This window comes from Sceloporus occidentalis, unplaced genomic scaffold (assembly GCF_023333645.1).
Source record: "Sceloporus occidentalis isolate IW3139 unplaced genomic scaffold, rSceOcc1.0.p SCAF_48, whole genome shotgun sequence".
Classification (NCBI taxonomy): domain Eukaryota; kingdom Metazoa; phylum Chordata; class Lepidosauria; order Squamata; family Phrynosomatidae; genus Sceloporus; species Sceloporus occidentalis.
In genome coordinates this window covers 2,909,941-3,054,119 of record NW_028317028.1, presented here as the reverse complement: position 1 = coordinate 3,054,119, position 144,179 = coordinate 2,909,941, and the positions used below count along the sequence as shown (strand labels likewise).

The window sequence follows — 144,179 nt, the reverse complement described above, 5'->3', positions numbered from 1 at the left end:
CGTACCGTATTTGCTCAATTATAAGACAAGGTTTTTTCCAGAGCAAATGCTCTGAAAAATACCCCTCGTCTTATAATCGGGGTCGTCTTCTAATCAGACCTCAAAAACATTTCTGCTGGGGCCAGGCTGCTTACCGGTGCTTTGGTCGCGAGCAGCGTCTCTGCTTCTAGCAGCAGGAGAACAGGAAGGTAGCAGAGTCCTCACATAACTCTGCCTCCCCCCTCCTTCCTCTGGGGGCGGGGCCAGAGAAGTTGCTCGCACAGCCGGGCCCCTGCAGAAGTCTGCGAGTGAGAGATCTGCAGTTCAGGTAAGGGGGTGGGGGAGGGTTTTTGTGATTAATGTGTGAAGTATGTGTGATTAATGGAATGAATGAGTATTTAAATGTTTGTGAATGAATGTGTATGTGATAGCATGGATGTGTAAGGGGGGTGGTGGTGGTAGCATGGCATAGGGAGGCTGTAATCCCACTACTATCATCCCCAGGTTCCAGCATGTACTGGCTACCTTGGCTTGATAGGAGTGTGATTGCTGTTAGCAGTTATATATATATATATATATACCTCCAGAAATGCATCTTAACCCCCTATATGCCACTCAGCCCCATGATATGCCTTTTAACCCCCTATATGCCACTCTGTATAAGGCATATCATGGGGCAGAGGGGCATATAGGGGGTTAAAAGGCATATCATGGGGCACAGTGGCATATAGGAGGGTATAAGACATTTCTGGAGGCAGAGTGGCATATAGAGGGTTAAAAGGCACATCATGGGACAGAGTGGCAAATAGGGCGGTATAAGGCATTTCTGGGGGCAGAGTGGCAAGCCTGGGGGCAGATGTGCGTAACTGGGGGGGCAGGTTGGCAAATAAAAGGAAATAAAAAAAATATATATTTTTCTCAATCATAGCTTTTATTAAATATGAAAAAATAGTTTACATGAATTAATATTTACTAGTAAAACTTTTTTCCTATAGGGTAGTCTTATATTCAGGCTTTTTGTTCTTTTCCTAAATTAATATTTTGATTTTGGGGGTCGTCTTATAATCGAGCAAATACAGTATATCATGTGCAGGTAGGGTGTTTAAATCAAGCACTGCTTTACCCTCCATGACATAGCTGTAATCCAAAAATAATGAGTTGCAGCGCAACTTTTGTATGACTATTTTTTTATTATTTGAAATGTATTGATCGATAGATATGTATTCTCGATCGTGTTTTACAGGACAACTTGATTCCAATGTTTCTTGGTGCTGACGTTGTTGCGCAGACAGGCATTCGGACAGAAAATCACCCCAAGCTCCATGCGAAGTTTGCAAAGAAAGGCTTGGCAGCAAAGCTTACTTTCAGCCCTGGTACGTGGTCCTTATTGTTTATCTTGGTTTATATACTTTACAGGAGTTGATTGGCGCTGACAAATCCAATCCTTCAGATTCATTTAAATAGGGTATTTTAACCTTTAATTTACTCAATTTCAGGGCATTTCTGATTGCCCGGGCCTGTCTGTATAGTTTATTGCACAGTTACTGTTAAAACATGCATGGATATAAGAATATTAGTTACAATCTAATGAACTGGTAAAGGTAAACTAAGTGAACACATTTCAGATAATTATATAACTTGCATTGTTCCAGATTTCAAGTTTGAGAAGTTAAGACTACCTTCTGGCGTGAACACTCTGTGGTTTTATAGCATACAGGGAGTATTTAGAGTGGCTTTTGACCTATACAGCAGAGATGACCAGCTGGCAGTCATCGAAAGCCTACAGGTATCCCGGTTTTGTTAACTGCTGATGTATTGTTTCAGTTTTGCATGTAGACATGCTACACTGGCGTGTTATATTTAGTTATAATGTAGATGCATGTTAACATAACCAAACATGTCATGCAAATCGAAAAGAGCTGTACAAATTGTGCTGACAACGGACATTTTATTTTGTTTTCCTGCCATCTCCATGGTGAGTTTCCTTTAATATAACATGAGAAGTATGATTATGACACAGATATTTTATTTACTACAGAACTGGTTCAGTGGTTTAAATTGTTGTGAGCATTAGGGGCTCCTGTGCTTTCTAAAGGTTGGCATTGCTTTAGGACACAAGATTTTTAAATGGGCCGGCAAGGTGTGTGATGGAGCTCTGGGATCTTGGGATATTTTTTTTGCCATTGTAAATTAGGGCTGCAACTAACGATTATTTTAATAATCGATTAGTTGGCCGATTATTTTTTCGATTAATCGATTAATCGGATAAAAAAAAACAATATGCAAATTTTTTGTTTATTTAAAATAATTTAATGAACTGGATGTTAAAAAACAACTTAAAATTTACATTAACATTCTTATTTTGTTATGATGTAATAAAAAACAATATTTTCAAAGTACAAGAACCCAAACACAATATTTATGAAACAAAATAACCCCAAACATTCTGAAAAGAGGTGGACTATTACTGTTCAAGAAACTTTGCCCCAGCCCTGGCACTTTGCACCCAGCACTTTGCACCCAGCACTTTGCCCCACCCCTGGCACTTTGCACCCAGCACTTTGCACCCGGCACTTTGCACCCAGCCCTGGCACTTTGCACCCAGCACTTTGCCCCAGCCCTGGCACTTTGCACCCAGCACTTTGCACCCAGCACTTTGCACCCAGCCCTGGCACTTTGCACCCAGCCCTGGCACTTTGCACCCAGCACTTTGCACCCGGCACTTTGCACCCAGCCCTGGCACTTTGCACTCAGCACTTTGCCCCAGCCCTGGCACTTTGCACCCAGCACTTTGCACCCAGCCCTGGCACTTTGCACCCAGCCCTGGCACTTTGCACCCAGCCCTGGCACTTTGCACCCAGCACTGGCACTTTGCACCCAGCACTTTGCACTGTGCCCCTGCACCCAGTCTCCAACTCTGCCCTGCACCCAGCCCTACCCCCACACTCACACCCTGCACCCACTCTGCCCTGCACCCACACTCACACTCTGCCCTGCACCCAGTCTCCAACTCTGCCCTGCACCCAGTCTCCTGCCCCCACACTCACACCCTGCCCTGCATCCCCACCCCCACTCTGCCCTGCACTCAGTCTCCTACCCTGGCCTGCCCCCCCACCCCCACTCTGCCCTGCATCCCCTGAAACCCCACCCCCACCCCCGCGAACCGCTCTGTGCGAACGGAGCCACACGCAACTAAAAGAAGGCGGAGAGTGCAGAGCGTGTAGCGGAAGCGGGGAACGCTCGCGGAGGTAAGTAAAAGGAGCCGAGTGCTCCAACAACGAATCGATCACTCGATTAATCGATAACGGAAATCGTCGACAACGATTTCCGTTATCGATTATTATCGATTTTATCGATTCGTTGTTTCAGCCCTATTGTAAATACAGTGCTGTGAAAAAGTATTTGTCCTCTTCCTGAGTTCTTCTGTTTTTGCATATTGTTCACACTTAAATGTTTCAGATCATCAAACTAATTTTAATATTCAACAAAGGTAAACTCAGAAGTATCCAACCATACCTGGCCCTATGTAAAAAAGTAACTGCCCCCTCAGTTACTAAATCAAAAACAGCATCCATTGGAAAACCTCTACTGGCCAAAAACAACACAAAGGCTCGTCTTACATTTGCCAAAAAACACTGCATTCAACAATAGGAACATCATACCAACAGCCACACATGAAGCACACAAGCAAGTCCACCTCTGAATGACTCAAAAGAAACAAAATTATGGTTTATACCACACTCGGTAGCACTCAGAAGTGCTCCAAAGCCAGTAAGGCAGAGAAGCGATATAGTTCCATCTGGTAATGGAATGTTGCTGACATGGGCCACAGAAGACTGTATAATATATGCAAGAATGGCAACATGATTTTATTGTTAATGAGGATGGGGATCCCAGATGTTTGTATTATATATCTATATATATATATATATATATATATATATATATATATATATATATATATAAAATATATGGGACAAACAATCGGTCACTAAGCAGCTGGTCCAGCAGATAACATACATTCGCATTTAAATGTTTTCTACATAAAGGTGACTTTAATGTATGGAAAGTATTTTTTCTTACATAAAATATCATTGGTTGTTTCAGGAGCTCTGGAGGTCTCGGCTCAAAGACAGTCCTCTGAAGAAATGTTACAACTTAAAGGAGCGCCTCGAAAATACAGATCATGTAGCTCAGATCTGTAGCCATGCAGACCAACCTAGGGCTCAAGAGCAGCTGGTGACCTGGTCTTCTGATTTTATACACAAAGGACCAAATGTTCTTCATAGCATTCCAGCATTTGGAACTGTAACAGAACATAATTACTGTAAGTCGAATACAAGTCACCCTCCGGAAGCCACATCCAGTGATGTGATCGTCCAAGGAGCTAGAAATGTGTTGGACATGTGTACAGATACGGTTATCCAATGGAGCGAACAGTCAAAAACCGCTGTTCTAATGCTGTTTGATGTCATTTGTCAGATGCTAAAGGGACAACAGTATATGGATAAAATAATCGTGAGCATAGTGCAGCTTCTAGATGCTGCAAGTTATATGTTTGACAAAAACAGCTCACAGAAGGAAATACCCTCTGTTTACGATAACAAGTTATTACTTGAGGTCAGCAGCTGGCTGGGCAATCGATTTCAGAGTGAGTATGAGTGTATAAGCCAGCAGGTGGAAGAGTTCAAACGGAAACATATAGATCGAATCTCTGACCTTCCTCCTGCCGAGGAACTGGTCTCTGCATTGTTCCCAAAGGCCATGAAAATTCTATTACTCAACTGGATGGGGCTATCTGACGAGGCTTTTGTATCAAAACTCCAGAGCGAATACCCAATCCTACTTCTCATCTTAGAATTTGCAAATCGCAATCTGATTACAGGAGTAGCTCATGTTTTATATTCAACCCTTATATGTAAATAATGCATGTGCACCCAAAATCATACGCTCTCAAATTTGGTATTCAGGCATCCCTAACTATCTGGGTTTTTTTTAGATCTCCTCGCTTGTGTGAGGAGGTCATGAAACCACCAAAGTGATATCGCTTAGTATATTATATTATATTTTTATCTGCCTAGAAAGATTATGATGTTTATAATATTTACCTGTTTTCAAAATGAATTGTAAATAAATGGTTTGATTATATATAATTATATAGAAGTCATTTGTAATTAGGTCTTCTTAAGTCTTAAGAAAAACTGTTATCAACCCTTTAATGCGTGCATTTAATTAATAAAATAAGATTAAATGGCTTTTTTAATGTGGTGAAAGAGATCAAGATACGTAAACATAACCAGTTTGCAAGCAAAATACATCTACGTGGATCTAAGGCTATTTTACCACATTGAAGTCTTAGTTAGAAGAATAACAGAACAGTAGAGGAATCATGATTGTGTCCCTTTAAAAAATCTATTCCATAATCTGTGAAATAAACCATTAAATGAAGTGCTAGAAAAGTAATACACAATGGGATTGATCATGCTGTAAAAATAGGTAAAGCAGATAGTGATGTAAAACGAAAGGCTTGAATCTCTATAATAGGCACAGTCTTCTTTCCTCTGCAACTTAAGGATCCAAATGGCAACTCTGACCATCGTGCTGGGCAAGTAACAGACTGTAAAGGCAACAGCTATGGACAGAACAAACCACATAGCTCTCTTCACCTTCCCATTGGTGTCAATAGTGTTGTTTTTTAAATGCAAAGAAATACACACTGTACAGTATACAATGCCAGCGAGGGATAGTGTTGTCATTAGTATAAAGAAGATATCATGCCAGGCAAACCCGGAGAATGATTTAGGACAAATGTTAAAGCTCTCACACTGCAGTTTGTTGTTTACTTTGAAGAAATGTGGCTCCGTGAGCAGGTAGCAGTATAACAGGATAGAGCATGACCACAGAAAGCCGCAGATGACGAACGCTTCCTTCAAAGTAATGTTATTCACTCTGTGGAAGGGGTGTAGAATTTTAAAGTAGCGGTCGACGGCAATTACAGTGAGGAAGATCACGCCAGCACATCGACACACACTCAGTGTAAAGAGCATCAGTCTACAAAGGATGTCTCCATAGACCCAATCTTTACCTCTGATATAGTAATCGGCGCGGAAAAGGACACAGAATAAGACGACAAAATCAGCCATTGTCAAGCTGAACAGATACAGAGAATTCGGCTTCCATGATTTTAGCTCAAGGCAGATCATCCATAAACCAAGACAGTTACCAATGAAGCCCAATATGACCTCCAACAGTAAAATAGGCGGTAGAACCACATCTAGTATAGGCTCTTCAAAAGCACAGCAGGTGGAATTCATTCTGCAGGCTTATGGGATCTTCTCTTCGGCACAGATGTGATGGTAGTCCAGGGACTGGAAACTTTGTTATATATGTACAGAGCTGAAATATTTGGTTTTTCAAAAAAACTGTGTTACTTCACGGTCTTCTATTCAGCATTTCATGGTGTGTGTGTGCAAAGTAAGATGCAAATGTGTATATATTTTTTTTTTTTCGTGCAGCGGTTAACGCAGGCCCAACTGGACATAAAATACAATGGTAGTAATTTTGCATTTTTTGACACATGCCATTTTCATATGTGATAATGAAACCAAAAGAAGGCGTTTGCATGTAATCACGTTCTTCACTGAGACAGGCACAGATGACAGACTCAATGTATGCCATGAAATGATGTCTACTATATGTGTGCAAGTCTGCATATGGAAGGTTCTTGCAAACGCCTACATGAGAGGAGCATGAACTGGCTCACTTCTGGCTTGGACAGCCATACTGTGCAGCACGCATTCAAGAAAGGGGATCACGTAAACTGGAGCTCCTCTAACAAACATCCTATTAGTTTCATGAATTTCCATATACACATTGGGTATAAAAGGTCTACATACCTCTGTTTAAATGCCAGGTTCTTGTGATTTCAGCTTGTTTTGCAATTGAATTGTTCACGTTATAGGTCATATTAAAGGTGGAAAAAGTTCTGACATGATAGATCTTTGTCTCATTATTTAGGGTAAATCAAAATTTCTTTATTTTGTAATTTTTGCAGTGAAAAGGGGGATACAGAAGGAAAAAAAAGGGGGAAAGCGGGGTAAAACCGAAAACAATGGTCGCAACAAGAGACCTACAGTAACATAGCTCAATACAAGAGGCAGGGTGCATTATGATAGCTCACATTGTGCGTAGAGAGAGCCACACATCAAGAGACGTAGTTGACAATACTTTGTAAAATGGGCAGATCACATAACAACAGCGCACTTGTGCACGAGAGAGCCATATGACAAGAGGCAAAGTGGTACATACGATAACCCCTATTATAAGGGTTTGCAAAGTAGTACAAAGGGCACTGTGTTGTTGCATATGTGGTAGAGGAGCTCTCGTTTCAGCAGCTCCAAAACTGAACGGGAATCACAAAAGTGGGAGAGGGAGGGGGGAAACACAGGGAGGAGGGAAGGGAGAGGGAAAGAAGGAGAGTGAGAGAGAGAAAAAAGAAACACAAAGAAGGAAAGAGAGAGGGAAAAGGAAAAAGAAAAAAACAACAAAAAAACCCCACAAACACCACAACAAAAACTACTACCTCACCTGGCCACCACAACCAAACGCAAAGAGAACACATCTCTTTGGAACTAATCCAATAGAGGGCGAATAAGGGGGCCTGCGACAAACTCCAGCCAGTGAAACCAAGTCTTCTGGTATCTCTTCTCCGCACCCGTGGCAAGCAGGTGCAACTCCTCCAGGACCCTCGTTTGTTCAACTTGGAGGACCCACTCCCTAAAGGTAGGCGGGGCAGGATCACCCCAGTGCACCCCAGTGCAGCGGGATGAGCGCCTTAGCTGCTGTGAGAAGATGGCGCGTAATAGACCTGCGGAACCAACGTTCCGAGAGGGGGGGTATGAAGGAGAAGACAAAATTCCGGCGTGAACGGGACCACGCGGCCCGTGAGGCGTTGCAACTGGGTATGAACAGATTTCCAGAAAGGAACTATACGAGGACACTGCCACCACAAATGCAGGAGAGAGCGGTATATAGAAGTCAAGGCAGGGGGTCGGTACCATAGGACCAGCAGCTTGTATGACATTTCCTGGTCGCTGGTACTCCTGGAGCAGCAATGAGTGAAGACACATATCTTTTCCCATTGTTCCGTCGTAAAAGCGACCCGCAGCTCGGATTCCCACCGTCCCATAAACACAGGGGGCACCGGGTGAAGTGCCTCAAGGAGCAGACCATATAGCCTTGAGATGCCATGTGGTGGGAGCTCAGCAGCAACACACAGGTCCTCAAACACTGTGAGTGCTCGCAACATGTCATGTCTCCGGGGGAGTGACCGCACAAAGTTGCGTAGTTGAGCATAGTGGAACGCGTCTAGAAAAAGAGGGAGGCGTGCGAAGGGAAAGCTGATCCAGAGGCTTAAGACCCTCGCTGGAGAGGAAAGTGTGGATCTCCGACCTCCCGCCCCCAGACGAGGCCGAGAAGAGGGCCCCACCCATCCCAGGGGGGGAAATCAGGGTTATTCTGAACAGGGGTCAGCGGCGAGGGTACTGAGGATAGGCGCGTCTTCCTAAGAACCTGAAACCAGACATCAAGAGTGGCCCGTATGAAGGGGTGAGGCAAAGCCGCTCCCCGAGCAGTAGGGGGTAGAAGCCATGGCAAAGAGCGCATAGGAAGGCCCAGTAAGGCGGTTTCAACAGCCACCCATTGTTTGTGTGCCGGGCTGTGGGACCATTCCAGCACACGTAGCAGATGGCACGCCCTGTAATAAGTGCGAGGGCAAGGCAGGGCCAGACCGCCCTTAAATTTGGGGAGAATTAGCGTGGCAAGGCGTACCCTAGGGGCCCAAGAACCCCAGACAAAGTGAAGAAATGCCGTGCGCAGAGAAGCGAAGAAAGAGGGCGGGACAGCGATAGGGAGGGTCTGAAACAGATACAGAAAACGAGGCATGACGTTCATTTTGAGCACATTGATACGACCCAACCAAGAGATCGTCAACGACTTCCAGGACCTCAGATCAGACCGGAGGGTAGTCAGTAAGGGTGAGAAGTTATAGTGGAATAGTTGAGAGAAGTCAGGCGATAACCAGGTCCCGAGATATTTGAGCTTAGAGCTACACCAGGTAAAAGGGAACGAGGTCCTCAAGGGACAGACCACCTCATGAGGAAGGTTTATGTTCAATATTTCGGACTCGGAGGCATTGATTTTGAAGTTTGTAAGAGCACCATATAAAGAGAACTCACGAAGGATATTGGGGAGAGAGATCTGGGGGCGGGACACAACGAACAGCAGGTCATCCGCGTAACCTAAAATTTTATGATGGGTACCCCCAGCTCGCAACCCACATATATCAGGGTTCATCCGCACGGCTTGGAGTAAGGGCTCAACAGAGAGCACGAACAGCAGGGGCGAAAGTGGGCAGCCCTGCCTCATCCCATTTCGGATAGCAAAGGATTCCGAGAGGAAGCCATTAACCCGGACGCGAGCTGAGGGAGTGGAATACAAGGACCGAATCCAGGTCAGCAAACCGGGACCGAAACCCATATGTGACAGGGTGGGCAGCATGAAAGGCCAGTCCACCCTGTCAAAGGCCTTCTCAGCGTCCATGGAGAGCAGCATGGTCGGAGTGGAGGTGTGCTTGGCGTAGTGCATAAGTGAAAGGGCTCTGATAGTGCTGTCCCTGGCTTCACGCCCGGGGATCAAGCCCGTCTGATCCGGGTGAACCAGCAAGCGCGTGAAAGGCTTGATTCGGTTGGCAAGAATCTTGGCCAGCAGTTTCAGATCCGCGTTCAGCAATGAAATTGGGCGGTAGCTGCTGCATTGCTCCGGGTCCTTGCCCTCCTTTGGAATGAGAGTAATCGCGGCAGACAAAGTATGATCCAGAATACGACTGCCCGACAGAATAGAGTTGAAGGCACTCACAAAGTGAGGGCCCAAAATATCTTTAAATTCCGAGTAGTAGCGTAAGGGAAGCCCATCAGGGCCTGGGCATTTCCCAGCCGGGGAGGACTTAAGGGCAAGGAGAAACTCTGGCAGTGTGATTGGGGAGTCCAGAGTGGCCGCCTCATCCAACGTGATCTTCCGTCTAACGGTCCTATCAAGATACGAGCTGATTTCTAGGGACTGACTGGGAAGTGCGGGGCCGGGGGGGGCGCGCGGGGGTTGTAGAGTCCCTCGTAATAACTCTGGAAACAGCGAGAGATATCGGAGGAGTGTGTGTGAAGGAGACCGCTCGAGGAGCGTATCTTGGGCACATAGGTCGGTTTCCGTATGGTCCGTAAAGCCCGAGCTAGATATTTACCCGGCTTATTGCCATACTCGTAATATATTGCCTTGGTTTTCAGAAAAGAAGTGTGCAGTCGACGATTGAGGATCGAGGCCAACTCACCCCGGAGAGACAAGAGGAGCTGCAGGTCGCTTCCAGACACCGAGGTTTTGTGCGCCTGTTCTGCCAAGGCTATCTGGGCGTAGAGACTGTCTCTCCGCTCCTGCTCTGCGCGTTTACGCTTAGAGCACTCCTCGATAAAATGCCCAGCACACGTAAGTAGAAACGTATGTGCGGTGAGGTGCAAGCATCGCGCGCGGATGGAGGCGCGGGGCAGAGGTTCTACATGTGTGAGAGTGTAAAGGGCAGGAAGGTCAGAGGACAAACAGGACGCATGCACCGAAGCCGAGAACAATGCATCCTCTAGCCGCGTGTGTGTGTGTGAGAACTCAGGTGGCCATGACTGCAATGTGACGCGTAAGTGCGAGTGAGTAGGTACAACTCAAAGACAAACAGAAATCATACCACTATGCACACATAAAATCAGCGAAAGGAGGCGGCGCATCCGCGCAGGCAGAGCGATCCACGCCAGCCAACATAGGTATGTATAGGCAGGCATACAAGTGTGACGTGGTATGTGCAATGCCCGCAGGCACAGGATACAGGCCCTGCCCATGTAGGGGCCCGAAGGCAATAAACCCGCAGGAGGTGGCACCGTGTGATAACAGTCCAAACGTGGTGAACATAGTAACATAGTAACATAGTTCATAAGGTTGAAAAAAGACCAAAGTCCATCAAGTTCAACCTATATACATATTGTGTCCCTACTGTGTTAATCCAGAGGAAGGCAAACAAACCCTTATGAAGCAGATGCCAATTGCCCCATACCAGGGGGAAAATTCCTTCCCGACTCCAAATATGGCAATCAGAATAAATCCCTGGATCAACGTTCTGTCCCTATTAATCTAATATCCATAACTTGTAATATTATTGCTTTCAAGAAACACGTCCAGGCTCCTTTTGAACTCTTTTATTGAGTTTACCATTACCACTTCCTCTGGCAGAGTTCCATAATCTCACCGCTCTTACTGTAAAGAACCCCCGTCTGTGCTGGTGTAGAAACCTTCTTTCCTCCAACCGTAGAGGATGTCCCCTTGTTATAGATACAGTCCTGGGTATAAATAGGTCCTGGGAGTGATCTCTGTACTGTCCCCTTATATATTTATACATAGTTATTAAATCCCCCCTAAACCGTCTTTTTTCCAAACTAAATAACCCTAATTCTGATAATCTTTCTGGGTACTGTAGTCCTCCCATTCCCCTTATTACTATGGTTGCCCGTCTTTGAACCCTCTCCAGCTCCACTATATCTTTCTTGTACACTGGTGCCCAGTACTGTACACAGTATTCCATGTGTGGTCTGACTAGTGAGTTGTACAGTGGTAGAATTATTTCCTTGTCGTGGGCATCTATGCCCCTTTTGATGCACCCCATGATTTTATTTGCCTTAGCAGCAGCTGCCTGACACTGGTCGCTACAGGTAAATTTACTGTTAACTAAAACTCCTAAGTCCTTTTCCATGTCAGTCGTCCCCAGTGTTTTCCCATTTAATACATATTCCCAGCCTGGATTTTTCTTCCCCATGTGCATAACCTTACATTTGTGTTGAACCTCATCTGCCACATCCCAGCCCAAGCCTCCAACCTATGCAGATCCATTTGTAATCGTGCACTGTCCTCTATTGTGTTAACCACGTTACAGAGCTTAGTATCGTCTGCAAAGATTGATACTTTACTATACAATCCCTCTACAAGGTCATTAATAAATATATTAAAAAGAATAGGACCCAAAACTGACCCCTGTGGTACCCCACTAGCAACAGTAACCCACTCAGAGTATGTACCATTAATAACCACCCTCTGTTTCCTATCACTGAGCCAGTTACTTACCCACATACACACATTCTCCCCCAGCCCAAGCATTCTCATTTTATGTACCAGCCTTTTATGTGGCACCGTATCAAATGCTTTGGAAAAATCAAGATATACGACATCCAGCGATTCACCCCGATCCAGTCTTGAGCTCACCTCCTCATAAAAGCTGATCAGGTTAGTTTGACAGGACCGATCCCTTGTAAACCCATGCTGATATGGAGTCATACACTTATTTTCATTGAGATACTCCAAAATAGCATCTCTTAGGAAACCCTCAAACAGTTTACACACAACAGAAGTTAAACTAACAGGCCTATAATTCCCCGGGTCACTTTTTGTCCCCTTTTTGAATATTGGCACAACATTTGCTATGCGCCAGTCCTGGGGAACAGACCCTGTCACTATAGAGTCCTTGAATATTAGAAATAGGGGTCTGTCTATTACATTACTTAACTCCCTTAGAACGCGGGGGTGAATGCCATCTGGACCTGGTGATTTGTCTATTTTGATTTTTTTAGGCGGCACTGCACTTCTTCCTGGGTTAGACAGGCGACATGTACTGGGGCAGTTATCTCATCCTGCTGTATATTACCTGGCATTTCATTTTCCTCTGTGAATACAGCAGAGAAGAATATATTTAATAGATTAGCTTTTTCCTGATCCCCGTCTATAACTTCTCCCTCATTACTTTTTAAGGGGCCAACGCTTTCATTTTTAACCTTTTTACTATTTATATAGTTAAAGAACATTTTGGGGTTTGTCTTACTCTCTTTGGCAATGAGTCTTTCTGTCTCCACTTTTGCTGCTTTTATCTGATTTTTACATATTTTATTTTTTTCCTGATAGCTTTTTAGTGCTTCCTCACTGCCTTCCTGTTTTAGTAGCTTAAATGCCTTTTTTTGCCATTTATTACCCCCTTTACATTTTTATTTATCCACATTGGTTTTCTCTTGTTCCTGACTCTTTTATTCCCATACGGTATGTACCTTTCACAGTGAGAATTTAAGATATCCTTAAAAATCTCCCATTGAGTGTCTGTACTCTTGTTTTTGAGGACATTTTCCCAATTTACAGTGTTAAGGGCTTCTCTTAGTTGATCAAACTTTGCCTTCCTAAAGTTCATAGTTCTTGTGGCTCCTCTAAGAGTTCCCTTATTAAAGGACAAGTTATAATGTATCATATTGTGATCACTATTTCCTAGATGCCCCCTGACCTGCACATTAGTTACTCTGTCAGGTCTGTTGGTTAATATTAAGTCCAGTAGGGCGCCCCCTCTGGTCGGGTCCTGTACCATTTGGGACAGATAATTATCCTTACTTATAGTCAGAAACCGGTTTCCTTTATGAGATTCACAGGTCTCTGTTTCCCAGTTTATGTCGGGATAGTTAAAGTCCCCCATAATAACCACCTCATTGTGATTTGCTGCCTTGTTTATTTGCTTTAATAATTGATCTTCTGCTGCTTCCATTATATTTGGTGGCTTATAGCAAACCCCGATCAGTATTTTATTATTTTTCTTTCCATATATTTCTACCCATAATGACTCCACATTATCATTTCCCTCACATATATTCTCCCGCAGTGTGGCCTTTAGGCTGGACTTTACATAAAGGCAAACTCCTCCCCCTTTTCCTTTTTTTTATCCTTCCTGAATAGACTATAACCCTGTATGTTAACTGCCCAGTCATAGCTATCATCCAACCATGTCTCTGTTATACCCACTATGTCATAGTTTTCTTCAGACATTATTAACTCCAGTTCGTCAGTTTTATTGGTCAGACTTCTGGCATTAGTAAGCATACAATTTAGAGGTGTATGGTTTTTTTCCCTATGAAGCCTATCCCTATTGACTATTCTAACCCCTCCCTCCGCTCCACCCCCAGGTACATTTATAAGCCCCAGCTTTCTATCTACACTATCTTCCCCTTCTATATTGTAGTTTCCCTCCCCCCCTTTACCTACTTTAAACACTCCTCCACCCTTCTGCCCATCTTCTCCCCGAGCACAGCTGCACCCTCCCCATTGAGGTGAGAAGTCGGCCCAGTTCTCCATGAACCCAAACCCCTCCTTCCTACACCAGCTTCTGAGCCACTTGTTTAGCTCCCTAATCTCCCGCTGCCTCTCTGGTGTGGCACGTGGTACAGGTAATATTTCCTTAAGCCTTAAGCTTGCTACCTAAGTCCCTGAAATAATTTTTAAGGACACTCCGCCTACCTCTCACTTTGTCATTGGTGCCAATGTGCACCATGACTGCTGGGTCTTCTCCAGCCCCTCCTAGTAATCTGTCAACCCGATCCGCGATGTGCCGAACTCGAGCGCCAGGCAGACAACACACGGTCTTTGTGACAGATCGCCCTGTCTGTCCCCCTAATAATTGAGTCCCCCACTACCAGCACCTGTCTGGCCTGCCCTGCGCTCCTCCTTCCCTCCTTACTGGAGCAGACACCCCTCTGGTGGTCAGAGGCAGTGACTTGCTGCAGTACTGCTAACTCTGAACTAACATCCCCCTCATCTGCCAACCGGGCAAACTTGTTGGGGTGTGCTAGATCAGGACTAGCCTCCCTGGCGCTTTTCCCCCTACCCCGCCTTCTAACTGTAACCCAGCTAGCTGCCTGACTGTCCTGTACCTCCATCCCGCTATCCTCCCCCACCTCTACCCCCGAGAGTTGTCAATAGATCTCAGTGTTGCCAGTTGCTCCTCTAGACTCAGGATTTGTGCTTCCAAATGAGCAACCCGCACACATCTCGCACAGCAATATGCACCCTCGAAGCGCTGATCAAGGATTGCATACATTGAGCAAGATGTACACCTGACCGCATTGTCAAACATGGAGGACATCTTGGCAATGGGGATAGCTCAAATAACTGGCAAAAACAGACAGTAAGGTGCAATATATATATATAAATATATGGAATCACAAGGATTTATACTTTACCCTCCTTCTTGCTTTTTAACTCCTTCTTTGCTTGTAACTCCTCACTTAGAGATGTCACTTAGGAGATTCACCCCAGCTCAGGATTCGCTTGTGTGTCCAAGCTAAATGCAACTGCAAAAGCCAAGCAGAACTCACAGAGTTCTGAGCGTGAGCGCTGTCTGGGCTGTATAATTGGGAGTATATATATATATGTAAAAAAAAAAAAGGGGGGGGGAGATATGTAGAGGCAGGCATACAAGTGTAATTGAATGTGCGTACAGCCCGCAGGTACAGGCACAGGAGATATGCACTGCCTATGTAGAGGCCAGAGGACAACCAGCGCGCATGAGGTACCACTATGTATACATATAAACAGCGATCCACGCCAGCCCAGATAGATATGTATAGGCAGGCATACACGTGTGATGTGGTATGGGCAATGCCCGCAGGTACAGGCACAGGATATAGGCTCTGCCTATGTAGGGGGGGGTGTGTGTGAGAACTCAGGCGCCCATAGCCGCAGTGTCGTGTGTGGGTGTGCGTGGATATAACTCAAAGATAAACAGAAAATCATACCACTATACACGCATATAAGCAGGGGGGGGTCCGGCAGACACGAGCAACGGAAGGTACCATGCGGACACGTCACCCCAATCCCCCAAACCCACGCGAAGGATGGGGGCGGCAGAAGGGCTTCGGGGACCAAGCAATTGTAGAGGCACGAAACCTCCTATAAACAAATAAACAGGGGGGAGAAAAAAAACAAAAAAAACCCCCCATAAATAAATAAACAGGACAGTCCAGTCCAAATAAATAAACAGAAAGAAATTGCCACGACAGGTAGGTATTGAGTGTGGTGCAAAATCCTCTACTCCTCTATCGGGCCCATACGTCGAGAGGCCAATAAGGCAGGAGGGTCAAGCGGAGAGCTTTGTCAGGTGTCAGGGCGCCGAAGTCTACGAGGCCCGGGTGGTGGACCGGCGAGTCGGCCAGGAGCCGCAGACAGATCCACCCAGTCAGGGATCTGGAGGTCCGGCAGGGCCAAGTAGCGTAGCACCTCCGGGATATCGTGGTGGTATCGGATAGTCAGGGACCGGTTGGCATGCCTGATTACTAAGGCGAATGGGTAACCCCAGCGGTATGGTATGCGGAGCCGCCGTAACTCAGATAGTAGGGGACGTAGAGCCAGCCTCGCCTGAAGCGTCAGGTCGGAGAGGTCCTGGTAAAAGGAAATTGGGTGTCCATGAAAGGACCACTCACCAACCTCCCTGGCACGGGCCATGATGATTTCCTTGAGGCGAAAGTCAGTCAGATGGCAAATTATGTCCCTAGGAGGGGACCCCGGATCTCCACGGGGGCGCAGGGCGCGATGAGCCCTATCTGCAGGCACGGGAGTGTCCAACGGGCGGTCCAGGAGGCCATTGAAGATCTCTCCAAGCAGGCCGATGACGTCCTCCGGCGCATCCGATTCTGGGACCCCTCTGACCCGAACGTTCTGCCTCCGGCTACGATTGTCGATATCCTCGACCCGCCGATGCAGCTCTCTGAGGTAAGTCGCGTGGCAGTCACCAAGGCGTTGAGTGGATGCGATGGCAAGTTTCTGCTGAGTCGCCGAATCCTCCAAGGTCAGGACCCTCTGTTCCAGAGCAGATAGATCCGTGCGCAGGGCCGAGGCTTCGTCGCGGACCACCTGCTTGAGTTCGGCGATGAGAAGAGAGAAGTCAGCCTTCCATGATGCCGAGGAGAATAGCTGCACAACCTCGAAGGGTGAGATGATGGAGGTGGATGCGTGATGGAGGCCGATTCCTCCGGGGAGGAAGAGCTGGCTGGAGATGCAGCCTCGTGGTCCCCTGAGGCCTGCGAGGCCAAGTCAGCCGGGGTGCGAAAATATTCGCGGAGAGAGGCCGAGGAGGACCGGTGACGATCCACGGCAGGAGAGGGGTCAGAGACCATCTTCTTATTGCGTCCCATGCTAGTGTAGCGGTCAGGGATATTAGGAGAACGAGCGAGCAGCGGCGGAGCAACTAGCTCATGCGGCCATCTTCCTCGGCGGCCAGACACGCCCCTCCTTGTCTCATTTTTTTAACATCACAAGGACCTGGCATTTTAACAGGAGTGTGTAGACTTTTTATATGCACTGTATATGTATTCAATTCAATATGTAAGCCACTAAGAGAAGATGGAGACATAGTTAATATTTTATTGGACTAACATAGAAAAATGTAGCTTTTGTGATCCATCTGACTCTGCATCTGTTATGCCAGTAAACAAAGGAATCCATAACGTTAAGTTTTGTTGCTTTTTTTCACCAAACTTTCCATGTTTCTTAGGATTGTTTGCACTTATTACATGTAACTGTGTGAAAACCCAACAAAAACATATTCAGCTGTATCTCCACGTTACAGAAATACCCCACAAGAATAGATTTTTTATGGCTTTTGGAAATTACGGTGCAAAACATGCCCGCTCACTTTTCCCAGACTTCAAATGTCCAAATTTTGTTTCTGAAGCCCACGTCTCATTTGGGACTGTTTAGCAGCCTGTCAGTATATTTTAGTGGGGCTATTTTTATTTTTTTTGTTGAAGAAAATAATTTGAATCTTCAAGAAAAAAATCTCATCTAATTATTACCAGACTACTTCCCTGGAGTAACAGAAACAATCATTCCTCTGTATAATATATATATAAAAAGAACAAATACCCTAAGTACAAATTCTTCCTGTCCTTTCATTGAGGGAACACAACACCTCAAGCAAAGGTTACTTTAGATTATCTGTCATCTACCCTCTGATAAAGCCTTATGGCGAAATGTGTTAGGGTATCCATATAAATTGCCATGGGTAACAATATTTAAGATTCTACCAGATATTTTGGCATCAGAAGGATATTGAACATCTTTGCATGTAAGAGGATAAATGAGACATGTGTTTGATATCCTTCAACTGGTGGTAGAAAATGTAGCACAAAATTCTTAGACCACAACAGGCCGGTTAGTAATTGCTTTCCTCGGCCAGTACACCCAAAAGTAAAAGAATATTACTTTTAAACTTTCATTTTAAGAAATAGAGGACTATATGACATGAAAATGTTTCTTTGAAGGGACCCTCTTGCAAACCAAGCTGCACATCATGTTTTCCATGCAAATCAAGGATGAAAATCAGCGGTAGCTGTAGAAGCCAATTTGTATTTTGCGTTTAGTGTTTCTCAGAACAATTTTCTTAACATATTCTCATATTATTCACGTATTCTTTACATGTTATACATGAGGGGAAAGCAACCACTGCAACTCCAGCTCCGTGACTACTGTTCTGATTCCCAGTCAGGTAATAACTGCTGAAGGTATATCATTTATTTTGAAACATATTTTATTTATCGGCAAATCCATGTACACAAAAACTTAAAAAGCCAATGAAAGCCAAACCAAGTACAGTGTGTGAAAACACCCCATATGTCCGAAGTCAATTTATTCATGTTCTAGTTGTCCATTTTTTTGAAACCCTAGTAATAGAGAGCATAGTATTCTGTAGATCTAACTCCTCTATGAGATTTCACAGGCTAAATTCTCATTGTTTAGACAGCAAGACCATCCAAGGGTCCAGAGGAAACACCGTCATGAAAGCTTGATTCCAAAAGTGTTACGGGTGCAGGTAAGACCAACACGTGTGCAAACAAGTACCTTTGTGGCTATAGCCTCTTCACCGAAGGTACATTTTGAAACATACCTGGACAAGGTGTATAGAAAACCGTATTTGGGATGAAGTACCATTTTGTTAGAGAGGATAATGTGCAGAATATGAACTGTTGGAGCTCTTTCCTCTGTGTAATGTCATTACCACAAAGGATTCCAACTAGAGGACTTCTCTAATGTGCATTCCATAACTTCCAACTAGTATATTGAATTCCAGTTTTCTACATTCTCATGTAATCAGCCATTGCTGAATGCCTCACTGTCGAGGCATCGCAGCAACACCAGCTGAACGAAGAAAACAATTGTTGATCACTTTCTAAGCTCATTTAACCCCATGATGTGCCTTGGATGTCAATTATAGTCAAGGGGTTCAGCTAGAATATTAGTCTGTCCATCAGGCACGTTCGCCATAGGCACCAATGGCGTCGCTACAGGGGGGCAAGGGGGGAAATTGCCCCCCCTAGGTTATTCCTTGCCCCCCCTGTTGCCCCCCCGCCGAATTTGTAACCACCCAGGACAGTCCTTGACTGCTAACGACGGCATGGTGCCGTCGCTAGCAGTCCCAGTCAGGTGTTAACGACGGCACCATGCCGTCACTAGCACTATCTTACCTTGATGGAGGTCTGTGGACCTCCATCACCACCTACCCCGGCAATCTGCCCCTCACACTGAAGGGCATCACCGGGGCCACCCGATCTGCCCGGTGACGTCTCGCGCAATGACGCGATGACGTCACCGCGCAACTTTATTAACAACTGACAATTGTCAGTTAAAGAGGTATGGGGGCATGCTGCTTAGATGCCTGTATCTCAGGCATCTAAGCAGCTACATACCCCCAACATATACCATTGGAAAGGTAATCGCCTCATCCTGGTATATAGATTGTAAAAAAAGAATAAAAAATATTAAGTTAAAAAAAATAAAAATGTAAAAAAAATGATTTGGGGGTCTCTAAAGGCAGATAAAAAAAGATCAAAATTGCCTAGAGACCCCCCAATTAAATTATTTAAACATAAAGTAGTTTAACTTTAAAAAAAAAATAAAAAATGGCCGATACTAATTTTTAATCCTATGATCCCTTTGATCATGGGGTTAAATTTAGCCAACGGTAGAGGGAGGCAATTTTGGAAATCCTGATGAACTGCTTATTATTAAAATCAGCCATTTAGCCTGTGTGGTACGTGAGTAACCATATCATCCCTGGAGCGCCTTGCATTTTTACTGCAAAACTTATTTTTGCTGTAAAAGTGATTTTTTATTCTCCCTTTACCATCATTTCTTTGGGATTGTAAGGGGAAAGAATGGTGTGTGTGCTTCTGTGAGTGAATGTATGGAAAGTATGGTGTGTGCTTCTGTGAGTGAATGGAGATACGAAAGGCTTGTGAATGGTCAGTAATTAGGGTTAAAGCCTTGACGTGGCATTACTGCTCACGTAGGAAGTAAAATTATGGCACAAAAAGTACACATTTGCAAAAAGACACCCCTTGGCGCATCAAATGAGGGGCTGTATGTGTTTCTAGTACAAACCTGGAGTGCGCAAGACACAAATGAACATGTCGTTATGGTTAGAAAAAACATATTTTCAAGCCAAAGCGACATATTCCATCATTATTTGTGCACTCAACTTTTGTCCTAGAAATACATGTAGCCCCTCATTTGAAGCTCCAAGGGGTGTAGTTTCTTAAAATGGATGAATTGTCTGAATGAGGGAGAGCATGAGTTAATATGTGGATGATTTGTGTGAATGAGGGAGAGCATGAGTTAATATGATTGTGATGGCACTAGCAGGATGTTTGAGCCTTGGGGAACAGGATGGCACAGGCAGGGTGTATATGGGACAAAGATGGCAAATCTTTATGTGTGTTATCTGGGTGCTGGCCGGGTTCTATGTGGGCAGCGTGGTTGGGGTGTGCAACCTGTGATCTATCCCTGTAATTTAGGGGGTTTTAAATATACCTTTAATGCCGAGTTTTTATGTGAATTCCAATAGATCTGTACCTGCAAAGCTGGGTTTGTGTGTTCTGTAGATCCATATCTGCTATGCTATGTTTCCATACATTATTTATGTATACCTGCAAATACAGGGTTTGTATGTCTTGTTCAGTTGATTAATACCTGCAATGCTGTTTCCATGTATTGATTTGATCTATACCTGCAATGCTACATTTCATATATTATTATTGTATACCTGCAAATACAGGATTTGTATGTCTGATTCTGTTTATTTGATATATACCTTCAGTGCTGAGATCACAAGTGAATTTCAATTGATCTATACATACAAAGCTGGGTTTGTGTGTTAATGTGTTGATCTATACCTGCTATCGGCTGCAGGGTCTAATATTTATATATATATATTTAAATATATATATCGGCAGCAGGGACTAATATTAGGCCCTGAAATCATTTAGTGGAAAAGTTAAGGTATTGTGTTTAAAGGATTTCAAGGATTAGTCGTACTAAATTGTGGCTTCAGGCTTCCCATGTTGAATGATCAAGTATTGTATTGTCCAATAACAAAAGTATCATTCCATAGCACATTACTTTTGGCAATATATATATATATATATATATATATATATATATATATATGTGTGTGTGTGTGTGTGTTTTTTCAGTGGTATGATTTAATGGTGGAAATTATTAATGCCCCCCCAGTTTGACTGTGGTATCTTGTGTGCCCCCCCTATACATTGTTTCTAGAGTCGCCACTGATGAGGCACTGATGGATCGTGGCAGGGTTCAATGCTCAACTGTTACAAATGGAGGATACTGTAGGAGCACAGTCCAATGAATGTGCAAGCACATCATAACTTCCAAGAGTCCCTTATTTAAGGACAGTCCTTCTTTTGGCATCTAATTCCATTTTCTTCCCCCAATGTCTCTATTTCCAAAATGTTTGTTGGGTATCACGTGTTGATAAATCATGGAAATAAACTACATTATTATTCTCCTAAATGCCTTACTCACTTATATCATTTATCCCAAAACCCTGTCCCATAAAACCAAAGTGTTCCTCTTTTGCAATTTGGAATGTTGTGAGGCCTTTCACCAAAACAGTCTTTTAATATCCTCAGCTTGTCCTTTTAACATTAGAAATGTACACACCCCTCAAGCACCAGTTTATAATTATAACACATTACATCACATTCTCTGTCGATTTTACCATTGTGCGCTACAATTATAAATAAACCACCAAAAACATGTCTATTTTGGGTACATGTGACACATATAGTATAAAAATTCAGCCACGCCTCCGCTATAACGCCACCTTCCTACAAGGGGAAAACACACGTCCCGGAAGCGAAGCCTCGCGTGCCCTTCTTCCTGTCAGGTGACTCGGGGAATTGTGTCTCATGACTTGGGCTGTCAACAAGCTTCCAAAATGGCGTCTCACCTGTCTTGTGGTCGGGTGAACCTAAATGTATTGAGAGAGGCGATGCGAATAGAGCTGCGGGAGTTTTTGGATAAATGTGCCGGGAGCAAGGTGAGGAGAAGCTGCCAAGCAGAGCGTCGCTAAATCCGCCATGCATTACAGCAATAATATACTGTCGAGATAGTGCCAAGTTCGCCGGGGAGATTAACCCCTTCTACTGAGAGTTTCACTATTTTCACTATAATGTATGCATTGCAATACATTAACCCCACAGACGCTCATTATATATCCACTTGCTATCTAATCTCTATCCAATTATATTATTATCCAAATATATAAATGCTGCTGGATGTGTTTGAATATGAAGTGAGGAAAGGGATGAGTTTCATGTATTAATAAAAGTATTGCAGTATAGTAGAGATTTGGAAGCAAAGTTCCTCTCAAAGTATTTATATATTCCAGGCATAGGTTTATTCGCTGAAGGGATAGTTTGTAGTGAGGTTTTTAACTCCCTGCAAGAAAGCCCTTTATAACATAATTAAATAGTTAAAGAGATCTCACTGCTTTAGCTATACATTATACAGGGCCAGTCAAGATTGCTGCAGCAGAGATGTCCCGGGCTTGTTCCTTCATGATGTATAGTGAAGTGAGGAACCACATCTCCCTTTAGTGGAAAAGCCCAAATGACTATTAAATAGCAGCTTTTCTGCCTCATTTTGTCAACAGACGCCCTGTGTTTGAAATTCTTCCACTATCCCATATTTAAGATGAGATCCCATATTTAGAATTATGCAGACATAACGCATATATATATATATATATATATATATATATATATGCGGACTTGCTTTGTGTTTTGTGAAAATGAAGCATTCCCTGGTATACTTAACCCAGCACTGCTCAGGTCCAGTTAAGAGTTCCACTACATTCTACATGCTTTGTTTATGTGGTGCATTAAGAGTTAATTGGTGGTAGGGGTTTCTATTAACGGACCAGAATATTGGTGGTCTTGTGCATTGAATAGATTATCGCGACATATTTGCTGTATTACTGCTCGCCTATTGACGATCTCTTTTATAAATGACTATGGTAATTGTTTTTATATATTTCATTTTCACTATTTTTACTTTATTAGCACATTGTTTTATATGCTATTTTGTGCACCGGAGGTATTTATATGTGTATACTTGCCCTTTGTGTGTATTTGAATAAAATGTATTGTTTAGCATGTTTACTTGATTTCTTATTAGACTGTAACTGTGAAAAGTGTGACTATTCTTCCAATGTGTTCTTCCAATATTTCATGTTTACTGTTTTTATATAAATGTGTTGTATATTTTTGCAGGCAATCGTATGGGATGAGTATCTAACGGGCCCCTTTGGATTAATTGCACAGTATTCACTTCTACAGGTATAATTCCTATTCATTTTACAAAGCGGTTTTTAAGGTTTTTCTTTAACCCCTTGATGACAATTGCCGGTCCAGGCACGTCACGGAAATTCATGTCGATAACGACAAATGACGTGCCAGGACCGGCACGTCATTAAACGGGTGCAGAAAGCGATCTATTTTCGCTTTCTGCACCGAAACGGCGTTGCTGTAATGCCTCGACCTCGAGGCATTCAGCAACGCCATTATCGGCACAAAGGGGCCATCTCTGGCCCCTCCCCGGGGCGTCAACATCCGCCATACTTTGTATGGCGGCGGACGCCCGTTTTAAAAGCGTTTAGGAGGCGATCAACGATCGCCTCCTAAACTTAAATGGTGTCGCTGGAATGCCTCGATCAGGAGGCATCCAGCGACACCAAACACTTACCTTTGGATGGGCTGTGACCGCTCCGGAGAGCGGTCACAGCCGCAGCTGCCGGTGATCTTCGCCATCTGCAAGATGGCGGCGGTCCGGGAAAATTCAATAAAGAAACAAAGTCTAAAAAGTTCGCTAGACGGTCTCCAGACCCTCTAGAGAACTCTGGCTCCACTTGCAGGTTGAATATAGGTACTGCATTCAACCATGCAAGTCAATGGAGCTCAGCTTTCTAATCACAGTGTGATTAGAAAAAATAAATTAAAAATAAAATAAAATTAATAATAATTAGAAAAAAAATAGTAAAAAAACAGTAAAATGTAAAAATAATTTCCCACTGATGTCACTATCAGGGGAACCTTCAAGTTGAAAAAAAATGTTAAAAAAATAAAAAAAAAAGGCAAAAAAAAAAATATATATATAAAAAATATATTTTTGTGAGCAAGTCCTAAAATTAGCATATTAGCTTAAAACAATTCTCGCATGGAAAGAGTTAAAATACTGGCATATTAAATGCCCATGTGGTGTCTACTTTTAAAAAATGTATGATTTGATGGGGTAAATTGAATTGGCCGGGTTCAACAAGGTCCCAATTAACACGGGGGGAAGGATGGCCACACATCTAATTTCCAATTAGAAAAATGCACACGTACCAAATGTGGCCTTTTAGTTCCCCCCAAAAATGACAAACCCATGCATGTGGGGTATCACTGTACTCAGGAGATGTTGCTGAACACATATTGGGGTGTCGTGTGACAGCGGCATATACCAGGAGCTGTAAATTCATACATAAAGTAGGTGTGTGTGGGAAAAATACACACACAAAAATACTACTGCAAACTTTAAAAAAATGCTGGTGGTAAAATGTGTGCATGCAAAGAGTTAAAATACCAGCATTTAAAATACCCTGGGGTGTCTCGTTTTCAAAAATATATAGCTTTATTGGGCACACTGAAATGGCCCGGCTCAAAGATGTACCAAATAGGGCATGGGCAGTGGATCCCCAAATGCCAAAGTGCAACATTGAAAAATGTGCATGCCCCAAATGTGGCCCTTTTGCCCCCAAACAGCCAGGCAAAATCATTCATGTGAGGTATCGCTGTACTCAGGAGATGTTGCTAAACACATATTGGGGTGTTTTTTGATAGTGACATATACCAGAACCTGTTTATTTATACCTAAAGTAAAATGTGTGTGAAAAAACAAATGCAAAAAAATTACTACCATAAAGTTTGACAAAGGCTGATGGTAGAATAAGTGCTTGGAAAGGGTTAAAATACCAGCATTTGGAATACCCTGGGCTGTCTAGTTTTCAAAAATATATGACTTGATGGGGTAAATTGCATTGGCCGGCTTCAAAGATACCCGAAATGGCACATGGGGGGAAGAATTACCAGATTTGGAAAAAATGGCTTTGAAATAGCAAAACGGTACCTGTACTTATTGCTCCATAACGTGCAGAAAAAAGCAAAAAAACATAAAAACATTGGGTATTTCTAAACTCAGGACAAATAGTAGAATCTATTTAGCAGGTTTTTTTATTACCTTTTATAGATGAGTAAAAGATTTTTCAACTAAAAGTTAGAAACAGTCATTTTTTTCTAAATTTTTCACCATATTTTATACTTTTTTTAATAGTAAATAATACGATACAATCAAAACAATGTTATCTAAAGAAAGCCCTTCTTGTCCTGAAAAAAACAATATCTAATGTGTGTGGGTTCAGTAAACGGGAAAGAAGAAAATTACAGCTAAACACGAGCAGCGCAGAAATGTTAAAACGGCCATTGTCACGAAGGGTACAAAAAGTAAAATCAGCCTTTGTCACGAAGGGGTTAAAATAACCTCTTGTTTTCGTTATCATACCCACTGTTTAAGGATCATTTGTTTTCCCTTCTCTTGTAGGAACATGAAGTTGAGAAAATGTTTACACTTAAGGCAGGACCACTGCCTTCATGTGATGTTAAAAACATCATATTTTTTGTCAGACCTAGGCTAGAACTAATGGATATCATTGCCGAAAACATCAGAAGGTATGATTTCTTCTCTTGCTTTCCTACGTATAGTTATTTTGTTTCTGACTTGCATTGATTATAAGCATGCTGTTGGATCTGAATTTGTTTTCTGCCCTATGTGTCTCATGTACAGTCAGTAAAATGGGACATGCAGAACTTTTGTGGCCTTGCAAGTACATTATACTATCCGGTGGTTCTAGTAGCACACTGTTCATGATTTGGTCTAGACCAAATATTTGTTGTCGAAAATACTCGGACAATGTGTGCACTGGACAGCACAGGAGACCTTTTGTTTTAATGCCATACTTTCATCAATGATTGAATCCATCACAGATTGGTCCATGAAATACCTAACCTTAATCTTTGATTACATTTTTATCATCCTTTCCAACTTGTGATGTAGTTGACATTCTGAATTCTGCTCTCATGCAGGGAAGACAAAGGACGCTTCCCACAAAGGGACTTCCATATCTTGTTTGTGCCTCGCCGTAGCATGTTATGTGAGCAGCGGCTCAAAGACCTTGGTGTCCTGGGGTCTTTCTATCACAGAGAAGAGTACCGTTTGAATTTAATTCCTTTTGATGGTGATTTGTTGTCCATGGAGTCTGAAAGTGCTTTCAAGGTGAGACACCATTTCAGCAGAGTTGTTATAAATGGCAGAAGGAGATGCATGTTTGTAATTTGATTATGGGTAAACCCTATTCTGTTTTAATGTCGTTGACTGATAAGGTTTAAACAGGGTTGACCATTGGCCAAGCTATTATTGTTCTTCTACTTGATGTCTCTAAATTGCGTAGCTCTTGCTACAGGCCAGACTTCTTTGTCAGCTGTCTGATGGACATATAGGAAATCCTAGCAAGAAAAACACTCTGAGAAATAATAACCCCCTCACATCCAATATTTAAATCTCCCAGGAATGCTGACAGATGTTTAAAATGGTTTGCAAACCCACATTTGCATAAACACAGTCTACAGTACAGTTGTTTAGATACTATTAAAGACTGCGTTGGTTTTTAGTCAATTTCAAAGTCTGCGCTGCTCATTGATTTAGCTTTTATGGTTGCACTCCAATGCCTGTGTCTAGACAGGGAGGCTAATATATTTTCTTTTTTCCTTCTTAAGATCTATAATGTGTAAAATATACACCATTTTCTATTGATCGCTGGAAATGCTATTTTTCAATAATAATTTTAAGTAGATATTTACAAATTGTATTTAAATGTATCAGTGGCATTTTTAGATAAATTCCCTGTCTCTTACTACTTGTCTTTTAATAGAATAAATCATACATATCTTAATTTCATTTTCTTCCACCTTTGGCTCATTCTTCCATTATTTTGTTTATTCATACACTGTTTCATTCTTGCTTATCCCCAGGCTCTTTGTTGTTGAGAATTCCCTACAAATCTAAGACTGGGCACGTCTCCAAATTTTTCAAAATATTTATCAACCTCTGATTAGTTGGGTTGAACATGCTAGTAATATGACAAAAAAAAAAAAAAAGCAAGTTTGGTATGAAGTGTTGTCACTTAAAATGTTTAGTCACCGAAAATGTTTCTGTGTTTTGTTTTTTTTAACTAGGAATGCTATTTGGAGAATGATCAGACCACACTATACCATGCTGCTAAAGGCTTGACAACTTTACAGGCCTTGTATGGGACAATCCCCCAGATTTGTGGGAAAGGTGAATGTGCCAGGGTAAGACTTTACATCATGCTTCATTCCTTTCATTCCTCCATTTGCAAGTTGTAGAACATTTGTAAAAATGACAAAGGGCATTTGGGTCCAAGAGGCAGAATGTCTCTCATGAAGCATACTTGGGATGATCTATAGGTTTGGTTTAATATATGTTTGTTTCCCTAGCATGTTGCAAGCATGATGATCAGAATGAAGAGGGAGCTTGGTGGGACCCAGAACCAGATATCCCCTGTGTTTGATACTCTGTTGCTACTTGACCGTAATGTTGACCTGTTGACACCACTGGCAACCCAGCTCACTTATGAAGGCCTTATAGATGAAATCTATGGAATTCAGAATGGTATGTTATACAGAACATTTTTTTCTATGTGTCAAATCAATAATGGGGTTGATGACACTCTTCTTTTTATAATGACCTTTTATGAATGTTGTCTGCTGTGTACAGTTGCTAAATAATTATCTATGATAGGTAACGTGAAGCTTCCTCCTGAAAAATTTGCTCAGAAAAAGCAGGGTGAAAGCGGGAAGGATCTACCTACCGAGCCTAAGAAACTGCTGCTAAATTCAGCTGAGGAGCTGTATGCAGAGATTCGGGACAAAAACTTCAACGCTGTGGGCTCTGTGCTGAGTAAGAAGGCCAAAATTATTTCTGCAGCATTTGAGGTAATACACCAGTACCTATACCTTAAAAATTATGCATTTATCTGGGAGGGAATGATCTCTTAAAATAACAATTAAGTGTTGTGTTATTTTATTTGGAAAATATCATCTTTGTCATTTATCAGTTAATCGTTTGATGCTAAGGTAATATGTAAATGACAACTGTGCTGATTTCGCGATAGTTTCCCTGAATACCAACAGGTGATGCTATAACACAATGTGTTCACTGGCACACCGGGAAATTGCTTGGTAGGCAAGTGGCTGATAATGCAGCCTATCTACATTTCAAACACCCCTGTGATTTATTGGCCACTCGTCTTAACATGCTAAGGAGGATTTTCTAGCCCAGCCTAGTTCTGTGTCACAGTAACTACATAGTGGATATTATAGTTAACTTGTTTGATGAAACGAGGTCCATAAAGACATGATTGGATGAGTTTGATGTGTAAGAACGGAGATTCTGAACCAGGTCTTCTCATCCATCATCAGTGCCTGATCTCAGAAATGCTCTACTGGATGAACAGGCAAAAAATCCCACAGAAACTCCCCTAAATCTTGTGGTAAGCCTTCCCAGAAGAGTGGAAGCTGTTATATCTGTAAAGAAGGGACCAACAGCATATAAATGTCTATGTACTTACAATGTCATAAAAGTCCCTGTGGGTGTAATGGTCAGGTGTCCCAATACTTTTGTCCATATAGTGTGTATGTATATATTAACAATGATAATAGACCTGCTGTTGTTTGCGCATCACATTGTGAGCAAGATAACATTCCTACCCCTGCAGTGCATTTCAAAGGGTACTATGATAATGTCACATTGATCTTAAATATTCAGATTAAGCAAAGGGCATGTATGTAATAGGTGTTAATGAGATTACAATGCCCAGCAGCCCACCAGGATTTAAGCGCCCCGAGTCATTATCACCTTCATGCCAAGACTTGCTCAAGCCATCTCACCAGGGCATTAAACATTAACCCTTTTTAATTAGTTTGTGTTAATTAGTTTTAAATTATAGTGACTCAAATTTCAACCATTTCATTAAAAGATTCCTGTGCAATTTTCCAGAAATCCTCTGTAGTCCCAGCCCTTGTTGTGAAAAAGGTTTCCTGAATGATTGTTTTTTTTGTTCATGTCAAAGTATGGTGTTTTTTTTTTTTTATATCACTTAAGGGAAGACACAACGCTAAGACAGTGGGTGAGATCAAGCAGTTTGTCTCCCAGCTACCTCACATGCAAGCTGAAAGAGCCTCCTTGGCCAACCACACATCCATTGCTGAACTTATTAAGGATATAACAAGTAAGAAGACATAGCCCTACATTGTGTGCGCAGGGCATTGTCATGTCATGTGCAAGATAGTTTGCTCTGTTATCCGACTTATTTTAAATTTATTCTAGACATATCTCTAGCTCTCTAAAACTAAATTCAGATTAGAACAAGCCCATGTTGACTTGGTACATTACACAGTTAAGGCTGCTGCAATTACTAAGTATAAGAGTAACTGGGATTGATTCCAATTTAGGATGTTGATTATTTAGTACATTCAATCATATTCAATGCTGTATTCAGTGAATAGTGATGAGAGTGTGGGATATTTCTTTCTGTCTGCTTATTAATACTATGGCTTGGTTGAACACAGTCATGGTCAGGTAAGACTAGATGAACCCCAGTGTCTTACGCACAAAGAATTCACATTAAAGTACTTTATAAGTACTCTGTAGAACCCCCTTGCAACGGACACCACACAAAGACTTAAAGGGACCACTCGGCTATCGTATGCTTATGATGGCTGGAGTGTCCCTTTAATACTTATGAAAAATATCTGCCATATTGTTATGTTTTTGGGAAATATGTAATTGTCAGTTATGTAGAACCAAAGCAGGTATTTCAGAAATCATTGAACCTGTCTACATGGTGTGCTGCTAAAATAAGGTTTTAATATAGAAAATGTTTGTTTTTTCACAGCTTCTGAAGCGTTTTTCGACAACTTAACTGTAGAACAAGAATTTATGTCTGGGTTTGACACTGATAAGGTAAGTGATGTAATTTCCTTTGTTTCTGCATAAAGCAGAAAAGAATATAACCAACCATCGTTATATATGTTATGACTTGCGTTTTATAAATGAAATTGGTGGGGGCTGAAGGGAACGGTTAGGCTTAATATTTCTAAATAATCAGAAAACATTACAGATCATACACTTATGTACACAGCGTCAGATTTACATTCTAGGTGCCTATATACACAGAAGTAAAAAAACACAGGGCATGTGTGGGGAATGGGCCATACTGCCTCAGATCGCTCTCCAAAAAGGATTGTGTTCCAAGCACATCTGCCTCATAGAAAATGCAGCGCAAACGATATCAACTCGGGTTTCATAGAGCTCAACCCTTAGCTTTAGTGCAGGCTTCGGTCCATTACTGCCTGAAACTTACATGTCACTGTCATTCAGGCAACCCTCCAGTCTAAATTCTTAAACCCACCTCCAGGGTAAATTCTGACTTCTGTCTGACTTTTGAGACTTTTTTTTTTATGTTGCCAAATATGGATTAGTCTTTTAACCAACATTCTTTCCCCATTATCCTTCTATCAAAGGGTTATGTATTTGCTTTTGTAACTAACATGTCCATGTGTTTGTGCGTGAAAGGTTAATCCGTACATAGAAGACTGCATCGCTAAGAAAGACCCCCTAATAAAGATATTCCGTCTGGTCTGCATGCAGTCCGTGTGTAACATGGGGCTGAAGCAAAAAGTTCTGGATTACTACAAGAGAGAGATTCTGCAGGTAATCACTGACGTTTATGTAGCTGTAATTGCGGTAGAAATGTAAAAATTGTATTTGGTGATGGTCAGTGTAGCAGCCAGTACAATATGCCTTCTGTTTGCTCCACTTTAACCAGTGTGCACCCAAATTGTCTTTTATTGAAAGTAGGGTCAGTAGTCTACTTTTGGGTTTCCTTTAAAAGGTCTTGCGATATCAGAATATCATCTGTATAAATCTCTCTGAATAAGTCACCATCGTTGAGTTTTCGTTTTCCAGGTGTTTGTTATTATGATCTAAATTTATTTAAATACATTTTAATAATGCTAGCTTCATTCATATAGTTTTGATGACGTCACAGGAGCCAATTTGGGCTCTTGCTATTTTGTCTGGAATTCTTCCATAAGCTATAGCCCTTGGTGCTGTTACTTCCAGCAGAATAAAGCCCAAAAAACCTCCCAATTCAGAGTTATATCATATAAATTTAAAAGTCAATGGTTGTTTGGTTGGTCTCTTTATTAATTTTTTCCCCCTCTGACAGACCTACGGATATGAACACATATTGACGTTACACAATCTAGAAAAGGCTGGCCTTCTAAAACCTCAGGCCAGTAGCAGAAATAATTATCCAACAATCAGGAAGACCTTGCGTCTTTGGATGGATGATGTCAATGAACAGGTAAACTGGTCACTGAAAAATACAATACAGGGAAATTCATCCCATAAAAAACAACTAATGTCATGAGAATTTTTATTTAGTCTTTTATAAAAAAAATTAACCCACCCTCTTGCTGCCTCCAGAGCGATTGTGTCATGTTTATCTTGTGAAACATTTGCTATGTAATGTCTACCTGCTTTTCTTTTCCAGAATCCCAATGACATCTCCTATGTATATAGCGGCTATGCACCCCTGAGTGTCCGACTGGCTCAGGTGCTTGTGCGACCCGGGTGGAGAAGCATTGAAGAAGTACTCAAACTCCTTCCTGGACCGCAGTTTGAAGAACGTCAGTCCCTACCTGCCGGGCTTATGAAAAAACGTAAGTGATCATCGTAAATCGACTCTATTATCAGTTCAGATGTGGAAGACATTTCCAGTACCCTCCATGATCTCGGCATGAATTATTTTATAAACCTGTGTCCTGTAAATATGTCAGCAAACACTTGATAATCTATTCGTATGTTTATTCAGCAGCACTTGTATGTGCGGTACTTATTACGAGCACGCTAGAGTAATTTATAGTCCAGAAAATACCAAGGTGTTTACAAAGGGAGACTAATGAACAGGTCAATGAGGGAGGGGGCTTTTGAGAAATGTCCTGTGCACAAACTGGGCAAGCAAGAATGTGGTGAAAAATATAAAGAAAAACATTTTTAAGGTAAACATTTTACCAACAAATTTTATTTTCTTACAACTCCAGGGCAGCAAGGAGAGAACAAGGTGATGCTGATATTTTTCCTGGGTGGAGTGACATTTGCCGAGGTTGCCGCCCTGAGATTTCTATCACAGTTGGAGGATGGAGGAACAGAATATATTATTGCCACTACCAAGCTGATCAATGGCACAACGTGGATTAAATCGCTAATGGAGAAGCTTGAGCCACCCCCATTTTGAAGCTGAAGCCCGTTTCAAACCAAGGAACCTGAAGACTTGATTGTGGGAGAAAAAAGGCTCAAAATCGCGTACATGCTTTTTATGAAGTGCTTCACCAGGGCTATACATGAAGACATTAACGTTTTTGGAGGCCACAAGCAATAGCATTTGTGGATTATGATGATATTTTGAAATAATAATCATCTGAAGTGTATGGCATAAATGTCAATTGTGCATGCCTTCAAAATGGCCCTAAAAAGGATTTCCTTGAAATGTGCTTACCTTGCACCAAATGAGTGCTAGTTAGCATTTTCAGTGCGAGAAGTCAACCATCCTTATACTAAACTGTAATAAACCACCAGGATGCTGCCATTGTGCTACATTGTGTCAGTCATGCACTTGTCTCATTATAAACAGTGACGAGGAATTCACCCATTTATTCCACAACTTGCTGTTATGTTTGCTATTCAGTGTAAAAGCTTCGCTATTTGGTTGTATATATTTATCTATGGGATTATTTTAACTAATAATACATTACACTGTTTACTGTGTTATGCATTACAGCTGCTGATTCATTATTGATTTCCAAGGAACTGTCCAAAGCATTCTCTTCCTGTGAAGGATCCAAATTCTAAAGTAACAGCACATATAGGGCATGTGTGCATATTGAATGCGTATTTAAAAAGAAATTGGACACAATGTTCACTAAAGAGATTTAGGTACCCTTTTTAACAAAACACACACACCTTACACGGACCCTTCTATATCACTGAACTTTGTTTTGTCAGATGGGTTTATTTGCTAAACAGTTAACATTACAATTCTCTGGTATTCGTATGCATAAGGGGTTAAGAGGGGCTGAGCTGCTCCTGTGTAATGCACAATGAAATCAGTGAGGAGAGGTTTAATAATTTTCTCACCAGTGTATCATATAGGGCCAACTACTTTAAAATCTCAGTATTAAATAAATTATTTACCCGTTTCATGTGTGTTTTATACAGAGTAGAAATGTGTTTATGCGGTTTGATTGCTTCATGAGGAAGATAACGCTAGTGTCTTCAGTCCCCACAGCTATATTATTCACACAGCACTCAAGGTAACATTTATTTCAACTTTTGCTAAAATGTTTGATGAGAGGTGCAATGAACATATAGAGATAGATATGTCTTGGCTTGGCTTCTGAGACAGTCCAACACATAATGGTGGGGTGTAAGATGCTCGCAGTAACAGCATATACTGAAAGGCACAACCAAGTAGCTGGCATTGTGTACAGGAATATATGTACAGTGTATAGGGGGTGTCCAACCTGCGGCCCTCCAGCTGCTGCAGGACTATATCTCCCACAATGCTCTTTCAGCTAAGGGGTTGGCTGAGGAGTATGAGAGATGTAGTCCTGCAGCAGCTGGAGGGCCGCAGATTGGACACCCCTGGGCTAAACCCTCTAAAGTCCAAATGGGAGATTCCAATCAACCCGACCGACATTGTGGTGGTAGACAAGGACCAGAAGACAGCGGTGGTGACAGTTGTAGTGGCGCCAAGTGATAGCAGCATCAGGAAGAAGGTATGAGAAGCTGGAGAAGTACCAGGGCTTGAAAGAAGAACCAGAGAAGATGTGGAGCTCGAAGCCCAAAGTGGTCCCAATGGTCAGAACTGGGGGCTGTGACTCCTAAACTGGGTGAGCGGTTCCAACAGGTTCCAGGAACAACATCAGAGCACTCTGTCCGGAATAGGGCCGCGCTAGGAACAGCTAAGATAATGCGAAGAACCCACACTCTCCCAGGCCTCTGGTATGGGACCCGAGGTTGAGCAAGAGACATACCACCCAGAGGGCTGAGAAGGGAATTTTATTTTAACGAATTATTATTACAATATACTAAATATATTTGCTATAAACTCTTGAGACAATTTTGAAAAAACTGTCTTGGAAGTTCAGAACATATGTATAATCTTCATAGGCTTGTGAGGACCCAGGTCACAATCCTACAGTTGTTAACCTAATAAATTGTTATTGATCAATAATGAATGACCCTTTAAGGCACTGATCATTGATCGCTTCCAGCAATCATGAGGCAGTGACCTATTCAGGCAGGTGTATATTATACATAAGTACTTCATTTTCTCCTACATAATTTTGTGTAAAGTTATACCTGCATATTATACACATGTGCGTATTATTATACCTGGGATTTTATGGGAAGAGCTTCTTGCAGGAAACTCTGGGGTTTGTCCAGATAATGTAGAGTGTTATCAGGGAGTGGAAATGTTCAAATATTCTGCAGTTGAATAGCCCTCAATGTTCATGTTACATGTATGGTATAGCAGATGGCATACAAATGTGGTCATTAATTATAACACCTTCTTATTTATACATAATGTACAAATTATTGCTATTTTGCTTAATTGAGAATCCTCTGGTAGTTGTGTGGATGACCAGGCTATCCCAGTGCTTTGTCGCCCCTCTCTTCATATTTACCTCTTCCATTTATTTGTGTTTCTGTAATATTTTCGTGCCCGCTGGCTTTTCCCTCTTTTCACTGTTTGTTATTCCTTTATTTCATTTTCTGTACCTGTTGTATGTTACTTAATTGGCAGTTCACATTTCATTATTAATATCTGTGTTTGTACTTGTCTCTGATGTTTGTATGTCTGTGTCAATGAACTGTCTTAATATTAATCAAAAAAAATTCAGATGTGTGACTCTAGCTAATCGAGCTTCAGGCGCTCAAAGGATAAAAGAAACTCCCTAGACATCACAAGCTAGTAAAGGTGCATGTACCAATATTCTAAATGGTTAATTGTGGGCGGCAATTGGGAGGTGGGTTGGGGGGTAGTGTTAGGGAGAATATGTTAGATTGTATTCCATAAGGTAATGCAAGTGTATTTTGTGCAATGATCTTTGCTGCAGCATTTTTTACTTGTTTTTCTTTTGTTGTATTTTCTTTGGAGGGGGCTTGTTTTAGGTTAATTGGTAAAAATGTGTTGTTAATTGTGTATTTATTATAAGAAGTGCACCCACACGCACCTGTTCGATTGCTTGTTAACACAAATAGCATTGCAGCAACTCAATGCATTTAGGCATGTAGACGTGGTCAAGACAACTTGCTGAAGTTCAAACCGAGCATCAGAATGGGGAAGAAAGGGGATTTAAGTGACTTTGAGCGTGGCATGGCTGTTGGTGCCAGATGGGCTGCTCTGAGTATTTCAGAAACTGCTGATCTACTGGGATTTTCACGCACAACCATCTCTAGGGTTTATAGAGAATGATCCGAAAAAGAGAAAATATCCAGTGAGTGGCAGCTGTGTGGCTGAAAATGCCTTGTTGATGTCAGAGGTGAGAGGAGAATGGGCAGACTGGTATGCAGAATACCATCTCTAAATGCACAACACGTCAAACCTTGAAGCAGATGGGCTGCAGCAGCAGAAGACCACACCGGGTGCCTCTCCTGTCAGTTAAGAACAGGAAACTGAGGCTACAATCCGCACCGGCTCACCAAAATTGGACAACACAAGACTGGAAGAATGTTGCCTGGTCTAATGAGTCTCGATTCCAGCTGTGACATTTAGATGGCAGGGTCAGATTTGGGGTAAACAGCATGAAAGCATGAATCCATCTTGCCTTGTATCAACGCTTTAGGCTGGTGGTGGTGTAATGGTGTGGGCGACATTTTCTTGGCACACTTTTGGCCCCTTAGTACCAACTGAGCATCAGTGGCCAGTGAGTGTATATATGTAATATGGGAGATTTATAATTGAGCAAGCACAAAAATAGTTACATTAGAAATTTGTCCAAAACTCTTGGATACAAAAAGTTATGCCAGATTTAAAGAAATTAGCGATACTGTATTAAATATAAATAAAACAGTATTTATACTTTAATTCTAATGATTTTGAATGACAAGAATTGTTGCAAAATGTGAGTACACATAACTCCCTTTTACTTTTTTTGTTATAGGCTTATTTTATTTTTGAGATGTTTAATACAATGTATTTCACTAGCATAAGAACCTCGCATGAAATACATAACTAATAGTGTTTTATTTCAGCCATGTAAAGTTTTATGGCAAGACCAACATGTTGGGCAACTACAGACATGCCTTTTCCATCTGGGTCTGTCGGTTCACACCGTGTGTGTGTTAAAATACTGATTATAAATGGCGCTAATTCAGGGCAGCAAGATATATGTGAATTTTTAATTAGTGACGTTTGATTATTGACAGTTTTCTGACATTACTATAGAAGAAGCTGTTTGACTACATGCCTTTTAAGACTATTATTAGTATTATCTTTGATTTATTTTATGCAGCACTTCTTATAGTGAATACTTGATAAAGCAACATTTTAAGGTAGGGGCCTGGAGCTGTCAATCCGCGGGCCCGGTCGCAGTTGGCGCTTGCTCCGGCAAAAAGGTAAGTAGGGTGAGGGAGGGGGGGTTAGATAGTGAAAGGGGGTACATAGTAAAAAGGGGGAACATAGTGAGAAGAGGCAGATAAGATGGGGAGAGGGGGTAGTGTGAATGCGTATGAGAATGAATGAATAAATGTGTGGATGAATTGTGTGAATGCCTATGACAATTAATGAATTCATGTGTGGATGAATTGCTTGAATGATTTGTGAGACTGCATTAATGAATGTGTTAATGATTTGTGTGAATGAGTGAGTAAATGCAAAGATAGTACATGAAGGGTGGGCTTTAACAATAAATAAATAAATAAATAAAAATGGGCTGCTCAGGCTTAAATGCCCGGGCCTATGTTTTGTCCCAGTCCGGGCCTGTTTATGACTCTGTATTCTTGTAAAGTTAGTGATACAATAATAATATAATAAGGAGGCGCAAAATGGTGGAGCTAGGTCAGCAGAGAGGGAATGCAATAGAAACATTTAAAGGAACAGTCTAGATTCTAAAATGGACTTCAATAAGTATTTAACATTAAAATGGAACGTCCTCCCAGCAGAAGTTGTAGAGAGGCCAAGGATCAGATAAGGTTTGAGGTTTTTAGTTTTTTTTCTCTTTTTCTGTCAAATTTTAGACTTCTAAGATGTAGGTTATAACCAGTGATCATGAAAATACAATCTATGTAACAGAGTTTCTCCGAGTGCGAGATGTCCGCTATGTTTGAAACAGTTCCAAACAGGCTACTTTTGGATCTAAAAGGTTGTTGCCCGGAACCCATAATTGTACATATGACATTTGAACTCACTAATATTATGGAGCAAATAAACAAAACACAAAAAATGCGACAGTAATTTGATAACTACATCTTATCAGTTGTTAGTAATAAATAATTATTGAGGTCCTTAGCAGCAGATGTCGACAGTGCGGCTACAAAGGGCCTGCCTATGCATCAGAAGCCAAGGGGATCCCCGTGAACAGCAGGTGCCTATATTACACCCCTAAAAACAATGAACGGAAAGCATTGGGGTGAGCAGGGGCCTATATTACACCCCTAAAAACAATGAGCGGAAAGCATTAGGGTGAGCAGGGGCCTATATTACACCCCCTAAAAACAAAGAGCAGAAAGCATTAGGGTAAGCAGGGGCCTATATTACACCCCTAAAAACAAAGAGCGTAAAGCATTAGGGTGAGCAGGGGCCTATATTACACCCCTAAAAACAAAGAGCGGAAAGCATTAGGGTGAGGCGTGTATGGAGTCAATGTTTCCGCCGCATACCTTGTGAGTAGCAACACATCCAAGTCTTATACTTGTAGGAGAAAGCCCAGGGACCTTCCCATTCCATCCATTCTTTTCTGCCACATCATATTTCCCTTTATTTAATAGAATAATTATTAAGCTAATTTATTATATGACATTGCCATGTTTATCAGAGACACAGAACAACACTACAACTGAGCGTCCCTTAATATTCTGTTTTTCCATTTAGATTCTTAGTTTATGCTTTGTTACCGTAAGCTATTTTTTTCATTTTATTTTGTCCATTCTATTGTTTTCTGTGTAGTTGCACAGACACTGTCTCGGGAGTACCAATTATCCAGAATAAGCTTCCTGCTTGTACTTCTCTGCTGCATGTAGTTCTTGTGCCAGAACAGCTGTAATCTGATAACCAGAGCTGCTGATTATATTAAAATGCTATTTGCTTCTACCTAATGTATTTATAAAAAAATATAAAATTAGATTTTTGGTAAATAAATCTAGTCAATATAGATATTACTAAATCATTTTTTTTCAGTTCAATAAAATGTTGATAATTACAAGAAACCTGTATTTCTGTCATTGTCTAATAAAGGTCAGTAGGACCTAGTAGGATTTCCACCAAAATACAAAATAAAGGACGCCAGCTTGGGGTAGCTACACTGGGTCAGGGCTAAGGCAGGGCCAAAGATAAATACTTGTGACCAGAAAAACACCATCAATGTGTGCTACAGAGTTCCAGCGTACACAAGCGTGCTTCGATACAGACATATTCTCACTACGCGTCACGTGTAGTTCAGACTGTGGCGGTATCCTTCCCTAACCACAGACAAATCAATCAAAATGAACAATCATTGGACTGTCATGCTTGTGGTGAAGGTATCTAAACCTTAAAACTGACCTCTTTAGGTCTGCACAGGACGGTGATGGACAATAAGAAATAATATAGTTAATTAGAGTCACACTCAGAGGCCATTTGAATTTTCAATAGTTGCTGTATCTATACGTGGAGCATGGAAACCAAGCCGCCCGCACACATATGACCTATCGTTCAATCTGTGCTCTACTGTTACAGTATATGTTTTAGAAATACATCTCTGCCTGGCACCATTAAAAGGTTTTATTATGGGTTTCTCTAAACCTTTACTTTAAGTTATACGTATGGCTAGTGCTAAGTCCTAATAACATGTTGATATTATTATTGAAAAAAATGACCAATTGCAAATTTTTATTTACAAGAAAAGTAAACATACAATGTCATGTTAAAAAAAATAACAAATATTGACATAAAAATTATATTCATTCCAAAATTGAATACTTGTTTGGAACCATTCTAGTTTTTGCTATTAAAATATATTGTTCCTCTTAATTGTACTCTCTAGCATGTAAATGTTAACCATAGAAATGGCGGATCAATTTGCCCATCTAGGCTCAAAGCTTAGTCGGTCCTTGGTCTCATCTTAGTTTCGGGACAGCCGTGTGTTTAGGCCATGCATGTCCATATTCTCTTATTGTATTAGCCTCTACCTCTTCTGCACAGAGGCTGATCCACTAAGTATAAAAGTAGTGCACTCAGTAAATTGTTATGCCCTTACCAATTAGGACATTGACAACTACTCGCAGATAATTATTTTGCCATTATCTTTTGAAAATACCTAATTCTTGTGGTTGTAGTCTTATTGGTCGCATGCAACTTTCACACTGTGAATTTTGTGTCCTGGGCTCTGTGTGACGATAGCACCAGAGTTTTCATAGCAACAACCTATGTTTTTGCTTTTGTGGGACCAAAAAAAAATGTCTTGAAAAAGTGGCCAAAAAATCTATCACGACAGCATAGAACATCATGAAGAAAGTAGCAATGTGCACACCACTACACTGGGTTCCTCAGCAATGTTTTATATAAAAACAAAATAATAAAAAAATTAAAGATTAATAAAAAAAAGTAAAAAAAAAGTTATCCTGTAGTAGGCTGGATCTTCGTGAACAACGATTCCTAGTGGAGGGGACTGCCTTGCACCCAAGGCTGTCCTTGGGAACCGCCATTCATGCTCCCCAACGTAATGACGTGATCGCACAAGGCTTCCTTTATGAAAGGATACCCTGCATTTTCAATTAATGTGGTCAGAGACTGAGCAGGAGCCTTACGAAAGTTAATAATAATTATAATAATATTTTTAAAAAAGGAAAAAATGTAACAGCTGGTATTTTAACTCTCATCACCCTCAGACAGGCTGATAATATTGGTGATGCGATTTGTGGCCCACAAAAGCGAGTGCACGAGAAAATCAAAAGGCTGGCAAAATTGTGAAAACATCATTTAAAAAAAAAATCTAAACTGTTTTTCCTATAGTGTGTTATCATTTAACCCTTTCATTTCTGTGTGCCTACCTTGCCCTATTCTGTGTACTGAAATGAGCACGTCATGTATTGTGCCCTGTAGGTTTTACAAAAAATAACGAAAAATGTATGTGGGGTATTTCTGTAATCTGGAGATGGAGCTAAATTCTCTACAGTTGCATCCAATCAGTAAAAACAATCCAAAAAAACATGGAAGGTTTGGTGAAAAAAGCAACACAAATAAGTGTTACTGCTCCTTTCGCCAGTGATTGGTTACCAACAGTGAAATAGCCTGGTTTGTCTTCTCTCCAAAAAATTATTAGTGATGTTACAGACTACAGCACACCCTGCACCTCACTATCATAACCCCTATCGCCACTTTCAATGTTGCCAGCACCACTGGTAGTACTGGACCCCAAAAGAAGAAGACTGGGGGGTCTGTGGCCCACTGAACAAAGCAATAGCAGCTTATAGAAGGGTCAATTAAAACCCTCTAATGTATTTGAGGATGTAGTCATCACATCTAAGCATCTGACCTTCTGGTTCTGGTGGGCTAGCCCTCTGCAGAAGTACAAAAGTGGCCAAACTTACAATATTGTGCATGCTGGAGCTGTTGTCCTGACTGCTAGATTTAAACTTGGAATGTGTTTTTCTAGTAGCAATGAGAGTTTTGAGTAAAAATAAATAAATCTGTTGAAATATTAGTCTTTTTTTGACATCCTACTAAAACTCTGATGGTGACAAGCCTGCTGTGTTTATAAGGACATTTTGCCAACATACCATTCTCAACCAATTCATCTGAGAAATATCCTATACCTAACTGGGAGACTGAGCATACTGGTCCTATAGAGTCACTTAGCACCATAATGCTGGTTCTCTGACCACACCTAGTCCATTAGTAATTGCACAGACTAAAGACAAGATCATTACTGTAGGATCTGGGGATTAGCAAGCAGGAAGAGGATCAGGCAGCATCAACAAGCTGCCAGAAAGCAGACAATCACAGCTACAGGGGAGAAGGGAGCCTCATGCAAGCAAACATTACGTTTGGAATAAAAAACACATTTTAAGGTAAGAATTTGATGGGGAAAAGCAATTTGAGAAGCAATATGATTTTATTAGAAAACTTCTATTTAAAGTATGGAAATGTATGTTATGTATAGCTACATGTATTCATATCTATTGAACTTTGTTTGCATTAATTTGCTTTCCAGTTATAGAAAGCAGTGATCCATATATATATAGAAATGCACATTTTAATTCACAAGTTTCCCCAATGCGTATGTATATATCTAAAATAAATAGAAAATAAAAGTATAATTTTAATAAGTGAACAATATCAGTTTAACTAAATTTTTCCATGGAAATTTTTTTTTCCATTTTGGAAAAGAACAAAATGTAATGTAAATCTATAATTATGTTTGAGTTGTGCAAGACAGCGTTGATCCTTCTCACACTACTTTACAAGTACATTATAAGCAATTATAACATTAAATATTAAAGCTCCTGCCCTTGGATAGATAGATTTATGTTTACTGCAAGCTGATGGCAGCGAACCATCAACCCCATAAAGGGAATAGACTGACAGGATGGTTTTATCATTTCTTCCTGTAACTTCTTTACATGGAAAATATTAAGAAATAAAAAAAATATAACCCTCTCTGGTAATAGAAGCACCAGACAGCACACCTTAAATTTCCCATGGAATTTAAAGTAACAAAATGTAATTATTATAAATAATAAGTCTATGTAATTCTGTTACATAGTGGATGGGGCTTCATAACTAGAAACTAGAATAAGTTACCGGTATTTCTGATTTTAAATTTCACAAGAGACTTGCTAAACTTTTACTTTGCCTACCTTATTTTTACTGATCATTTTTGTTATGTTCTGTTTCTAACATTTAAATAAAAAAATTGCTAAATAGCTATTTTATTACTGGGGAAATAGATTGCATGCCATATGTTTCTGAAACTACTATTTTTAGTATTTCTTTTATCTGAATACCCTGTATGTTTGAACTATGGGTCTTTTGTATACACAAATATAGTATACACGTTTTAATATGTGGTTTCATTTTCTTTCCCTATAAACTAGCAATGTTTGATATTAATAAAAACTTTGACTTGTGAACAGTGCTTGTTATGCTAGAAGAACTTTGATATACCCCTCCCCGGTAAGCATTGTCTATCAATACTCCGTGCGCACAATGAAAGCTCATTAGGGTTTGTGTCTGTACGTCCAAATTGTTATGTTATACAGTACTTGTTGTGTCCTGTTTGCCCTTTGTACGGCACCACTGAATATGATGGCGCTATATAAATCAATGACTAATAATAACTTGTTCTTTGTCTAGGGTGATAGCAGCTCCCAGTCGCAGGTGCTTATGGCTCCCAGGCACTCGTTCGCTGTCCACTACCTGAAAGTGCTGAAGGAGATGCTGGCTTTCGTGCTGTTCAGTTACACTGTTTTGATCGGAGCTCTCTTGGTGGCCGGATGGACAACTTACCTTCTTGTCCTAAAATGACCAAGCCTGCTTGTTCACCTTTGCATCTCCTAGAACAGGGGTCCGAAGGTTATGCGGATGTTTTATCTTTCAAGGACAAGAAATAATGACTCTTCAAAGTAAAGACTGCCGGAGTTCTACTATATGTTAATAATAATTCTGATGAAGATATCGGTATAACTTATTTCCACATTTAATTTATTAATGCAAAATACTACTTAATTATTTATATTTAGTATCAAGTAAGCACACCATTATCATATATATATATATATATATATATATATATATATATATATATATAATGTATTAAAAAATTGTTACAACGCTTGCAGCACAAAGAATGTAATAGATCCATGTTGATTTAGGGAGTGGAAAAGCTTTTTTAGCACTATGATTGTTTTTATATAGGGTGAAGACATAAAATAATTAATAATAGCACAAAGCAAATGTCTGTCATTCCCGCTGGATTTGTTATTGTCTTGTCTTATGACATTTTTGGATTACTCCCGAGGTACTCACAGTTCAGTACTTTTATGAGGATGAATTTTGCTGAATTTAACCAGGAATATTTTAAAGCTTATAGCACTTTATTTTCTGATGTTATATTGAAAGAATACACTTGTATAAAAGACTTGTCACAATACACAATGCCCATTTTCACTATATGTCTTAGGCTATTGTATATTATTATATATTATTTTCAAAAATGAATGTTTTATGGACATGTATACCATACGCATATAATATACCTTGTAATAAACATGGAAATTAACTAGGTTTAGCAGATTGCTTTTATTTTATTTACTTTTGTATTTTTTTTGTCCTTGTAGGACTTACCTATTCAGTGTTGTCCAACTTTGGAATATATCTAGAACATCATAATAATAATTGCAATAATAATAATAATAATAATAATAATAATAATAATGTATTTCTGAGAAAATAATGCTGGTTTTCTAATACTAGGTAGTTTAGGAGGTTTTTTCCCAAGGTTTTACTACTACATTATACATTTCTTGTGAGCGGTCTCTAGGCTGGAAATGAAGACTTCTTTTGGGAAAAAGAAGAATTATCCCCATCGCAGCTTAAAGCATAACTAAATTAATTGGGCATTGAAGTTCTATATTCATGTTTAATGCATATTACTGAATGAAAATTAGCGCAGGCATTCCTTAGTTACTGGAGTTAGAAAATGACACGTCCGCCTCATTTAACTCCTCCCCAGCTACATCTACTGAAAGCGAAGAGCATACTACAGTTGAAAACAATGGGCGTAAGCAGCAGCCAATCAGATGTATGGTATTATGTGATGTATGGTATGAAAATGTGATGTTTTCTAGCACATATGTGATTGGCTGCTGGTTCAAAATTAATTTGCAAGAACTTTACGTACTATTGCTTTCTGGTTTCGGTACAAACGAACAGGAGACGATAAAAGAACATGTTCCATGGAAAAACAAATATGTAGAATTCTGCATACACTACTTTAGCACTAAAGAGATTTTTGGTTTATTCCTTTTTGTTCCAGTAAACTTTTTTTGCAGACCCCAAGTCTATCATTGTAGACAATTGTGATATTTTGGGTGACATTCCCTGTTCAAACATTACACCCCTTACAAAGAACAATCACCAATGAGAAACTTAACAATAGGGGTGAAATTACTCAATAGGGAGGAATAATTATATGAACAAGTTAGAATGGGTGGTCAGCTCCTGCACACACATATATACTGTGTGTAGGTGTGTTTGTATATATGACTGTTAAATAGTGCCATTTGTCTTAGTTCCCAAAATAACATATTTTTACAGCTCTATGCCATACCACAACAGAATATTGGGGCTGACACTAGCTTTTTTATAATGAGTCATCCACTTGCTACTATCATATAGCTTACCATTCCTATGTAATGACACACATTAAATGTTCTGTAAAATATGCACTTCAAACTTTTTCTAACATTGTAACAAGTAAAACATCATGTGAATAACATGTGCACTCACTGGCCACTTTATTTTGTATACCTTGCTAGTACCGGGTTGGACCCCTTTTTGCCTTCAGAACTGCCTAAATACATTGAGTTGCTGCCATGTGATTGGCTGATTAGCTATTTGTGTTAACAAGCAATTGAACAGGTGTACCTAATAAAGTGACCAGTGAGTGTATATACTGTATGGTGACACTGCAAAGGCTGGGTGTATGTGCAGGGCTAGGCACCAACGTTACTCATGATGGACATTTACTTGGATCTGTGCTGGACAATTTAATGATGTTCTATGGACCTTAACAAACTTTGCCATGGACACTGGTGTCCTTGTACAGCCACTTTGCCTATCGTTGTGTATGTGGCTAATGCCTATTTGAAGTCACATAAAGACCACGCTTGTGTTTGAGTGTACTTCCGTAGAAATCACAATTTAGAGACCATATAACACATTAAAATTATAATACAGTTTCAGAAGAGGTAGACACAGCGGGGCTTGCAACTTAATTCTATAGCCATAATATGTTGTTTTCTGCTAATTTCAATATGGCATTACCCAGGGTCAGCCCAAGACATTGTGCTGCCTGTGTCCAAGGATCAAAGTCTGCCTCCTCCACACCAAAGCCATACCAAGCAAAACCATGTATACACCCATTATTTTATATCTTTATTTAATAAATTCACTCTTTCAAGCTCTCTCACATGCTCTTATCACACTCTCTCCCTCTCAGTGTCTATCTACCTTCTCCACCAACTCCTTCCGTGTCCCTGTCCCCTTCCCTGCAGCTGTGCTTCCTCTCTTGGCTCTTTTGTTATCTTTCTTCTATCACTTCTTCGTGAACCTGGCCTCCTGGTGCTCTTCGGCTAAAGGAGCAGAGTTTCTGGGCACAAACTCTCCCCTGATTGGAGGAACGGGGAGAAGCTGTCCTTATGGCTCCGCCTTTTTTGCGGAAGTGCACGGAGAGGCCAGAATAACGCAGATGGATTTGCGGCGAAAAAGTAGTGCAAAAACACTTCTCTTTCCCCACAAATCTATTGTATTACCTAAATATCTGTATGTTTAACATTGGCGACCCAATGTTCACAACCGATACAGATTTGATGTTTTAATTACTATTTTTTTCTAATCTATTAGAGATTTAGTTCCCACTACTAGTCCACTATTCCCCTAAACGGTGAAGGTGATATCTGTACATGTATTCTTATTTCCATCCTATCCCTGCCATTGACAGCTATAAAACAGCATTATACAGAAAGAAAAAAATAATAATTCTGGTGGTCACACATCCTATACATGTATCGGTTTCAAATCATAAGTGTGGCTTATGTCACCCATGACCAAGCATAACAGATACACTACAGTACATAAGCCATTAGTATAATACTGTTTTCCCTTTGAAATCCTGTTTTATTGTTTACTGTACATTAAAATGATATACGCTACCATTTAACTGTTTGGGTTAAATGTCTTTGGTTTTAAAAAGCTGGAAATGGCAGATTTATTTTCCATGTCTTATTTTGTAACTATTATTATATTTTTCCATTGATAATTTCATTTTTATTCTCTGCATAAACTGTAAAAAAGGAAGTAGATCCACAAAACCGGTTTTAGTACATCGACAGCAAATTTAATGTGCTGCCTGCCCTTATTTATATAAAGATTACTTCTTTACATTACTACTTTCTCACAAAACATCCTGGTGTGACTTAACCATGAGATAGCCTCAGCTTGGTGACATTCCTTCTGCGTACAGTCACAACCAGACACTAACGACCTGACGTCACTTCCGCTTGCCACACGAAACATGGCGGCGGTCAGTAGGCGGCTGATTTGGGGCTTTTCTTCCCTTCTCAGGTATTTTCATGATAATCTGCTTCTTTTACTTATTGGTTGCGTGTCACGGGCGCGTTCAATGTCATTTCTGTCAGATAAGGTGCGGTTATAGTCCTGGTAATGAAAAAGGTAGCGTCGGGGAAGCTTTGTTCTACGAAGAAGCATCTTGGGCAAACTGTGAATAGTGTCTGAGTTGTTAAGCTTCCTGTATATTGTTGTTCATATGCATATTCATAACTTTACACGAAGTTTATATGTGTTCACAGTATGAATAGTAACTATCCATATAGGCAAACGTACTATTACTGTGTGTAAGCATGAGTACACTGTGTATATTTTAGCTTCTACACATATATATATATATATACATATACATATATACATATATATACACACACACGTAGATAGTTGTAGCCTTAATTTAAGTCTGTCAGGTGAGCTGAATATTGGAAGAACGAGGTTATGAGCACAACGTTTTAAATCCAAATGAGGAAATAATGAGATATTTAATGCTTCTTTAAATGGTTTTGACATGCTCCATAAAACTGTTTTACTGTTAATGTTGTCGTTACTAAGCAGCTAAACTATAGTCATGTCCACATCTGCAAGTCTGGGCGGTGGTGTTAAAGTAAACTTATGATTGATTTTTCAGGCAAAGCTTGCCCTTTGTCCCAAGGGGAACCTGTATCCGAATTTTGAGAAGTCCATGGCTTAAAATGATTCCTGTGGGTGTTGGCACCAGCCTGTGTGCGGTTCCAGTCGGTCAGGTAACATAATGATTTGTAGATCTGCAAAACTATTTTACGGTATATGAATAGTAAAGCACATGCCACATATATGAGGTTTAATGATAAGGAAAAAGGAAAGGAGGCCGAGTGAGCACTGACTAACGTGATTACGCAGAAGCTGAGTTCTTCTTCGCTGTTAGGAACAGTACAAAGTCAAGATCAGAGCTGCTGCCGAAATACTTTTTGTCTCGCTATACATTCCCTTTGCAAGCTGTAGCCTTACATCTTCTGCTCCGTAAAATTGTAAAAAGAATTAGAGACCGAAACCATGAAACCCAGTTTATTATAATTGCTAATGAATCACATTGCATATTGTTTGTATTTACAGCTTCAGTTATGTTTGTTGTTTTAGAGGTCAGAACCCACTCTCTCCAATGAGTCCTTAATAAAGAGGGCTGCATCTCTGCTAACAGACAGTACACAAACCTTCCTGTCGCAGACGACGTATGCGCTCATTGATTCACTAACAGAATACACCACGGTAAGACATGCCCATTGTATATCTAGAGGGTTAAGGTAAAGACTATTGGTATTTTTAACAGGATTTTTGTGAAAAGTTGTGCTATCTTCATAGTAACTTGTTGAAAAGGCAAAATTGGATGACATCAAAAAGCTTTGGCTCCACTTAGTTTCAACTTAGAAAAGGTTCTGTTCCACTTACACAAAACACTTATTGCAATCTCTGCTATTAAATATGCAATCCATCGATGCACTTTAATGCATATCATAGCTGTGTGGTCCCTTTACATTTTTGTGGTGGTGTTTTTCCATATTAATTGGTGGGGTACTGTAGAATCCCCCCATATGTATTTGTCAATTTCCCCACCCCAGCTATTTTACATGCAGGGGATGTCTTCCCCGACCACATCTTCTTGCATGTGATGTACTTGTTGCCAGTAAGCTCCAGCAGTGGCTTGGTAAACACTGCAGGCGGTGGTCTGTGCACACCCCTGTGTGCAGGTGCAGCAACTGTTCTCAACGAATTTAAGGCAGGGGTTCTCAAACTGCGGCCCTCCAGCTGCTGCAGGACTACATCTCCCATACTCCTCAGCCAGCCCCTTAGCTGAAGGAGCATTATGGGAGATGTAGTGGCTTTCCTGCCGCTAACTGGCAGTGTCAAGAATAGCCAGACCTACAATGATTTTAGAGACCTATACTTCATGATGTTTACTGTAAACAATTTACACGTTTGAGTGTCTTATGTACACCACTCTATTTAATTTGTCCAAATGTGGCCTTCCATCTTTATAACAGGGAATTATTTCTCTTCTATTTATTTTTTCGCTTCAATATTATAGTATCTTTTTTTTTCTTAAGGTCTTATTTATAGTCTTCCTTTCTAGGGTGCTGCATGAGTGATTTTATATAATATGCAAAAGATATATGAGGAAAGGGAGAAACAAACACTGTGGAGCTGTTATTAACATTGAGATATATATATATATATATATATATATATATATATATATATATATATATATATATATACTTAATGGAAATAAACTTTGGAACTCACCGAGACCACAGCTGTTAAGTTCCCACTTTCAAAGCAGGTACTTGGCATACTCATCAGGCCACACCAGTAAGTGTCCGCTTTCCCCTGTTTGCAGGCTGTGTACACACTGATCTCGCTACAGCAGAGATACACTGCACTTCTTGACAGAATGAATCCAAATGAGGAAAGCACCATTTGGCAGGTGATTGTTGGAGCCCGTGTACAGGTAATCTGTTATTTAAATGTCTGGAACTTTTATATATGTTTATATATGTTATGTTACAAAATAGTCCATTATTTATGTAGCCATTAGGTGGCTCTTGAAATTTAAAACCGTACCATGTATCCTGTGCAAGAATTCCATAGGCTGTATTATAAACATCACTGGATTAAGATAGCTCTTAAATATGTAAATATGTATATTCACATCATGGAGTACCAGGTTATTGTATGTGTAGCATAGAGTGTCATGCTCTATTAACCCCTTAAGGACCGGGCTCATTTTTCGTTTTGTACCCTGTGGGACCGAGGCTGTTTTGACACTTTTGTGGTGCTTGTGTTCAGCTGTAATTTTCTCCTCACCCATTTAGTGTACCCACATAAGTTATATATTGTTTTTTTCAGGACAAGATGGGCTTTCTTCAGATACCATTATTTTGATCGTATCATCTTATTTACTATAAAAAAAAATAAAAAAACATGGTGAAAAATTGAAAAAAAAACACATTTTATGACTTTTATTTGAAAAATCTTTTACTCACCTAAAAAAGCAAGTAAAAAAACTAGCTAAATAGATTCTACTACTTGTCCTGAGTTTAGAAATACCCAATGTTTTTATGTTTTTTTGCTGTTTTTTGTAAGTTATAGGGCAATAAGTACAAGCAGCGTTTTATGATTTCCAAATCTTTTTTAACAAATCTGGTCAGTCTGCCTCCATCTCCTCTTTGGAACATCTTTGAAGCCGGTTAACTCAATTTAACCCATTCAAACCATATATTTTTGAAAACTAGACACCCCAGGGTATTCCAAATGCTGTTATTTTAACCCTTTCCATGCACCAATTATACAACTACACTTTGTCAAACTTTGTAATAGTAATTTTTTTTCTTTTTTTCCCCACACAAATTGTACTTTAGTTATAGATATACAGGTGCTGGTATATGTCACTGTCAAACAACACCCCAATATGTGTTCAGCAACATCTCCTGAGTACAGCGATACCCCACATGCATGGGTTTGTCAGATTGTTTGGCTGGTAAAAGGCTACTTTTGGGGCATGCGTAATTCAGGTGGTCATTTGGTCATTGTGCCTCCCTCTCCTTTTTGGAATATCTTTGAAGCCGGTTAACTCAATTTAACCCATTCAAACCATATATTTTTGAAAACTAGACACCCCAGGGTATTCCAAATGCTGTTATTTTAACCCTTTCCATGCACCAATTATAGAACTACACTTTGTCAAACTTTGTAATAGTAATTTTTTTTTTTTTTTCACACAAATTGTACTTTAGTTATAGATATACAGGTCCTGGTATATGCCACTGTCAAACAACACGCCAATGTGTGTTCAGGAACATCTCCTGAGTGCAGTGATACCCGACATGCATGGGTTTGTCGGGTTGTTTCAGATTTAAAATGCCACATTTGGGAAGTGCGCTTTTTTTCTCCATTTTGGTCAGTCTGTACCTATGCCCTATCTTTGAGCTAGGCCACTCCAATTTACCCCATCAGCCATTTTTTTATATATTAGACACCCCTTGGGTATTTGAAGTGCTTTTATTTTAACTCTTTGTTGAGATTTTTGAGAAATTTTAGCACTTGCTCAAAATAATAAACTTTATTTTTTAATTTTATTTTATTTTTTTAATACTTTTTTAATAGTTTTTTTTACACATTTTGCTGGTACTGGATGGTTCATCTAGTGACATCACTGCATAATTATTTTTAAATGTTAGCAAATTTTTTTTAATTTTTTTTTTCCATTTTTTATTTATTTTTATTTTTTTTGAATATTTTACTAATCACATAGTGATTAGAAAGCTGGGCTCCATTGACTTCCATGGTTGAATGCAGTACCTGTATTCAACCAGCAAGTGGAGCCAGTTCTCTAGAGGGTCTGGAGACCCTCTAGCGAACTTTTTCGTCTTTATTGTTTTATTTCCCGGGCCGCCGCCATCTTGCTTGATGGCGAAGATCACCGGCAGCGGGGGCTGTGACCGCTCTCCGGAGCGGTCACAGCCCACCCAGAGGTAAGTGTTTGGTGTCGCTGGATGCCTCCTGATCGAGGCATTCCAGCGACACCATTTAAGTTTAGGAGGCGATCGTTGATCGCCTCCTAAACGCTTTTAAAACGGGCGTCCACCGCCATACAATGTATGGCGGCTGTTGACGCCCCGGGGAGGGGCCAGACATGGCCCCCGATGCCGATCTCGGCCTTGCTGAATGCCTCGACATCAAGGCATTGCAGCAAGGCCGTTTAAGCGAAGAAAGTGATCCTTGATCACTTTCTAAGCTTATTTAATTTTTTGACGGTTCAGGACCGTCAAAGGTCATTTAGTGACCTTCTTGTTATGACGGTCCTGAACCGGCAAAGGTCGCGAAGGGGTTAATAACAATTCAGTTAGTAGTATACTTTTCGGTTGTTCATAGTTCTTATATTAAATTGTATCTTTTTCAGATGAAGAATCTAAAGGAGCAGTACTTGAGGTATGAGTCTAGCTGGGAGCGTGCATTGAGTCTCTCAGAGATGGCAGCAGAAGCTGCTTACCAGGCTGGTGAGTAGCCACATTCAGAAGATATGGTCTACATTGGGTCTGCAGTATTCATCCCATATTTTACATTGCGTACGCTCACACACATTTTAACATACAGCTTGTTTAAATTCTTAGATTTTTATTTTGACATTAAAATGTTTAAAACAAATATATCGAGTAAACATAGCTTGACGCACCCCTGGGATGTATGGAATAATGTATATAGAGCTTGCATATTAGAAAACGTGTCCTTGTGCAGGGAGCTGTAGGAATCCATTTGTTGACAGTGTTTACCTTGGATCCTTTTGATGTTTTACAAAACGTGTACTTTGGGACTACTTTTAAAATGTTACGGACTCTCAAAAGTGCATATATATATATATATATATATATATATATATATATACATATATACATGCAAAGCACCAGTGATTTCCCCCCCTCCTGAGTTGGCCCTACCTGGCAAATGTAATGTGGGGGATTTCTTAAAACTGTCAGCTACTGAGAAGCTATCAACTATCCAGCAAACTTCCTCTTTAGAGAATACATTTTTTAACATTGGTTTTTTTTTTTAAACTTCCCCCGTTATATGCAGAGTGTCTCTTGGATTAATAGCATCTATAGAAAATCAAATCTATAGAAAAGCACGTTTTGCTTTATACTGATCCCAGCAGAGTTCCGTTGTGAACTCTGCTGCTAAAGGTGAATGCACATGGAGATGTGAATACATACACGGTAGAGCAATCACTGTCAGGAGACAGAAATACCACTGATGTACTTTCCAGGTATCTGCTGTCTAAATGAAAGGCTGCTCTTTTTGCTTAAAGAAGGATATAAATGAGAAAGAAATGCACAGCTTGCCTCATCAGGATAGCCTTTTACCTATCCACACATCTTTAATTTCCTTCACTGTACTAACCTTTATTTGCTTGAAGAAAATGTGACACACCCACTACTCTCTTGAAGATTAAATGGTTTCTTACATTAAACACACTTAAACTGCTGACCCTCCAATTTTAGTCTCAGACCTATTGTTCTAATATGGCTTCCTTCCTTGGAATATACTTCCCTACTGGTCTTCTTTTAACCCATTTTATGTCTGTCATGCCTCTCATGTCTCTTCACTCATTTATCATCTTATTTTCATCTGTAAATGTCATTACATAGGGTTATTTCGGAATGTAATGTAAGGAAATGTAGACATGCATGCAAAAAGCATATAGATATCCTGACTACATGTCAAGAGCAAGGGCAGATAAAGGTCTTGGAGTATATCTATAACTCAGAATATTTATATCCTTCTGGACATGTAGTCTCTAGTACTGTGCTGTTCTCTGGCTGAAGTCTGATAAGTGATCTCTGCAAACACTGCATCAGCTCAACTGCTTTAATTTCTTAACACAAGATCTGCAGTTTTGCAGTTCCAAATCCCGTATTAAAATAGGCATTTAATTTTCAATAAACTAGTATTATATCCCTTTTATTTTCCATAGTTTTGTTAAAAGTTTTATTCAGGTGCATATGTAATCGCTTGCTTTGGGTATTTGCTTTATAGCTCCTCCACTCCTACATCACACGGGTCAAGCACAGCGTGAGCTCCAGATAATAGCTAAAGCAAAAGATATGAAAATGATTGTGGGAAAAATGTTTTGTTTTATTTCATTTTGTTGTAGTCAACATCATTTATCAGCAGACCCAGAGACTGCCATTGTTGTCGGTTATGTGATATTTTGTGTAACTTTCCGTGCACCGTTACCACACTAAGCTGATTCTTTATGGCAACGCTAATGAAGTCTGTTCCATGGACTTTCATTAGTCAGTGTCAGGCTGGTTGATTGAGACTGAACCATTGTATTGTTTACTGCAGGCAAGAAGTTAGGGTATTTGTCTAGTAGACTAGGCTAGGATAATGGAACTAGAACCCAGACAAATTGGCCGAAATGGAGCTGCCTGAAAAGCCTCTTCTTTATTTACAGGTGCAGACCAAGCTTCTGTCACAGTCCGCAACCACATCCAGTTGGTACGATCTCAGGTGCAGGAGACTCTGGAGTTGGTGTTGAAGGCTGAGGCCCAGCTGGCTGCTGCAGTAACAGAGGAAATAAGAAGAACTGTCACAGAGGACGACGACGACAACAAACCCGCTGGTGGAGGAAGCCCAAACAGCAGCCAGTCGGAAGAGGAAATCCCTGAAGCATATCTTCGTGAAGATTAAATTATGCTGTCTAGCGTTATCCCCTTATTTGCTGACAATGAGCATTGGCATGTAAGCCCACCAGGAACACTATACGGGTAGTGAGCTTAAGTCTAACCTTGAATGGAAATTGCAAAGGGGTCAGTGATGTGGAAACAAATAACCTATTTCAACTATTTACCAGTGATATAATTACTGGATTGAACAGTGTTGCCTCATTACACAAAAAACTCCTTTGTCTCCCACTGTATGCCTAGCTTGTGTTACTGTAAAGCAATGTGAAAGAAATGTGATGCTGAAGCAGTCCTAAAAAGAGACTGTCATGGCTATCAATTTCCCCCAGCTGATGAGTGAATTGCAAGGGTCTATTCAAGACTCCTAGAATAAGCGATGAACTTGAGTTTTTTGTCCCTTTGTGTCCTGTTGATTATGGAATCAGTGTCTTTCTTTCCTTCCATATCACAAATAGCAGCCTTCTAGACTTAGCACCAACAAAGTCTTGCTTCCAGATGCACCATATTGCAAGTTCAGTCAGTGGATTAAGTGCCTTACAGCAAGATTGCATTTTCAGTATTAAGGCGCTTACCATGTTAAGGCACTTTTTAGTACTGTGTTCCAGCAATGGCAACACAGAATGGGCTTTGTATGTTGAGGGAGTCTTAAAAGGAAAAACAGCACTGAAAACGAAAGTGTTATTGTATGATTCTGTAAGTGTTTGGGTGGTCGGTTAAACTAATTTGAGTTCTTCAAGGGTTTACAATAATGTGTTGAAATTAGGAGCCATCTATAAACTTCTACGTAAAACGCATAACAATGTTAGTTGCCGATTTATTCCTTGTTCATGGAACGCAAAGCATGTTTATAGACAAAGAGCAGTTCTGGTGCAAAGTTTTAAAAGTGGTGCTGTCACCATACCAACTTACAATGCAGAGGACAAAGCATTTATTGCAGTTTTGTAAATAACTTTTATATTTTTCATTTACATGTCCGCTAAGTGTCTTTTGCATACTTTCTAAACATAGCACTGGGGTACAAATTCCTTTTCGGACGTAAGGCAGCAGACTTATCAAGAAACTTGTTCCACGTTTACACCACACCAGGAACGCTCATTGTACGTTAACCCCTCTAGTCCGTTACCTCTCTAGAGGCACTAATATAACACAAGTAATTCGGACATTATGCAACTTTGATGGTTTTTGCTTGAAAACGGGCAAATGTTTAACCGCTATGGAATGACACAATATTTTGTTCATTTTCAGAGCCACATTTCAAAGTTTGATGAAAGAAAGATGTTTAAATGTAATTTTGCAGGATTATTTTTGCTTTAAAACAGCACAGTCTTTGATACTGAAATTAAACAGGCACTTAATTTTTTTTACAATCTTTAATACTAAAATTAAAACAGGTATTTAATTTTTTACATTCATTAATATACTATTTCTAGACAAATTTGTGCTATTATCAGGTAAGAGAAGCAATCTGCATTATATTATTCTTGCAGGAATTAGGGATGCTTTACTAATAATTACAATATCCTAGAGTGAGTCTTGTGTGATCCTCATTTACTTAATAATACCAGACATTAAAAGCCTTTTTAATGTACGTTTGAATTAAATAACACAATTTACATGTGTCAACAATAAACTGTGTAGCTTGTCTTAACAGTTTTCTGCAGAAACTACCATAATGTTTTGTTCCTACTGTGCATGCTCCAATTGTTTTGAAACAGACACAATGTTTCCCATATGCGACTAAAATGTATTTGCCAACATAAAGTGGTTTTTCCAGTGTTGAGATTTTTAGTGTTTGCCTTCTATCGTTTTATAGTAACCCGAGGGCTCATTTACTTACACCGGGTACTATACATATACATTCAGTGGCAAATCTTAAATTCGCTTTTTGTGGAGGTGTAGTTATACAATTCTATACACAAGGTGACTACTCCTTCACCTAATGCTAAGTGACTCATGCTAAATAAATAGACATGCTTTCATATGTATTGTTTAATCCTTTGAGTGCTGTGAGTTGGTGGCACACTTTTCATTGTGCAAGACCTGACCAATGTTCGTAGTTTTGCTGTACCCATTACTTAAGGAAATTATACAGTGTGTGCCAAAAGTAGGTACACAGTACTGACCAGGTCATGTTTAATCTCTAAGGTGCTACATTGCTAAAACCTGCCATCGTTCTCAATGCCTGTACAGAACGATGATAAAATACCATGATCTGATTAGTACTATGCGTGTGTGTGTATAGTTATTTTTTTCTTTTCAGGACAGGTAACACTATTGATAGACAAACACAAAATATGAGGGAAACATACATTATATGTAGTGGTAAATACAAGTGGATTGCACATAAAGCCATTTTAGGTGATCCCTTTCCCCTACCCCATCTTTATAAAGATTCCTGAAATTAACAACAGATTAGGCCAGCACCAAATCAGGTGCACAGCACCCAGGTGGCAGGGAGCTGACAAGAGAGAGGGTCGCTGAAAACTGAGTGGGAACTTTCTGCTCCTGACTGCAGTGGCGGGAACGCAATGACTCCTTCCCCATTCGGGGTGCTGGCGCTTGATGCTGAGTGCCAGAATATGACTTCATATCCCGGCGCTCAGCAGTGAAGCAGCGCGCACCACAACTGAAAAGTGAGACATCGTGCTCTCCCTGCAGGACTTCAGCAAGGTAAGTGAATAAGAATGAGGGTGGGGTTGAGAAAGTGGAGAGAGTAAGAAAATGGGTGAGAAAAAGAAAGGTGGTCCCATGTGTACAATCTGGGCGCAGATCGCTATATAATGATAGGAGTCCTACTGTTGGGTTGATGGGAGTTGTTGTATACCATCGTCAGGCTCAGTATATATTGGTGGGAGTTATGCTGTATCACCTTCAGTGTCAAAATGAGAATAAATCACTACATCTGAGTTTGTTTTTTTTAACGCTGTAGTTCCTATATCATCAATGGCCTTGTTATTTATCTACTGGGCACAAAATGGCATCAACAAGCTGTTTGGGGGCAAACACGGCCCTGACAAACTGTTTTGGCACAAACATGGCACTGACAAGCTGGGGGCAAAGCTGGAAATGTGGGGAACGACATGTTACAAGGTGAAGCGGTGGACGCTGTAGAAAATGGGTGTGGTTCAATGGGTTGTGCTTAAGGGGAGGGGTTATCCATATTGCCACACCCATTTAGGGGGCACCAAAAAAAATTGCACCCAGCCATCAGTGACCCTGCAACAGATGAAAGATGATAACAATGGGCAGTGAATGATTGTGCAGATCCTGAGTACAGGAAATGAAGATGCCCTCACCAATATCTAATTTACATATACAGTTAAATAGCAATAACTTCGGTAGTGATTGATCAATTCCTCATTCGGTAAAGAAATTGGGACCTGCTCCTTCATGCAATTTACTGAGAATGTATTTAATTTACCGACATTTGTATATTTTTAGCACAAGTGAATCATTTCATTCGCTGTGAGATTTCCTTTTTCTTGCTTGTGTGTTTCAGATCATTGCATCGCTGCAAGTCGTGGTTTTACTAACGCCCACCATATATTATTACTAGTATCAGATTAAAAAAATAAGTTAAAAAATACTAGGTTATTTTAATCTTTAAAAATATTTGCATAACAGGGAGCTGCAATGTATGTGCTCTAGTCGTGTTATTTTAGCTGAGTCGGCTAATCATACCGCCTGGGCTTAACAATAAAATCACCCGGCCAGACACTCAGACTAGCGAAAGTTACGACAGAACAAACTCTATTAGCATTACCATAAATAATCAGCTAGGATGTGGTGCTTGAGCAGGAAAAGTCACCTGCAATTTCACATTTGGCAATAATATCACCTAAAAAAAGTTTATTTTATACAAAATTCGATAAAACCAGGTTTTTTTTCAATGCTAACCTACATTACTGTATACAGTAAATTCATTTTACGCTCAAGGCAAAAGATTTTTTTCTCCATGGAATATGGAAGCTCACAGATGGATGGCCGGACAGTCTTCTGTAGTAGAAGAAAGCAGAATTTATGGTTCCTTTAAGGATGGCAAGATGGTCAACTTCTAATGCAGCAAAGCTTCTCCAATGGCCAGTGACATGGTCATCATCCTGCTTGACGGAGGGGGTTAAGTTTGAAGGCATTATTTACTTTTCATGAGACATACCATGGACGGTCATCCAAACAATTCTACTTTTGACTCATCTATGCACATTGCTTCAGAATTCTTTTAAGGGAACCCCCACCTTTTTTTAATTATTAGTATCAGATTAAAAACCGTTTAAAACAGTTCTGTTTTTGCGTAGCAATGTTTTCACAGCTGCTTATTAGCCACTTGTAGGATTTGTTTTCCAACTTCCCCTTTTAAACTAGATAAGCATTCACTTTCTTATTCTTATTATGAGACACTGCCACGATTCACTACTTACCAAACTGTCTGTCTTTGGTCAATATGGTGTTGACAATCAACCTCAAAAGTCTTAAAATTATCGTGTAACCTTTTCAAGGTTCCTGAACACTCATGCAAACCTTTGAACGTTGCACAATCTGGCTTTGGAACCTTGTGCACAAGCAACTTCAATCTGATGGCAAGGACCAACTTTGATCAGATTTATAGCGGGCAAGGCTTTTTCACACCATGTTTGAGGACCTAGCACATAGAAAGTCCCTCTATACATTACTATAAGCCACAAGCTTATCTGGCCAAAAATAACGTGAAACAGGTATATAGAACTGTTAGTACTTTAAAATGCCACGTTGCCTCAAACGGTTGAGGCAACGTGGCATTTTAAAGTACTAACAGTTCTATATACCTGTAGCGGCCCAGAGTTCTGCAACAGGATTCTATGTCATCCCGTGGTTTCCGAAGGCTGATTGAAAGATAGCGATAAACAACACTTGGCTTCATGGGTTCACTCACCTCAGCATCCCTGCAGCACTCCTTGTCATTTTTTAATCAATGCAAGCTTGTGAATAGGTTATAGGGGTCCTGGGGAAATCCATTAACAAATCAACAAAGTCCAGATAGTTGTAGCAGATGATCTTTCTTCTTACAAATAAAATATAGGAGAGGAGATAAAGGGAAACAAGCCTAAACATCAAAATGCTTGTTACTTGGTTATTATATAATTATATATATATTTCCACGGACAGTACAGGCACGGCTTTCTTTTGAAATGTGTATTGAATTTATGTATATATATATATATATATATATATACACATACATACACAAAATTATTGATTTAATAAATTTTAATTTATTGCTTTTTACATATTTTTTTTTATAGGGGGGGGGCACTAGTATAGCCATGAACTCTTGTGGCAGTTATCAGCTTTTGTTTTATTTTACTAGCATCCCACCCAGTTTATCCCACAGAGTATGTTACTCTATATCACTGGCTGTTCCAGGGGCCAATTCCTGCCCATAGGCAGCAATTATATGTTAACTTTAGTTTCTTCCTGCTAGGGTTGGTGCCGAACCATCTACAGCCAATTAACAGCTTGCTCGTTTTTGGTGTTGTTTTTTTTTGAGCAGTAAATGCACAGGTTCTTGGCTTCCACCTGGACCATACAAGATAGCTCAGGAACAGATCTGTATGCTGCTGTACACAGCAGAAGTGTTTTTACGGGATCACGTCTAGCAATCTCTGATAGGGGATCCTATAGTGCCATTATGTACATAGCTCTTGTGGAAGAGCTACATACCACATTACAGTGGCACTCAGAGGGTTAAAAGGCAGTGGGGAGTAGCAGCAGTCAATCGCGTGTTAGTTAAATACATACTTAAATTCAGCTAACATACATACAATTGTCTGTCCCTACTCCCTTCGATTTTAAGGGGGGGTTCTACTCAGCATTAGAAAGAAGTGTACCTACAAATGCTTCCTGTTTTTGAAAGAGGCACCCATGAAACATGTGCTCCTTGTTTTTCAGCTCCCCTCAATCTGCCTCTGTATTGTTAGATGGCCTGAATCTTCCCGGAAATTATTAGAATCAATCATTTACAATTTTGCCAAACTCATATGTTTCAGCCAGGAACACTTGTTACATATAATGCAAAACCAGTCACTGAGAGGTTGGTGGAACAAGCTTCTCAAAATGTTCCTGTGTTCTTACATTTTATTCTTTAAATTACAGTGTTTCTTTACATATACATTTCAAACATAGGTACAGACCTCTTCCGTCTGGTATTTGTATGCAGGGTCGGTGTATTTTAATGTTTCACCCTCTCTTTCTTTCTCCTGTTAAGTACCGGTTGCAAATCCCAGACATAACGCTATAATAATGGCTAACGAATAGGAAAATCCAAACAGAAAAACTATTTCAAGCAGAATGAAAGCTAAAACATATTGCACGACAAATACAAAGGCGTACATAGTGAAGCTTTTCATACTGTACCTTATTCTGATTTAACCCCTAAAAACAACAAAAAACAAAGGACAGTGAAGCTAAATTCAAAAAATACCATAACTAAGGGGAAAGAACCCACACATACTATAGACAATAGGGAAAAGGATTCTTGCTTTTGTTTTTCGGTCTTGTTTGGAGGGACAAGTCTCAAAATAAATGCCATTTTGAAAATCAAAGACAATTAAAATCCCAAGCTTAAAAATAAGGTTATTCTATAGGTACTATCCGCCAAGTGTATTCAGTGGGAATTACATCAATCTAGAAGTGGCTGTGCTCATGCAGAAAAGAGGCATCAACCACGGAGAACTCAAAAGGCCTAACTGAGCAAACAAACCAATAATGTACAGAATTGAAATTACCCGACCTGTAATACAGTACTTTATGGGATGAGAAAACAAGTCTCTGGTGCTCATCAAATCACAACACATAATAATACAATTTTTGCTTGCGTCACAAAGTTCTCTTCAACTGTGCACACCTCATCGCCTTATCTTTCACCAAAGTCCACATAATCCACATTTCTGTAGGATTTAATTTGTGCACCAACATAAGGCCTTTATACAAGCATGGGTCAAATGGATTCCAAATGTTTTAAAACCTGCATGAAATTGCGGTATCACTTTCATCTTTTCTAGACACATGCCCACAAAAACGTCATCTATTGGAAAGAGGTCGGTGGTTTCAGCGGTGGTATGAAGACGGTGAGTAGTCCTTCTTGACATAAGGTAGCCGCCACCACCAGCATATAAAGGGTAATTGATTCCACTGTACATAGAATGCGGGATGAAATATTTCACTTGGGTGTTACGGATGGGGATAGCATTTCGGATCACATCGCCAACTAAGAAGTCATCATCTGGATTCAAATCTTCAAGAAACTCAACAATGTTGTACGTGTTGATAAAGACATCATCATCTCCCTTCAACACAAATTTAGCACGTGGACAATCATTGGCAAACCACTGTAGAAAATGTATCTCCTTAAGTGTAAGATTAAAAAAATTGTCAACAAAGTCCCACTGGATTAGGTCCTTAAATTCGGCGCTTTCATAAGCCAGAAGTTGGTGGAGTGATTTAGAGGGTGAATTGGCCTCAGTTTTACCGAGTAGGAACAATAGTTTGATCTTGCGGTTCTGAAAGTCTTGCTGCTTTCCCCATGTATTCCTGATAGCGATGCGACGGTCTATATTAATAGGAAGAGACTTGATGGCCAATACCAAAAAGATACCGTCGTCACATTTTTGGGGCTTCAAGAGTGTGGAAAAATTGCGGCAGTGTTTGTACATTAGGAATAAACGGTGAGAATGAGGAAGAGGTTCTGAAGCATTGATTGCAGATATATTTGGAGAACAGCGAATTGCTTTTTTCGAACGAGGAGCCCAGAAAAAATGTTTTTGCTTTATTTCTACCGGTTGTTTAGAGGCGACAGAATTTAAACTGAACTTCATCTCTTTTTGGAAATAAACAAAAAGGCCAAATATTGATAGAGAAAAACCATAGAGTAAAAAACTTCGAAATCTTGGAAACATTGCTGGGCTGAAAGTTTCGACTTTCTGCGGTGCAAATAAAAGAACAGACAGTATTAAATTCTAAAATTAGGTTCTTATTGCGCATCGACAAAAGTTCTAATAATGTTCTAGCAACAAACATCTAGTAACATGCTGATTTCTTGTACGATTAAAAAGGGACACAGCATCCATCATGCATTAGTGCAAATAAAACAGAGTGGTCCCTTTAAATTTGTGTGGTGCCCCTTATAAATGAATGGAGGAATTCTGGAGAATCCCCCTCAAAGGAATGCTTTGTTTCCTTCCCCGCTAGCTACTTGGCACAAAGTAGCTAGGGGGTCGAAACCGCTAGCAATCGTATAGAATAAATGGCATTTGGCCTCCTATTTTCTTCTCCTGGGGCAAGTGGTTGATGTGTATGGAATTAATCTACTAACTGGAGTAACGTATAAAAATGTATAGCTTCCATTACACTGGTTATTATAGCAATAAGATGACTCTAAAAACTTTGCCCCATCATCCCCTTTTTATTATTGGCAAAAATGTAAAAACTGAATTACTATAAAGTAAAAACACATATGTACTTTTCTACATTTCATTCAATTACATTTAAAAAAAAAAAAACAAAAACAAAACAAAACTACAGTTTTGGAGCGATTTGCGAACAGGGTGCACATTCTACTTAAGGTTTTCCATTATTCCTGTGGCGGGACATACATACCTCGTTCTCTATTATTGGCTCCTCATTGCTTCTCTCCCGTCCCGCGGGGCAGCAGTTTCCCCGCTATGTCAGTTTCCGCTTTAGGAGAAAAAATAACACAAATAGGCTTGGTGAGCAAAAACGAATTAGAACATACGACACGCTTCATGAAAGAGAGAGGCGTTCCTCAAAGGAAAATACGAGGGTTTATCTGTACATATGATTAAGCCAAGTCACTCGCTAGACCTGCTTTGATACAAGCGATTTGTATAAATCACATTTGCAAAATTGTGGTATTTGTAGATCAATGTTAGACCTGTCCAAACACTGCCTGTACCATTAGAGGCGGTGAATAGGCGTATTTCAGGATGACTGAACTGTTATGGAAAATCTACGCGGCCAACCTGATGAAGGAACCTTTTGCCCTCTTGGCTGTCCGGATGTGGCTGCACAACAGAAAACCCAAATAGACTTCCACTTCCAGGCATAGTTGATCCGGGCATGGCAAGTTGGTCAAATATAACTTAAATCCATTTAGGCACAAGCAAAACCGGTGATTTTATATTTTACAAGAGAGATATGGAAGCTGTGAAATACGTATATATTCTGCAGCAGTGAGACTCTAGTAAGGTGGAGAATGTGATATATTTACAATAACTTATGCAACTTTGGAAAGATAAACACCGCTAAGTATCATTTTCTATCATTTCCTAGGAAACAAAACTTCAGTGTTGTGGCAACATGCAAAGGACCAAAAAAGGGAAATAGACAATTTTTAAGCCACAACAGACATTATCACCTTTGTTCATGTTATCTTTATATCTAATGAGTCTCATGGCAAGTTTCCCTGCACATGTCCCCAAGCTCAACCGTACCGGAGTGCAGAGTCCTCGCAACCGCCGTTCCCTGCGTCACATTGCCTGCTGCTGGTGTTGGGATATGACATCATGCGCAGGCTACGAGGAAGGGCTAGTGAAGAGGTCTCCACCAGCAGCTGCACAGACTTTATATTCCTCTAGAGCAATGCATATACTTGCACAAGATTCCGAACCCTTTTTCTCAGACACTTGCCCATGACACTGGGTGGCAGGAAGTAGGTGTCACCAAGTGTCACCATCCAGCAGCGTATTTACCGTACATTTGGCATCACCCCCCAGATGCTCTCTCCATGGTTGCTTGAGCATACGTCATATCGCTCTGTAACATAAGTGGGCCGGTTGGGGAGATCAGAGAGGACAATCTGCACAACGGTTTGCAGCAGGGGAATTGCTGCCCCTGGACCTGCCACCCTATGCCCAGACCGGGATACATCACTGATCAGACACATCCACACAGGAGTCTGAACAGCCGGACCGGCCATGTCGTGGCATACCGGATAAATGGCTGCTGGCAACAGAGCTCCATTCAGGTATGTCCAGCCACACGAGTATAAAACACATTGTGCGGCAGTGGATATCTCTAGCCAGTTTCTCATTTGGCAGCTGCTGATATTAAAGGTATCCTCAGCCATGCACGGTTTGCCAAGGCAGGGGAGCTGGTGGGGAGTGTGGCACATGCAGGGAGATGTGGGCAGTGAAACACATCTCCAGCAGGACATTTAGCTGGGGTGTGTGGACCACCCAGAACAGCATTCAAGTGTCCTTTTAACCTCTACGTGATGTAATGTCCAATAACACACACTTCCATGACCTTGAAGCCACACACTAGTTTTGCAGAAAATAGTTTTCTTTAATTTCCCTAGGAAATAAACTTCTTGCTTACTCTTCACTGGCAGCAAAGAATCCGCTGTAACAATTCTGTTACAAGACCATATTGTAAAAACCATCAGGAGTACAAGCTGACACAAGCAGATTTCACACCCTAGTATTAGCAGAACTCAGCGTGGATACCGTAGAGATACCAACGCTATAGAGACCAGACCATCTAATCTAATCCAGCTTTCTGGTCATCAAACATCCATTCTCTTTGAAGAAGGCCAGACAACAAGTTGGTAGACATTAGCAAAGCAAATATTGATTTGGGAAAAAAAAGACAGTTTGTTAACATAGAGATCACTGCTATTATCTAATGTAACAGATGCTCTCTTTGTCAGTACAAGCTCGATGTTGATCAGAAGAAGCAAAGTTAAACATCTGGGGTCAATGCAACGTGTTATGCTTTTACGAAGAACACATAGGGCAAAATCACTGCGTCCGCACAGCAGGAAAGAACAGGTTTTCTGCTGACTAAAAATACTAGATAATAATTGTCCTCTGGCGTCCCTTAACTTAGTAGATAAGCCAAAGTCATCATCGCTTTTGTAAATAATTTAGTATGTTTTGCATTTTCACAAATGTTGAAAAATTCAAAAAAGAAAAACAGACACAATAAAATACATCACCTGGGCCATGCTATTATTATTAATTGATTTATATAGCGCCATCATATTCCGTAACGCTGTACAATGGGCAGACAGGACATAACAAGTAGTATATAAAATGACAATATCACTTACAGAAACAACAGGTGAGGAATATCTTGCAAATTTTAATTCATAATTTATATAATATATATATATAAAAAAGGACAACTCCCTAACAAAAGGTTTAATATGTAATTCTAACACAAATTTACCGCACAAGCTCCCAACATGCTTGTGATTGATGAGAATAATATGTAAGGATAACACATACAAATTGTACCCTTTTTCACATGGAAAAAAAAATTATTAATTCATTAAATGGAATGCAATATATTATTTAATGTCTGATCATAAATATGTTTATGTGCTCTTGACGTCAAAGTGATTTTCTGGGCAATCATGTACCTAGGACCTAGGGCAATGCCGTCTAAATGATGTTATAAAGAAAACAAGACATGGTACTAAAACCAATCATTTATGCATTTTATGACATATTGTGTGAACAAAACCACATATCCGGCTTCCATAAATGAACAGTACGTTAAATATATGGACTTTTGATAAAAACCGATCACGTATCCATATCGTGACATTTAATGCACCCCCCTGCGATCACCTATTTACTGCTAACTTGTAGAACAAGTAACCTTAGACCAGACAGTATAGGCAGGATCGCTAGCCACAGACTTATACTGTGTAGGTCCGCAGCCGACCTTGAAATCCACATTGTATTAATAAGAGGGGTGGGTTGGCCTTAATTTATAGGGTCTTATGATATATATCTGCAGGCTCCCTCACATAAAGCATCCGTCCCCAATTTAGTATTACGTCTTACCTGTATACCAGCTGATGTGGGTATCTTTAAGACATAAAGCACAGTTTACCGGGGCCGCCCAGTCTCCCCCGCCTTCTCCACACCTTACACCGCTTCGTAAACCCGAGTGATCGGCTGACTCCGCCAGCAGCTGCATCCAATACCCGCCCGCACCGGCTCTTTAAAAAAGTAACCAATGTGAATGCAGCAGGTCGGCCAGGCGGCGGTGGTTGCCCGGGTAACCAGAGTCCAGAGCGCGGGCTGCGCTGCTCATTCAGCGAGGGTCGGTGTAGCGCAAGCGCTGCTGGAGGCCGAGGGGCTACAAATACAGAAGCGGTGTGTATGGATCGAGGAGATGACGTATTGCAGCAGGCTTATAATATAACCGCTCGGTGTACCGCAGCTGTAGGTATTACACCGGGTCTGGTTGTGGATCTCTCGCACGCTGGAGCGGTCACAGACAAGCAGCGTGACTTTTTATTACTCGTGTGGGGGAAGTCGGCATTACGCAACACTAAACTGAAATAACCAACTCGCTGTCAGCAGTAATTGGTTTACCATTGAAACGGTAACATGCATTGTGCAGCGCTACGGAATATCAGCCAGTCATAAAGCATCCCAATGTGCATTTGGCCGTAAACCACACAGTCCCACTACCAAAAGTACTTTATTAGTCACACACACACACCCTTACCTTGTTAAAGTACTCCGGCACGCTCACCCTCTGGGTTTGGCAGCCAATCGCTGGCAGGAAAGAGTTCCCTTTGAAATCAATAGGAGAGCAGAATGTGCATGGGGGGGGTCTCAGAAGGTCCTCTGGCAATGCCATGCAAGCTGCAGCTGGCTGTTGAGTATCCGCATGCACACCGGTACGCAGGAGAAGCTTTCACCAAGCACATCTCCAGCAAACCAATGAACTGGGGGCAGGGAAACAGCGCCTGGATCCCATTAATCTCTCTATGCATTTGCAAGGGGGAGGGGGGTTTGATATAAAGGGACAAGGCTGTCACATTCATTAAAGAGCAAATCATGGCTCGAGTGTCCTTAAGGCAGTGGCAACACAATCCTCTGGCTGTCCAGTAAGGTATGTCTAGGCCAGAGGCGTATCTACTGAAAATAGAGCCTATGGCAAGCAGTGAAATTGCGCCCCTGTCCAAATATCTAAAACCCATTTATTAGCCCCTGCTGCCGATATATATAAATATTAGTCCCTGCTGCCGATAGCAGGTATAGATCAACACACAAACACAGATCAATTGAAATTCACTTGTGATCTCAGCACTGAAGGTATATATATCAAATAAACAGAATCAGACATATAAATCCTATATTTGCAGGTATACAATAACAATATATGAAACGTAGCATTGCAGGTATAGATCAAATGAATACATGGAAACAGCATTGCAGGTATTAATCAACCGAATAAGACGTATTAACCCTGTATTTGCAGGTATACATAAATAATGTATGGAAAAATAGCATAGCAGATATGGATCTACAGAATAACACACAACCCCAGCTTTGCAGGTACAGATCAATTGGAATTAACATAAAAACACAGCATTAAAGGTATATTTAAAACCCCCTAAATTACAGGCATAGATCACAGGTTGCACACCCCAAAGCCAGCCCTGGCGTCCACACTGCCCACATAGAACCTGGCCAGCACCCAGATAACACACATAAGATTTGCCACCTTTTGTCCCCAAATAGCCAGGCACAAGTCAACATTATCCCCAAACAGCCTGGCCTGTGCCATCTTTGTCCCATATAAACCCTGCCTGTGCCATCTTGGTCCCCAAGGCACAAACCTCCTGCTAGTGCCATCTTTGCCCTTCCACAATTATACATCTATGATACACAAACACTTTTACAGTCACTCACTAATTCACACTTTCATTCAGACAACTCATCCACATATTAACTCATGCTCTCCCTCATTAAGACAACTCATGCTCTCCCTCATTCAGAGAACTCATCCACATATTAACTCATGCTCTCCCTCATTCAGACAACTCATGCTCTGCCTCAGACAATACATTCACATATTAACTCATGCTCTCCCTCATTCACTCAATGCATCCACACATTAATTCACACCCTTTCCTTATATCTACCCCCTCTCCCTCCCTTGTCACTTTCTAACCCCTTTCCCTACTACCCTCTTCCTCAATATCTACCCCCTCTCCTTCCCTTATCACTTTCTACCCCCTCTCCCTCCCTTATCACTTTCTACCCTCTCCCCCTCCCTTATCACTTTCTACCCTCTTTCCCTCCCTTATCTCTTTCTACCCTATCCCCCTTTGTAGTTTTCTCACCTTGAGGTCCAGCGACGGGAGTCTTCTGTCTTCCTGCACTGCTGCGGTGCCCGCTGCTTCACTGCTGAGCGCCATAATATGACGTCATATTTCGGCGCTCAGCAGTGAAGCAGCGGGCACCAGCGAGCGGCTTTTAAACGCTGTCTTTTTTTTTTGATGCTGGGGAGAACGAGGGGCGCCGAGCCTCTCCTCCTCCTTTAAAAGCCGCTCACTGGTGCCCGCTGCTTCACTGCTGAGTTTTGAAATATGACATCATATTACGGCGCTCAGCATGAAATGCCGGCACCGGGACGGAGGTAGAGGCCTTGTGAAGGGCGCCGAGCGGTTGCTAGGCGCCCCTCTCTCTCCTCCACATAAAAAAAAAAAAAGACGGCATTTAAAAGCCACTCACTGGCGCCCCCTTTCAAATGGCGCCTATGGCACAAGCCATAGGTGCCATACCCTAGATACGCCTCTGGTCTAGGCCCCAGCTTTGGGTCTAAATAGCCATATCTCGGAATATGTTAATGAGCATGTAAGATTAGTTCTCACTGATGTGTCCTGCTAAAGCCTGGGGATTCATCTGCACCCCGATGCTGCAGGGGGCTACGTTATATACTGGTCTTAATATATACAATCTAGTCCAGTCCAATTGTCCACTTCTACTACAAAAGAAGTGCATACACAATGGCTCATCTACCTTCTACACTGAGACGCCTGTTTTTGGGGAGTCCACATTTTCCGAATGATTTTTAAATATTTACCTTGGATTCTGAAATCTGGTATTTGCTTTTCTCTTTGCATGTTTAATAGCACAGGATTCAGTCTAAGCTGCTTCCTAGCAACACACATCCCATAGAAGCCGGTAGAATTCTGCACAAAGGAGAACCGGGATGCTTTGTGAGTGAGAAATGTCTGACTTGAATATTAAGAGGGAATGCACAAGGAACCTGATATTTAAAGGGACAGCGAAGCCTCACGTAAAGAAGGGAGATAGAGCTGAGGAATGGGAGCTCTTGAATGCGTTGGAAATGGCCCTGGATAGATGTCATGTAACTTCCTTTCACATATAATGTCTGTTTGAAGATACCCATGAAGTCCGGCTCTCTTTTCACGCACTGAATTGATGCACATGTGTACATAAGTTTGCAAAGTCAGGGATTGGTTTTGTACTGTTACAATATATGAAAAAGCGGCCACAGCCCCAGGGTTGAAGCTGAATATTAAGTGTTTATTACACGTAAAACTTAAAAGAAGTGGCGAGGAAGTGGAATATGTGTTCATTACTAATGGTATCAGACCAGACCACCACCTCCCATTGCTCCATTGTCCAGTTCTTATGCTGACGTGCCAGTTGTAGGCACTTTTGGCAGTGGACAGGGGTCAGCAAGGGCACCCTGACTGGTCTGCGGTATTGACCACTGCAGACCGGGAACACCCCACAAGAGCTGCAGTTTTGGAGATGCTCTGACCCCGTCGTCTAGCATCACAATTTGGCCCTTGGGAAAGTCGCCCAGATCCTTACGCTTGCCCATTTTTCCTGCTTCTAACAGGAACTGCATTCTATGCTGACAAGTTGGTGGGTTTGTAATCGCTCACTGTTTATCGCCCATCTGCAATATTATGCAGAAATTCATTAGAGATTGCGCAGTGCAAACTAACGCAACATTTTAAAAGAAGTTATAAGTAAGTCAGCTAAAATTGATGTAAAGTGAATTGGAATTACTGTTGTTTTAATTTGACATCCAAATTTATTTTGAATTTATACGATTAGAGTGTCACAGTGTGCTGACCTTGGAAGGTGCGCTGGGACCGTATACATCCATAAGCTGAAGTTAAGTATTGCTATTAACTAAAGAAGGGTGTCAGTGTCTTTCTTTGTCTGTTCGAGGGGGCGAGTTGATGTTCCATCTTTCAAGCTAAAAATTAAGGTTATGAACCTTTCCAGAACAAATATAGATAAAGCAACATGAAAGCTGAAATAAAAAATCTAATTACTTTTTACGGTACACTATATTTTACTGTTAAGCACGGACAACTGAATGAGCCATGCAACTTAACACTTGCAAGAGATCATACAATTGCTATTTGACACTGCACATTACAGACAGAGTTACATACAGATATCCATAGATTTAAGTTGTTAGGCCAAGCCTTTATTGTTAGGGAGCGTACAGGGTGATGAAGGCTCACGCTCGCAGTTGTAATCTTCCCTTACTTCTTTTGAGGTTCTGATGGTGAGTTCCAGCGAATGAGCTGTACTTGGATCTCTGCAGTTATAGGCACTGGCTCAAGGGATAGTGGGTCTTCTGGGGGTTTCATTTCAGGAGCCTGTTTACGCTTGCCTTTTCATATGAAAATATAAGCAAACACAGCACATTAGAAGGCACATTTCACATTTGAGGTTTTGTCTCCTGCAGCAGCCATTGTCACTTTGCCGAGTTTACCTGAAGATGATCCAGATGCCTTATGGGTCTCTACACTTTCCCGTCCACCTGTCAGTTTCTGGTCTTTGCTTTTCTTTATATTCTGATAGGGATTAAATAAAACACACTGTTGTCATTGCTTCACATGTATAAAAAAACAGCAGCCAGCCACCAAATTTTATAACCAAAGAATATTTCTAAAACTGAGAATTTTAGTTAATTTACTAGCCCACAATACAAAGAAATAAAAATAGAAATGGATGAGCACAGGTTTAAGGTTAATATGATCACATAAGGACACAATGGCTGTTTTGCATATGGCTGCGAGTAGTAAAATAATATGTTTAAGTATATGTTTAACAATTAGCAATGATAATAATACTGACACTAATAATAATAATTCATAATAATTAGATACCAGTACCAGGCAATATATTTATGTATATAGCATGTGCTAGATCTAAAACGTGCAACCCTTGTTTAAAAGCAGTACTTCATGATGTTATAATTACAATATTTCAAAAAAGGACATCTGAAGTAATCAAAAGGGGCATTTAGGAAAAAAAACATGAAATACCTTAATTTAATATCATAATCTATATTTGTGTACATGTCATATACATATAATTTTTTTACATTTCATGTAGTAATTGCAGAAAAAATAATCATAAATGCAATGAAAAGTCATCTTAATAGGTAATTGTCCTTGTAACCATATTGTGATACATTTGTAGCAAATTGTTAAATGAAACGTGTGTGATGTGGTTACTTCAAAGTGATACTTTTGTAGCATTACTACCTGTCCCTATCCAGCCCCTGATACAGCGGTAGACTAGAAGGCATACATTTTTATGTACTCAACTTTTGCCATAATGTAAATGTTACTATATATGTAAATTATAACCCCTCTGAATATTTTACAAACATCACAATTTACGCTACAAATAATTTAAACAATACCTGAAATATTATTGGGGACATGTTTGTCAAAGGGTTACAAGTCTGTCTAGCGGATGAAAAGATGTAGGTTTATCCTTGCCCTACTGCCTACAACAAAATGTGAGAGGGATCTCACTGCCCCGCAGGCCCTACCAGTCAATGGAAAATGCCAAGCAATCCAACTCCCGCTTTGCATTACACCCACCAAACCCTCTTTTGCTGATATAACAGTCACCCCTAATAATAGGGTATAGGGCTTTAACTCTGCATATATACTCTACGGCCATACAATTGTGAAAAAGCTTGCATTCTTTGAATCACGGTACCCCAGGGTGCTATTGTCCACTTGCCAATCAACACCTTCCTCTGCTACAACGTTTATGCCTGTTATATTAAACAAATGATTGAAGTAAATGACAGTAGAATAGACTGTTACCTTTTCACATGTGGCCAGTGGTTTTTCTATCTCCGTACATGCTATTCCAAAATTACAAACACTGATCACCAGCGTCTCTCCCAGCACAAGACCTTCTAAGGACATGTTGACAGATCCAAGTGTCCTCACAATGGGAGGATCATGCCGAAGCTCTTCTAAATGCTCTTTCTTCTTTTTATTCTTTAAACCATATTTGCTACCCTGTGGCATTGGACACATAGATTACATGTTATCTTGGAATGCCAAGCATACTCATGAATTAAATATAGAAATACCAAACCAGACAATTTTGACTGCGCTATATTTCTTTGTGCACTTACACATAAGAAGTCAACAAATTCAACATAATTGCAAGCACTAAATACCAAAAGGACAGGGATAATAGCAATGAATACATCAGTTTCATACAATAACTTTACTTTAGGTTCAAATAAAAAATGGCAAGTCTAAAGGGCAGCAATAACTCACTTTTTCTGAAATATGTACTCTGAACTTCTGAACAGACCAAGATATGTATACAAAGAGTTCAGTAGTCTGACATTGTGTGACATACAATTCGTATTTACCAAGGGGCCTGAAAAGAGATTACGCTGTAGTGTGACTTAGAGGTTATCAAATGTTATATGCCTGCTGTAAAATTACCTTGGAGCTGCTTCTACCCTTGTCCTTGCCGTCCCCCTTTTTCTCTGGCTTTGAAATGACTGCTCCATTCTGGGTTCGCTCTGGATCCAGTGGCCATGATAATGTCTGAAGGAAGGAAGATACTGTGCCGTATAATAATGTCTCAGTGCTGTTACTGGTGTTTGGAAAAACAATGCTTACTAAGGAAGAATCCCAGTAATTTCAAAACAGTCCTGTGGTACACATTTTCAAGAGCTTCCTCCCTCTTTAACCCCTTCGTGACAAAGGCTGATTTTACTTTTTGTACCCTTCGTAACATTTCTGCGCTGCTCGTGTTTAGCTGTAATTTTCTTCTTTCCCGTTTACTGAACCCACACACATTAGATATTGTTTTTTTTCAGGACAAGAAGGGCTTTCTTTAGATGACATTGTTTTGATTGTATCATTATTTACTATTAAAAAAAGTATAAAATATGATGAAAAATTTAGAAAAAAATTACTGTTTATAACTTTTAGTTGAAAAATCTTTTACTCATCTATAAAAGGTAATGGAAAAACCTGCTAAATAGATTCTACTATTTGTCCTGAGTTTAGAAATACCCAATGTTTTTATGTTTTTTTGCTTTTTTCTACACATTATGGGGCAATAAGTACAGGTAGCGTTTTGCTATTTCAAAGCCATTTTTTCCAGATCTGGTAATTCTTCCCTCCATGTGCCATTTCGGGTATCTTTGAAGCCGGCCAATGCAATTTACCCCATCAAATCATATATTTTTGAAAACTAGACAGCCCAGGGTATTCCAAATGCTGGTATTTTAACCCTTTCCAAGCACTTATTCTACCATCAGCCTTTGTCAAACTTTATGGTAGTAATTTTTTTGCATTTGTTTTTTCACACACATTTTACTTTAGGTATGAATAAACAGGTTCTGGTATATGTCACTATCATAAAACACCCCAATATGTGTTTAGCAACATCTCCTGAGTACAGCGATACCTCACATGAATGATTTTGCCTGGCTGTTCGGGGGCAAAAGGGCCACATTTGGGGCATGCACATTTTTCAATGTTGAACTTTGGCATTTGGGGATCCACTGCCCATGCCCTATTTGGTACATCTTTGAGCCGGGCCATTTCAGTGTGCCCAACAAAACCATATATTTTTGAAAACTAGACACCCCAGGGTATCTCAAATGCTGGTATTTTAACTCTTTGCATGCACACATTTTACCACCAGCATTTTTTCAAAGTTTGCAGTAGTATTTTTGTGTGTGTATTTTTCCCACACACACCTACTTTATGTATGAATTTACAGGTCCTGGTATATGCCGCTGTCACACGACACCCCAATATGTGTTCAGCAACATCTCCTGAGTACAGTGATACCCCACATGCATGGGTTTGTCATTTTTGGGGGGAACTAAAAGGCCACATTTGGTACGTGTGCATTTTTCTAATTGGAAATTAGATGTGTGGCCATCCTTCCCCCCGTGTTAATTGGGACCTTGTTGAACCCGGCCAATTCAATTTACCCCATCAAATCATACATTTTTTAAAAGTAGACACCCCATGGGCATTTAATATGCCAGTATTTTAACTCTTTCCATGCGAGAATTGTTTTAAGCTAATATGCAAATTTTAGGACTTGCTCACAAAAATATATTTTTTATATATATATATTTTTTTTTGCCTTTTTTTTTTTTACATTTTTTTAACTTTTTTTTTCAACTTGAAGGTTCCCCTGATAGTGACATCAGTGGGAAATTATTTTTACGTTTTACTGTTTTTTTACTATTTTTTTTCTAATTATTATTAATTTTATTTTATTTTTAATTTATTTTTTCTAATCACACTGTGATTAGAAAGCTGAGCTCCATTGACTTGCATGGTTGAATGCATGGTTGAATGCAGTACCTATATTCAACCTGCAAGTGGAGCCAGAGTTCTCTAGAGGGTCAGAAGACCGTCTAGCGAACCTTTTGATCTTTATTTTTTTTTCCCGGGCCGCCGCCATCTTGGTGATGGCGAAGATCACCGGCAGCTGCGGCTGTGACCGCTCTCCGGAGCGGTCACAGTCCATCCCCAGGTAAGTGTTTGGTGTCGCTGGATGCCTCCTGATCGAGGCATTCCAGCGACACCATTTAAGTTTTAAACGCTTTTGAAACGGGCGTCCGGTGCCATACAAAGTATGGCGGATGTTGACGCCCCGGGGAGGGGCCAGAGATGGCCCCTTTCTGTCGATAATGGAGTTGCTGAATGCCTCGAGGTCGAGGCATTACAGCAACGCCGTTTCGGTGCAGAAAGCGTAAATAGATCGCTTTTTGCACCCGTTTAATGACGTCCCGGTCCTTGCACGTCATTTGTCGTTATCGACTTGAATTTCCGTGACGTGCCTGGACCGGCAATTGTCATCAAGGGGTTAAACACTAAGACAGTTATGAACTAACACAGCTATCTCAACAAAATAATAATTCTATATTCTATACATATGGCCCAAGCAAAACTACCAACAGCCATGATCTTGCATGCAAATGAATGACCTAAAATAAATGTAAAACTGTCAATACTTATGCAGGAAAAGGTATGTATGTGTTCACTGCCTTAGCCCTCCCTCTGCGTCTATGAATCCGATACATTGCAGGTCAGTATGTCAGTATATATGGAGTGTAAGAGTTTTTCATACAGACTGCCTGGCAGTGTGTCACAAATTTCAGGTATTTGATGCCCAAGGCGGCAACTCTATTTTCTATTGGTTGCTATGGTAATCACACCAGTTTTCAAACTTTTCACCACGATCACTTCATATAGAACCTCAAAGGGCTCCTGCAGCAAAAAAGTGGTTTTACTTTAAGAGTTAGAGTTTCTTATACTCAAAGAGTGGTGTCTCCATCTACTCCGAAGGCTTTAGCACATGTTGGTTTAGAGGATATATGAACAATGCATTCTCATTCATCAATTTGTTAGTAAATGCTGAATCTTCAAATAACAAAGCCATAGTTTGACACTTAACTCGTTAATTGCCACACTCCTTCACTCTAAGTATTATCATTTTTTCTCTTCCTAAAACCAGTGAATACGTTTAACTCCTCATTTCTCTTTAATTCCCCTATAATCCTAATGTTTTGTTGCAAAATACTGCATATTCTGCATATACACTTTGTCCAGTTCTCATTTCCTAGAATTGTGGTTCCGCATGTTCACAACGTGACAGATAACCAGCTTGGTTAAACATTTTACTTCTGCTTTGAGTATGCTTTCCCATCTTGCCAATATATAGACCCTGAGTCACTGTGCTAAACTATGCCACCCCAGTTCCTTAGTTTCTTCCTCTGCAGGGAGGCAATTATCACAACCACAAACTATTTTGCTTTGTAGGCTTTATACACTTTTCCCTTGCATATGATCTCTGATATTTATAACGTCATTGATGGATATTCTGTTTTGTTTTCTGAAGGTTACATTACATTTTATTTATCAGGAGGCAGCAGATTGTGTTTCCCTATTACGATGGGGGGGGGGGTCAGTGAAAATCAACAATATTAAATTTGACCAAAAACATGTTGGGAACTTTTGGTACAGAAGGAGAAGAAGGGTCTGCTCTTGTAAATGCCATTAGATTTTCAGGCTATCATTTCCAAAACCTTTAGACCAGACGTATCACGCTATCCCTAATGTGCTCCCTGAAACATTGTTTGTAGACAAAAAAATAACATAACCAGCTCATACTTTTTGACCTCATTCTCCACCTTGTGCCAAACCCCTTAGCAGTAGCGTACCTAGCGGGGGGCGGGGGGGGCGGTCCGCACCGGGTACCACTCATCAGGGGGGTGCCAACTTGCCGGCACCCGGCACCCCTCCAGAGACGGACAGTAATGTCCGCCGCTGGAGGAGCAGGCTCGCAAGGGAGCGGTATCGGAGGTCTTTAGCAGACCTCCGGCTCCCTTGAGTGATTTTAAGCTGGGTTCAACCCTTGAACCCGGCTTAAAACCACTCAAGGGAGCCGGAGGTCTGTTAAAGACCTCCAATATCGCTCCCTTGCGATCCGCGCGGCAACAGCTGCTGTGCGCCAGGATTTGTTGTCAGATCCCGGCGCACAACACTGAAGCCGCGCCCACTGCCGTCCGTGCCCTCTGACCCGGAAGAAGACAGAAGAACTGGCGAAGAGGAGGAAAAGAAGCTGTAAGGAGAAAAGAGGAAAGGTAGGAAAGCATTCAGTGAGTGAGAGTGGATTGGTATATGTGTGGATTGGTATATATGTGTGGATTGGTATATATGTGTGGATTGGTATATGTGTGGATTGGTATGTGTGGATTAGTATGTGTGGATTAGTATGTGTGGATTGGTGTATGTGTGGATTGGTGTATGTGTGGATTAGTATATGTGTGGATTGGTATGTGTGGATTGGTATATATGGATTGGTATGTGTGGATTAGTATATGTCTGGATTGGTATATGTCTGGATTGGTATATGTCTGGATTGGTGTGTGTGTGGATTGGTGTGTGCGGATTGGTATATGTGCGGATTGGTATATGTGCGGATTGGTAAGTGTGTGAGAGTGATGGGTGTTATGCTGTACCATTTCCAATGTATTTTTCATTATATAATTATGCTCTAGTACATCATAACTCCCATCACTCTATACTGCTCCATACAGTGGCAGAGCTGGGAGACAGAGGCCTTGCACCCCCACCGCAGGACTCCTGAAAGGTAAGTGAACTTCAAAGTGGGAGAGGGTAGATAGTTAGGAGGGGGTAGATAGGGAGACGGGAGTGAGACGGGGGGATAGGGGGTAGATAGGGAGAAGGGAGTGAGAAGGGGTAGGTAGGACAAAAGGGAGTGAGAAGGGGTAGATAGGGCAATCATACTCCTATCATGCCAAGTCTGCGAGTACATCCTGGAATCTGGGTATGCCTGGGCATGATAGAAATGTGATTGCTGTTAACAATCATATATATATATATATATATATATATATTAATATTGTTATTTAATTGTTTTGTCCTATTTTGGTGTGTTACTTACTTTAAATGAAAGTGATTTTTTTTTATGGTGTGGGGGGGGTCATATTCGGTTTCGGCCAGGTAAATGCTGCATTTTCGTTTTCAGTCCAGAATTCGTTTCGGTGCATCCCTACTACTAATGAAGTGGTAGGCTACACCACATCAACGTTTGGCTTAGTATATAGTGATAGGAGTTATGCTGCACTATTGTCAATGTCTGGCTCAATGTATAGTGATAGGGATTACGCTGTACCACCGTCAATGTGTGCCTCAGTATATAGTGATAGGTGTTATGTTGTACCACCGTCATTGTCTGCCTCAGTATATAGTGGTAGGTGTTATGCTGTACAACCGTCAATGTCTGCCTCAGTATATAGTGATAGGTGTTATGCTGTACCACCGTCAATTTCTGCCTCAGTATATAATGATAACAGTAAGTGTTATGCTGTACCACCTTCAGTGTCTGCGCCGGTATATAACGGTAGAAGCTATGCAGTCTTAAAGTGTGTGTGTGTGGGGGGGTGCCACATACAGGATCCGCCCCAGGTGCCAAATATTCTAGGTACGCCCCTGCCCCTTAGCTTTGGGCACTGACAGTCAGGTATACGTTAGTGTAAAGTGACAAAAGTACATGTTTATTCTCCTCTATCTGGTTTAACCATACCATACCATTGTACATATAACAGAATATATAAACCAATTACAACAGTACCTTTTCCTCTGTAACAGATACTTTCATTCCAGTAAGAAGGAAGGCTTTCAGTTCCAGCAAATCTCTCACAGTGTGGGTATTTTTATAATTACATTCAATGACTTCCAGCCAAGGCAGCGCTGGGGTCTTGTAGCAACCTGATGATAAAATAACACACTGCCATGTAAATGGGTACAATATTCAGATGTTCACCAGAAACAAATGGAAAACTATAGGACCATCAAGTATTTTGTTGCAGACTAACAGCTTGCAGATTGCCAGATCTCCCCTTCATGCTTCACAAAGACACAGAAATGTGTGATTGTTTTATTGTATGCGAGAGGTTCAAAATGATCACTATTTGCTGTGAAGTAAAAAATAATATACACAGGCACAACATATTTTGCACAGTGCAAAGGCAGGCTAGGGCTGTGTTATGAAGAATAGAGGGCAGGGTTAGAGCCTTTAAATTCACTGGCCAGGTAGTGCGCCTTTTCAGAGTTAACAAGCAAAGGTGTTGTGTGGAGGAGAATGACTTCCACAAAGGCCTTGTTAGAGCAGCTGTGTGCTGCAGCTGGACACCAAGGTGAAGACGGACTACAGCAGCAAATCCTGGAGGTGCTCAGCCAGGCTCCGGTCGAGAGGGTGACTGGCATTGCAGGGCCTGTGCACAGGCATTCAGCGCAGTCGTGTAGCACCAAGTAGGCCTCCAGACCACATGTCATGAGGCCTGCAAGTGGGGCTGGTGCATGGAATCAGCCTATGTGGAGGGTATCCCCCCGTCAGTCTACTTACCTGGACAAAAGGCTCCATCTCATGGGATGGTGGTGCCTTCTCCAGAAGCCATCTTGGCTCCAGATCTGGAAGAGGATTTACTAGGAACTAAGGATGAGACCTTGTCAGATTCCATGGGGTTTCCTTTTGATGCCATGCAAGGGATTGAGGACCTTTAGACATCTTCAGAAACAGTGGTGAGATCTTGTCAGTTTTTTGCATTGAGATTAACACATCCTGAGTTACCCTTTCGCAGTCTATGTTGGGGAAGCTTAATTTTACATGTAGAATTCTTCAGTTGCTGCCCTGGCGCCATGTGGTATCAGTACATCTGGATCACAGGGACAATTTCAGGGTGTGTGATGGATGTTTGAAGGACTATTATAGCTGGTTGTGTGTAATCGTCCCAGTTGTGTCAACAAGTAAAAACAAGGCATAATTGATGGGAGACATAGTCTGTGCTGGCTCTGAATTGGACCAGGAAGGTCAACAAAGTGGTAGCACTCTTTCTTTTCCAGAACTGGAGGTGGGGGTCCATCATGATGTATTGACATCATGTTTGCCAATAAACACTGTGACCACTTCTTGCCAAACGGTCACATATTATGTAGTTATTTGGGACAAGAAGGTTTGGAGACACGTGAAGGGAATGACGCATGCAATCGTCAGGTTAGGAAGATATTCCACTTATCTTCTGTGTATCTTCCTGCAAACAATGTATCCCAGTCAATTAACTCTAGGGATGCCGTCCCCTGTTGAAGTTCACTTTCCAAAAATTCAGTGTTTTGGTGGAGCCTCTACTAGTTTGCATTTCAAAATTATTTTGCAGCATCAGCATTTTATGGCTCTATAATGTGAGTTATCACCAGGAGCAGACAAGTGTCTCCACTGATTGTGAGCACTCATTTAACAGGTTAAAAAAATTAGCTACTTGTTCTAGTTTTCCAGAATGTCTAGGTAATTAAAATGTCCCATGGTTAAAATGTGAACCAGATGGGCAGCTTTTTTAGTTTATGTTAAACCCTGATCTTATACTAATATTTGGGGGCTTGATGTATATACCTACAATTAATGTATTGTACCTATTCCCATAAGTGCACCAGTCACCATATACTATTTCTTTAACACCAGACCTTAACTCAGGTTTCACATAAAGACATAGCACCCCCCTTTCCTATTTACTCTATCCTTCCTAAAAAGTATTTAATATTTAAATGTACTGCTCAGTCACGGGAATCCTCTAGTCATGGGTTTTTGTGATACCACTTAGGCCATGCTGCTGCAAGCAACTCTAGTTCCTCCATTTTGTTTGGCGAGTTTCTTGCATTTTTTAGCAGGCTTGTCGAATTATCATTAGTCTGTTACATTGCTTTATGTTTAGCAACTTTTAACATATTGTTGTTAAGCTATTTCCTTAACCATTCCCAAAATAAGCCCTTTAATTTTACATTCAGCCCACTTATCCTAGTTTAAAATCTCCTCCAACCATTTTCTCCCCCAGTACTGCAGATTATAATATACTGTTGTATGAAAAGAAAGTACACTCTTTTGAATTCTATGGTTTTACATATCAGGACATAATAACAATCATCTGTTCCTTCGCAGGTCTAAATATTAGGTAAATACAACCTCAGATGAACAACACATAACATATTACACACTCATGATTTATTCAACCAAAAAATGGAGAAACACACATGTGTGAAAAACTAAGTTCACCTTATGATTGCAACACCTTGATTCTTTTCTTTTTCAGCTATTCTGTTGTAGATTTGCTGGTGTGCTTGGGATCATTGTATTGGTGCATGACCCAATACCAAAGTCTTGTGGTTTGTTCAGATGCAATTTTGCAAACCTAAGCTGTGCTGCCATGTTCTTTCTCCTAGCAACCCTTCCAAGCAAACCATACATGTTCAGTCTTTTTTCTAATTGTACGGTCATGAACTTTAACATTTAACATGTGAATGGAAGCCTGTAGAGTCTGAGATCTAAATCTTGGGTTTTTTGCAATTTCTCTGAGCATTGGATGGTCAGACATTGGGGTGAATTTGCTGGGACGTCCACTCCTGGGAAGATTGGCACCTGTCTTGAATGTTTTCCATTTTTGAATAATGTTTCTCACTGTACAATGATGTACTTTAAATTGTTCCTTCCTAAATTAATGGGCAGCAACAATTGATGTTTTTCCTCCTTGGCATTGTGTTAACACACACTTGAATGCTCCAGACCAGCAAACCGCAAACACTTCAGTGGTCACACTTGCTGATGATCATTTAATTAAGGGCATTTGATTAGCAGCACCTGTCCGCTACTTAATATCTTAATTCCCATGGAAGCAGTACGAGTTTACTTAGTTTTTCACACATAGCTTCTCCATTTTGGCCTTATTTTTGTTGAATAAATCATGGCACAGTGTAATGCCATGTGTTGTTGTCCACATAATTATGTTGTATTAACACATGCTTAGTAACAGATGATTTTTATTATTCCCTGATGAGTAAAATCATAGAATTCAAAGAGGGTGTACTTTCTTTTTCACATAACTGTAAATCTGACTGTGGACACATAAATCAAATAGTTGGCCACATTTACAAGATGTGATTGAACAGTTGGCACATTCATTAGTTCATTTACAAGCCTGTTTCATCAGTCGTACCACACTGCCCTCTAATGTGCTAACCATTGTTTGTAGCCACAAAACAACTCAGTTATTCTCTGGTTTTTCTAATTCTTTTACACAAAAGCAATCAGGAGTGGTGCTTCTACAGTGTTCTGAAAAAGTATTTAACCTCTTCCTTATTTCTTTTCTTTTTGCTTATTTGTGATATTTAAATGTTTCAGAACATTTAACTAATTTTAATACAAGACAAAGATAATGGAAGTAAACACAAATGAACATATGAAGCTTTTAAATGGTCATTTCATTTATTGTAGGTAAAGAGTTAATCAAAACCTATATCACCCATCTGAAAAGTAATTGCCCCCTTAAACCTTGGCGGCAACAACTGCAATCAACTCCAGTTTACAATGAGTCTTATCCGCGGCTGGAGGGTTTTCAAGCAGGAATTGCCTTTTTAAGGTCATGCCCCAGCATTTCAATTGGATTCAAATCAGGACTAGGCCATTCCAAAACCATCATTTAATTTATTTTAGGCCATTTAGAGGGTGGACTCGCTTGTGTGCTTCAGATCATTTTCCTGCTGCATAACCCAACTGCGACTAAGCTTTAGGTCATGAACTGATGGCCGGACATTCTCCTTCAGTATTTTCTGGTAAACAGCAGAATTCATGGTTCCATCAATTATTGCAAGTCACCCAGGTCCTGAAATAGCACTGTTTATATGATGATCTTATTGCAGAATGTTGTGTTAGCTTTACGCTAGATGGAACAGGACCCACATCTTCCAAAAAGTTACTTTTGACTCATCAGTCCACAGAATATTATAAGATGTTTTTTTGTGGGATAGGTGTACTTTTTTTTTTGTCAACAGTGGTTTTCACCTTGCAATCCTGCCATTTTTGCACACCATCTATTATTGTGGAGTTGTGAACACTGACCCTAGCTGAAGCAAGTAAGGCCTGCTGTTCTTTACATAATAGTCTGGTTCTGGTTCATCACTGTTCTCTGAAGTCCCAGACCCTTAAAAATGGCTTTGTAACCGTTTCCAGGCTGATAGATGTGAATGACTTTTTTTTCTACTCTTTTCTAGAACTTCTTTAGATCACGGCATTTGTGGACATTGAGACCTTTTAGCGTACTTTACTTTGAAAAACAGGTTCTACTTTATTAATGTTTAGATTCAACAGGGCTGGCATTAATCATGCCTAGTTGTTTTTTAGTAAAATTTTACCCAATTCTCAATTAAATTTGGTTAAATGGTTGAATTAGTAACTTTTTCATGTAATCATCATTTAAGGACTGCATTTTGTGTTTACTCAGGTTATGCTTGTCTAATATTAAGATTACTGAAACATTTAAGTGTGACAAATATGCAACAAAAATAGAAGAAACTGGGAAAGTACATTTTCACAGTACTGTACATACATTTTAATATACATTATTATAAATGTATTATATAGTATTGTAGATTAAGCAACATCCCATCATCAGGTCACAAGCTCACCACCACATCCCCTTTCAAATGTAGGGAGGTATGGGCTATGATATGAAGGTACCAATGATAAAAATGGTTTTAATGACAGGAGAACCATTATAATAAGTCTACAGAGTCAGCTCTCGAAATGAAATATAAGAATAGTAGATGGCATATTTTATTTACTTTGGTGGCCATATCAGATCTCTTACCGGTATGAAAGTGAGAGGTTAAGGCAACAGGTTGTTCTGTTTCATTCTTCATAGGAGTCTGCTGAAGCTGACCGGACACTGTCTGGGGAAACGGTAATACATGATGATCAGATATTCCTCTGATGATGATGACATTTTGTTAATTCTCTTCATTTAGCATACATTAAGGAACAGCACCCTTCTAGTAACAATGGGCAAGAATGCTTTACATTGGTAGGTCTCACTACACCTTAATGACCTGCTCTAGGTATGACAATAATAATTTTCAAAATGACATAGGATACATACTTCCCAGTATGAAACCAAAACCATACTTTTTGATGCAGAAAACAGTATAAATCCTTGGGCAGATGTTTTAAGATGCTCAACCTCACTCCCATCCTTTTCCTCACTACCAGCAGAACAACGCTACAGAATCAGATGGCGCTATTTGAAACAATAAATAATAATAATAATAACAGAAGCAGATGGGAAACAAGTGAGGTGTTGGCATGTATTTTAATGTGGTCTAAAGAAAGTGGACTATTTGGCTCTGAATGCCTAACATTTGTACCTGCTTTGAAGCGTAACCACATTTTCTGGGAATGTTGCCAAAAATGCTAATCATAACTTTTCATCATAGTCTAACCCCAGAAATTTCATTGGTTTTGTCATTGTTTTCATTGAGGGTCCCTCATTATTGGAGATATGTATGGACACATGAGAGACAGAGCATTTTTGTAAGTCTAGTTGTCTACTATTTAGAAATTAAGTTTCAGCTATTTCTGTCCGATCTGATTCTGGGATATAAGGTTTTAAGTGCACAATAAACCTTCTACAAACCCTATAAGAAAAGTATGGGAACAATTTTCTTACAGTATGTCATCATATGGCTCTGGTCAGCATCAAAAATACATGTACCTCAGGTGCAGGAGTATGCTCTGTCATTTTCTGGTCCTCAATAAATTCATACGTTAAATAGTAACTGTATGTAATCAGAGGGAATTCTCCACCTGTTTGTTGCTCTGATGGGTTAGGAATGCCTTGTAATTTGCCAATGCTTACAAGAATCTGTGCTGAACTTCCAAGATCATCTGCATGCAAGAAAATATACTATATGTATAGGCAAAAACATTAACTTCATTTATAAAAATACAAAATCTACTGAAAACTAAATAGAGTGCTACAATGCATATAGAGACTGCCTGTTTTGGCAATCCAGATAACTTTTTTTTGCTACAAAATTAAAGTTAAATTTTTTAAGTATTTCTAAAAACAGCTCTAATTTATAAAATGTATATTTTAGTTATAGTATTTTTTACTATAACAAACATGAACAAGAACATTAAAGTAAAACACATGCCACAGAAAGATGAAGGAGTGTTTAGCGTGTGACGGGAACTACCCTGGGCTGGAAACACTGGGATCCAGGCTTATGGTTGCGATGTGTTTGTGTCACAGTAACTCCATGAGACTGAGGACATATGGGGGTAGGTTTGGGGGGCGCATGGCAGATTCATGGGGAAGCTTCTTCCTCAGCTTCCCAGTCCCCTCTTATGGCTAAATCACCCTGTGTGTATTGGGGGCATAGGGTGACCAGGAATCCCATTCTGGCCTGCCCAATCCAGACTTCTACAGACTAACCCAATATGATGGCTCCATGCGCCTTAACTAGAAACTCAGTGTTATTGCAGCGCAGATAGATAGGAACTTTGCCCCTTTATGTTAGTTAATTCTCCCGGCTCTGTCCTTATGCCTATTTCCTGCTCCCTGCAACTCTTCCTCCACCTGCTGGCGACGTCTGGAATTGCGATACACAGAAACTTACACTTGGACAGCAGGACTTCCCTGAAAATCTCAGGCAGATCGCCAATCCACTGTGGTCCGTTAAAACTTTGAGTAGTTGTCGCTCCCTCATAAAGCCTCAGATCAGTATGCTAATTTGGGAGGCAATTATGAGAAGCATCCAGACATATACAGGGTTTGGTGTCGCCCATTAGGGGACCCTGTTTTCTGTACACCGGGACATTTCACAGGAGGGTGCCGGAAGAAAGGGCAACCCTACAATGTGTCTCGGCAAGTGACAGGGTGAATGAAAGCCATAATTACTTGGCTGCCTAATTGGCCAGGAAGACCTACACAGGGGAGCTGCTCATCTCGAGTGCGAGTCTCCATCATACAAAGGGTAAAATCAATGCAACCACAGTAACACTAGGGGACTAGTCAAGCCTATACATATCATGATCATTTAGCGTATATTTAACCATAGCTGAGGGCTGATTTATTTCATGGGTCCAAATGTGACCTTTGAAACAGTTTGATATTTCAGAGATTCTATGGAAAAACTATTGTTTCCTGTAGAATAGTTCACTAACGTCTGCCTCTTGCTCTTCCATTATCACAGGATATGGCAAGCACGCTCTAGTTTCCTATCCTTAGCAATACCCAAGCTGTTCTTTTCTAGTAAATTGTGCCCTTCCCTTATAATTATTATTTTTTCCATGTAAAAAAAACCTCGCCATGAGTACAAAGTACGCAATGTGGCACCCAGTGTTTGTCAAGTCCTGATGTAGAATGACATTTTCCAGATGTTGGGTTATTACATCTGTTTCTGTGCAGACCCCTTCCGGTTGGTAAGTGATGGGGCAGAATTAGGCAGACTGTCAAGTTGCTGGATAATATATTAACTAGCCTTTTTAATGGATTGGTTCTCTGATGTTACCAACATGCCCCGTTCACTTATCAAAAACAATATAATTGTTACATTTTAATAAAAATAAGATGAATAAAAATAACAAGACATCTTTATGTGCATATTTGTAGTTACGTATTGTTCATTGAGTGTAGCTGGAGGTGATGAAATAACCAGCCTGGGCACATTCCCATTATTTATGTAAAAAGCAGATATAAATTAAGGTGGAAGAAAATGCATAAAGTTTTTCTTTTTACCTCTGGCACACAAGTGATTAAAGAATAAAATAATTAGCTATAAATAGAATAACATTAATATTTTAGAGCAGGGGTGTCCAACTTGCGGCCCTCCAGCTGCTGCAGGACTACATCTCCCATAATGCTCTTTCAGCTAATGGGCTTGCTGAGCAGTATGGGAGATGTAGTCCTGCAGATTGGACACCCCTGTTTTAGAGCTTCCAAGGAGAAATCCAATTGCCTCTTGGAGTCAAGAAGGATTTTTTTCCCCTGATGGCAGAATTCAAATTAGCTTAATTAGGGTTTTTTGCCTTCTTTTGGATCAAGAATAGGAAGGTTAGGTAGAAGGGTTGAACTTGATGGACTTTTTTCAACCTTATGAACTATATGTAACTATTTATGCTAGCACACACATATACCTTTCCTCCTAGATAGCCCTCTGAACTGATGTCTCTCATCTGGTAGTATGGGAATGTCATCCAACACGCACATCGCAGGAAGACTGTCTATTGCGTAACCACGGTAGTAAGGAATAAAAGTCAGGGGGTTTCCCTGCAGAACAAGAAGCCGGAGCTTTGGTAAGGTTGACAGCTTGGGAACCAGGTCAAAGATATCTGTGAGGTCATTGAAACTCAGGTCAAGAGAAACTAAGCTTGGCCTAAAAAACAGACCCAGAAAAAAACATATTTTAAAATTAAAATCCCTTTGCCTTTGTGTGTCAAAGAATATTTGTCCCTTTTATAAAGAAGCATCTCGTAACAAACCATAAAACAATATTCCCCCTATTTTACTTTCACTATATATATAGGATTGTTCACATTCTCCATCCTAAAATTGGGGAACCTACAGTTCCCTCCGCTAATATTGGCACCATTGGTAAATATAAGCAAAGAATACAGTAAAAATGTGTCTTTACTTTCCTCCAAAAATACATGCTCACATGGATACCAAACAATTGCAAACACAACACAGGTTTCTCCCCCCAAAGATAAAAATAATAATAATTGTTAAATATATCACCAGACATCCCAACCTGAAAAAAGTCATTTCAGGGAGGTGGCTTCAACGGCCACTGCATAGCCTGCCTACCGAGAAAACTGATAGGTTAGTTAACACAAAGAGAGACCAATCAGGGTGCGCCACATAGGATGACCAGGGCACAGGAACACCTGAGCACAGTCTATTTTTGGGATGTCTGTTACAGTTTGTGGGCATCATGGGGCCGCTATAAAAATGTGGTAGACTCCCAGGACTTCCGGGAGAGTGGGGATGTCTGTGTCACTAGTAGTCATGTCTCGTAGAGTTAAGCACATCACTAGTAATCATATTGCGTAGGAGTTACCAATGGTTATAGAAAATTAGGACACTGGTCTACACAGCCAACCAACAAGACATAAGAAGAAAAAAAGCAAAACAGTGACATGGTTAAGAGAGAAGAGAAAACAGGAAGCTGAAATGACACGCTTTTCGATTACTTCAGCAGTGAATTATCCTATTGATTACTGTTTTGGTTTCTAGAAAACCTGCCATTATAAAAAATAAGTTGCTGAAATTTTTTGCAAGTAAGGTTTCATGGTGGACATCCCCGACACGAAACATAACTATGGCTGTTTGGTCTTAGCCACAGCAAAATATCACATATGATTCATTCATTTATAATGTATGATGAACACTCCAAATAATCTTAAAAATACAATACAAAAATACAAACAAAAATGTATTTGTTTACATATGATATTTTAAAAACGCATTAGCAATGAACATTCAATACACTGTATTTTCCCCATTTTTCATTTGATTTGTTTGGAATAGTCTTGCCGCCGTGCAGTGGTCTAAAATAAGCAAACATGATTTCACACTTTCACATTTAATGTATTTTAGTGATGATGTCACTTTGATTTTTTTCAATCTGTATTTTGCCACATCAATCACCACACCGATAGCCAGAAAGTTTTTTGTATTGCGCCAGGACTACTATTCAAAGTGTAGAAATGTGTAAAACACAATGCTTTTGTAAACAATTACTAATGATAATAATGTTAGACCTACCAGATATCTGAAGTTAAGTATATGTTTTCAGAAGAGCATTTTATCCGGTTGTAAGCAAGACCTAGATGCTGTAATGTGGCAGGTGGGTTTCTACTTAGATCCTTTAAGCTTGAGATTTGATTTGAGCAGAGCTCCAGTACCTGAGATTTAACAGTAAATAAGGATGTCAATGTGACAGTAACAGTGTCAGAGTAATCGGTCTCGTAATTCTATTGTAAAACAAAAAAAACAAAAACATCTCAATCACCTTTAATGTCCTAGGAAGGTTAGATGACTGAATTGTTGTTATTTTATTTGCACTGAGCACAAGTTCCTCTAAATTATGGAATCTGAGCAGATGTTCATCTACTTCGCTCACCTATAGCAAGGAAAACACATAAATAATATATGAAATGAAATACACAGAACAAATTAAAAACATAATCACATAATCAGCTATAAATTGTTAACAAAAAAAGGAAATTTTCTGACTTATTTGAAAAATCTTTTACTCATCTATAAAAAGCTATTTAAAAAACCAATGTTTTTATGTTTTGGGCTTTTTTTGCAAGTTATAGGGCAAAGGATACAATTAGCATTTTGCTATTTAAAAAAACTGGCCCCCTTGTCCTATTTGAGACATTTTTGAAGCCAATTCAACTTACACTATTAAACCCTATATGTTGGAAAACTATACACTCGAGGTATTTTAAATGTTAGTATTTCAACACTTACCATGCCCATGTTGTATTACCAGCCTTTATCAAACTTTATTTTTGTTTTTTTTCACACACATTGTACTTAAGGTATGAATTTACAAGTCCTGGTATATGTCACTGACAAACAGCACCCCAATTTGTGTTTAGTAACATCTCCTGAGTACAGTGATACCCCCATGAAAGACAAAACCACCAAAAATATACCCTACACGTTCTGCAGCTCCCAAACAACACTCCTCACAAATGCTCATATAGTCAATGTACCAGAAATCGGGCGCAAGAACATGTGAAAAAATAATACCATATTTGAGCATATGCTCTGAAAAATACCCCTCGTCTTATAATCGGGGTCGTCTTATAATCAGACCTCAACTAGGTGTGACTATGAGACTAAGATCCAGATCTCCCGCAGCGATGCAGGGGACCTGGATCCTCCTGTCTCCCCCACCCCAACTTACCGGTACTTCTGAGTCCCCGGTGCTTAGTCCGGGCAGCGTGTAGAGCTCTACTTGATTCGCGTAGAGCTCTACACGCTGCCCAGACTAAGCACCAGGCAGCGTGTAGAGCTCTACGCGATTGGCGTACACAACTTCCGCTGCAGCCGGGAGGAGGCGAAGTTGGCAGCGGGGGTTGTCTGCGTCCATCGCGCAGACCTTCCCCGGCTGTCAGAGATCAGAGTTCCCCGTGATCTCTGACAGCCGGGGATGGTCTGTGCGATGAACGCAGACAACCCCCGCCGCTAATCGCACCTCCTCCCGGCTGCAGCGGAAGTTGTGTAAGCGAATTGCGTAGAGCTCTACACGCTGCCCGGACTACGCACTCAGAAGCTCCGGTAGGTTTGGAGGAGGGAGGGAGTCTTAAATGGGGGCATAAGGCATTTCTAGAGGCAGAGTGCTGTGTGAAATGTCTTTTAACCCCCTTAATGCCACTCTGCCCCATAATATGCCTTTTAACCCCCTAAATGCCAGAGTGGGTGGCATATAGGAGTATAAGGCAATTCTGGAGGCAGAATGGCATATAGGGGGTCAAAAGGCATATCATGGGGCACAGTGGCATTTAGAGGGTTAAAAGGCATATCATGGGGCACAGTGGCATATAGGGGGTATAAGGCATTTCTGGGACAGAGTTGCAAGCCAGGGTGCAGATGTGCATAACTGCACAGGTTGAAAAAAAAAAAGGAAATAAAAACAAAATATTTTTCTCAATCATAGCTTTTATTAAAAAAAAATTGTTCACATAGTTTACATGAATTAACATTTACTGGTAAAACTTTTTTCCTACAGGGTCGTCTTATATTTAGGCTTTTTCTTTTTTTCATAAATTAATATTCAGATTTTGGGGGATCGTCTTATAATCAGGGTCGTCTTATAATGGAGCAAATATGGTAATAAAAAACAATAGTGTAATAAGCTCTGATAAAAGCTTTGATTTACTTTTATCAGAGCTTTTTACACTATTGTTTTTTATTATTATTTTTCCACATGTTCTTGCGCCCCACTTCTGGTACATTTACAGTGATACCCCCATGCATGGGTTTGTCAGGTTGTTTGGCAGCTAAAAGGCCACATTTGCGACGTGTGCATTTTTCACTTTGGCATTCTGACATCTGGCCATCCTGCCACTCATATGTTATTTGGGACATCTTTGAAGCCGGCCAATTCAATCTACCTCATCAAATCATATATTTTTGAAAACTAGAGAACCCAGGCTTTTCCGAATGCTAGCATTTTAACTCTTTTCATGCACTTTGTCAATGTTTGTGGTAGTACTTTATGTGTGTTTTTCACAGGTATGAATTTACAGCTTAGGAGGCATTTAACTTCTTTTAAAGCAGGCGGACGGCACCATATTTAATATAGTGCACGTTGACTGTCCGGGGAGTGATCAGACGGGGCCCCTGCAGTTTTTGGTGTTGCTGAATGCCTCGACATCGAGGCATTACAGCAACACCGTTTGGGAGAAGAAAGCGATCTGCGATCTCTTTCTCAACTGGATGTATTTCCATGATGTGCCTGGAAGGTCAGTTGTCATCAATGGGTTAATACAAAGGCTGGCCCTGATGGTCACGTAACACAATGACATAACACAATGGTCACGTAACACAAAGTGCTTATTTTGCATGTTTTAGGTGCCATTTAATCCAGCTAAAGGGCTGCTCTGAATATCTTGATCAAAGGCATGATGTTAAAACAACTACAATGAAGCCAGAGAAGTGCAGTAATATGCCTACTCACCTGTTTATCCACCAGCCTCACAGATTTGAAGTATGAAAAGATGAACTGATCAGTGATAGTTCCGGTACGTTTTATTGCTAGTTGTCTCAAGCTCTGGGTCTCTGGACTACAGCCTTCCAACCACCACGGAGACCCGTTACAGGTCAAGAGATCAGTTAGGCTATGCAGATTCTCGTTTTCTGGATTATCATTTTTAGAGTTGAGAAAGACACTCTTTCCATAGTTCAAAAGGGAGTTGTTCTGGAGAAGATATTAGTCACATAATGACTTGAGATGACCTACTAAGTTATAACATTTATAAACATTATTCATATCTTTATATATTATGTGTATATTCTGTAGTAAGCATAATGTCAAAGAGACAAGCAACGGACAGGGTTTCCGAGATCCTGCACAATTAAGTGGTTCATAGCCCTGATAACTTACACATCAATGTTATTAATTAAAACCCCAGACTGAAAAAGCCCATACAGAAGTTCTCTATGTGGAATGTAAAATAAATGGCTACTCAGTATTTTCATTGCACTACAAATCACATTATTGTGTCACAACACACAAACTAATATTATTAATGCTTTCGCACCAATGCGCTCTACACTGCGCTGGTACTCAAAGAGGGAACTGGGATCTCAAAGTAGATAGTGGCTTGAGTTTGAGTAATAGGTACCTTACACTATATTAATTAAAAATGAATTATTCATTTAAAAGATAACTGTCATCACATATGCTTTTCACAATGGATTTCAACAGCTAAAAATACTTAATTTCTGTCTTTGATAAAATAACCAGTTACAATAAACTACCAATCCTTGTGGTCAGTGGTCACTAATATCGTATTGTGTGTCTGCGATCTTGTGTGCTCTGACAACAAGCAACAATGAGGTCTCAGCAACATTGTTAGTTGAGATTATTTTTTTTATAACTTCATCACCTATAAAATTACAAGTAACTAAATACAATTAATTTTAGTACCATTACCAAGATAATTCCAAACAGCACAAAAGCACGATGTTCTTCATCAAATACAGAAATTAAAACTCCTCTCTGTAAATTGTATTAACAACAAGATTTATATTGTTTAATGTGCTGAAATATTGTTACTAATCAGAAAACTATTTGGCGTGGAAAGGAAATGAGAACATTATTTCTAAACTCTGATGACAGAGGATGTGGATGGATGTTAAATTAGTTACACGATCCCTCCCAATGAACCCGGTTTATTATAAGTATGTTTCATTACCCAGCTCCCGGTGCCACACGGGAACGATTTCAAGCACAGAGATTTAAATTGCTGTTTCAACGCGGCAGACACCGAGATCTCCGCCATTATGATCTGCCACCGGTGCCACCTCAGCCTTGTACACAGTACTTCCAGCACTGTGAGCCACGTGTGTTTGTTGCCAGGATACCGCGTCCTGTTGCTGGGCAACTGAAAAGACACGCCTTACCCCTGCGTCCTATTGTGTTTGTCAGCATTCCGATCTGCTACATCCTGACGTTTTATTGTAAATATAAATCCATAAATTCAAGTGAATTGCTCACTTAGATCACTTGTTGTTGGCTCAGTCTTCTTGTTCAGCCGAAAGCTTTGTGATGTAGTGGTGTTTACGCTTACCGAACTGAATGATTGATTTTTTCAAGGGGCATATATCTTACAGGCAAATACTCGGGTGTTTCATATGAGGAGAGAGAAAGGAGAGAGAGAGAAGAATATAAAGATAGATGTAGATAGATCTATATTATATAACTTTGTCACAGCAATGCACACCAGTAATTGGGAAATTGATGGAAACCATGCTAAAGATAAAGATTAAGTAGCTCGATATAACTGGTTTGTAGGATCAGAAGCAGCATGAGTTTTACTACACGGCGATCGAACTATATTTATTTTTGTAAGTGTAACTAAAATAATAGACCACGGAGGAGCAGTAGATATCACATATCTTGATTTCAGTAAGCCCTTTAACACTGTCCCTCTAGAAGGCTCATCATTGCAGTGTTTGGATATGAAAATAGTTAAATGGATAAGACAATGGTTGAGTGATGAGACAGAATTTTGTAGTTAATGGTGTATATTCAAAGGAAGGTCTTGTAACTAGTGAGGCATCTCAGGGATCTGTATTGGACCCATACATTTTAATGTTTTATTCGCTATATTACAAAAGCTGTTAATGGTAAGGTATGTATTTTTGCAGGTGATACAAAAGTCTGCAACATGATATACCGTATTTGCTCAATTATAAGACGACCCCCCAAAATCTGAATATCAATTTAGGAAAAAAGAAAAAGCCTGAATATAAGACAACCCTATAGGAAAAAAAGTTTTACCAGTAAATGTTAATTCATCTAAACTATGTGAACAATTGATTGAGAAAAATATTTTGTTTTTATTTCCCTTTTTTACAACACGCCCCCCCAGTTATGCACATCTGCCCCCAGGCTTGCCACTCTGCCCCATGATATGCCTTTTAACCCTCTATATGCCACTGTGCCCCATGATATGCCTTTTAACCCTCTATATGCCACTGTGCCCCATGATATGCCTTTTGACCCCAATATGTGCCACTCTGCCTCCAGAATTGCCTTATACCCCTATATGCCACTCTGGCATTTAGGGGGTTAAAAGGCATATTATGGGGCAGAGTGGCATATAGGGAGGTATAAGGCATTTCTGGAGGCAGAGTGGCGTATAGAGGGTTAAAAGGCATTTCTGGAGGCAGAGTGGCACATATGGGGTCAAAAGGCATATTGTTAATACCGTATTTGCTCGATTATAAGACGACCCTGATTATAAGACGACCCCCCAAAATCTGAATATTAACTTAGGAAAAAAAGAAAAAGCCTGAATATAAGACGACCCTAAAGGAAAAAAGTTTTACCAGTAAATGTTAATTCATGTAAACTATTTTTTTTAATAAAAGCTATGATTGAGAAAAATATTTTTTTTGTTTTTATTTCTTGTATTTTCCAACCTGTCCCCCAGTTACGCACATCTGCCCCCAGGCTTGCCACTCCAATATGGCACTGTGGCCCATGATATGCCTTTTAACCCTCTATATGCCACTGTGCCCCATGGTATGCCTTTTGACCCCCTATGTGCCACTCTGCCTCCAGAAATGCCTTATACCCCTATATCCCATTCTGGCATTTAGGGGGTTAAAATGCATATTATGGGGCAGAGTGGCATATAGGGAGGTATAAGGCATTTCAGGAGGCAGAGTGGCATTAAGGGAGTTAAAAGGCATTGTATAGAGCACTCTGCCTCCAGAAATGCCTTATACCCCTATATGCCACTCTGGCATTTAGGGGGTTAAAATGCATATTATGGGGCAGAGTGGCATATAGGTGTATAAGGCATTTCAGGAGGCAGAGTGCTCTATTAAATGCCCCCTTAACGCCACTCCAGAAATGCCCTATGCCCCCATTTAACACACACACACACACACACACACACACACTCTCCCCTCCCCTCCCCTCTCAGCCCTCTCTTACCGGTGCTTCCAGCCGGGGCAGCGGGTTGACGTCGCCTTCTGCTGCAGCCGGAAGGAGGTGGAGTTGGCAGCGGGGGTTTGTCTGCGTCCGTCGCGTATACTTTCCCCGGCTGTCAGAGATCAGAGTTCCCCGCACCGGTGCGGGGAACTCTGATCTCTGACAGTCGGGGAAGGTTTGCGCGACGGACGCAGACAACCCCCGCTGCTAGCCACACCTCCTTCCGGCTGCAGCGGACGTTGTCTACGCGGATCGCGTAGACGTCAACCCGCTGCCCCGGCAATACAGCAGGAAGCACCGGTAAGTGTGTGTATGATGGGGGGGGGGGGGGTGAGACAGGAGGATCCAGGTCCCCTGCAGCGGTGCGGGGGATCTGGATCTTAGTCTCCTAATCAGACTCTATTTGAGGTCTGATTAGAAGACGACCCCGATTAGAAGACGAGGGGTATTTTTCAGAGCATTTGCTCTGAAAAAAACCTCGTCTTATAATCGAGCAAATACGGTACTCTCTTACTTTAACATTTATCACTTCTTCCCACTTGTGTGTACATGACTTACCTGTAATGTTCTTACTACATAATACAGACTGCATCTGGTTGTAAGCAGCAAGGAATAGAAAGAACTTACCAAAAAATGGTAGTTCAACAAATTTAAAGATTTGCTAACCACCTAACCCGCTCACCATGCAGAAGGCACGGAACGCAGCAACTAACCGCCTTCAGATGCTTTGAAATGAATCTCATCCACACGGTGGCTCAGATGATGTCAGATCTTTATTGCTTTATAACTCTTGCTGGTAAACATTATAACTCATGCACTGAACAATAAAAATTTAACAGCAAATGGATTTATATATTTATGGTAACTCACTTAAAAAAATAAAAACAAAATGTAACAGGTAATTCGGAAATTCCACTGAAGCACAACCTATTACAGGGGGTGCTGAATTTCAGACCTCAAGGGCCACAAACGCCAACTCAATAAGAATAAAAACTGATGAAACCACCTATATTCAAGCAGGGGTAACATAGCTGGCAACAGTCCTGACAGCTTGGCTTACATCTTGGCTGTCCTTGCAAATGTTCTGCATAGGACTGCTGGTAGCAAAGTCATCCATAGTGCCTGGATTGGGCTCTGTGCATGCAGGAACTTAACTGAGATGGGTTGCTCTATGAGCAAAATGCAGCATCATTTCATGACAATACCTGGGCATGGTGGGCAAAGCCGTGACATCATACAAGCGCAAGTATGCCTATGAGGGACCCTCACACAAACAAGCTAGTAAATATACCCACAGATGTTCTAGATTTGCCTCGAGGTCTTAAAAACACTAACCCACAATGCTTAAGACAAAAGCAGTATAGGAACAAAGGAAAGGAACTGCCTTCTAATGCGTCATTTAATTCACTCGAGTAGGAAAGAAATTCTAGTCTGGCCCACCCAAGGGAGCGTAAATCAATCTCTTTATTTGAGCATCTGGTAGTTGTGCTTTTTACTTAAGCAGACTTTGCCTTATTCTTATTTTTCCCTAATGTATTGTCGTTTTGGAAATGGTGGGAATTTGTGCTTCAGAAAATGACAGGAATTTTTAGACTGTAAATATAATAGACTTTATCCTGCTAAAATACTGGATAACAAAAAAAAATAAAAAACCCCACAAAACTATAAAGATTTTAATCACATCTTACAACCTCATTTTCATCTTCACATTTTTACTATACAAGCGCCTCCTTTTCTCCACTTCAATAAAATATATTCGCATGGCCCAAAATAATGGCTAAAATAGCTTAACGTGTGACATCTGAAGTGATGGATACTGCCCTTCACAGAACAATACAGGGGGAGCAAACAGGTGCCTTTCCAGGTGTTGCTGCTGAACTACAACTCCCATGAACCTCAGAGAGTCTTCCTCTTGCTAAAAAGTCTTCTTAAGAACCATGAGATTTGTTGCTCAGCAACATGAAGAGCCACCTGACATTACCCCTCAAATGTATAGGCTTTGGAACCTTTATGTTCCATTACATATACACAATTTTATTGTTTGAAAAACAAATACATGGTGCAAATTACCTGCAACAAAAAGACCCCTTGACTAAGCCTAGCTGGACGATAAGGAAAGAGCGAGATCAGAGACTTGCAAATCATTGCACATCGTCCTAACTGGCCCTCACCATTAGGTAATTTTAGGTAGTACTTCTGAAGGAAGCCTGATTACAATACATCAAGTACATAAACTCAGAGGAATAATAATAATATGCATACATATATTTTTTTATTATGTCAATCTGTTGTTATAGAGTATAGTATGATCTTAAGCATTGTCTTTCACGATAACGCATCTTATTTACCCCACCTGTCGGACAGGACATATCTCTTGAAAATGAGCATTGATCATGTCTTATAACAAATCGGTTCGAGTGTTTGTATATGCATTACATATTTGTTCATTCATGCGATATTGTATTATTGTATGTAACAACCCATCGCGCTTACCCCTTGTCTTTAACCCTTTTCAGTGTCGGAATGGAACTCACTGAAATCACCTGCTCAGAAGCGTAAGTCAAAAATATAAAGATTCAGTCACCAAGAACAAAAAAAAAAATACAGAAAATAAAAAGCTTTTTAAATTAAGTCACAAAATTGAATTTCCCTTTAACTATAAATTTGTTTCTGTGATTCCAAAACCCGATCTAGATACTTTTTTTTTGAGGTCATTAATGGAGAACGTTGATTTCGGTTTTTCACAGAGGACGTGACATCTTGCATTTAAAGGGAATTCCAGATGAACATGAATGTGTTTGTAGGTTGATCTCCTCTGTCAAGACTAGGTACACGGTATGGAGTGTTAAAGATCACCTGTGGAGACCTATGTAACATAAGACCATATTCACTTTCTTCTGCCTATCTGTCCATGGTTTAGGTATCCCTTCCACCTCTACTATTCTTATGGACAGCCTGCTTGGCTTGATCAGGCAGACTTGACGGGTCCATGAGGATGGATGTAGTTGTGCTCAGCTGACGGAGGGTACGTAGCACCACTGGGAAGGAAAGAGACAGAAAGAGGTCATTATAACTTACACATACACACACATTACACCACATAGTTTGATATACACACACATACATATATCTCAATATAAAAAGATATTTTAAGAAAACCTCTTTAAAATGGACACACACAGGATTATTCTTGACTGAAGCCAAAATGCATGTCAGATTGGTCAAACCAACAAAATGGTAATGTTAATGGTGACAGAATGACCTGTCATACAAGGACCCAAAGTACTCAAAGATGGCTCCAGCCTGGCTGCCAAACAGGCAGGAACTCCATTGTGTAAACTAATCCCATTAACAGGATGGCTGCCAGGGGGAGATTCAGTAGCTAAAGGGGATTAAAGGTTGGGTTGTCTACATGTCCCCGTTTATCAATGTTAATTTATGTTAATGAAGTTCTGTGGTTATATGAGTCTATGTTTTACATCAATAAACTGTTAATTCCTGCTGTACTCAGTTCAAGGTAGTTGTGTCTACTTATTGGGTACACATAGCAGGGTTCCAAGGTGTGCATGCTGGCTGGTGCTGGAAGTGATTCCGGGGACAGCAGGAGGATACATGTGGGTGATCTCTGGGAGTTACTACAGCTCTCTTGGTGAACCCATTACAGTAATTATGGTCCGCAACCATTGCCCTTTTTGGCCAACATATAAGGCCATGGATTGCATGGAAATAAAACAGGTTGTGTGTACTGAATGTTTTTTTTTTTATATGTTGAATATTCTAAATGCAGCAATATCCTTAATAGACATCCTTGGCCTCCCTTTGCAACGCATACCGTAGGTCATTTAGAAATGCTGCTGCTGTAAAACCCATATAAAAGACAACGAGTCCCTTTTTAACAGTATCATGTGGGGAACCAAAAAGGAAAGAAGGAAAAGAAGATGAAACTAGCTCTGTGTCTTCATTATCTCCAACTTTTAACATGCAAGATTAGTTTCTAGCCTTTCTTCTGAAAGGATTGTTGTAGCCAGGGCATCTACTATTGTAGGAATTACTTGTGTAAGTACTTACACCAGGGCTCGACAAATCCCAGGCGCCAGGTTGCCATGGCCACTCAGAATTTTGTCCTGGCGCCTAGGAGTTGGTCAGCCTCTTACATCCACAAAAAAATGCTCCGTGTCACCACGCGGGGGCGCTGCTGCTGTCTGCCCAGGAGTCTGGGCAGACAGCACAGCCACTCAGAGCCCGCCCCCGAGCCTGAGGTCACTCCCACGGAGTGATCCTGTAGGCTGAAACCGCGATTGCAGGAAAACCTGCAATAGCGTTTTCAGCTGCCACAGGCAGCTTCAGGAAAGGGGGTTGAGTGTTGATTGACACATCCCCCTGCTGCCTGATCGCTCCATGCGATCGTGGCATTTTAGGGGTTAATTCCCGTTTTGTACGGGGCTCTGCTGCTGGTGGTCTGCCTGGAAGCCCAGGCAGGCCAGCAACAGCAAAAACGAGTCCCCCCACAAGCCATTTGATGACTCCTGTAGGCATGGAAGCCTACAGCAGTCATCAGAGACTCCCCCCTGCAATGGCTGGTCTATAGACCAGCAACTGTGTCCCAGCTGCCAGAGGCAGCTTCAGGGACAGGGGGAGAGGGTTCTTCAGTCTCCACATGAGTGGAGAGCAGCCCCAACCCTCCACTGCTGCCTGATCGCTCCATTCGTGGCATTGCAGGGGTTAACATTTAAACATTATTAAAAAATAATAAAATAAAAAATAAAAAAACAGCACTGACCTGAAAGTCCAGGGTGCTTCCAGGTCAAACGCTGTGAGTTTAGTAAGTGGGCTGATGATGATCAGATCACTCCTAACCAACTGTTAGTTTAAAAAAAAAAATCCTGGCTCCTAACTTTTTTAGATGGCGCCTAGATTCACAACAAATTTGTCAAGCCCTGACTTACTCGGCCTCAAAGTAGGAAGAGAACAGTGCAGGCTGAGCCAATCGTGTGTGGTGCTGTACATCTCCTCGATGCTGTTTGTGGATACCATGTCATTGAAAGACTCAAAAAGAGGCTTTATGATGATACTGAACTGAAGTTATCAAGTAAAAGGAAATAACCACCATTAATATGGATAACCCATTAAATAAGCATCAGTATGCTTTTTACACCATAAAACATAAAATTAACACAAAAAACGCCTTGTGGTACGCTCCAGCTTATTTTTCAGAGCCTTTCAATATTCCCAAAATCTTACGTACGGGGGAGGGTTGATCACTAAAGGGTCAATAATTATAAAGCAGGATAGCCTTGTGAGTTGACTCATAACAACCAACAATTATTCAATACACTTAAGCATAAGCTATAATACAATACTACACAAATAGAAATGAAAGGATACAATCCAGAACTTCCAGTTCTGTAAAGTCTGACTCTTCACATATTTCTCAAACAGATCCCTCATATGATCAAATCTCTGTGGGGTTATGGGAACTCCAGTGGCTGGCAGCTGCTGTTGACAGGAACTAGAGAAAGGAAGAACATACTGTATATATGTATATATATGTATGATGTATGAAACCATTAAACCATTCACAGAAAAGACATCAAATATTGAAAAGCTGACATGTTCAAAATGGATTAGAATTTAGAACCTTTAAAGTTGTAGCAGAGTCGATTCCTGTTTTTTTAAATGGTCCAATGAAGGTGGATTACATAAATCATAAGTATACACGATGATAACAAAGTGAACGAAAACATACTTTATGGCAACATTCAGCTTTTCCACTTCCTCCCGGAGTCTTCTTGTCTCTTCCAGCACATGGGATCTTTCCTGCTGCAGTTTGGCAATATACTCCACAGTCTTCTGTAGTGTGATGGCATGACTAATCTGAATTGGCAAGAATATATTTATACATCATAGTTCTTGCCCTGCGTTATTAAATACATCATAATGCAGCCCACTATGGAAATATACAGCCATGTGATGTAGTCAAGGAACCAAAAAGAGGTTTATTTCTAGTCATCTACAAGCCTGCTTGCTGCTCTTACAGCACAATGTGCGTTTTGTTTCTAAAGGTTTGGCCCTTACAATGTAAATGGCCAGCGCCAAGCGCCATACCATACCCCTGATAAAGCTGGCACACTGATGGGTGAACCGCACGCCGGGCGCGCTCTTTTCCCTGAGAGGTGCTGGGGAAAATCCGATTAAAGAATTTGCTGAACTTTCCCTAGAGTATCTCCCTCTCCTCTCTATTGCTAGCAGCTTCTTCTGGTTTATATCGCCTTGGGTAGAGTAGCCTACCTTTGATAAGATTAGTTTCATGGCTATCTGTAGCTTATTACCTAATTGAGACCTGGGGGGCAGGTCATCCTAGCCTAGTAGTGTTCTTTTTTCCCCTTCTTAGAAGTCTTTATATAGTTTATATCTCACTATATTTTAGTTTTTATTTCCATTTGGCCATTTCTGAGCCATTTTTTGTCAGTTAGATTGGGTTAACCCCTAGTGGGCAATTTCCTCTCTCCATTAATGTTAAGAACTGATACATTGGGTTGTTAGGAACATCTCATGATATTTAGCAGAAAAAAAATATATACTTTATGCCACAACTTTTTCTTGGATTCTTTTTGGGAACTATTTGCTATGTATTAATTACTGGTCTTTTACGTGTATTCTTTCTGAACCCCCAAAATATATACCTTAAAAAAAATGTATTTTCCCCCTCTCTCCCCTGCCCTTGCTTCAGCACCAATAGCAGCATCTTATAAAGTCAGCTAAAAAAGTTAAATTACCGGTTTTGTGCTGGATGACACAAAACTGTTTAGTGTGTTGAAAGCGACCTTTATATTAAATCGCCTCATCTGTTCTGCAGCAATATGTTTCAGTCGTTTATTCTGTAAGAAAAACACAGTCTGGTTATAGAGGTATTATATATAATATACACACATATAAAGAGAAGGCATACACATATTACACACAGGTATTATAGTAACAATACATAGGTAATTATGAAAGCGAAAACCTGCCCAGCAAGCAAACGGGGTGCATAAATTTAAATTAAATGGAAATGCTAGTTCGATGGTGGAAATGTAGCTCGCAGAGTATGTTATCAGGGTATTGGAGTGGAGAGAATGGCTTGTCCAATATCTGTAGTAAACAAAGTAAATGTTGATACAATCTCTTGGCACGAATAGTAACGTAACAAATATAAAATTTGCATCACTACTAAATGGTGGACTCCTGAAGGCAGAGGCAGCCATTTTCTGGCAGGTCACAATGTTTTGTGGTAATCATGTGGTAATCATTGCTGTTTCTACCTACGGGGTCATACAAGAATCAAGTGAAAGTTGCATTTCTGTGAAACTCCTACCACCTCTTTCCCCTTCTGCTGTTAATAGAAAGAAGTATTTAATTTGCAAGGGTAAAGATGGAGAAAACATGTGGCGATATGAGTGCATGGTACCATTATTTTAGTTTATAGTCAATTAACTCAACCCAATATGCAAAGTGTCGAGGCTAGTGTAAGGTTTCATCAATAGTACTTGTTAATTCTTCACTGAAGGCAAAAAAAACTTTATTGGTGGTATCTGGAACTTACAAAGGGTGGTACCCTATGGATCTAAAATGCCCTGTAAATGTATACAAATATTTGCCTCTATTAAATAAAATACTACATTTCAAAAAACATATCTTGTGATCACTAATTTATTATCATCCTTTCGATGCCTTTTGGCTGGGCATGTCCACAAACAATTGTTGGCAATCATGGCTACTCCAAACTCAAAGACATTGTGCAAAATCACACAGCCAGAACGATACAGCATATCCCAAACATGGCCCACGTATCCTGTATCAGCAGGTTTCTCTGTTAATATGTAGTAATTAAATGCAGAAAAAAATGATTTTTGACACATAATTATGCTAAACAGACCCCTTAAGCCTGCAAACCAGTGACATTCAGAAATTGTACCTTGCAACTAAAGTTGTGAGAGTCGGCTGTGGATTTTCCTGAGTTTTGTGGGGGGCTGAGGCTGTGTTCAGATGCACAAGGGGACCCCTGCCTCGAATTCTGACAATCTCGGCCTTAAAAAAGACAATGTAGTGGTAAACCAGGATAGAAATACAACAAAAAACTGCCATACGTGTTACTAAATAATTTGACATTCTAGCAACATGTTGGTAGAGCTCCAGCCCGTATAGAAACTTTCAGGGGATTGGATCTCAGACTGTAGTTGATGGGGCATCTACAAGCCCCACAGTTTATAAATAAAATAAATGTGTTCATGGAAAGAATATGAGAGCTGAAACTTCAAAAGAAAGAAAGACCATTCTTAAGTGGACCTGCCATACTTCCAAACACTACAATTTTACACGTTACACACGCAATAATTCGTACAGATTAACTAAAGTGGATTACTACTACACAGATTATCTGTGATCATAACTACATGTCTTCTCTTCTCTAAATGATGTCACTTTCCCAAATCTTACCTTTTGTTGTTGACTCAAATACCATAACTGCATGAGTATAATAAGCACACACAAATTTACACACAATTTTTTATAATATATATTATATACATACATACACACACACACACACACACACACAGGATCTCCATTACAATTCCTTGCCATCAAGTTACTGTCCCTATTTGGTTTGTATTAGTTTGTATGCACTTTGAGCCTTTGTACGGCCAGATCAATGTATATAACCACCCAATTCCATTACATCGAAAAAAGCTGCACAAGCTATAGGCAGTCTAAACAAACTTGTACATGTACACGTACACTTTAATTTGATAGAAGTAAAGAATCTATACATATATCTTTGCATTTATTCTTGGTACTACTAATTGTAACACTGTAAACAAAAAAACTACTGGCTAACAGCTATCACCTAGTTTAACCCCTTCAGGACCGGCATTGGCAAACTGCGTCTTCCCTTGAAGGCAGTTTTTTTTAAAATATTTAAATTCTGTGCTCGTGATTCACTGCAAAGCGATCACGTGCACGGAACTGAGGGGGGGTGGCTGCTACGGATTGCTGGGGACACTGGGATCGCGCATCATCGATGAAGTACCTGGTACGTCCCGGTCTGCCGGTGACCTTTGACCCGGAAGTACCAGGTACGCCCAGGTCTTGAAGGGGTTAATAGCTTTCCAGACTGCAGAATAGATTAAAGAAAAAACAATATTTCTACAAAAGGTCTATAACCCCTGAGCTCACAGGATGAAGGTGAAGGAACAGTTCTGCTGGTCTGTGACGGAGTCTTTTCTCTCTTGACCAAAGGCTCAGTAGATGGACTGGGGAAGATCCGGGGCTGAGACTTTTGGCTACCCTGAGATTGTTGAGCTGGCCCAACAATAATACTGCCATGGAACTCTGCCACACCAGATGCCTATGAACGGAAGGAGGAACAAGAGGATCAGAGGCTTAGATGTAATGTAAAGGAAGTTCTACTTTACTGAAAGAGGGGTGAGATCAGTGGAACATCCTCCAAGCAGAGGTAGTAGAGACCAATACAGTGAGGGCATTTAAACATGCATAGGATATGCATAAAGCTATATTGAATCTAAGATGAGGTCAAATTATGGCTGTAATAGAAAAAAATACACTAAAGATACAAGATATCTATCTCGACTGCTGTAATACAGATTAAAAGCATGTTATTGTCTTAGACACAAGTGCGTCCAAATAAATGGCAAATGTACGGAACATATTATACAGCACAGCACTACATATGATATACACGTTGGCGCGCAGAACCTTAATATGACGAAAAGATCAAGATCAGCGTCTTACTCCTGCAATGCCAGCTGGTGCAATAACTACGTTGGACTGCGTTATCCTCGAAGCCAGCATGGTGTCTGTCTTGAGTGGGGCGGGGGACACTATGACAGCTTGCGTCTGACCTGTGAAGGAAGCTGAAAGAACCATTCAGATACCATGGATGGCAGTAAATATGAGGGAACATTCACCATCATGTCTAAAAACAGTTTGTACTCATTAAATTGTTCATTTAATTTCAAGGTCTATTGTGATCTTTAATTTACTAAACCTAATACATCATAGCAGCAATTGTATACTAGTAGAACTAGAAAGACCCAAATCTATACAGAGCAACTCAAACTTCAAAATTCAACTTACAGATGGCAATCTATATCCAGCAACAATGCATGCTTACTGGATGTAACTTCTATAGCTAAATACAGATCAGTTAAATACCGTAAAATCTTGGGTACAATACACACAATTTAGACGTTTTTTAAGCGCTGGGAGTGCATATTATACCCGCTGCCGGCAAAGTGTTCCCTTAGTCCCAGCATGCCGAGTCTGAGTGCCATGATATGACATCATTGTAACATATTTTCAAATTTGTGAAGTTGCAGGAAGGGCTTTTTAGGAAAAATAAATCATCTTATGGTACTCCATTTTACTGAAATAAACAGAGATATTGACTTACCCGGACAATGAACAATAAGCATTTAGATCTAAAGTGGAAAATTATGTTGAAAACTATTGAACTAATACAAATTATGATTTTGATGTTCACAAGTTTAAAAAGTAGGTAAGTGGTGGCCCAAACTGTCCACGTATAGTCCCTGACCCTGTGATACACCCTTCCCTCTCCTAAAGAAAAAGGCAAAATTTCCATGAATCTAACTGAAAAGCATAAAAAAATATTTAATCTAGGAAACCTAAAAAAGATTATTCCCCAATAAACATCTAATCTACAAGTGTTGCACATGTTTAACCCATAAATGAAGCAAATACAAACTTAAACTTCATGTTGGTACTTACCAATAATAAGAAGCAAAAATCTAAATTAGAACAAATAGCAGATAGTTCTCCGGGACGCACAAAAATGTCTAAATAACTATGTTTATACTTACCAGGGGCAAATAATAAAGATACAGTCTCTGGCTGAGGAGGAGCAGGCACAATTTTCTGAGGCTGCTTATTTTGCTTGACTCCAGAGGTGGGGAGCGCAAAGTATGTATGGTGGGTACTCTGTGGAGTTACCCCCGTTTGCAGTGAAATGTTACAAGGCACTTGTTGCTGAGTTGTAAGAATGAGGTTCTGGCTCTGGCTGAAGGTAGTTGCTGCAGGATTATTGGTAAGCGTGGCAGAGGCAGTGTGTGTGATAACAGAGTTACTGCAGAATGGAAACTTATTAGTGTCCGCCTGAACAAAAGAAGGCTGGGGTGCTAGGCGTGTATTTGGAGGCACAGTTGGTTGGGCAGATTGGGTTGGGAAGAGCGTCACTGGAGGGGGAAACACTGGGAAGAAATTCTGTTGGCTGCTTATAGAAGTCTCTGAAGTAAACTTGACTGGTTGATGAGCGCTAGACATGCTTCCCGCGCTTGCTGCTTGTTCTCTTCTCACTTCTGGGACACGTGGGAGGATGGAAGGAGGACCAGGGGATGGGATAAGCCCCTCATCTAGGTTCACAGGTGCTAGGGTGCTACTAGGCACGACAGTAGGCTAGAAAAAAAACAATTTATAACCGTTATTTTTGAGCTTTCAAAGACTTTACATTGATTCTCCAAGGGTGCCATTTGGTAAAGGACTGGTTAACTGGGTCACCATTCTGTCCACAGTGGTCAATGTACATGACCTGCTGGTGAGCTCATTATCAGGAGAGCCATGTTTTAATCAAAAGCCAGCATTAAAATCGTGTGTCAAATATTTGTTAAATTGCATATACGATTGTTACTTACTCATAAAAATAAAATAAGTCTTACCTGCAATGCCTGACTACAAGAGCGTAAAGTAGTGTCAGACATTGGGACGGGGGGAACAGCCGAGGCAGAATTGAAGAATCCTGATGGCAGACGATTGGAGGGGAAGATATCTGGAATAGAAGTTTCAATGGGTCAGGAACACACACAGAGATTTGACCTTCAAGTATTTCCAATAATTAGTATTTTGTTTTCACAATGGGAGTGTACAAGGGAATTCTCTTTGGAAAGCAAGGCATCACAAAACTGCAAGACTTATCTCTGGCATCCTAAATGAAAAACAATCATTTCTCACTTAGTTTATCAATTAAAATTAATTTCCTATGTGTAATTATTTGCACATTATAGTGCAGTACTCTATAGATCCCTGGTGCGTTTTGGTTACACAGAAAATGTCCGATCCGTTTCCTTAAAAATCTTAGTTCTTTACAAAATTATCCCTGTGTAAGCGTATATCTCTCTCTAGACCGGATTGAACAAGCCAAGGCCAAGCCAGACAGGCTCCCTTGAATCCTAACTCAATACCAGGAAAGTCTTTGCACAGACCAACATAGCATTTAGCGCCACATTATACCGTATAGACTGAAGGAAGGATAAATGTTTTCTCAGATGATGCAAATGATGCTCACCCACTCACCCTGAAAGGTTTCAAAAGTGTCCATTAGATCCAAGTTGGGCTGGAGCGGAAACAGCTCAGGTTGTATCATATCTGCATTCCCGGCATAAGCTGAAATACACACCAAGTTACAATCGATACAAGGGTCTCAAAATATAGATTACATAAATGTAGCTGCTATCTTTCTCCTAAAGAAAGTAACTGTAATGAAAATGAAAAAGTATAGTAAAGAGAGTGTCAACAGCAAGACGGAGAGGTATGGGGTATTATGTGTCCTACAGAAAACGTAAGTCGGGAATAGATACAAGGTGCATAGACTGCACATTAACATAATAATGCGATGGATAATATTAAGCTGAAATAGTCTTTGGCGTTTAGCTTAACATAAACAACAAATATTTTCGGAGACAACAAATAGGTTGGATAGAACAGGGTACAAACATGGGAATGAGACTCTTAAGCAAAGTACGCAAGGAGGCATCAGCATGTTCTGTTATGCTGGTGAAAGCATCTTTTGAAGAGTTGGTATCTGCCATAAGAGACCCAGGTGATTAAATACCCACTTGATATTTGGACCTATCTACTAGATGTCCACATCGTTGTCACCCCATGTTGTGAGCTGTAAGTTGTTTAAATCGAGTGCAGTCTGCTGAATGCGGGGCAGTTATATTTCACCTGTACACATTCTTTAAGGATGCTGGAAGTCCTCAAGACACAGGAACAGGGAAGGGTGTATTAATTACCATTCTATTATAATAGAGAGATTCATAAAAACTGGACCCTCTGTGTGCCTTTGAGGACTGGGTTGGAAACCACTCTCTGTCATGTTATCCGTTCATTCTAAAGGATCGTTCCTCTTGTTGGCATTTGTTAATTAGGGGAAAATATACAACTTGGAATAAGTATAGAAGCGCCTAGAAAGTAGTTTTCATGAAGAGTTGGGCAGTTCATCCAAATTTCAAGCACAGCATACGTAAAAAATGGTAAAATTCACCAAGAATGTTGTTGCTGATCAAACCTTAGCTGACGACAACTTTTTCTAATACATAACACTGCTTATTTCAAAGGCTTCAGACATGCAAGTACTTGCCGATATTGCAGAAAGAGTTGAGGAGCGAGACATGGGTTTGTATTTTTAATTGCGTACTAAATTTAGTGTTATAAAAGTCGATAAACCCAGTTCCCTATTACTACTTTCCATATTGATGCAAAGTATCAAACACAGAATTCCCTTCATTACAGTGTTAGAAAAATGAATCTAAAAAAGGTACTTACATGTCTCTTTGGGGTATTGCTGATGTGAATAAATAGTAGAAAATAAAGTGTCACTGAACTCCGCCATAAGCAGTTCCATGTCCAAGAAAGGCTCTTCCTCCATCGGGACTGGGGTTTCTCTGCCATCCACACGGTTCCATGGGACAACATCATCATCCTGAAATGCGATTATTATTTTTAAAATTACCTCAATCTTGAAATGCAAATACGGGCCGTGACTGACAGACTCTATCACCATTATGAGTTTGATTACTATGGAATTCCACTTAAAGTAAGTGTACACATTGCTGTACACTATTAGCGATTGTTTTTTTTTTTTTTTTTTTAAAGACAATTCTGGCACTAGATGTTGGTTTTAAGTAGGGTAATTTACATAGAGTATATTGTTTAGGAATATCTGATAACCTTAAAATTTATTACCCAGTTTTCCGCCCAAAATCTTCATCTATAAAAATGAAGACATGATCAAGGAGAACACGCTCACCAGAAAAGCTTCATAAATTAAACGGACTACATAGATATGAATGCACAACAAAATGAATAAAGAAGGTGGCACTCCTGGGAGGATTGTGTTATGAGGTGATGGCATCCATTAGCCATCACTTGCCACTAATAAAAGGCTTTAAACACGCATGAGGGATTTATAGGCGTGTGGCACACACTGGAATACAGAATGAAAAGTAATACATTTATGGTCTGCGGTTATAACTTATAAAGAATAAATATACTCGCTTGAGGCTGTTGAAGAGACACTTACAAACAAGGCCGATGTACAAATAAACAAACACGGCTCAGGTGGCCAAAAGGTATTCGAAATAAATTTGAGATGTAAATTTTGGACATCAGAGGTAATAAAGTGAACCGCCAGATTTTACAGGGTTCCAATTCATGACATAAAGCAATCAATTCTTTGTATGTGCAATCAGGATACCCAATATGCAATGTGTGATTTTTCTTTTCTTTTTAACTACTACGTGCAATGTTTCAATGTAAACCGCTTCTCGCTGTGCTGAAATATTAGTTCTATGAATGTAAAGAGAGACATGTCGTTAATGTTGTTTTAAGGATCTACTCAATGTAAATGGCTTATTAAATGGGATCGCTTTATATTTCCACGTAAATAAGAGCAGGTTTTCCCTTCGAGGATAACATTACCAAACACCCTTAACACAAACCGAGGCCTACACCCCGCCTTGTCAACCAAATCGCTTGACGTGAGAACATTGTGGAATGTGCAACCTATGCAGCTGTTGCATAACTAAAAGGAAGTACTACAGATCTACAACAATTGGTCTGTTTTGTAACATATGTGGCAATATGCTGCGTGCGCTAGCATACCTCTGTAAATAATTCACGGATTCTGATCTAACTAGTTTGTTCTGTATTTCAGTAGATCAATGCGACACTTACTTTAACCAAGCTGGAGAGGTCCTCATCTTTGTGCTTCTGTAACTATTGAAAAGAAATAAATGCGTTTGCAATTGATCAGTACAACATTTATTATTTTTACAAGGTCACCTTGGCAGAAACCAACATCGCTCGTTAAAAACAAGGAGCTAGCATTCATTTATAAAATGGTCAGATGCTAGAAGCATTCCCAATAAAGTTAATTAATATTAAAATTCTTTAATAGGCAGCAAAGAACCAATCAATACGAACATCACTGTCCAGACAAAATGTAGAAATATTAACGACACACATTATGTACAATACTTGCTTAAAAAAATACAATTCTAATTGCAGTAGTTTGACAATCGGCTCTATACGACATCCTAGAAATGATTTCATTTTTGCTGCATAGCCTTTATTACTCCTTCATACGCTTAATAAAGACTATGTGCATCTGAGACACAGAAACTTCTGTTATAGTTCAATGAAAGCACAGTGTGCTGGACAATCTTTCAGTTATATTTGATGAGTTGTCTGACCCTTGATTTGTCACCTATATTTCGTGTTGTTGCCTTATAGTCTATATTTATCTTTTATTCTTAGTACATTTATTTGTCCTAATCATATCACATGTGAAAACGACCAACGCCGAAGATCAAGCAGGGTGAGACATTTCAATGAGTGATGAAATAGCTAGGAAATGTAGGTATACTATTATATATATTAAAATCCCCCCATACTTCCGTGCCATCTGCTATGTCACAGATCGCTGTGCATGAAATTGGGAACGATCAAACAGGCACACACGCTCATACAGCACCCAGGCAGCCATATTGCAAATCTCCAGGAACTGGCACCCGTAGAGCTCAGATAAGTACAATTGTTTATATATACCTTTGCATACATACATTGGATGACTGGTCCACTTTATGGATGTTTTGCCCATGACAAATTCTTCATTATTGGGAATGTAATGTACAGCAAAGTTGAGATATAGAATATGTCATAGCTCTATGATTTGTTGTATAAATTGGGATTTTGACTTTGTAGCCATGTACACTTTGATTTGATAAAAATGAAATATGCGTATGTACAGCCAAAGACACAACATGGCCTGTATGATATCAGATGCAAAGAAAAAACCCCAAAACATAAAATAAAAATATTATCATTATATATTCAAGAACCCAGCTCAAAAAACGCTTCAGGGACATTCAGCTTTGATGAATGACCTAAACTGTGTTCAACAATCCTAAGGATGATCAAACTAGGCTTGGATGTGAAAATTTTGAGACCTTTCAGGAGAACGAATTCAAGTTGCAGAAGAAAAAATAAAGATGTATGTTCCACTTGTTTCATGATCTAATTTCCCATGAGCTGCCAGTCTGTAGGGTAATTTTGGAAGCCAATCAAATCTCCAATCAGAAAGAGCAGATGGGCAGCTTTGCTACCATCGCTACTAGTGGCATATAAGTGCTCTATACCTATAACCTCCAACCCCTATATTTAACTTTTCAAATAAGACAAAATTGTTTACATCATTTAGAGGGTGAATTATAACAAATAACGTAATAACAAACAGCCGTAAAAAACACATTTTACTAATACCAGAGAGCATTGCTTTTAAAAAGGTATAAACTTAAAATAAAAAATACGATGTTAACTATAACATCTTCACTGTGTAAGGGACCTCTCCACGTGTATGTGTATGGCTGTTTTGCTTTGGAAATACAATACAAATATGACAATTCAATAAAAGGTACTCTCAAACACGGATTCAACAAGGAATTCTTCCACAAAGAAACCTACCCTTTTCTTGAAGTATGTTCTCCACTTGTGATATTCTCGAACTACTATCTCAATTCTTCTTTTCCAGTACTTTCCATCCGTAGCTATTGCCTGGAGAGGAAAGACAGATGTATACTAATTAAAAAGGGTTACACAGACAATAAGTACAATATATATAAGGGACAGTAATGCAATTTTATGTCTTTCAGGGATCACTGAAACTCCAGTTTTTATCCAACAGCATAGTGGGCTAGCATCACATGCATTAGTTTATCATTTTCCTACGACCATAGGATATCCGTCAAAAACTGCTACAGAATTCTCACCGACGTCATCAATTATGAGAGTACGTAGTATAAATGAACCCATTCAGCGCTAAAGATCAGTATTTAATTGTAAGTATAAAACATATAAAGACATTCATGAGATAAACATGCAGACCAAGGGCCAAACAAGCAACATGTCAAACAATCAACTTCTTCAAGATCCCAGAAGTTATCCACGCAGTGCTTCTTTGGCACTTCTTTACAATATTATTCTATTAATGGTATATAGTATTTATTTATTACATGCGCCACAGGTTCATAAATCGTCAAAAGCGCGTGTTTATGGCCTAATCTACAGCATCTTGGTTGTATGTCCTAGTAGCAATATTGCATCTTAATCTCGGCCACACAAACAGGAGCCAGAATATATACAGACACAAGTACATTTTTTATATTATCTTATAAAATAGCTAGAAACCCATACCTCAGGCCGACGGTGCTCATCAAAATCTATTGATGCATCGAGAGGGGTCACAAAGTGGCACACTGGGTTTTGACGTTTTTCTATATCTGGAAGGAAAAAAATAGCGATCTTTAGAAAAGAGATAAAACACAACGTCAACACAAAGCAGAAATTGTTGTAGGAAATAAAGAATGTGCACGTCTGAGGAACTATAAACCACACCATAACTCAGCAAAGCATGCAAATGCCCTGCAAGAAATTTTATGGGAAAAATGAATAGGAAAAGCTGACAAACCCTTTCAAATATGCAAAACTCACTGCAGTGAGACAGAACAAGCAGATAAGAGATGCCAACTGGTTCTTATATACTCCAAGATAATGAGGCTTATTCATTAAAGCAGGAATTGCAGGAAAGTTGTGGCTTCAACTCACTGTGCTTATTAAAATGCCATCCTACAAGAAGGGCTTAGCGCTGGCACGGTTCAGTGGGTAAGGTGACTTGCAAGAACCCACTGTGGAAACCGCAATTCTCCTTTCAACTCCCGCATTTGTGGATAAACTCCATTATCTTCTATATAAAATAACTTCTAACATAGCAAAGAAGTCCATGTCAAAATGAGTCTGTAAACTGTGGTATAAAATATAGGCAAAACAGAATCTCATTTTAAATGTACTGCACCTAAGTTTCACAGCGTAAACCGATAATTTTGATATACGAGGGACGTTCGAAAAGTTTCTGCACTTTTATATTTTCGTTGGAAACGGCGAAGGCGGGAGGAGTAGTAATTGCCTTATATTGCATTAACAAAAAGTGTGGAAACTTTTTGAACGTCCCTCATAGATCTTCTTCCAATTACATATCAGTTATACCAAACCTGATCAGATTGTGTACACGGATTCAGTGGAAGCTGCAGATTCTGCAGGTTTCCAATTGTTGAGGCTTCTAATAATCCTGAGATTACCTAGAGACATGGCCTTTTCAAGGAACTGGGCCCAAATGTAATAAAGTAGCTCCAATCCAATCAAAGCCCAGGTGAAATCTAAGGGCCTAACTTTGTTTCAATAAAATTAAATTATGTGTGAAAGTTTCAAAGCGATAGCCCTGTGATTACAAAGAGTGCAGTTATACAGTCATAGAACACAAGTATTTCATTACATCGCTAAGGCAAAAAAAGGATTAGACATCATACTGTAGCCGAGCTCTACTTACACTGCATGTACCATGCACGCCAAATGGCATTATTAAGACGGATTTTATCTCTCCACTGAAGCTTTAAGCCCTTGAAGTTCTTCCATTTGGGTGATACCAACTTCCCACTAAAAAGAGACAAAATATTAAGAATAAAATGATGCTGTCCCAGACATTCAAAAATCACAAAAAAAAAGCAATGTAATGAAAAAACATTGACAGGTCCAGTACCTGGAATTGAATAGCCCCCACCTTCAAAAATCTGCCCTACTGTTTTTATTTCTAGCCGTGTGAGAAGGTTGGATAATTCTGGCAAACACGTATGTTTTATCATTGGCAATGTGAATGTATATTCTCAGGCAGTTTCATAACAGAAGACGTTATTTATCGTACCCTAACCACTGTGAATATTTTGAGAACTCGAGCACACTTCGTGCCAAAGCAGAGCACAGCAAAGCTTCAGTCTTCCAGTAGTTCTAGATGACGTCAAACAGACCTCTTTTTACAGTTGTGTATTCTGTGCTGGGTAAAGAGCAATGACCCAAGATAATTACTATAATGGTAAGTCTAGATAATCACCATTTTACGTATTCATAAATCTCTCTACAAGGGTTAGCTTCAGGATGAAGCTCGCGAGAGGCCAAGGTACTTCAACACAAAAGTTATTGTCAAGTCAAGTCCTCTTTGATAATCAGCAGAGACTCATCAGAGGTATTTAGCAATGCTGTTCTGTCAACTTTTTAACCAGACCAAAATACAGCGATTACTGCTCATCCACACAGATCTCTACATTAAACTGTGCAGCTTAATGTAGAGATCTGTGTGGATGAACCACAGCAGACCCAAATTCAGCCCTAAGAGGAATAAGTGGAGAACAAGAAAGACTCAGTAGGTGGCACTGCTGGAGAGATTTAACCGTCCGACTGAGCGCTCAAACCTGTAAACATATCCTTCTAAAGACAGCCAAAAGTTTTCCGCACCAAAAAACAATAGGGTTGGGCAGCGAGCAGTAGTCTACGTATTTGTTTTCAGAAGTAGGTGACATCAACCAGAACGATATCAGAGGAGGACCCAGCCGGTATGCTGGGATACCCTTAAATTACATTTTGTTTCGCAATCTTTTTGTCTCAAATGCCAACACAGGGGAGATATTTAACTATATCCACTAACTAACACTATTTATAGCTTGTGCTTTAATCTCCATGGAGCCAAAATTATTTGCTATCTAATCGATTTCAGTCCTGAAACTTTCTCCCTTGGAGATAAGTAAAGGGGGAGGAATAATCATGTAGATCCTGAAAACAGGAACCTAAGATACTTTTCCCTCCAGTATACACATACAATGGGTTTGAATACAGATATACAGGATTTATTGTATTCTGTAAACTCAACAGTATGTGTTTATTCTGCATGTAGAAAATGTAGGGCTTGCTGAAAGCGACAGATACCGTTTAAGATTTGTCCACAAGCCGTATGTGTAGATACCAGTTACTACTTTAATACCTATACGTGTCTTTTATATACACACAAATACATTTACATATATCACAATTCCTCAAAAATTATGGGTAATGTTAATCAAGTTAAAACTGGAGCAATTTTGGGACAAACATTTACATTTAGCACTTTATGAAGGTATTTCCTTAGCCTTTGCACCTATGGCCCAATATTACTATTACCCGTAGCTTTGGCTTACGACTTAGATTTCATGCAAAGTAAGATCGCAGACAGGCTGGGGTGCCAGACACGACAGCTGTACGTCGTAACAGGTGATGTGCTTAAAAAATCCCCAATAACAGTGTTGTCCCGAAAAAGTATTGAAAAGATTTGCTAAATGCCTATAACTCCACAAACAAGAGAATTTATTGGCGCAGGTGTAAACATATAAAATGCAGGGACGTGAAGCATTAACGGGATGTTTCATCCTCCCCCATCACACTGATAAACTAGAAGTGGTACTTTTTTAAAGCCAGCAGCAATTTTTTTTTGCGACTGCATTTCTGCAAATGTTTGGCAAAAAAAATTAAGCTGAACTGGTCGGTTATATTTACATCAGAAACCACTATATGTTTGTGCCGAGTTGCATTATATACATAAGGCATATAAACAGCTTTGGTTTATGCTCCATTGGTTAATGTAAAGATTTTTTTTCCTGACATGTTTTACTTGGTTTGGAAACAGCTTCTACTGAAACATACTACTACTGAATGTATTTTCTAGATCTACAAGCCACAGCCCTTTTTGATTTGCGCAATCCGAGTTTTGTTCACTTATGTAACTCGGACAGAACTATCAGGGTTCCAAGCATACTAAAAATCTAAGGCAAATTCCTCATTAGTATTATACATTATTTATAAAGTGCCGACAGATTCCGCAGTGCTGTGCAAGATGAAAATTTTACAGATAACTTCAAGTACAATACAGCAATTGACATACAGATACAAGAGGAATGAAGGACTCTGTTCCAGTAGGAACTTACAATCTAGGTGACACCTATTCACACCTTTCTATGGCATGCTGGAGTTATTCTACCTGAGGATCTGTCCCTCCATTGAGATAGATCAGTGTCTACCTGCTACCCATACAAACCAGGGTGATGCAGAAGAAGAAAGATGTTTGCCAACAAACGTCTCATGGTTTCCCTATTAGACCGCCAAGAAGAGGGAGCCATATTGGGTGTCTTGGGGAAAAGCCACAAGTGCGTTCTGTGTAAAGTGTATAACAATTTCACCAAGATCAATAATGATTTCTGCATGTTTACATAGTCAGATAATTTGAATACAGCATCTCTCTGTCAATAGCTGACATTGTCCACATACACATTACACTATACTACAGGAGGGCGCAGGAAACTTAGCCAATAACGAACTAGCCCACCTAGGATGCCCTTTTGTAAACCAGCTTCTTAGTTTACATTTACATACTTTATATTATATATATATATATATATATATATATATATATATATATATATATAATGTCATCAGGATAGTTTCACACTCATTCTTAAATTCCTTTCCGGGGCTTCCAGCTTGCCCTTGTTGGCACCGAGTGTCTGTTTATCTAGCTGCTCGGAACACTTCAATGAGTGCACTGTAAACGTTTGGCCATTAGCTACACCTACCTCACCCCCTTCAAAGAGTAAAATACAATCAATGCACACCGTGAGCTCTTATAAAAGCAGAGTGCCCAACTTTAGTTTTGTTGCCTATACTTGGACAGTCCCCAAATATTTTTTACATTTCTGCTTGCCTATTGTGTTGTACTGAGAAACACATTGGCACTTCCTAAACAAACATTGCCTACTAAGAATTAAAAGAGCATCATTTTCCGACACATATGCTCCATTTTTAGAAATCTAATAGTTTCTAAGACCTCTCCTTCCCCTTTAAGTGGCAGCGTCTACTCCACACTCAGAACCAGATCTCTGAAGGATTTCAGCAACAGATCAGCCACTAAAATAGAAGTATGCATTGCACAATACAGAACACAATTATGCCTTATTTAAATTAAAGGTCAAACAGTATATTTTTGGTAAAGATGGATTAAGATACCACTGATGTGTCCCTGGTGTCTGGGACTGTAGTTGTGGATAACCCATTTCTGATAATCTGACAATATAAACCCAATGTTTAACTGGGACCTGGTGTCCACTTCAAACAAGGAATATGTTTCTTCAGCATTAAATACAATGTTGCATACATGTTGCAACGGGTAGGTAGGTTTTAGGCTGTATGACCAACCACTGTTTATGAAAGGTTGTTAAAATAGCCATGTTTTAAAAATATAATGAAAATTATGAGATTTAAACCACACTTATGACAGACTAAACAGTACCAGTACATTGTACAGCCAACACACTGTATTTGCAGCATGCTCACACTGTTTGGTAGGCCTCATATTATACATTTGTATTATTTGAGCCTGAGACTAGCTTAGCGCACCGACATTTTTTCTTTTCCCTGTTTGCACATATTTGAGGTTGTTGGCTCCTCATCAGTCTGGTTGCAGCTTGCTGTCCAGGGGTTAAATGGGAGGAGGCTTAATTGTACCTCCCCCAACACATTAATAAGGTTTTGGTAGCAGTATACACTGCTTTGTGTGCCCACTATGTAGGAGGTGAGAGTAGGATCTCACCCTATTGAGAGTGTGCCTTGACGTGGCGGGTGAGCTTAATTATGCTTTGGCCAATTCATATAACCAAAACCTCTCATTTATATTATGTTTATATATTTGTTGCCAACTTTATTAGGGTGAGAAGCGCAGACAGTATTTTGTTTTTTGTATACATTGTACAGCCAACACACTGTATTTGCAGCATGCTCACACTGTTTGGTAGGCCTCATATTATACATTTGTATTATTTGAGCCTGAGACTAGCTTAGCGCACTGACATTTTTTCTTTTCCCTGTTTGCACATATTTGAGGTTGTTGGCTCCTCATCAGTCTGGTTGCAGCTTGCTGTCCAGGGGTTAAATGGGAGGAGGCTTAATTGCACCTCCCCCAACACATTAATAAGGTTTTGGTAGCAGTATACACTGCTTTGTGTGCCCACTATGTAGGAGGTGAGAGTAGGATCTCACCCTATTGAGAGTGTGCCTTGACGTGGCGGGTGAGCTTAATTATGCTTTGGCCAATTCATATAACCAAAACCTCTCATTTATATTATGTTTATATATTTGTTGCCAACTTTATTAGGGTGAGAAGCGCAGACAGTATTTTGTTTTTGTATACATTGTACAGCCAACACACTGTATTTGCAGCATGCTCACACTGTTTGGTAGGCCTCATATTATACATTTGTATTATTTGAGCCTGAGACTAGCTTAGCGCACCGACATTTTTTCTTTTCCCTGTTTAAACAGTACCAGATACAGGTCATGGTATGGGGGACTGGCATATCCTTTCTAGGGTGACAGATGCGGTGGCAGCTCTTGGGATGCTTTATTGTGGATAGATCGCCCTATTGGGTCACCAATCCCTGTTCTTCCTCTGATGTACCAACTTTCTAAGAGCTCAGAATGTTTTCCGGGTGTGATTTTTAGATAAAAATGCAAGGCAAAAGTAGAAAAATGTAGACAAAGTTGTGTAAATACAGAATCATTTTGTGTAAACAAACTCCTATCTAAAATAATAGGAATAAAAGTGGGGGTCACCAAACAGTATTCTAGCCTGAGTGCTCTTCAAGTTATCACACACTTTAACAGTTGAAAGATGATAAACACCTTTCTGTGTGTGACAATTAGCCTTTAGATCTGTAGCCTACAACCTAAAAACATGTAACACGTTAAATGAATAGGATCTGAGGATGCACAATATGGTATTAAAGGTGCACCAATTTGGTATCATCAGGACATTGGGTTCCAAATTTTTATGGTATTAGTACGAAGTTCAGGGACACCACAAGACAAGGTATAAACCTGGACTCTGTTCTGCATGACCACGTTGAATCTACCTAGACCTGTAACTGCTCTGTGCACACAGCACACAAGTAGTTGAACCTTTACCCAGTTTGGATGGGAGATATCAGACACCTGGACACCTCCTACTGGGAGCTTTGAGCTCTTTGAGATAATCGTATACTGGCAGCACAACACTGGAATCTCAATATGGCCGCAGACACAACACGTGGATTCATGCTTTATCAAAACAAAGGTAACATACCATTACAAACATGTTAGAAAAAAAAGTTAGGAAAGTTTCCATTTTAAAAATGAACTAACCCCCCCTGAATTTTTGCCACACACACACACAAAAAAGATAATTCCTAGTACTATCAAATGGCTAAAACATTGTCTCTAATCATTAAATATTATTTTTCCTCATTCATAAATTGTACTAGGAACACTTAATTGTCATGTAACACAAAAGCAGGAATAAACCATTAGAGCATGACAATAAAACATCTGCTTCTGTTTATCGGCTTAACATTTTAGAGCATTTCGTAAAGTTGCACTTTTAATAATAAACATTAACGGATTTCTTACGGAATTTATTCTGTGACATCTATGGCACACAGCAGGATTACCCTCATCTACATACCTAGGAACTCTCCAGGTATGACCTGGAGAACTCCAAGAGAAGCACCACTTCTCCAGTTCCCCGGGTCAACACCCGAATCCTCCAGGTCGCGGGAGCTGGGTCTTGACACGCCCCAGTCCCTGCCCAATTCCCCTTTAAATCGGGGTACCGAGACCACCCACCAGTGTCAGCGGGACCACCCAGTCCTGGCCGGGTCCCGAAAGGGTAGGCTCTGGATAGCCGGCGCTCAGAAGTTCCCAGATATGCTCATCTATTGAGGATTGCAATAAAAATATTAACTAGATGAATACAAAAAAAATGAGCAGTTTAACGAGTTACATATCTGAACAAAACGTCCTTTTAAGAAAATAAGCTGTTAATTTTCATGGATGAGCACTTCTTTTGTAAAAGGAATAACGAAAAGTATAGCGTTCCCTTTTAGACTGAAATACGTGTGGATTTTACACACAGCCTTTAAGGTCACAAATGATGAAACACAAAGTCTAATGGAGGAGACATTATGCAATACTGTGCTCTTTTAGCACATTCCTAGTTAACCCTTTATTGCTACATAAGTACCGAGCAGTGGATAAAGATGCAGCAAATGTAATGGTTTTTATTCTGTAATATTGTGATGACACAATAGTACAATGTCTTATCTCCGACTTGTCCTGGGTTAGAAGGAAATGTCCCTCTTTGGGATCCAAATCCTACTGTTCCTCTTTTCTATGAGTGTAGAATGTTGCTGGGTGTGAGTTATGAGTATGAGTCAGCGTTCTGCAATCCTAGGGGGTCACTATAATGTAAAGCAGGAAATGTTTATACAAATCAACATCTAGGGTTGCCACGTGTCCCAGTTTAACCTGGACAGCCCAGGACTTAGGAGTCAATTCTCGGGTCCCTGATTCAACTCTTTTATGTCCTGGAAAATGCTGGGCTGGTGGCTGTATCTACATTCCATAGGAGTGGGAGTAGGTAGTCTTCAGACAAATGAACACGTGTGTAACGTTCCATGCACGTGTCTGCTGACACATCAGAGAGAAGTTGGGGGTGTAGGCCTACCCGTTCTGGAGATTTGAACTCCTAGACGTGTAGCACAGTGTCCTTCAGTAATGTGCTTATAAACTGGAGGAATGTGCTTAAAATAAAAGTTGTGTGAATGAAATACATAATTTAAAGTAATTAATCCATAACTAAAATTACATAAACAGCCATCTTTATAGCCAATAAAAAGTTCTGGTAAGGGCTTGCCCCTAGCTAAAACTGTGTCCCTCTTTGACCATGCCAGATGTTGGTAAATATGAATAAGCGATAAGTCTCACTGAATAAAGAAGCTGTTCTTTTAATAATGAAAAAAAATAAAGATTTCCTGCTGCCAAGTCATATTACAGCATAGTTCTGCAAGCTGCAACAAGAAGGGGTGAGAATTTAAATTTAGAATTGCCACTGGCTTATATAGTCCCAGTTCTGCAAGTATCATGTTGCTATGACCTCCTGTTCAGTTCCTAAAATACCCCTGAAGTATAATCCAAAAATAAAAGGATCTCAGATGGACAGCATTGTCACTAGTAATTGTATATCAACATACTCTAGATAAACAAACCCAAGCATGTATTGCCTTTAGTTATAAAACATTATATAGAACTATATCTTAATAGCACACAATCTTAACACCGTGTTAATAACATCCACTGAAACATTATTACATACCAAAGAAAAAGTAACGACACAAACTATTCCTAATGACACAGCCCGTACATGTACGGGCTCAAAATGCATTGTTTTCAATGGGTTTAGGGACCGCCCATTGTATTGAGTTGAACAAATATCTTCTTGGCAGTAGTGCGCTCATACAGATACTCGACCGAGTACAGCAAACGAGTGCACTCATGCTCAGAAAGCGATCCCATTTATTTTAATGGCAGATCTTTCCTGCCAGCTGTTAGCTGCTTTTAGTAAGGAAAGTGAAGGAAAGTGTTGTTTTGTACGGGACATTAAACTGTCCCTTTACATAAAACTGAGCTCCATGTACCCTGCAGAGTTTCTGCCAGAGCGTCATGTTCTTGTCCCTTCCCAACACTAACCCAATCCAAAAGGGTGTTAATAACAGCAAGGGAACGCACTGGAAGAGCACGAAGGCATGCCTCGGCACAGCGACGTGCAAGTACAGAATCCCAGTGGTGCTGCAAGTAAACAGATAATATTTCTTAAATTTAAGTAATTAAAAAGAGAACAAGTTGTTTTCTTAAAAGAAAACAAATTCAGATTTCATGGGGCAGATTTCATACAACAGCTCAAGGCTTCATTCAACTTTTCCCAAGTCATGTTTCACTTAATTAACTCAATGAGCAACTTGGCCTGGGAGGAATGGGGATTTTAGTCCCTCCAGCAAGGGACACCTCGGAGCAACGTGGCTGGGGGAGAAAAGAAAGTAAGCGGCCCTAAGCACAAGGAACAAGGGTGGGCATAATTGTAATTAGCTTTGTATATGATGCAAGGGCCCTATAAAGCTGCTGAACTGGTAAGGCCAACAGTTAAAAAGAAAGAACGAGCTATGCAGTAGTGCAGCAAGAAATTGCTTGCCACCCACCTGGCAATAATTACACAAATACCCCTAAAACATTTAATTATATTTCCTATAAGGCTACCCAATGACCACTATTTAGGTATAGACAAAAATATATGGCAAATATATATATGGCAGGATGTCCTACGGTGAACAGCGTGTGAATAGCGCAGGCGTCTGTCTGTCCTTGGATGCTTAAATTGCCCATCTCCTTAGTCAATTAAATCTCAACAGATTGTTTTTTAATTCATTTTAAATGACATAAAAACAACACAAAATACTTTTAAGAAACATTTCCAGCTGCTATGGTGCTAATTTGACAATTATGTGTTCCCAGAAAAAAAAAAGTAAAGGCAAAAATTTACTTAATTAAGGACTGGTTTCAGCACCAAGCAGGGCTACAAATTATGTTTCTAACTGCATTTCGTTACAAATGTGTTAAATTAGGCAGAGCAGGTGGGACAACAGGTTTATGGCGTCTACAGAAGAAGCACTCAAGGCCACTGCTAGACTTGTGGATAAATTACATCCTCTTTGGTTCAATTTACTTTATTAATTTAGAAGAGTCACAGAAGTTGGAGTACATGGTGTCCATGACTTTTTATCAACATGATAATGAGGTCATAACAATGAGGAAGAACAATGGCTTAGAATCTTCACAGGGTTCTCTTGCTATCAAAAAGAAGACAGCGAGGAGGAGTTTTGGAGTAGATGCCTGGCTATTGCTGGACTAATGAGCGCAAAAATGCTGCGCGTAAACACCGACCCAGCATTTTACGCTCAGACCTTTGCACATTTGAAGGCTGAAGGCAACTGGGCCGGGACCTAAAGACAGACAAGGACTGAGGGGGAAATTACTTCTATCTTATTTCTAATACTGGATAGAAATACACCCCCCCCCCATACTTTTAGATTAATAAAGATACCAACCCCCTGACCCCCCCCAAAAAAAAAAGAGTTATTTGTATTAATAGCTGAAAAGGAAAAATATAATCTTTAGTTGAAGATAGTGTTTTTATTAAGCCTACTTAATAAAGTTAGGTCTCTTTTACAGATGGAAATTAGAGGTTTCATTAGTGATTGAACACACTGAACTGTGTGTTTTATCCCTAAATTTCATCATATTTTAAGGGTACCTTGTGATTTGATTTGAAACTCACATAATAACTATTCTAATACACGCAGTCTCATGCCACCAGTTTATATTGTATCGTCTGCTGTCATTATATACACTGTCACCCATTACTGTCACATAATTATCAGATATCAGTCGCATCAGTGATTTCCATCTCTCCAAATTCAGTGTGTGCTATGAAGGGACAATCCTAGTCAGCTTCTCTTGCAACAAGACAAGAGCTGGCCCTTCATAATGCATAGTTAAAACACAGAGAAATCATGAAATCGTCGTCTCACCAACCCAGGACTGGCCATCTGGTCCCCAAGGCAAACACCCAAACTGAAGGCTCACTTATACAGAGACCAGAAACATTTGGCCAACGACAGCAAGAGCTCAATGAGCACAATCCAGTCCTGGTCAACACATATTCACACAAAAAAACCCACAAACCCCCCCCCCCCCCCGAAAATCCCTAAAAGAAGGGACACAGGTAGGGTGTAAAAGCTGTCTAAAGCCATGGTTCCTCTGCAGGCCTTGGTGGCTGGATGTGGAGCTGCATGGAAAATACATAGAAAAGGCTTCAGACATTATACTAAATCACCACATTATAATGGCCCATGGAAAATGCAACCAGGAGACAGGACAGAGGGAGAGTGGCTGGAAATCATGTCCTGTGAAACCTGTGACTGTTTGTATGGGAGGTATGAAAAGTGGCTTCCTCCTTTTGCTCGGACTCAAAAATCAGCGTGACCACCACTTACATCATGAGTTTATACATTTATCTGCCTGTATGCTATAGAAACCTGCGTTTATTCTCCATAATAATAATATTTATATCAAGTTACAGCTGTGTATAGCGAGTGCAGAATAACAGGGAAGATATTCATTCCAATCGGTTTCGCCAATAGAAGAATCTGACCCTTTCCAACACATCATTTTATGTATATATGGTAACTTTAACAATTGTATAATGAGGGGGTTGTCTGTAAATCATGCATGGGAAGCTGAAATCCCAGACAGCAAGTGGATTATATTTTGCATAAAGTCCCAAGTGAGCAGATTAATTATACTTGTGGCCGTGGCTGCAACCACAGTCAGATGTATAATTACTCCCACTGCACGTATGCCAGCCAATGCGACACAGACAGCTGTGTTCCTGCTTCCATTGGGCTGGTCCAAAATTGTTCACAAAGGGCTGATCCTACATGGACCATATAAGCATGGATATGTAAGTGTTTGCAAGGGGGTGAAACATGGCACAGGTAGACTGTTTGGGGGCACTGACAAGCTGTTTAGCAAAGATAGAACAGCAGTCAAGTTTTTTGGGGGGCACTGAAAAGCTATTTGGGGACAAAGACGGGACAGACAAGCTGCTTGAGGGCACATATAAGCTGTTTGGGGACATAGAAAAGCTGATTGGGGCAAAGATTGCATGGGCTGGCTATTTGGGAGCACCAACATGCTGTTGGGTTGCGAAGATGGCACAGATATGCTGTTTGGTTGCCAATTTTTTTTTTATTATTATTTTTTTTAGGGGAGCTACATGTTTGTTTATTTGCAACATGTACCTACTATGAACTGTTTTAAATATTTTTTTTCAGCAATTTAAATAAATGTAAAAAATATTAATTTAATTTCATTTTTTTCCCCGCATACAAACTATACTGTGCTGTGTCAGATGCTCCCAGCCCATTGCAAGATGTCATGGGTCACAGTGATATTAGGAACTACGCGTTTTCATACGTATTTTATTTAAGACTGATGTGTTTTTTTAAGCATACTTTAAATGCCGGGGTTAGTCCCCATTATAAACAAAAAATATTTGGGCCAGAACCCAACACATGCACATACCTGGGAACTCCCGGGTTTGCCCCGGAGATTGCCGGGTGAAGCACCGCTTCAAGACCCGAATCCTCTGGGTCGCGGAGGTGTTTCCCCACCACCGTAAGTGGGACCGCTCACTGACGTCAACAGGACCGCCCCCTGACATCAGCGGGACCTCCCACCGATGTCACAGGACCGCCCCCTGACGTCAGTGTGCAGTCCTGGTCGCGTCCCGCAAGCGAAGGCTCTGGGTAGCCGGATCCCTGAAGTTCCCAGGTATGCACATGCAGTGTGCCCAAAAATGGCACCATGAAATATGCAACTGGTACTCAATTCTTTCCAGGGCTGTCCCTGTTCTGAGGAAAGTTTTAGACTGACAATCTTGATGAACTCATGCCTAGGACTAAGAGTAAATTACAACAGACTGGCATTCATATACTGGAGATTTTCGATGGGACACTATGTCTAAACCCGCAAATTTACTTTGACGAATCTCCTCTATATTTTATGTTGTGTATTTTTTGTTTGCTTTCATTTTATTTTGCACAAATAAAGAACTTTTTTACACTGTATGGTAACCCTTATTGCACTACACCTAAAAGGAGCTACTAATCTGATGCAAGGCTTTAGGAAGCATTAACACATGGACTGTGTATCCAGTAATAATAATAATTATTATATTTTTAGGATTAATATATTTAATGATGAACATGAACAGGGCTAGATTGTATGTGTAATTTGCCAAAAACGGAAATTTTTTCTTACCGTAAATTCCTTTTTCCTTAATACAGTGGCAGTACGATTGGGGTATTGTTCTTTACTAGGGACAAGATGAATCTAAAAGATCAAAAAACACAATTAAATGTCCCGGAGCCCCTCCTCCTTACCCATAAAAACCGGGGCCGAACCGGAGGTAGACAGTAAGTAACAAGACAGACACAAAATTGCTTGCCAAACTTAATTTATTGCATGAAGGGAGGGAAACTGGAACTGCCACTGTATTAAGGAAAAAGGAATTTACGGTAAGAAAAAATTTCCGTTTTTCCTGGCATACAGTGGCAGTACGATTGGGATGTAGCAAGATCCCAGAAATGGGGGGGCCACATCAGGAGACCACCGCCTGGAGCACCTTACGCCCAAAATCCGCCGCAGAGGAGGAAAAGATGTCTAGCCGATAATGGTGCACGAAGGTGGAAAATGAGGACCAGGTAGCAGCCTTACAAATGTCCTCAGGCGAAGCTGCAGCCTTTTCAGCCCAGGAAGCCGCCATGGCCCGAGTGGAATGAGCCCTGACGGGCCATTGTAGAGTGAGACCACTGGAGTGGTAGGCCAGACGGATGGCGTCCACCAGCCAACGAGAAATAGAAGCTTTAGAAACTGCTGTCCCAGCCGAACGTCCAAAAAAATTGATAAACAGATGGTCCGAAGAACGGATGGAGGAGGTCCGAGCAATATAAATCTCCAAAGCCCTCTTGACGTCCAACGTGTGCCAAACCAATTCATCAGGAGAAGAAGGACACGGAAAAAAAGTAGGAAGAACCAAGGGCTGACTAATATTGGTCCTGGAAATGACCTTAGGGAGAAACGAAGGCTTAACATGGAGAACAACCTTATCATCATGAAAACTCCGGAGAGGACGACAGAGCCTGGATTTCCCCAACTCTCCTAGCCGAGGTAATAGCCACTAAAAAAAATTGTTTTCAAAGAGAGAAGCTTCATGGACACTTCCTCCAGAGGTTCGAAGGGCGCTGAACACAAGGCTCGAAGCACAATGGCAAGATCCCATGACGGAAACAAAGACCTCCTAGGCGGACGGCGAATAGTGGCGGCCTTAAAAAAACGCCTAATAAGAACGTGAGAGGCCAGATCTGAAAGAAAAAAATTACTAAGGGCCGAGATCTGCCCTTTAAGGGTCGAGACACTAAGGCCCAAAGTCAGACCTTCCCGTAAAAAACAAATGACGGAATTGATGGAAGGAGGAAAAATGGAAAGATGCCTAGCGGCGCACCACCGGAGGAACTTGGTCCACACCCGGAAATAAATTTTGGACGTTGAACTTCTGACTGATGTCAACAGAAAGTCTGAGATGTCTTCGTCCAAACCCTGGTCACTCAAGATCAGCCTTGCAACAGCCAGGCTGTCAAACGGAACATCTGAAGAAGCTCTGGGCGAAGGTCGGCGTTCTCCAGAAGTTGAGGAGAGATTGGCAGCTCCCAAAAGGTGATGGTCAATTGCTTGAGGAGGACAAACCAACCCCTGTTGGGCCAGTATGGAAGGATGGCCAAGACCCTGGCCTTGTCGTAGCGGATTTTCAGCAGAACGCGAGGAATCAATGCCACTGGCGGAAAGATGTAGGCCAACCGGAAATTCCACACCATGGAAAGACCGTCCAAAATTTGAGGAAGATCCCATCGGCTGAGGGACGCGAACACCGGGACCTTGCGGTTCTTGCGAGTCGCCATCAAATCCACTTCCGGAAGACCAAAGAGTGCCACCAGAGTGGAGAAAGTTTGTGGGGTCAAAGACCATTCTGTTTGTGACCATTTTGCCCTGCTTAAATCGTCTGCGATTACATTGTAGCGGCCTCTGATGTGCGTTGCTGAAATATCCGTCAAATGAAGTTGGGACCACTCCATAATAACTGGGCACAGGATCTGAAGACTCCGTATCTGCGTTCCACCCTGCTTGTTGATATAAGCGACGGCCGCTGCGTTGTCTGATTGGATCTTGACAGCCTGACCCTCTATGAATGACCTGAAGGCCAGGAGAGCCTGAAAAATCGCCTTTAGCTCTAGGAAATTTGATGAGCGGACAGCATCTACTGGAGCCCAATCTCCCCTTCGAAAAAGGGAACCCAAATGGGCTCCCCATCCTCGGCCGGAGGCATCCGTGGTGATAATAATCCAAATTCTGGGCCGGAAAGAGAGCCCTCTGGCGAGATGGGACGACTGCTTCGACCAATTCAACTGGGAGAGAACCTGGCCACTTATAGTGAAGGGCGTTTCCAGATCCTCTTCTTGCCTGGACCAGTTCGAGAGAATCTGCCATTGCAAGGGACGAAGCTGACACCTTGCCCAAGGAACCGCCGGGATGGCAGCGGTAAGAAGACCCAGAACGCTCATAGCCTTCCTGACAGAGCAAGTCGGACTTCTTTGCAGCGACGAGATCTCTTGCTTTATTTTGAGGCGCTTGGAACGCGGGAGATAAACGCAAAAGGGACATTGAGTCCACCAAAAACCCCAGAAAAAGAGTCCTGGAAGCGGGAATGAGACAAGATTTTTGCTTGTTGATTAACCAGCCGTGGTGTTCTAGGAACTTCATAGTCACGGAAAGGTCTAACAAAAGTTTCTCCCGGGAGGCAGCCATGATCAGCCAATCGTCCAGGTAAGGAATGATCGAAATATCTTGTTCTCTGAGGTGAGCTGTCAAAGGATCTTTGTGAAAACCCTTGGGGCTGATTCTAGACCGAATGGAAGGGCCTTGAATTGGAAATTATGCACTCTGTGATTGACGCGCAAAGCAAACCTCAGAAACTTCCTGGACGCCTCGGCTATCGGTACATGAAGATAAGCGTCTTTCAGGTCTAAGGTGACCATTAAATCTCCCTCCTTTAGAACCTGAGTGACTGAGGTGATACTCTCCATCCGGAAATGCTGGTAGGGGATACAGCGGTTTACCGACTTTAGGTCCAGGACCGGACGCAGGGAGCCATCCGGCTTTGGTACCAGAAACAACCGGGAATAGACTCCTTGGAATCTTTGGTGAACAGGAACCTTCTCTATCACAGCTTTTCCCAGAAGCTTCATGCTTTCGGAAAAAAGTGTCCAGTTTTTTTCTTACCAAGGGGTAGGACGAAATGAGGAACTGGCGAACCGGAGGCCGAATGAACTCTATCCTGTAACCCTCCGAAATAATCTGACGAATCCACGGATTTAGCGTGGTCTGTTCCCAGGATAGGCTGAAGTGTCGCAGGCGTCCTCCCACCTTGCAGTCAGAACTTTCTTGTATCCTGCTTTTTCGGCCGATCTTGGAATTTCTTATCTCCAAATGGCCCACGAAAATTCTGAGATCTAGAGGATTGGAAAACGGGTCTCGGGTTCCTATAAGGATATCTGCGGTTCCACCTTGGCCTTCTATCCTGAGGCAAAGCCCTTTTCGTATCCGAAATCTGCTTAATAAGATCTTCCAACGGAGCACCAAACAGCATCTTACTCTCTAAAGGTAAGTCACAAAGCGCAGATTTAGAAGCGGAATCAGCCGTCCAGGACCGTAACCAAAGGGCTCTGCGTGACACAGACGCCAATGCCATGTTCTTGGCTGAGAGCTTAAGGGATTCCTGAGCCGAATCCACAAAAAAAATAGTTGGAAAGCTTTAAATTCTTAAACAGTCTATTAATCTCAGAATCCAAATCATCCGCAAGACGATCTTGCAAAAGTTGAAGCCACATGTGCTGTGCCCTAGCCACTGCAGCACTAGACACCGCCACCTTACATTGAGCTCCTGCCGCCTGGAAAACACGCCTGCATGAAGTCTCCGCTCTCCTGTCCATAGGGTCTTTGAGCCCGGACGCTTCACCAATAAGGAGAGTAGTCTTTTTGGAGAGCTGGGCCACTTGTACGTCCACTTTGGGGGGATCCTCCCAGGAATATTCCCCTTGAAGCCTGAACAACTGCTTAAAGTGTTTAGAAATGAAAGCTCTTTTTCCAGGGTGCTTCCATTCCCTGGCGATAAGGTCATCCACCTTAGGGAGTACAGGAAAACCTTTAACCTTCCCCACATCACCTACTAGGAGCATACGAGTCACCTCCTTGGTGAACTTACGGAGTTCCTGGGAGGGGAAAACCATCTCTTCCTCCGAACTATCACTTGATGAACTAGAGGACCGGGAGATCTCACCCGAGGAAAGGTCTAATTGAGAGAAAGACCTGGATCTCTTGCGCTTGTGCGTGGAATCCAACTTGACTTTCTCCTGAGAATGAGCTGCCGAAAACTGAAATGCCTCAAAAGTTTGAGCCAAATTTTCCTGGAACCACCCAAGGAAAGATTGGAGGTCTTTGCGCTTCTCAGAAGCAAGCTGTTCAGCAGAGCAGGCGTTGCACACTTTTTTCCTGCAGCCGTCAGGTAGTGGAGTAGCACACTCAGCACATGACAAATGCTTAGCTTTGGCAGTGGCCTTTTTGGGAGCAGAAGCAGGTCTTTTATCCTTATCCGGATTCTCTGATGGTAACGGACTAGACATCTGATGAAAAGACAAAATGCGTATTAAATTTTTTTTTTTTTTTTTTTTTTTTAGGAGGGAAGAGGATAGGAAAGAGCCAAGATAAAGAAAATATCTTACCCTAACCTCCTCTGAACCGTGTGGGGGGCTGGTGACACGGGTGCACTGTACTGACGAAAGCTACAGCAGTCAGACAGGCAAAGAGCTTTAAATGCAATTTAAAATTGCCGCCCTCCGGAAGATCCGATTCGCGCATGCTCAGTAGCGCGATCGGATCTTCAGTGGAACGCAACGACACCCGGGCGTGCGTTCCACCAGACTGCTCATGCTCCCACTTCCTTGTACAGAAAAGGAAGAAACAGATACATCCTCCGTAACGCGGACCGCTACGGAGGGAAAACCTCTCTCTGCTCACCACCCGGGGAGCAATCGGAGGCAACGAAGACCCCCAGGCAGCAACCCGTGCGCCTCACCAGCCGCAGAGATGCCGAACTCCTGTCCGGACCGACGATCCATCCTGTCTGTCCCTGAAAGGGACAAGAAAAGAACTGTCTACCTCCGGTTCGGCCCCGGTTTTTATGGGTAAGGAGGAGGGGCTCCGGGGCATTTAATTGTGTTTTTTGATCTTTTAGATTCATCTTGTCCCTAGTAAAGAACAATACCCCAATCGTACTGCCACTGTATGCCAGGAAAAGTATGTGTTCTGCAGTAATAGTGCTCATTTTGGTTTTCTATACCATCTCACACTGCCAGCCCCAAAGAACAGGAGTTAATCAGCAACCCAGCGTTGAATGCCTTGTTTTATCTTTAAGCCGGCCTCAAATGTCAGCCTTTATTACATTTCTGTCGCAGTAAAGATGGTGGAAATATGTTTTAAAAACCGGGGACGTACTGTTAGAAACTGCACCATACAAGCACAAGGAGAGAGGTAAGTTAACTCTTGTTTTAGAGTTAGTGTATTGTTTATTTTATATATAAAAAAATAAATAAATAGGAAAGGGATTAAGAAAAAAAAGCCCTGCTTGGTATATTGTTGATAGTAAGAGAAAATAACAGAATATGAACTATAAAATAAACCAAATTCAGATTTATGAGATATGATTACTTAATATTGCACTTGTATGCTACATCCGATGGCATTATGGAAAACTGGCAGGGATCCGGTTTTTGTCCTTGGGATTACAGAATAAAAGCATAATAATCCATCCCAATTGCCGTATTAAATTAATGAAACACCGGAAAATTTCCAGGGTAGGAACTGCGTACATACTTCTAAAAGTAATTGCATTTGATTTGGGCTCTGTTTCTTAGTTTATCCCTATATACTGTCACAGTTATGCAATCCACAAAGACATGTTGAAAGAAGCAAAAACACACTATTTCGTGCATAAAAAAAAAAAAAAAAAAAAAAAAAAAAAGAAGGAGTACGATATATCTAAAAAACCCCACATAAGCAACACTGAAGTTGCGCAATTCATTATATAGACGTTTTTAAGCAACGTACCATCTTTCACCAAACATTGGTCTTTATTTTCTTCATATTGTACATCGTTATCATAACTAACTGCTAAAATATAATGTGGCACAGTACGAATTATGGTTTGGTTTACTATCAGTCTGCCCTTGGGGCTATATAACAAACACAATTTAGTTGTGTGACAACTGGGTTAACCTTGGATTTATTTCTATCGAATGTCAATTATTTTGGCCTTGTATGGTTCCTCTGGAATGCTATTAATGTAAGCAGAGGGGAAAACAATCATGTGCTAGTTCATACTGCCTATATCAGACTGGTGACATCCTAAATCCCTCCTAATAAACTGCATTATGTCACAACCACCCAAACAGCATACAGAGTTTTAAAATACCTTTGATACATTTACAGTGTATGTAACATTTTATCTGCTTGTATAACGCACCCTAACTCCCTCTAGATTGTAAGCTCATTTGAGCAGGACCCTCTTCCTAGCATAAAGCTTTTCTGGATCTAAGATGTATAACACATAACATGGCAGAACCAATCTTCTATGATCCACAAATCTAGAAAAACGGAAACGCAATCCCGCCACGGAAGTGCCTGCTGCTCTATTTGCTATATCAATCATTGAACTAAAAAGTTCAATGGTCATCTTTGTTTAAAACAGATTTTAACAGTAAGCTTTCGACTCTTGTAACTTGAAAACTCATACAGCTTTACTTTACGCCCCGAGAAGTAACACATGCCCATGGACGAAACAAAAAGAAGTAGATAGCGCAGCACTTATCTCAATACTAGGTGGGACTGGGCTCAGTGTCCCAAAGAGACTGCACAGCAAGCGCTGATAATCACTCAAGAGGTCTTTGAGAGATCACAGCAAGTGCTCTTTGTAAAATCATCACAATTACGGGCATCACCCATCTACTGCCAAGCCACACTCTGCATGGGAGACACGCAACCCAGAGGGGTGCCGCTCCAGTGCCAGGGTGATATTCAAACCGGATCTGCCAGTAATTGTCACATCCATATGACATCGTGCCAATAACTGCAGGGAATCATACGGAGTTGGGTACACAAGAGCATATAACAGTTAAAGGGACACTACAAACATCAAATGCACTTTAATGAATAAGACAGTTGAGTGTCACCTTATATCCTAACTTCTTTTTGCATCCAAACGCAGAATCCTCTCAGCTCAGAGGCTTGCTGGAGATGGGTCCGATAAGCATATCTCCGGCTTGCCCCTGCGCGGTATACTCACCATCACCAAATCCAACAGGGTCTACCTAGACTACCCGCTTGGATGCACAGAATCGCTGCCATCGGCGCAAAACACGGAAAGAAAGGGATGGGCAGTAAGCTTTTTGTTTCTTAAAAAGGTAAAGAATGCATTAAAGTTCATAGACAGTCACTATTGCTTTATGGGGAATTCTAGTGTTGCTTTAAACGTGAGGAACCTTCGCTGGGGTTTATTCATAATCTGTGTATTTGCAGGAGAACCAAGGTGAGACAGTTCAACTTGTTCAATATTACACAGCCCAGCAAGCAGCTGCATGGCAGCCGGAGCAGGCCCTGAATAATGAATCGTTACGCAGCGACATGACAAAGTCCTACTGATTTACTTACTCATAACTCAAGGCCAGTTTCTTGCAGGGAAGCTTGCTGGCCCACGGATGGCTAATGACAACAAAGTGTGAGAATTTCAGGGAAACCATGACACTAGAAACTTTATACAAAGCCAATAAAAACAGTTAGTGACAACCCAAATAAATGCACATAGAAGATGTAGAGAAGAGGCTGTGGGTAAAAGACACGTATACATAATGCCCAAGGCCATACGCTATCCACGATTCCCTTGGAATAAATCGCCTAACCTTCACACGTGATATCTGAACAATGCTTTGTGTGTTTGTGTTTTATCATACACCCTTACACCATATCAAAAACAAATGCATTACCCAGCCTTCTATCAGCCAGGGTGTCTCCAGATATACTAGAAATAACCTTATAAACCTTTTAGGACTGATAACGCAAATCACCCCAGGCAGAAATTAGCTGAATAAACACGCAACTGCACTATTGAGACTAGACAGAAAAAAAAGCAGGACCAGAGCGGCGATGGCCCTGACAAATTACATTTGGCGGCCACCTGATACGTGGCCGAACACTACTTTGTTACACTACGTACGGAGTACGAGGCGATGTCGGCTAGCAGCCCATTGGCCATTTCCCAGTGTGCCAGATGGCCAGTCCCAGTCCGCAAAAAAAGTCTAGCCCCAGGTATGTTAACAGGTATGTTACGGCAAAGACTTCAAAATGTGCATATCAAATTTGTGGTACATATGAAAGCTGTGCCCATAATATGTTCATTTCAAGCGCTAAAAACATATTTAAATAGTTAAGTTTCGATTGCAAGATCCTGCAGGAGAAAACGTCTGTGTTGGTTGTGAAATACACGTCACTATTACAGAGCGCAGAGTGATATCTTCTTAATTTCTTTTGGACTAGGTGGAGTCCTACTCCAGCACCTGAATATTAAGTGCTGCCTGATACTAGCATTGTTTTTTTTCATGGAATCCCAACATTATCAACATCCTGTTGACCAAATCCTCAACTCCATTTGCAGAAATACATCCCAAAACTTGCAAGAAACCGTTTCCCACAGACACTTATTCTTGCACCGCTCTCCAGCCCTTTGGCGGACAAACCGCCTTCTGCTACAGCCAAATATTTCACATTGTGACTCAGTCCAGAGCACCTGCTGCCATTTTTATGCTCCGTTTTTCCCTATGTTTCCATGAATAGTTGAGTCGCTTGGCCTTTCCTTGACACATGCTGCGTCTTCGTCTTTGGAGGACCACTTGTACAGAACATCTGGAAACCCCTGTCTGCCTTAAGACATCTGTCTGGGAGAGACCTTGCTGATGCAGTATAACTACCTTGTTGTGCTCAGTCTTGCCATAGTGTATGACTTTTCACATTAAACTGTCTTTGGCAACCTCACCTTTTTAGTGAGTTTGGCTGTTTCTCACACAGCGGTATTTCTCCTACACAGCCGTTTCTGTTTCAGGCAGCTGTGTATTAGTCATTTGTATGTGTTTTAGTTGTGTTAGCGACAAACACTGACTCCTTATCATACCGACTTTGATGAACAATGAAAAGGCTCTCTTTAATGACCCAGGCACTGACACTCTAATGAAATGGAGGAATGGATTTCATTGGATAAACTGGACTTCCTTACCACTTAAAACTGTAAGCTCATTGGGATGTTTGAAGAAGGTAGTCACCCAAATATCACATGACTGACAACGATGGCAGCCTCCAGGTTTGCTGATAAAGTTTATTGGAACTGCATTACTGTATACAGCACTGCATTTAAATGGACACTTTAATGTATATAATAGCTGCGTGCTCCCTTTAAATTTTCACGTTGACTATTTTGCAAACCCATGGTGGGATATTATACGAGACTGAACACTGAAAGCCTCTAAGTAACAAACATTTTTACAATTAATTTCCTAGTATTAACCAAGTGACCAGAGTACCAGAGGTCAGCATTCACATACCATTTCATTGACTCAGCGGACCTGAATGTGCCCTATGTTAAAACACAAAACTGCTGACTCTCTGCCACGTGACAGACACACAAAGCAACTTTACTGTGTGTAAATATTTGAAATCACATTAAATAAACCCCCTTAAACATTACAGGTCCTGCAGCGCTATTCGATCTATAACATTAATACATGTCATACAATCACTAATCTACAGACATCTAATACACAAACATAACATAACTAATCTAAGACAGTAATAGTCACTTTCACCAGACAGATGAGCCATGTGGAGAGATCAGCAGGAATACTATTGATTTTCTAGGCGACTGCTCCGTATATAGCATTCTGTCATGAGTTGTCATCGGAGTTGTTGTCTGAGCTCCTTGACATCACTATACATTATGAAGACGTAACCCCAGTGAGCTTCACACCAGCCAGCGGTGGAGCAAGTCAATGGAGCCAATGCTATCCAAAACCGGCCCCTCTGGTTATTGGGCCAACATAGAAAAAGATGTAGAGAGGTTTCCCTTTATACATGGCACTAACACTTTCGTATATATCTTCCTAAACTTCCTAAAGTTTTACTTGCTTTCAGTGTCCAAAAAAAGATATTTTAAAACAAGCATCTCAAGGAAGACTAAATTCAACATTTCAGCTGGCTTCTCACACTCAGGTTAGGATATAATAATTAATCATCTGCTAAAGTGCTTGGAAAATGTGTAACAACAATCACAGACCATAAGGAGAAATGCGACGCCTGAATCAACAGAAAAATACCGATGTTCTTTTGCAGTCGTGCCAAAGTAAAATTCAAATATAAGGGAGCTGCTTACTTGCATGATCCCCCTCAACACCGACTAGACTGTAGGCTCGCATTGTAACAGCGCTACGGAATCTGCTGGCGCTACACAAATAAATGTCATTTTGGAAGGGAAAAAAAAAAAGTTTGCTCTAGGAAGTTTGTATAGGAAGTTTTCGGAGAAGCTGCAGTCATTTCACCAAACCCCCTAAGCAGATGAAGCAAAAGGCCACTGAATCGGTTTAAAAGTGTCTTTGGCTCTGATGAGCTTGTAGATAGATCACGCTCAGAGTCCATAGTTCACGTTTAACTCCCCCCGGTTGGCGTTTGCTCACAGAAATCCGTAACATTACGGTGAAACCAGTGTAAGTGTACGGAATGGAGCTCTTCCTAATGGAATGTCCTCTGCGAGGGCAAAGAGGGGAAAAGGGAGACATGGAGCTTTCCCTAGAGCCCTTCAAATGGTTCCTCAGAGTGTTATCCGCACAATATGTTCTCAGCTTATTCCGGCTTCCCAAACAGGTCATGACCCCCTGCAGCGGGGAGGGAGCCCTGGTCCGCTCTGGTGATATGGGGCAACTGTACTGAGCGAATGCACCCTGGGGGGAGGATTTATACAGACACTGATACGGGAGAACCAATTTCATAAGGGTTAGCCGAAGCTACAGCGCGCTAATCCCCACATTCATGCCCGGCACACGCTGCTTGTTTGTGCTAAACCCGCAGAAAGCATCATACTGGAAAGCAGCAGCTGGAAATCTTGGCCTGGGACTGGTTACTGAACACTAAGAGGTATTTGGCGGAGAGCACTTGCTAGACCAGTCTCGTCTGCGGCATTTTAAAAGTATATTAAAATAAATTCCCCCGCAAACAAACATATTATTCCACCAAACCACTTAGCTTTATGTTTTTAAGGACCCTAAAAAAGCATGTCATTGTGTAAGTGTGTGTTGGTTATAAAAATCAGTAGTAAAATCATTCAGGGCTTGAAAACCTCAGGTCCCGGGACGTCACTGCAACTCAGAGGCTTCCTGGCATCTTGGGTTTCACCGACTGGCTCTATACATAATCACTTCATGTATCCAGCAGAAGCTCTATACAGGGCTGGTTCCGACGTCCACGAGTTGGCTCTTTACCGAGCCTAGTACTCCCTTTCCACGCACCAAGCAGCGGCTTTCAGAGAGGCCGCATAACGCAATGCTGCGTGACCCAGACCCATTCCTTTCAATATCAACTGTTTTTAAAGGCAGACAGCACAGCGGTAATTACCCAATTCTACGTTCCATAACGGGACAACTTCTTTACATGACTGTTCCAGATGCAATAGAACGAAAGTCCCCTCGTCTCTACATGACCTGCATAGTGCGTTTTTGGAGGGTACGGCAACAAAGCCCAGTCTCCTTAAGCAGACTTTAGTATTAACTACACGGATGTGTTGCAACAGAGTTCAAAACGTAACATTACCTCTAGGTTTCAGTGTCTTTAAAGTCACACATCTTCACAAACACACACATATGTAGCTAGCACAAAGTACACTAGAGTCATTTCTACATGAAACATTCATGCATAAAGGTCATTCTAATCTAAACAGTATGCACAACACACTCAGGCGCCAATGGTGGAACTTTAAAAACCAGCGATACCTCACACCTGGGACGGACCCAGCACAGTTGTCAGGCTATTAAGAGCTGTTTTTGTTCAGCATCATACAATTTATTTTCCCACGGTGACTCACATAAGATTACGTACTTCCAGTTTCAGTTTGCACGTAAAAGCCGTTTCATTACAGAAGGCATCATGAGTGCGCTTTTCCAAAACACACTATGTAGCCCCAAACAAACCATGTTTTGCTTTACAGCAGTGCAGTCGGTGTACATACAACACGATCACGGACAGACAACGGCTTGGGTAGCCCATGGACCAACACCAGCGCAAGTTGGTATAGAGACACACAACTTTAACAGATGCTCTTAAACATAGAAAACGTGTGTGCTCAACAGATGGCCTTCCTAAAAACAAAAGATGATAAACGACGATAATGTCCACCTTCAAACATTTTATGATCAGATCTGCAAGCTATACTTTTGACAACTTAACAACCTAGGAGAAAAATTCATAGTGAATTCAGATTCCAAAGTCGGTGTATAAATGCCACTTTTAGTTCTTCTGGGAATTTCCATTGTGACAGATGTGGGAGAGTCTAAACGTCCCTGACTTGTTCTGTTATTATTTAGATAACGTGACCCTTCTTTTGACGATATGGCAACATTGTTGTCACGTAAATATAAGCCCTGATAAGGAACATTTTCTCTTCACCCCTCCTGCACCACCAATAAAAAAATGTATACATTAACCTAGAGCTTCACAACAATGAAACAATGTTATGCTCTTTAATATTTTGGGTTGTCATTTTGCGTACTTGAAGCCGTGTAGTGAACACAACGCAGAAAGTGTTCATTTCAAACATCTAGAAACAAATATTTAAAGCTACCCAAAGAGTACACATTTCTATGCGCACAAGCATCGCAGACAACTTTTCATGCGAAGACAAAGCAAAAAAATCCCAAAGAAATGTCGATTTTGGAATTTTTACACCAGACACCCATTAAAAATAACCATTCTACGTGCATGGCATAGACGGGATGGATTGTCCAAGCACATGGGCAAACGTACCCTCACACCTCCATCATCCCAAAGACACAACAGCCGTGTGATATATAAGCTAACATATAAAGAAGACGACAAGTAACTGGCTATTCATTAGCCTTCCTCTTCCACATACATACAGCTAGTCACAATGCATGGCGCATGCAAGTAAATGTTTACGCACGGAACGGTAAGTTGTAGGTGAGGCGGAAAAACTTCCAAACGCTTAGCATGGAGACTACATGGGCCTGAGTGTTCCACATTTCCCCCATTAGGTGAATTCCGCAGGCCGACTCGCCGGAGAAACGTTCCATACTAGGCCCTTCCTAATGCAGCAGCGAGTTCAAATTCTTTCCATGACTGCGGCCCAACCTAAACTCACTAAACACAGATGGGGACCACGTCTCTGCAAAAGCCTTTTCAGATATATAAAAAACCCAGAGACAATAACAGATTAGAAAAGTACCAACAAGAGCACCATTACGAGCTGGAGACTACAGAACAAATCATTTTACCACGCGTGGAAACCTCTGTCCACTGACTTCTCCCATCCCGTGTAAATAAAAGCCACACGTTTGATTAACTGCGCGTTCCAACCCAATCTATCACACGTTGATAAAGACGTGTACGTGCAGCAAAAAAATGGAGGCAAAAAACGGGCCTTGACAGAAATCTCCTCAAAGTACCGAACATGATTATATTTCCAATTTATGAGCAGGGTCCTCCTTACATAATAGATTGGTTTTATTGAATATATTTATATTTAATTTTATAGTTAATTTTTATAAGTTTATAGTTAATTTAGGTTTTTAGATTAATCTGTTAATACGTTTTGGAAAAATGAGTAAAACGGCAATAAAATAAAAACAAAAAAAAGAACGGGTTTAATATTGGAAAAACAAACACCTTGAGGAGAAACACCCTTCAAGATTGTAAGCTTGCGAGCCGGGCTCTCTCCAACTAATGTATCGGTTTGTCTTAGTCTGTCAATTCTAGTCTTGTTATATCCCTTGAATATATGTATTGTATTAAGCGCTGCGTAGATTGTTGGCGCCATATAAATTAAAGATAATAATAGTAACAGTGTATTTCTTAGTGTCTATAAGTCACTTCTTTAACCGAAAAAAGAAGTAGTCCCGATGCTAGTCATGTGTGGCTTTAATATCTAGATGCTGGGCCGCTGACATGTAATTAGGAGATCTATTATAACAATGCCAGAGGTGCCAGTGACGCATTAAAACATGTTGCTTGCGCAAAATATAAATTGGAGTAAGAGGGGAAGAATGATAACATAAATACATCATGGGGGAATCATAACATAAATACATCATGGGGGAATCATAACATAAATATATCATGGGGAATCTCTGGGCAATTTATTTTAAGTAGTGCTACCGGAGTATTTGGAATACTGGGCCTTTTACAGTACTAGAGATGAACTATTCCAGAATCAGAACCAAGCATTGCGTATAATCAGACTGATCCACACAGACAAACCGTGCCTTCTCTCTATTACCAGTGCTTGCGAATAGGTGACAAGATTTTGGCATATATCGAAGGAAACCTATATTACGCTTTTTTAAATGGAACCGGTTACTTTAACAAGAGTGAACATAAAGGAAAATACACAACGGTTGGCACCGTTTCTGTCTATTCTAACTGCCAAGGCACAGTAAACAAACCTAAATAATTATAGGCCTAGTTATGAAATGCCGGTTAACACACAAATCATCTATATGTCCCGTATGAATGCTGTATACGGAATTTTTTTTAAATCTGGACATGTAACCGGAATATGCGTTTCTCCCACATAAACAGGAAGGGAAACACTATCTATACTAAAGACTGAAACAAGCGGAGCTCTTCTTATTAGTGTGTTTCCTAAATAAAACATTTCTACTATTTAAAGGTTACTATCTGATACATGATTTTATTTATATATATATATATATATATATATATATATATATATATATATATTACACATACACACACAGACATATATATTACACATACACACAGATATATATATATTACACATACACACAGATATATATATATATATATATATATATATATTTATGGGCACTACATATATATATGTATTTGAATTCTAAAGAATGCCAATAGTGTGAAACATACACACAGGAATCTGCGGCATGTGATATAACGATATGCTATAGTGAACGTGTCATCGTGTGTATGATAGCTAATAACGAACTGTTGGCTGGTATATCGTGTGCCCATATGTTCACGCGCCGGTGGCAGCTCGGTGCACAGACACATGTGTCCCCGGTACCTGTAGGCGAGTGTCATGCACTCCAGCAGTTTGGTGAGGGAGGCATCTATGGACAGATGACATGTGCTGGTCTTGCCGAAGCTGTATGTCTGGCAGGCCTGCTCGTTAACTGTATCGAAGTCGTATCCTTTCTTGGGCGGGTGCTCGCTGTGCGGTGAGGACACCATGAAGTGGCCGCTGTGGATGATCTGCGCCTCGGCGCTGTCTGACTTCTTGAGCAGTAAGTTGGGCTCGTCAATGTCCGAGTCATCGTCCGGCTCTTCCTTGACGATCACGCCCGGGTGCGGCAAACGCACGGGTAGCGCTTTGGCCATCATCATCATCCCTCCGAATCGCAGCCCCGGGACATCCCTGTCCGCACAGCCAATTTCTCGATGCGTTATTGTGACTACAGACAGACGAGGCCGGGGAATCGGAGGTGGCCTAAGCGCCGTCTCAGAGCCACCGAGCCAATCAAAGGCGGGGATGTTTCAGAAAGGGGTGGAGTCGAAACCGCTATTGGTGTACAAGTGGACCGGCCCCCGACAACGCCCACTAGATGACGTTTTGTGCTGGGTTTCTGGGTGTGCGTTGTACGAATGTACTTCCACTTTCTATTGTTCCAAGCAGGCGAGGCGGCGGCACGGAGGGTCCTTCCGCCCACAAACACTTGCAGTGCAGCGAGGTCTGGGTGCGCAGCACGGTTCAGGCTCTTTACAGGCGGAGCAGTGAGACTGCAGCTGCTGCAGAACCTCTTGGATAATAACCCAGGTCTCCTGTTTTACGGCACTGCGAAGTACCGGCTCTTTGGAGATGGGCTTCGCTGCGGGGAATGGGGGGCGGGGAGCAGAGACAGTGAGCTGGAAGTTACATTTGTCCTGAGGAAATAGTGAACCAGTCCTATTTTTTTAACTGTTCAAATAGAGGGACTGTTGTGAGCTATGAGGCTCTGAAGCAATGGTTGTGATCTCAGCAAAAAAAGTTACTCATCCTCTTAACCCCTTCAATCCCAGGGGTTTTTGGTACCTCAAAGCCCAGAGCAATTTTGCCATTTTTGGGGTATGTCGGTTTAGCGATGATTCTCTTTCCCTGTGAATGGTGTACCCATGTAAACTATATATTGTTTTTTCAAGGAGAGATAGAGCTTTCGTTTGATACCATAGTTGGATGATTAGCTGAAAATTTAGAATGAGAAATTTAGTAAAAACTAACGAAGATTAGAAAAATAAACTAATTTTTTTTTACATTTTCCCTCTGAATCCTCACAAAATTAGGTAAAGTGATGGAAAATCCCCTCCAAGTTTATCAATTCAGGTGTCCTGATTTCAGAAATACCTAATTTATATAGATTTTCCAGACTTTCCCAGCACCAGGGAGCATACTATTAGGTGTACAATTTTGTATAATTTTTATGCCTATGGCTTAACAGGTTTGGGGGTTGTGAACGGGGGCAGGAGGGTTATACTGGCTAGATGTTATGCTAGGGCAATGGGATGTAAGGTTTTTTTAAGAATTTTTTTTATTATCTTTTTTTATATATTTTTTTTTTATTTTAATTTTTTGTAAATTTTTTGTATTTTTTAAATTTTTTTTTTTACACAGTAATGGTTAGAGGTCCTCCTAGGGACCTCCTGAACATACCAGTGATGTCACAGTGACATCACAGCTCATATTATAATTTTTTTTAGTATTATTTATATTATTATTTTAATGATTTATTTAATATTATTTTGAAATGACTAACCGTTTTTTTTTTTTTCCAGCTTTTCTGTTACAGGACGGGAGGGGGAGTGAGAGACATGGTTTCTCACTCCCCTCCCCGCGATCCCCCTGCACCGATCACACTGTGATCTCTATGCAGGTCCTCACAGACCTGCATAGAGATCGCAGCGTCTCTGTGCCTCATCGGAGGGCAGGATATCCCCGCAGGGGATATCCTGTCCTCCGATGACCTTCCGGGTTACGTCAGCAGTGACGTAACCCGGAAGGGAATGCCCGATCGCGCGTTTGCAACCGCGCGATCGGGCAGTTTACCGGTAACAGCTTACCGGCTTTCATGCCGGAAGCTGTTACAGGCGATCGGACAGCAGAAAGCCGGCAAAGCCGGCGTCTGCTGTCAGTGGGGAGTCCAGGCTGTCAAACGACAGCCTGGTCTCCCGTGCAGCGGCAGGGATGTGTCCCTGACGCTGCATGAAGGGCTGGACGTACCGGGACGTCCATAGGGGTTTCTTTGTGGGCGTTTTTTGGACGTCCCGGTACGTCTATAGGGGATTGAAGGGGTTAAAACACAGAATTACAATTATCCTTTAATGTTTATAAATATCACATTTCCAGCACTTTGCCATAAAATGTCACTAATCTTAACCATTGCATTGCCGTGGTATAAGTTATGATGCTCAATCTTGAGTTGTGATGCAGCTCAGCGGGCAATTTATCAGAGATAGAAACAGAGAATTGACAGCAGGTAAGAACCATTCGGCCCGTCCAGGCCGCAAGAGAGATTACCCTGCTTCAAAAACATAGCCAGTCCTCGGCATGACTTTAGGCGCCCCCTAGTAACGTAAAACCACTACCCCCTAGTAACGTAAAACCACTACCCCCTAGTAACGTAAAACCACTACCCCCTAGTAACGTAAAATTACTACCCCCTAGTAATGTAAAATTACTACCCCCTAGTAATGTAAAACCACTGCCCCCTAGTAACGTAAAATTACTACCCCCTAGTAACGTAAAACCACTACCCCCTAGTAACGTAAAATTACTACCCCCTAGTAACGTAAAACCACTGCCCCCTAGTACATTACTTCCCCTCTCTCCTTTCCTCCAAGCTATACATATTGTTTAAGGTCCATAACCGTCGGCCTTCATGTTACCTGTCGAGGCCCTCGTTTTTCTATTTGGCCCAGGACATACCACCTCCTCTCCGACCCAGGGGTCATGCAGGTCACATGGAGTCTATTTTTTTCCCCCCGTCTATCAAAAAGTTCCATAACTTTATATATAGAGGCAGTGATCTGCGCTGTGTGTTAAAATGAG

General features: G+C 40.7%; 4 protein-coding genes and 1 pseudogene across 4 annotated transcripts; 2 read left to right on the top strand and 3 right to left on the bottom strand.

Moving 5' to 3' along the window:
* Positions 1-22,159: 22,159 nt before the first annotated feature.
* On the top strand, positions 22,160-32,698 carry LOC149289106 (vacuolar protein sorting-associated protein 33A-like). The gene is made up of 13 exons (XM_089491086.1): positions 22,160-22,261; positions 23,496-23,561; positions 25,861-25,988; positions 26,403-26,592; positions 27,552-27,668; positions 27,834-28,008; positions 28,138-28,331; positions 29,500-29,626; positions 30,293-30,360; positions 30,973-31,110; positions 31,628-31,765; positions 31,955-32,123; positions 32,505-32,698. The coding sequence occupies exons 1-13, from the start codon at positions 22,160-22,162 to the stop codon at positions 32,696-32,698; spliced, it is 1,806 nt and encodes a 601-aa protein (XP_089347212.1).
* A 14,260-nt stretch (positions 32,699-46,958) lies between these two features.
* Positions 46,959-54,235, top strand: LOC149289105 (diablo homolog, mitochondrial-like). Its single transcript, XM_089491095.1, has 6 exons — positions 46,959-47,008; positions 47,640-47,754; positions 48,128-48,256; positions 49,386-49,496; positions 51,948-52,044; positions 54,000-54,235. Exons 1-6 carry the CDS (start codon positions 46,959-46,961, stop codon positions 54,233-54,235), a joined length of 738 nt encoding a protein of 245 aa, XP_089347221.1.
* Positions 54,236-61,080: 6,845 nt separating this feature from the next.
* Positions 61,081-62,078, bottom strand: LOC149289104 (N-acetyllactosaminide beta-1,3-N-acetylglucosaminyltransferase 4 pseudogene; annotated as a pseudogene).
* An 8,489-nt stretch (positions 62,079-70,567) lies between these two features.
* LOC149289103 (leucine-rich repeat-containing protein 43-like) lies at positions 70,568-92,762 on the bottom strand. The gene is made up of 11 exons (XM_089491019.1): positions 92,676-92,762; positions 91,436-91,675; positions 88,751-88,861; positions 88,504-88,643; positions 86,874-87,112; positions 84,448-84,620; positions 83,548-83,629; positions 78,489-78,625; positions 72,155-72,355; positions 70,801-70,882; positions 70,568-70,698 (listed from the first exon to the last, which is right to left on the bottom strand). Exons 1-11 carry the CDS (start codon positions 92,760-92,762, stop codon positions 70,568-70,570), a joined length of 1,623 nt encoding a protein of 540 aa, XP_089347145.1.
* A 5,078-nt stretch (positions 92,763-97,840) lies between these two features.
* On the bottom strand, positions 97,841-141,481 carry LOC149289102 (MLX-interacting protein-like). Its single transcript, XM_089491088.1, has 17 exons — positions 141,165-141,481; positions 113,661-113,767; positions 112,472-112,557; positions 111,743-111,832; positions 109,955-109,996; positions 108,545-108,701; positions 107,291-107,380; positions 106,657-106,766; positions 105,805-106,396; positions 104,714-104,835; positions 104,138-104,309; positions 102,879-102,991; positions 101,701-101,802; positions 100,671-100,798; positions 100,310-100,433; positions 99,871-100,000; positions 97,841-97,962 (listed from the first exon to the last, which is right to left on the bottom strand). The coding sequence occupies exons 1-17, from the start codon at positions 141,479-141,481 to the stop codon at positions 97,841-97,843; spliced, it is 2,604 nt and encodes an 867-aa protein (XP_089347214.1).
* Positions 141,482-144,179: the final 2,698 nt, after the last annotated feature.

What these genes read in the sequence shown, in the direction of transcription:
- LOC149289106 (XM_089491086.1), top strand. Translation starts at nt 22,160, where the DNA reads ATGGCGTCTCACCTGTCTTGTGGTCGGGTGAACCTAAATGTATTGAGA. An exon ending in TGGATGATGTCAATGAACAG is followed by an intron (nt 31,766 to 31,954) that starts GTAAACTGGTCA and finishes TTTCTTTTCCAG; the next exon opens with AATCCCAATGACATCTCCTA. An exon ending in TGCCGGGCTTATGAAAAAAC is followed by an intron (nt 32,124 to 32,504) that starts GTAAGTGATCAT and finishes TTACAACTCCAG; the next exon opens with GGCAGCAAGGAGAGAACAAG.
- LOC149289105 (XM_089491095.1), top strand. Translation starts at nt 46,959, where the DNA reads ATGGCGGCGGTCAGTAGGCGGCTGATTTGGGGCTTTTCTTCCCTTCTC. An exon ending in GTGCGGTTCCAGTCGGTCAG is followed by an intron (nt 47,755 to 48,127) that starts GTAACATAATGA and finishes TTGTTGTTTTAG; the next exon opens with AGGTCAGAACCCACTCTCTC. An exon ending in TTGTTGGAGCCCGTGTACAG is followed by an intron (nt 49,497 to 51,947) that starts GTAATCTGTTAT and finishes TATCTTTTTCAG; the next exon opens with ATGAAGAATCTAAAGGAGCA.
- LOC149289103 (XM_089491019.1), bottom strand. Translation starts at nt 92,762, where the DNA reads ATGGCGGAGATCTCGGTGTCTGCCGCGTTGAAACAGCAATTTAAATCT. An exon ending in TATCTGTTACAGAGGAAAAG is followed by an intron (nt 72,356 to 78,488) that starts GTACTGTTGTAA and finishes CCAATGCCACAG; the next exon opens with GGTAGCAAATATGGTTTAAA. An exon ending in GGCATCTGGATCATCTTCAG is followed by an intron (nt 70,699 to 70,800) that starts GTAAACTCGGCA and finishes TCATATGAAAAG; the next exon opens with GCAAGCGTAAACAGGCTCCT.
- LOC149289102 (XM_089491088.1), bottom strand. Translation starts at nt 141,481, where the DNA reads ATGATGGCCAAAGCGCTACCCGTGCGTTTGCCGCACCCGGGCGTGATC. An exon ending in ACCTCTCCAGCTTGGTTAAA is followed by an intron (nt 108,702 to 109,954) that starts GTAAGTGTCGCA and finishes ATCGCATTTCAG; the next exon opens with GATGATGATGTTGTCCCATG. An exon ending in CTCACAACTTTAGTTGCAAG is followed by an intron (nt 101,803 to 102,878) that starts GTACAATTTCTG and finishes TTTTTCTTACAG; the next exon opens with AATAAACGACTGAAACATAT.